The following is a 130,998-nucleotide window of genomic DNA, read 5'->3' as shown; positions in this document are numbered from 1 at the left end:
CAAAGATTCCTGTTCACTGAACAACCCTTGGGTCACTACAGGATTCAATGACCTTGCCAACCTTTCTCGAGCAATTGAGAGGCACGGTAAATCCAAATGTTACATAGATTGTGCTGTGAAATTGAAGCTTTTTGGACGTGTCAGGATTGATGAGGCTCTGGACTTGGCCAGAAGCATTAGCACAAAGAAGCACAATCTACAGGTGAAGAGGAATCGGGATGTTTTAACCATACTGATCGTCGCAGCCTTGTATCTTGCCCGCCAAGAACAAGCATTCAGGGGACATAATGAGGCCGCTGGCAGCTCAAGCAGGGGCAATTTTGTGGAGCTGGTACAAACATTTGCAGAGTTTGACGCAACACGTGTCGGTAAATGTAACTTTCACCGTGTGTATTGGTAACAGATAGTGTACATCCTTAAAGTATGATTTAATTTTGTGTAAAATTATACCCTGCACTGTAATAGCACAATAATACAACAATAGCACGATAATTGAGCATCCCATTTCACTTGGCTTCCCCAAAAATTTACCCCAACCCGTACAGTTAAAACAGTTCTTACTTGATAAAAATATTTTAAACAATTTTCAATCTGGTTTTAGAACTGTGGGCGGCACAGTGGTGCTGTGGTCGCTTCACAGCAAGAAGGTTCAAACCCCGGTTGCCCTGGCCTTTCTGTGTGGAGTTTGCATGTTCTCCCTGTGTCCGCGTGGGTTCTCTCTGGGTGCTCCGGCTTCCTCCCACCATCAAAAAGACATGCAGGCTAGGTTAATTGGTGTCTCCAAAATTGTCCTTAGGTGTGGATGTGAGTGTGAGTGGTTGTCTGTCTATGTGTGACCCTGTGATGGACTGGCGACACAAAAATACACTTCTATGCTGATGACACTGTCATTTATACTCATGCTCCTACCATAGCACAGGCTGTGCAAGAGCTTCAGACTGCATTTCATCATGTCATTACAAACTGCTCTGCTCAATTTAAAATTGATTTTAAATCCTCAGAAAACGAAGTTCATGGTCTTCTCAAAAGCTCGCCTACAGTTGCTTGATGATCTTAGCATTTTTACGTCACGTATAAGTACTTGGGTATATGGATAGATGACAAACTTTTATTTAATGTACATATTTCTAATCTACTTAGGAAGCTCAAAGTGAAGATTGGCTTTTATTTTAGAAATAAATCTAGCTTTACTTTCAATGCCAAAAAAAAACAAACTTGTGGAAGCTACTTTTCTGTCTGTGATTGATTATGGTGACATATTATATATGTACACATCCTCCTCCATCTTAGGAGCCTTGATTCAGTGTATCATGCATCTCTACGCTTTATTACAAATGCAAAGACCCTCACTCACCATTGCATTCTTTATGATCTGGTGGGTTGGACATCACGTCGCAAACACCTGAAGAATTGAGACCTGGGAATTCCAAATTGCTGTACCGCATCCTCAAACGATTTATAATAATTCATAATTCAATATACAATTGAGATATAAATCCCCCAATGTTACAATTCCCTTTTCTGACCAGTCCCTCCAAAAAAGGGGAGATCTACCAGTACATAACTTTCGTTCCGCCAAATACTTGATGATATATTTATATGTGGATCCAGTTCAAACATCCGGGCCACCTTGGTTCACACAACTTTAAAATGAGTGATTACAGGATATGATTTTGTCTCACCATAAAATTTGACAGGTTTTGTAAGGGCAATAATGGGGCAAGAACAGATTGCTCAATACAGTACCAGGGTGGGGCTCTCGCAGGATGAAGTGACCAATGGGCCACATGCCTTAAATTAAAAGCATAATGGTAACACAACATCTTAGGTAGACCTAAACCTCCGCTATCAACCGGTCTTTTTATTTTATTAAAATGTAGATGGATTTTTTACTGTTCCATTTAAATGCCTTTGTTAAACTATCAAAACCTGTTAAGTATAACAGGGGAATCTCATTTTTATAACATTGACCTTCCCAACCATTGAGAGATTAAGAGTCAGAGTCGCGAGTCAAGAGATTTTATTTAATATTGGAAGAAAGTTAACTTTAACTAGGTCTTTTAACTGGTGAGGAAATAAAATACCCTGGTATAACTTGCTTGTGCCATTGAAATACACCTGGTTGGAAAGCTATAATGGGGCAGTGATCTGTTAGAGGTAGCGACTCTGAACTGGACCAATTAACCCTATAACCTGAAAATTTTGAAAAACAGTTAATGAGTATTGATCTACTAGGTTCGGGGGGAGAAAGTAATATGTCAGCCGCATAAAGCATAAGTTTGTGCACCACCCCCTCCAACAATAATGCCTGAAAAATGAATCTCCCCCTTATAGCTGCTGCCAAGGGCTCTATGGCTAAACAAAACAACAAAGGAGTAATGGATGAGCCTTGGCTTGTTTCCCTTCCAAATGCAAAATATTCAGAAAATAACCCGTTAGTTTGCATCACAGCCTCTGGTTGTTTATACAGTACCTGAATCCACTTAATGAACACGCTGCCAAACGTCAAAAGAAATAGGAGCTATTGGAGATTGACCAACAGCTACAGACCATGCAATATTAATGAGCCGCCTCATATAATCTGAGGAGCTACACCCTAAATAAACCTCTCAACATTTCTATAGGCTACATTCTGTCCGCGACTGATGTAGAGTGTGTGAGTGATTCACTGGTCACTTAGCAATCCGCCTCCTATGAGCCATCTCCGAAATTGCCTGAGCCAGGAAGGCAATGCGAAATAAAACTTTACATTAGGGAAGAGAGGGGGACAAAACATAGATTTTGAAATGAAATATGTATAATTCCTCCTTTGCCTATCAGGTGATTAACCTCACCACAAATCCACACAAGTTAATTTCAGCGCCTCTGATAAAGTGAAGCTCACAGCAGCTTCAGGTGGAGCAGAGAGGACAGACACAGAGCTACAGCTGTATCATCTTATTCTCCCGCTAATTTGCAGGAGAATTAATAACAACAATAATCTCTCTCTCTCTCTCTCTCTCTCTCTCTTGCTCGTATTCTCTCTTGCAAGTATTGGTTTGGCCCAGTCTCATAGACACAGACAGCATTCGCTGCAGCGTTGGGCCTAACATGCTCCAATGCTGCACATAAGGAACTACTTCTGTTCCTCTGATGTTCATGATGTTCATGATGTTCATGGAAAATCCTTTGCAAAAGTCGTTCCAATCGAATCATATCAAAGTCTTTGTTTTAGCCTTCATAAGCTATGTAGATGTTGATTTAATAAGTTACTAAAATACAGTTCACATTCTATTTTTTGTGGTCTCACTGTCACACATTGTTGGCCTATGTTTATTATTGTCGTAGCTGTGTATTCAGCTCTTATAACGATTCTGTCTTGAGTTTCTCTGAGTTTATTGTTTGGTCCGTTCAGTATCTGTTATTTAGTCTGTGTTTTGGTTCCATGTCTTTGTTCCTAGTCCTGTACATTAGTTCATGCCTCAATGTTTACTTCTAGTCTGTAAACGTCTGTGTTGTTTTGCCCATGTATGCTCTTAGTTGTGTTTAATCCTAGCTTCTGTGTTCCTTGTTAGTGTTAGTTTATTTGTGATCTGTTTGCTGTTCCCCCAGTAATTCTTCTGCCTGTTTGTCCACTAATACTTTGAGTTCCAGTTAATGTATGGCCTTGTGTTTTGCATCTGTAAGTGTCTCTCTGTTTTCCCTGCTGTCTCTCTGCCTCGTTAGTACTGATCCCGGTCACCTGTGTTGCTCCTGCCCTGCTCGTTAGTCCCTGGTGTTAAATGTTTGCTGTGTGTCTTCAGTCCTTGTCCGGTCATTGTAGCATGTAGAAGCGCTGTCTCATGTTGTGGTTGTAGCTTGTAGCTTGTCATTCCCTGCCTGCCCTCATTAAGGCTCACCGGGAGGTAGCCGTGAGGCCATGGCAGCAGCATCAGCTGCCAAGGTGGGCAAAAAGTTTTTTGAACAACTGCCCTCCGCCGGACCAGCCTGTTCCCCTGCTCTGCTAGAGCTGCTAGCCCCCAGCTTGTACCTTGTTTGGCTAGCGCTGCTAGTCCCCCGCCTGTACCTTGTTTGGCTAGCGCTGCTAGTCCCCCAGCGGGTAGCCACCTGCCTGATTCCTGGCCTGCTAGCGCCCCAGTGGCTAGCCACCCCTAGGCTAGTTTCCCCCCAGATTCCTCGTCTGTTCCACCTCCAGTAAGGCCGGTTGAGGGCAAGGTGGATCCCGCCGTCAAGGGGCAAAGACACCGGCCCACACCCCAGCTGGCCTGTCTTGGCTGACTCCAACCCCCGACGAACAGCTCTTCTTTGCGGGGAGTTGCCTCGCCATCTTCCCGGGTGGCCGTGGTGGTCATCGGAGGCGACCTTGTCACCATGGCTCTGGACGTCAAGACCAGTCAGACCATGCCCTCTGTCGGTGATCCAACCGGCACCAGCTCCTTTGGTGGTCCAGCCGACTCCTGCTCCTTGTGCCCAGTCGGGGGTCTGACCAACACCAGCTCTGTTGGTTGTAGCGTATAGACACTCTCATGTCTCATGTTGTGGTTGTAGCTTGTCATTCCCTGCCTGTACCCTGTTGTTTTTGCAGTTTTGGATTACTTGTCACGATCCTGCCCCGAGTGCTGTGTTTTCGGGTTTTCTTTCTGAGGGTTTGGGTTTGTAACAGTTATTTAGTCTGTGTTTTGGTTCCATGTCTTAGTTCCCAGTCTGGTGTTTATGTCGTAGTATTTACTCCTTGTCCTTGTACTTCAGTGTTGTGTTTTTGATCTGTACAGTATCTGTCTTGTCTCGTACTTTAGTTCTTAGTCCTGTACCTTAGTTTATGTGTTAAGTGTTCACTCCCGGTCTGTGTACTTCTGTGTTTTGCCCATGTCTATCTGAGTTCTGTTTTATCATTGCTTCAGTCTGTCTCACCTGTGTTGCTCCCGCCCTGCTTGTTAGTCCCTGTGTATAAATGTCTGGTGTTTCTGTGCATTCCCTGTCCGGTCATTGTCGCGTGTAGATGCTCTGTCTTGTGATGTTCTGTTTGCCTGCCCTGCCTGTCATGTCACCCTGTTTTCTGTGGATTTGGATTTCTGTTTGGATCACCTGTTTTGGATTGTTACTTTGGAATTTGGACTCAGCCATTGATGAAGCTTCGTCAGGGCAGAAGGAGAGTGGTGGACTAACCCATCCGCCTTGTTCAACTCCTTTCTACATGGACTTAATGGTTCGGTAAAGGATCAATTGGCACCACTGGATCTCCCAGTGGATTTGGATTCCCTCATCGCTCTTGCCATAGAGATTGACAAGTGCTTGGCTGACTGCGAGAAGGAGAGGTTCAGGGAAAGCCATTTCCCCCCTGGCTGCCGGGGGCTCCCTGTGGCTGTGACTCCATCCCAGAGCTGTTCTCCGCCTTCCACGCCCATGTCATCCCCTACTCTTGAAGGTGCTACAGAACAGCTCATGCAATTGGGATGTGCTCGGCTCTCCCCGGAGGAGAGAGAGAAGAGGATTAGGGAGGGTTGTTGCATCTACTGCGCCCAGATCGGTCACTTCATCGTTCACTGCCTGCTAAAAGGCGGGGCTCACCAGTGAAAGGGAGGGCGCTGGTGAGCCAAACTACTATTAATTGTCCTCCTTGTACCTTGCCAACAGTAACGCTTCTCTCTGCTTCTCCCCCTCGTTCACAGGTGGCGTTGGTGGATTGATGCTAATCTTATGGACGTCACCCTTGGCTGCTGGAATCATCCGGCGTTCTTCGTCCCCCGCAGGGGCAGGCTTCTTCTCTGTGGATAAAAAGGACAAGTCGCTGCAGCCCTGCATTGATTATCGTGGGCTTAATGACATTACAGTGAAAAACAGGTACCCGCTCCCTTTGATCGCCTCTGCTTTTGAACTGTTGCAAGGGGCAAAGATCTTCACTAAACTTGACTTGAGGAATGCTTACCATCTAGTGAGAATCGGGGAGGGGGATGAGTGTAAGACTGCCTTTAACACTCCTAGTGGACATGAGTAGATCATCAGCTTTACGTGAAGGCAGAGAAATGTGAGTTTCACGTCCCCAAGGTGTCATTTTTTTTTAGGGTATGTGGTGGCTGAGGGGGAGATGAGCATGGATCCAGAAAAGGTGAGAGCAGTTAAGGACTGGCCAGTGCCAATTAATCGCAAACAGGTGCAGCGCTTCCTGGGATTTGCCAATTTTTATAGGAAGTTTATCAGAAACTTTAGTCAGGTTGCTGCTCCCTTGCATGCTCTCACTACTTCCAAGAGCAGGTTTGTTTGGACGCCTCAAGCTGATTCTGCCTTCCAGAAGCTGAAGAACAGTTTCGTTGCTGCTCCAGTTTTGGTGCTACCAGATCCCGGTCAGCAGTTTGTGGTTGAAGTGGACACTTCTGATGTGGGCATCTGAGCAGTCCTGTCCCAGCGTAGTCCTCAGGATGGTAAGCTCCACCCCTGTGCTTTTATGTCTCTCAAGTTGTCCCCTGCAGAAAGAAATTACGATGTTGGCAACCATGAGCTGTTGGCAATCAAAGCGGCATTGGAGGAGTGGAGACACTGGCTGGAGGGGGCGGCGCAGCCATTCCTGGTATGGACCGACCATAAGAATACCTACGCACTGCAAAGAGACTGAATTCTCGTCAAGCCAGGTGGGCTCTTTTCTACGGTCGGTTTAATGTCACGCTTTCATATCGTCCTGGGTCAAAGAACGTCAAGCCTGATGCTCTGTCTCACCTGTTTGATGTTGACTCTGCTCCCAAGTCCTGGGAGGTGGAGGACCGGGTCAGGCAGGCCATCGTTGGTCAGGCTGTCTCGGTAGGTTGCCCACCTAAACGTCTGTTTGTTCCCCCCGAGTTAAGGTCTCTGGTTATCCATTGGGCGCACGCCTCAGTTCTCACCTGCCACCCTGGAGTCAAAACTCAAGAGTCAAGACTTTGTTTGCAGTTAAACAGCGGTTTTGGTGGCCTTCCATGGAGCTGGAAGTGAGAGTATGTTTCAGCATGTCCTTTGTGTGCACAAAATAAAGTGTCTCGTCAACCACTCGCTGGACTCCTCAGGCCCCTCCCTGTTCCATCTAGGCCCTGGTCTGACATCTCCCTGGACTTTGTTACAGGACCTCCCCCCTCTGAAGGTAACACTATAATCCTGACTGTTTTTGACAGATTTTCCAAGATGCATTTCATTCAGTTCACTCCCATCTGCCAAAGAAACAGCAGATATCATGTTATCCCATGTGTTCAGGTTGCACGGACTTCCCAGTGATGTGGTGTCAGACCATGGCCCGCAGTTCATCCCCAGGTTCTGAAAGGCTTTCTGTAAGTTGTTGAGCGCTACAGTCAGCTTGTCCTCGGGATACCACCCCCAAACTAACGGTCCTGAAGACGGCCCTGCCCTGTGCCTCCACAGGCCTGACCCCCTTCAAGTGTGCCTATGGTTATCAACCACCCCTGTTCCCTGCCCTGGAGAGAGAGGTGGGGGTCCCCTCGGGCCAAGCTTTGGTGCGGCGGTGTTGCAGGACTTGGACCAGGGCTCGTCAGATTCTCCTTCGGAACTCCATGGCTGGTCTGTTCTTGCCAGTGTCTCATATGTGTTTGTGTCCGTGAGTAGTGTATTGACCTTGTCCTGGAAGTCCGCTGTGGTTAGGGCCACCGTACCTTTGTCGGCAGGTAGGATAGTGATGTTTTGATCCTTGCTCAGTGATGTCACAGCCTTCCTTTCTTGGAATTGGAAAGGGCTGCTAATACCTTCAGCCTGAGCTCTTCTGTTCCTTATGGCTGATTCTGTAGCTGTGATGAGGTCCACCATAGGTAGCTGCTGTGGTGTGATGGCGAAGTTTAATCTTTTGGACAGAACGTCTTGCTCTGGTTGGGTGAGTTTCCTATCTGACATGTTTTTCACCCATCTGTTATCTATTTCATATGTTGTAGAGTTATTTTCCTTTCTCCTCCAAGATTGTCCTTCTGTTTTCTTGGTCTTGCCTGTAGGTTTTGGAATTTCCTTGTGTCTTTCCTTGCTCTTGGTGTGTTGATATAGCTGTGCTTTCTTGATGAAATCAGTGACCTTTCCAATATTGTACTAGGCAGATGTATTTCCAGTTTGTGGTGCAAGCTGTCCGATTCTTTGTTCAGGGTGAAGTGGATGTGCCTCACTCTCTAATTCAGTAGCTGGTGTTGTGCTTTTTCCAGGGTCATTCCAGCTCTGTGTCCTTTCACTATGGAGCCTAAGTACAGACTGTTAGGTTTATGTTGTCAGCATCTCAGGTTAAACCATAGGTGGTTTCTGTCTGTCTGCAATTTTCCTGGCTATCCTTTAATACTCCTGTATCGAAATTTACAGAATTAGTGGAATAGAGCCCCTTCCTAATCTGTTGACACTTCTGAATTAGCATACTGCCTGCTTAACACCCATACAGTAGCTGTACTACCTTGCTTAGAGTGGAACTCTGAAGGCTGATTCTAACAAACACACTTCACTGACTGATGCTGCAGACTGTGCAGAATAAATCTTTGGTCATCCAGATAACTGCTTGTGTTGTCTGATCCAACAATCACCACAACACCGTCATGCTTTGCAAACACTTTATTACACAAATAACAGTTACTGAAAATAGTACTCTTGCAGCAAAACCAGTGTGTCACAATAAATATCAGATAGCCCACATGTGACTGCAACATCTGAAATGCAATTTCTATGACATGCCATAAAGTGAGTCATTCAAACTTAAAGGCAAACAGAGGATATGGACAGAAACAGAAATATGTAATTACGGTCTGAGAATGCAGGATGGAATTTTAAACTAGGGAATGAAAGACTGAGCAAGTGAAATAAAACCATAGGATACAGAATTATGGTGAATATAGGACAAAGATACTCTTTATCCCATCCTCTCCTTGGGATATTTGTACGAGGAGTGTGCAGTGAACTAGCCTTTATTGATGGACATCAATTGATACATTGTTATTCATGCTACTCCTACACTGGATTGTTGCCACCAGATTTCTGTAGGCTTAAGTGAACATGTTTCCAAACATTCAGTCAGTTTTCATTCATTCTACTCATAATTTAGTAACTGACTGATCAATGCAAATGTAATCAGTAAGTAACTTTAAGTTAAATCTCAAGCATGTATGAAGCTGTAAGTACAGAAGGTGTGAATTGAGGAATGTTTATTACATTTCTTGAATTTCAAGAATTCTTGGAAATTATTGAAATTTTATGTTGCCTTAATGTTGCTGATCAAGATGAATCTGAATCGTGGTAAGAAGAAAACAATAGCACTGTGTCTAATTCAATAACATTTCTCAATTCCCACTGCTTGTTTATACTTTCTTAAGTTGGGGAGCTTGATGTAATAATAGTTACAGTTGCTTGAGACTTTGCTGTTGAGCAATGTTTGACTGACACTGTGTATATATACACGCACGCACGCGCACACACACACGCACAGAGAACATAAATATACATATATAATATCCATTTTCTGTTCACTTGAATGGAAGAGAAATCATTATGGTACAAGCTCTACTAGCAGCAGCTGTTTTCATCCCTTGGTACATTTTTGTAATGGCAGGTGCTAAAAAAAGGCAAAACACAGATGTAAAAAGGCACAACAGTGACATGTTACTGAACTGAACCATGGATCAAACAATTCAAAATAATAAAGGTAAGTATGTAGCTTTGCTACATGGAAGAAATGTATGCAAGGAAGGATGGACTTTTCCAGGAACACTGAATTTGTATACTTTATAAGTGCTGTTAAACTATTCAGTTTTTTGAATCACAATAAAATAGCAAAACTTCAGTAACTAATACCGCACTTAATTTATTCTTACTCAGATATTAAAATGCCATAAAGTAGCATTTAAGTCCAGTTCTGATTCAACAGAATTAAAACACTGAACAGCAAAATAAACAGCCAACATAATCAGTTTTTAGTTTTTTCTTAGGGCCCTATTTTTTTCGGCGCAAGCACACAGACCAGCAGTGGAAGGTGCAGAGCAGCACAATGTGAACACAACATAAATATCTGCAACTAAGGCCCGTAGGTATGGCTTTTTACAGATAATTACTACAATAACAATAGAAATAAATAAGAAATAAATAGTTTGGTGAAGCCAATTACATGATCACACCAATCTGACGCTATTTCAGTTATTCTTATTACTATATCCCAGCATGCATATGGTCATATCGTGTCAAATGCCACTTTTGCTGAAAACTTGAAAAGGACTTGATGCACTTGACTCATGAGTCCTGGTAATCCTGCGTTTCCCTCATTAACAGTGAGAATACAACAGAAAATTCAGCCAAATATAACCGAGCAGTCTGATGTATGTGGAAGTGTGTGGGGTTCATTTGTAAAAGCCTTTATTCAAGGTAAACACAGTGAATGGCAAAGCATGGTAGCACTATGGTACGGTATGATGAGAGGCTTATCACGTGTCCTGCTGCCTTCAGTGGCCTGTACTATGAAGCAAGCTTAACATACCAAATCACCGTGATCAGGCTGAGCTGTCTCATGACGGTGGTTATCAACTCGCAAGCAGAGGAGTTCTGACTATAATTACATTTGTGTGTTCCATTAAATTACTGTTGCTTAGTCTGTGTAATATAAGAAACAATGCAACCTAAAGTTATATTAAACTAATTCATATTAACTTAAAGCTTCAGTGTATAAGTTTCAGAGGGATCCAGTGGTGAGAGCTGCAAATAGCAACCAGTGGCTCATGCACCATGAGTGCTCCTAAGATGGTCCAACTTGTGAAGTAGCTCTTCCGAATTCAGAGTGTGTTCATGTGCTCTTAAGTCAGAATGTGGAATCAACATGGACGCTGCTACAAAGATGTGTTGAATTAACATTATCAGAGCATATAAACAACACGCAGTTCCCTCTACATGGACAGCAAACTAACTGTTAGAACCATAGTACAAGTTACGTGTTTGCAAAATATGTATATGCAATAGATTTCTGTGTACTTCTTTATGTCCCATTTACACTTTTTCTGTTTTTGCAATAAAGATTTAAGGAGGAAAAAAATATTTTGATTATTTTGATCCCACATGAATGCACCATCAGTCACCGTTAAGCCCTTCTTTTTCCAAACACAAAGGAGGAGAAGCTACAGTGGCCAACACGCGCTGTCGCCTCTTGTGCTAAATTACATGTGGGCCTCCCGCTGTCCAAATTTCACTTATCTTCTTGCTTATATTGAACCAGACGACCTCTGCTACTACTAGTAACGTTACTTCTTCTTCTTTGTATGTATTCAACGTAGTGACAAAACATGCTCTGTAGAGACTTTTGTTTGTTTGGGCTACTGTAGAAACATGGCAACCTCCATGTAAGAGGACCCGCGGTGTCTGTCTCATTCTAAGTTAATAAAAACGGTTCATTGTGTAAGGTCTTTATACACCACTGAAAACATAGTTATGGATCTTATATTGCATTTCTGTCACTAGATCCTCATAAATATTGCACACTGAACCTTTAAATTGAATACCAAAATATCTGCTCATTATATTTAGCCTCACATAAAAAGAAAGATGAAACCATTTCTGTTAACAGCTGCAACAGGATGTGTAAAAATAAATATAATAATATAAATAATTAAAAGTTTTAAGTAGGCATACGGTCATATATTAAAGTACAACCATTATAAGGTTTTGGTGCTTCAGTCTGTCTCTGTAGGATGCGCACACACAGTAAACATAAAGAATCAAACTGTGGGATCTTCTACGGACGGTAGAGAACTGATTATAGCGTTGATCTCTCATCTCATGCTCCGGAGCAGGTTAGCCGTTCAGTACATGTTACCATGGTATGTAAGAAATTAACCACTGTCGTAGAATTGAAAACCCAGAAATAACCCTGAAGTCAAATCCTGCTTAGTAGTACAGAGATGGATGTTTTCATACAGTATAAAGCAGCTGTGCATAACAGACAGTGTAAGAATAACCTATTAATTTAAATGACTTCCATCAAATTACGTTCAGGTGTTTTAACCACATGGGTATTTTTATGCCAATGTAAATACATCTACTTTGTCAGAGAATGTTTAATTACAACATTCACTCCAAGATTTTAGTTTGCTCCTGTTGACAGAATCAATAAATTGGCAGTAGATTGACTTTGCTTCAGAAGTGGTGATGGCGCAGTGGATAAGACACATGCCTTTGGTGTGAGAGACCCAGCTAAATGAATAAATGTAAATGGTGAGATGAGATGTCTGTTCTCAATGTCTGAGACCCAACTTCTCTCAAAATACCAGGGACTCTCTCTGCGTTCCACCTGTTTGCACCTCTCCTCCAAAGCAAATGTTATGGTCAGGAAAATCCCCATCAAAGCACTGCAGGTGCTGGTCATAGTGCCGCCATGAAAATAGAGCCCTTAAGGTTTTAAACAGGTCACTTTGAGTACAAATTAACAGCATCAACTGACTAATATTTGACCACATTCCAGTCATAGAAATTTCCCATGCAAAAAAGCCATTCAGTGAAGTTTGGTTTATTTTCTTATCAGTTATCAGCAATGGGCTTAAATTAGTTTTACCTGTTTCATATACAAAACAACTTATTTCAAGATTTTCATAGAATTTTGTTCTACAATACTCCCTAAAACAAGATAAACTGCACAAAGAAAAGGAAGAATTATCTCAGCCCATTGGCAGATTTGTTCTTGATTAATTTAACACCATATATCGCAAACATTTCTTTAGGGATTGTGCTAATAATTTCATGAAAGTTTGATGTGGGAAAAACAAATAGTGATGTGTGAATTGTGTCACCAAGGCTGTATCAATACCACGGGTAAATTAAATAAACTGTCTAAATTATGCCCATTTTTCATATAGTATATTTCTAAATATATAAAAGAATAAAATTGGCAGCTAACACAATAGTTACATACGATGAATAACAGACATCTTGGAAATGTAAGCAGAAGGTTGGTGGCTGGCCGCAGAGCATCTAAGAAGAGGATTGAGGAGGCGGCAGAGCAGAGTACTCCTCATTCTCTGAATCGCTGCTGTCCTCGTCGTTCCTCTCCTGGTCGCTACCTTCAGTACTCAGCTGGTCAAAGCCCTGCCGACTGTAACCCTTGTGGGATGCAAAGAAGTTCCCCAGGTTCAGACTACCCACTGCTTTACCTAGCCGTAGGGAAAACACCAGAGAGGAGAACATATTGTGTCACAAACATAACTTTTTACATGGACAATATTTTCCTCCTTAAGGATGATTTTTGGCTCTAAAATTCAACCTTTACATTCGAATATTCATGTTCATATTCAAAGCACTCAGGATTTAGTTTTTTTTCCCCATAGGGCTGGTACAGACTGCTGCAAACACATCGCACGCAAAAAAAGACACGTCAACCAGCATGTGGCGCTATAATCAAGGTAAATACCTTTTGGTCCGTAACTACCACATAACACGTCGCACAGATTATTTTTCCAAATGAAATGATTTCCAGTCTCCACCTGTGACTTGCTTGGAGAGTCTGCAGGTCAGACTTGTATCACCTTGGTTGGATCCTTTTAATACGTGCTTGCAGGTCTAGTTTTATTTTTAATGTTATAAATGACTTACCTCTTATTTTTCCCAAGATCCCTCCCACAGAGCTGGGCTCAGTTTTCACCTCACATCGATCTGCAAACAAACAATATTTAGCTGAATAAAGCTGACTAAATATTAAACAATAAAGCATACAGAGCAGAGTAGTGTGTACTGTTTTTAGCATTCCAAGCCCGAGGCGGCTGGAAAACCCTGGTGAAATTGCTCAGACTTATATTAGAGGTCCAAGCAGCGAAGGTGCCTGTCCTACTGTTTTTGTTCTCATTATTCTTTCTCTCTTCTTTTTCTCCCCTAAAACTGTTTCTGCAACAAAAATTTGCAGGTGGGTAGAAAATTCCACCCAAATGACACTCATTGACCTCATGATGGCGCTGTAACAATCAAGTTTACGTTGTGGCAGAATCTGATCTAAAGTGAACAAGATTTTTGTGAATTTGTTTTGAAATTATACATTTTTACTTTCTTAAAGTTAAATGCTCTTGTCAGCACCTTCACTGATATGTGTTTGTCCCACTGCAACATATGGTCAATTCAGAAGTCCTCTACTCTGTCTTTTTCAGAATATGCTAAATCAGTTAACATCTATATCTCCACAAGTCTTTGTTCATACCAAAATCCACCAAATCAACACAGACACTCTCTAGATGGCCGATGTCAAGTGTTTCAGAGATTTTTCAAATCGGTCAAATGGTGAGTCTGCAGGGATCTTCAGTATCTTGCTGTATTTTCTTTTTCGCTCAGTGTTGAATCAAACATAACCATAATAATTGACAATACACCCAAAACCAGCAGAATGAGGTGAGATTTGTTCAGAAAAATATCACCAACATTATGACTCTTTTAAACAACACAACAAGTTTAAAGAGGCAATATGTAGTTTTCAGTGGCAAGTGGCGGTGCGGTTTTAAGATTGCAACCAGGCGTGTGCTCGTACACGTGCTTGAACTCATGAGCGAGCATAATCCAAAACATACAGAGATCCCGCAGTAAATGCGGAAACACCGACATGCCGGCTGTGGCTTTTCTCCAGACATGTTCAGGCTCTGTTACTTCAGCATTCCTGACTCAGAGGCAGATCAACAGCAGCACCGTACCTTTCATACAGCGCAGCGAGCATATCAGCACAATCCTCCCAGAAAAAAGGCAGAGTGACAGCGGCTATAGACAGGCAGGAAGACAGCTTCACACAACATGCTGGAAACTCAGCTAAACTCCCACTGCAATGTTACAGTAAAAGTTTTATCAGCTGCAGGTCATATGATAACGTTACATTTACTGCATTTAGCCAACGTGATACATCGTTAGCTCTCCTGCTGCTTTCAGTAACTATCTTTATTAGCAACTGCTCGGCGTTAGCCGGCGAGCTAATGCGACTTTCTCTGCGTTTCTCCAGCTTTACTAATGCTCACTTTGTTCTTTCTCGACATCATCTTAACCTGTTTGGTCTGATGGGCTTCAGCACATAAATCTTTATTGTTCTTTTGTATCCTTACGTGGAGCCTGTGTTTTACTGTGAGCCGGTTGTTTTATGGTGTTAGTGGACTGCATGTCGTTAGCTGCTGTGTTGTCGCTGTAGTCTGAGAGGCTCGGGAGCGCGCACAGGGCTGAATCCGACCCGGCGACCTCACATTAAAAGCAGAATAGTGGCTGATGCAAGCAACGGAGAAAACAGGCGTGTGCTTCATTTCTAAGTGAGTTTTGAGCCCACTGACAATAAGGCAATGAAAATTTGATTTATCAATAAGTGATTTCATTGAAAAACTACATATAGCCCCTTTAAACTTAAAATATCTGAGGAAGCCTGGCACACCTGATGTCACTACCTCATCTTGTGAAAAGGTGTGTGGAAACAATTGCTCACCAGCAGCTCAATCAGTAAATCACCTACTCTTGGGATACTGAAGGTCCAAGGTTCAAATCCCCGGGTGACCATGAGCTACTTGCCAACAATGAACAAAGTTCAGGTCATAGTGAGTCAAAGTTTGTTTATTCTACTTGGATCCCGTGAATCTTTCTTCTTATTTTTCGCTGCTAAAAAGTGTTTTTGCAGCATAAACCATAACCTTAAATAATAGCAGTACTTAAAGCTGTGGAAAGAATGCCTCTCTTCCTCATTCTCCATTCTTCCTTTAGCTTTTTGGCTAACAGCTGACTTGAACAACATAAGGTCCGTTGCTGCTGACCTGCCCTGCAGTCGTGCATTCAGTAACGCAGTGTTACTTGGATTAGTAACAGTAGTATTATTACTGTTTAGGAAATAGTAATCCCTTACACTACTCCTTAGAAAAGTAATACTATTAACGTTACTGAGTAACGCGTTATTGCCCAACATAGAAACTATGTGAAGTAAAGTACCTTAATTTCAATTTAGTTTTGGTATTCCCTCTTCCGTACACTGCCCCATGGCCTTATTGTCATACATACTATTTTTCTTCCAGCAGATAAAGACTCCTATGGAGATGACCACCAGCAGAGGGATGAGCAGCAGGGTGGTGATGATGGCTGGCAATACACCCTGCTCTCTGTTTGGCTTTGCTCCACTCTTCTTCTTCTCCTCCTCCTCTTCTGCCTCTTCCTGTGGTCTCGGCTGTTTAGCCACATGTTGCTTCTCTTGGATGGCTGCTGTCTTCGACATGTTGTACTCCGGCCTCACCTTAGTAGCGACAAACGTCTCCATTTCTACATAGAGAGAAATGTTATGATTAAAAGAGTGCATTACATTAGACCTTTTTTTCCCCATACAGAATCAACCACACACCAGTGGTCTCATTTATAAAACTGTGCGTACAAACCTAACTAAAAGTGTACATGCGCTCAAAAGCCAAAAATGGCGTACGGCAAAAAATATTCAGACGTATAAAACCGTGCGTACGCACACTTGTAAGCAAGTTCCCTTTATAAATCACAATCAACTTTAAACGTGCCGCATGTGAGGGTGCTCAATGTCCGACCCTTCAAACGACCATAGTTGCCTATAAATGGTCGGTGAAGTGCCCTGTCATTAATATTAACAAGTACTGACTGCATGAAGAAAAGGTGGCAAATTCTGACAGAGAAGCTACAAAACGAGATTTAACTCAGCGTGACACTGACGTTCCTTTTGGTGAAGCTGAAGTTGTTCCTCTTGTGCACCAGAGGAAAGGGGGCACCGGAGCTCCCCTCCCTTTATAACTGATCTGCAGATAGTGACGTCACTGACCGGAGGGACACACACACGCGCGCAAGACGGGATGACCCCGGTACTAATTTGGATTCCCCCGCTTGAAAAGAGAGTAAACCAAATACATTCCACCTGTGTTTAAACATGTATTTAGGTTACACAAACAGTCCACTCACTTAACGAGGCTGAGTTAAAAGAAATAGCCTGTGACTTGTTGTAAACGACAATAAAATAGTGTTTTTACAAGCAGCGCACAGCGTTTGGCTCATATGATAACAATATATGAAACTATGCTCTCCTATTTGCTCGACTGATGCATTGAAAACAGCATCAATTTAAATATAATTTGTCCTCCTGTTCAACTTATTTCTGAGAATAAACTTATTATCCTCAGTCATGGTTCTTTTTGTGCATCGCAAATGATCTTAAATTATGTTTTTTTTATTGCAAACTTTAGGAAAAATCAATCATCCATCGTCAACCGCTTATCCTGCGTACAGGGTCGCGGAGGGCTGGAGCCAATCCCAGCTGACATGAGGCGAAAGGCGGGGTACACCCTGGACAGGTCGCTAGTCCATTGCAGGGCCACACATAGACAAACAACCACTCACGCTCACACTCACACCTAAGGGCAATTTAGGGTCACCAATCAACCTAGTCTACATGTCTTTGGACAGTGGGAGGAAGCCGGAGCACCCGTAGAGAACCCACTTTAAGCCTATACTACTCAGAGGTAATATTTCAATTTATTTTACACAATAGTAGGCCTATTCACTTCAAACAGTTTCATCCTTCTGCCATGTGAGTCGCCGTTTCTTATTTGTCCTCTATATGTGCGTACGCATGGTTCAGAGTTTACTTACACATTTTTGCACATTTTCCCATCAAGTCTGTTTTGTACATACGCACCGTTTATAAATGAGACCCCAGGTGTGTCCAAATCCAGAGAAGGACTCATTGGGAGCGGCATTTTAATCATAGTCACAACATGATTTCTTTAGTTCTTGGTAGATAAAAAGTCAAAATCAAAGCTTTTGACATCTGACTTTGATGACACTGGAGTAACAGAAATAAGCAGAGTATGTAATGTTTAGGGCTGTTTACGTCAATTTGCGTAACGTGTGTCACAATGAAGTGCTATGCCCGTTGTGTGCAGGGATTCAAGTTGTAAATGGTTACTTGTCTGTACTATAGCGCCTTTCCAGTGTTCCTACCGCTGAAACAATTTCACACTATGTCACATTCACCCATATACACTCATGGCAGGGGCTAAGCAGAAACAGAAATTAACATTCACAATTTGGAGTTCAGTATCTTGCCCATCTTGCATTTCAACATGCAGTCTGGAGTAGCTCTTCCTCCTGAGCCACAGCCGCCCCATGTGCAAAACAAACTGCAGCTAAAAAAAAAAACTCACCTACCACCATCTAAAGTCAGGGAGCCTTTTAGACAGCGACCCAACAACATAAGCACACTGTAAGAAACAGGACAGAGGCGTACCCAGATGAGATGATGAGCGTCATCTCAGGTTGACATACATCAACTCATTAGGATACAACTCTGTTCAAAGGGCTGGACAGAAAGCAATCGTTTCAGATGTTTTGAAGTGCATCACATGCTGCTAGTGTGTGTTGTCTTCAACAAATCAACAGCAGCAGCAAAAAGTTGAACCCTGGAACAGCAGCAAGAACATTTTTTATCATGATAAATATACAGTTTGAAACTGTAAACTCAACAATACTTACCTTCAAGTTCTTGAACCTCAATTCCAGCTTTCTTGACAGAGCGATGTAACTCTGGAACATAAAAATGAAAGAAAATCATGGTATTTTTAAATGCAGTGGTGGGTACAGATTAATAACACTGCAAAGTTAAATTTCATGTAAATAATTCAAAGGCAAAGCCAAAACAAAAAGCACTTGCATCAATTAAAAGATTTTTGTATTCATCAATATCTCGGAGAAGACAGTGAACAGTGAATCAGAAGTTAAGATGGATTCTGCACATGAGAACATGTAATAGTTTAGACTCGCCATAGCTTACTTTCAGTGGTGAACTTGAAGACTGATTTAGTGCCTGCATCCCCGACAAAGACGCTGCCGTCCCTGGTTTCAATTATGTCGTGAGGCATTTTAAACTCCTGCAAATGAAGAAAATACAGCTCAATGTAAAAGTCTAGGCAACAAGAGAGCACTGCTCCAGACCTTTTCCTCAGAGACTCTATTACACCCTCACTACAATTATATTCTACAATAAGTATTAATTATTATAAACCACAATTTAACTATAAATATCCAACTATGAGCAGTGCTGGAAAGACTGTTGCTAAGAGGAGAGCTATGAACGCAAAACCAACTTTTAAGAAAGAATGTAAAGCTGTTGTTTGCTCAAAGAAGACAATGGTGCTAGCAATCAGCCCGAAATAGCTAGCAGCACTACAGTTTGCACATAAAGGAAACAGGCTTAGCAGAGAAGGTTGAGACAGGCAGCCCTATGCAGTTCATAGCAGAGTTCCTACCGTAAGTTTTGCATCGGGCAAATTATAATTTTTTTTGGTTCAGTAGAGTGCAAGGCTCTCACATGGAAGGTTGTGTGTTCCACCCCCCACATCGGGAGAGTATACAGTCACCTCCACAAGTATTGGAATGGTAAGGTAAATTTTTTGTTTTTGTTGTTCACTGAAGACATTTGGGTTTAAGATCAAAAGATGACAAGAGTTCAGAATTTCAGCTTTCATTTCATGGTATTCACATCTAGATGAGTTAAACAACTCAGGACATACCACCCTTTGTTTGAACCCACCCATTTTTCAATTGAACAAAACTATTGGAACATGTGACTGACAGATGTTTCTTGTTGCCCAGGTGTTGCCTTTTAGGTTGATTGTCCAACATTAAATAGCTCTGCACGACTAGTCCAAGTTTTATTATAACCTATAAAGACTGCATTTCCTGTTAAAGAGGATAAACCAACATGAAGACCAGAGAGCTGTCTATGGGAGAAAAGCAAGCCACTGTCAAGTTTGACCAGAGCCACTGGACAAACATTGACTCAGAGAGCAGAAATATAGAGGCCACACCACAAGATGCAAACCACTCATCAGCAGGAAGAAACGGAAGGCCAGATTGAAATTTGCAAAGAAGTACAGAGATGAGCTGCAAAAGTTCTGGAACACAATCTGATGGACTGATGAGACCAAGATTAATCTCTAGCAAAGTGATGGAAAGGCCAAAGTGTGGAGAAAGAAAGGAACTGCTAATGATCCGAAGCATACAAGCTCATCTGTGAAGCATGGTGGAGTAATGTCATGGCTTGGGCGTGCATGGCTGCTTCTGGAACAGGCTCATTAATATTTATTGATGATGGAACTGATGATGGTCGCAGCAGAATGAATTCAGAAGTGGACAGAAACATTTTGTCTGCCGATTTACGGAGAAATGCATTGAAACTAATGGGGAGGAAGTTTATCATGCAGCAGGACAATGAGCCAAAGCACACTGCCAACAAAACAAAGGACTTCATCAGGGGAAAAAGTGGAAGGTTTTAGACTGGCCAAGTCAATCACCTGACCTTAACCCAGCAGAGCTGCATTTCAGCTCCTTAAGGAGACTGAAGGGAGAAACACCCCGAAACCAACAAGAACTGAAAGAAGCTGCGGTAAAAGCCTGGAATAGCATCACAAATGAAGAATGCAACAGTTTGGTGATGTCGATGGGTCGCAGGCTTCAGGCAGTTATTGCAAGCAAGGGTTTTGCCACCAAATATTAAATGTTATTTACTTTAAGATGATTTGTTCCATTACTTTTGCTCACCTAAGAATGCTGTGGTCTAATACAAATGGTGGTATGTCCTAAGTTGTTTAACACATTTAAATGTGAATACCAGGAAATAAAAGCTGAAATTCTGAACTCTTGTCTCATACTCAAACCCAAATGTCTTCAGTGAACAACAAAAATAAAAGAATATGCCTTACTGTTCAGTACTTTCTGGAGGGGACTGTATTTTCTTTCCCTCAACAAATTAATTATGAAGAGACTGTTTCACATGATCACAATAAAGATTGTGCTGCAGTGTGTGTGCTCCCACGATTGATCCACATCCATTGGACGTTTATTTTCATTTCCCCATTATCCCTTGGCAGAGGAAATTCAGAGGTGTGTCAAGCAAGCCACAGACTATTTTGAATAAATTTTTCAAAATAAAAGCTATGTTTTGTAAGCAAAACCACTAAAGAAGAAGTGAGTAACTGTTGCTGTTTGGTTTTTTTCTGCTTTGAAGTACCATAATCAGGCGAGCCAGATATTATTGCTGACAGGCCAGTTTTGCTGATGGGCCATAATCACAGAGAGAAATAACATGTTTCCTTTGTCAATGCTGTAAATTATGTAGTTGGATTGTAATTTCATGTAACGTTATTCACCAACACTGTGTTTTGGCTTTGCAACGTTTGTTAATTGAATAAAGTTTACTCTGCCTTTGCAAACTTTAGCTATTATGTGGTTTATAATAGACTGTGCTGAATAAACAGTGACAATGTTACGCACTCTTGGCTTACCATGTTATCTGTCAGAGGCCAAGATCTAGTGGAAGATACTTGATTGGTATGTTAATTCAGATACGCTAACCCTCCCAAGATGTAACAACATTTAAAAATACAGTGCAGTAAAATATTGTATTACAGGAGAATGAAACATTATGTATCACTTTATTTCTTGATGTAGCTGTAGTTTGATGAACAAGTAACACTAAAATTCGCAAAAACATATGGTTGGTTGCAATTCACAACCTCAGGTCTAGATGCCACTAAAACTTACACACTGAACATTTAAACTCGCCTGCCTACGGTCTCTTCTGTCTTTCAATGGAGCCAGGATCAGCATATATCCAGATCTCTGAGATCTGCTCAGCTAAGCACATAAGATCAAGTGTAACGGACACATGAGGGTGGACGGGGCTGTTCAGTCATCCAGGTCATAGTTATCCAACGCAGGTTGAGGTCAAGGGCAACTGGACTATACAAGAACACATTTTGTCCCTCATCCAAGAGACTTCTTCAGTTCTGACTGACTGGTAGGGAAACTCAGCTATTTAACCACTGTGGGGTCGTTAGCTAGGATCGTCGATACCGCTGGTTTGTTAGTACTCCTGGCTGTCGTCGTCGTCATGGTCGTAAGAACCACCCGAGGCCAAGTCTGAACGGCCATCGTTGGCATCGTCACCTGAGGCCAAGAGGAAATGCTTGTTCAGTTTCCTAGGAAGTGATGAAAAGACAGCATTGTAAGTGGGTGATAGGTTGTGGCGTAGACCCCCTCCCCTGTTCAACAACGGCTTCTCAATCCAGGTATAAATGGCTTCCTTGACACCTCTCTCAAACCATCCATCGTCTTTGTCTAAAATGTGCATCTGGTGATCCTCAAACGAGTGTCCTTTATCCTTCAGATGTAAGTAGACTGCAGAGTCTTGACCTGAGGAGTTGGCCCTTCAGTATTGAGCCATGCGTTTGTGTAGTGGTTGTTTAGTTTCCCCTTCGTTGGATAACTATGACCTGGATGACTGAGAACCTTCACAGACATCTTGCTAATCATTTTGGGATGAACACCCTCAGATTGGTACGGGAGTATGAAAGAATAGCCAGGAAAATTGTAGAACAGAAACCACCTAAGATTTAACCTGAGATGCCGACAACACAAAATCATACCCAACAGCCTATACTTATGGTGCTTTCAGACCAAAAGCGAAGCCAGCGTTCGGGGCGGTGAGTTTACATACAAGGTCAACGCAAAGACGCGCAGAGCCGCGATTTTCTGTCGGGCCGCGCAAAGTGACGCGATGGGGGCGGGGCTGCGTGAGCTGAATATTTTCAATACAAGAAGTCGCATAGCGCTGAGTTGCGATAGCCTAACAGTGTTGAGATTGTCCGTACGTCACAGAGGCTTCAGAGCGTTGTGTGGAGAGGGCTAGGCAGAGCGGGGGATTGAAAATATGCTGGCCGGCTGAGAGCTGCTAAACTTGGGGGACAGGAGCAGGGAGCAGAGCTGCAACCTTTGGACAAATAAACCCGTAGTTGGTCGGATTCTGCTCTGACAACTACACCGTTTACTCGCGGGAGGAGTTAACTGCTTTTAATAAATTATATTTTTACATTAGTTGGGATTAGAATGTTGATTTATCTTCACTGGAGCTTCTCAGCAGCTAGCTTCTGTGCACATCCGGTTCCAGTGTTGATGTTAGCGTCTTAAGCTCTGTCGGACTACACTACTACTACTAAAATCGCCTTCTCGCGTTGTCTGAACACTTCCAGCCAATGTACTCGTGCGAGGAAAGTGTTGCGAGGTGAAAATTCGCGGTTGGTCTGAATGCCGCATTACGCTCCACGGTAAAAGGACACCGGTATAATCTTAGAGAAAGCACAACACCAGCTACTGAATGAGAGCGTGAGACAGATCCATTTCACCATTGAAGCCTTGAATAAAGAATCAGACAACACCAAAGACTGGAAACACATCTGCCCAGTACAGTACTGGAAAAGGTCATGGATTTCATCAAGACAGCACAGCTCTCTCAACACAACAAGAGCAAAGAAAGAGAGACCCAGAAATTCTAAAACCTACAGGCAAGAGTCAGCAATGCAAACAAAACAGGAGAACTGTCTTGGAGGAGTAAGGATGACAACCATCACACCTACATCACAGCTACAGAATGGGCCATTTGGGAAAACAAAACAAATTTAACTGAAACAGAAGCAGCACAGCTCAGGCTAAAAGGTATTGGCAGCCCTTTGTATTGCGAAGGCACTCCCTTCCAACCTCACCATCCAAGAAAGGAGAGCTGTGACATCACTAAGCCAGGATCAAAACCATCTTTTACCTGCGGACAAAGGAAGATGCATGGTAGTCCTTAACACAGTGGACTACCAGAACAAAGTCAACACACTACTAATGGACAGTAACATATGAGACACTGAAGCGGAACCAAACCAGCGGATACAAGAAAAAGGCCATAGAATGTCTACAACAGCTACATAAAGACAACACCTTCAACCGTGAACAATATTACCGTTTGTATCCTGGAGAAGCCATTCCATGCATATATGGACTACCCAAGATACACAAAGAAGGAGCCCCACTCAGGCTGAATATCAGCAGCATCAACTCGGTCACCTACAACATTGCCAAACACATTTCTACCATCTTAGCCCCTTTGGTTGGTAACACGCCTCAGCACATCCAAAACTCCATTGACTTTGTAAACAAAGTTCAAGGACTGAAACTGGACCCAGATGAAACCATGGTATCCTCTTTGTTCACCTGCATCCCCACCATAGAAGCAATAGAAACCGTAAGGAAACGGATAACACAAGACAACACCCTGGACAACAGAACTAGCCTCAGCCCTGACCAGATCTGTAAATTAATCGACCTCTGTCTATACACCACCTATTTCCAGTACAATGGAGGATTCTACAGACAGAAGCATAGCTCATTAGTGTCACCCATTGTAGCAAACATCTACATGGAAGAAGTGGAGGGAAAAGCCCTCAACTCCTTCAGAGGAACAGCACAGAGCCACCAGTGTTGTAATTATATTACTTTTCCTAGTAACTAGTAGTGTAACTAATTTTCTAAAACAGTAATGGGATTACAGTTAGTAATGCAAGTAACGCTGCGTTACTCGTTACTAAACGCACCATCTTTACAACGTAAATCCACGACTCAGCTCAGCGGCACCGGACCTTCTTTTGTTCATGTGTGCTGTGCAAAAAACTAATGGAAGAAAGGAGAATGAGGGAGAGAGGCGTTCTGTCCACAGCTGTAAGTATCACCATTATTGTGTCACAGTCTAAGATGCAAAGAACATTGTCATCTATTGTAAACTCTGTGCGACCAGCAAAAAGCTTTCAACCACCAACATTTCTACATCTGATTTATTGAAGCATCTGCTGAAGCAGCACAGCACTGAGAAACTTAGAGAAAGCAACTCCGGCAGCTACTGCCAGTGAGACTTGGACTCGTCGAGAGAGAGCGGCGTTAACATAACGTTTTGTAAAAATACTGTATACTGCTCTAAATAGGCTACGCATAGGCTACAGAAAAACTGTGGTGGTGAGGAGCTGTATTGAGGAGCACATATTCGTGCGGCACCTCCCCGCTCGCTCGCTCCCTCTTTCTCTCTCTCTTGTGAACACCGCCGCACAGACAGACTGCATACCTAAACACAAGAAAAGCAATCTAGTGTATGTGATCCAATGCACAGAACTGTACATTGGGGAAACTAAACAACCACTACACAAACGCATGGCTCAACACAGAAGGGCCAACTCCTCAGGTCAAGACTCTGCAGTTTATTTACATATACCCGAGTTGAGAAGCTGGGTGTAAGCAAATTTGATATGGATAATACAAGTCTCGCCCTGAACACATCCATATCCCAACAATCACTCAAACAGGGTTTCTGCACCTAGTAACCTAGTAAAATTTAAGACCTTTTTAAGACCACTATGAATGAAATTTAACACCTATTTCACAACGTACAGAGGAAATGAAGTCACAAAATTACTTGCAGAGTAAATAAATGTATTCAAATTAGGGTTGAGTGGTGTCTACAAAATTGGCATTGGATGTCAACAATGTAACACCGGGATGGACGATGACATTGATAATCTAGGTAATTAACAAGCTGGCATGCGGTTCACCTGCTGCCATGTACAAGGATCACGGGTGGAAATATCCAGAAAAAAAGATTCAATTTCAATTAGCGCCAAATCACAACAACAGTTATAAAATTCTAATTCAAATTAGCTTTATTGGCATGAATGAATTATTTCAGAGCGCTTTTCATAAAAGAGCAGGTCTAGACCATACTCTGTGATGATATTTACAGAAACCCAACAGTTCCCACCAAGAGGTGATGAGTTCTGTGTCTTTTCTACGACCTTATAAAACATAACCTACTGCTGATGGAGACACTCAGGGAAGCAGACAGGGAGAGAGGGGCGGGGAATGGTGTGTTTGCAGTGAGAGAGTAGAGTTAAAAGGTGTGTGAATGAATGCAGGAAGAAGAGAAGCCGAGGCAGGTGCAAAGCAGGTCCATTTACAAATAATTTCAGATCGACAAAACTCTAAGGACACTATTCTATAGAGCTTTCATTGAATCTGTCATTTAATTTTCCATCATCTGCTGGTATGGTAACCTTGGTATCAAAGATAAAAATACCCTGGCTAGGATTACTAACGCAGCCAGCAAGATAGTGGGAGTTCAGTTTAGCAGTCTGAACCATATATTCATTAAGTGTGTGCTTATAAAAGCAACAGCTATTCGCTCAGATAGTGCCCATCCTCTTTTACTCTGAGTATACTCTACCACCATCTAAATGTGGTGCGTTTACATACAAAGTCTCAGCAGCTAGCTTCCGTGCACATCCAGTTCCAGCGTTTATGTTAGCGTCGTTTGGCACTCAGAGCTCTGTTGTTGCTGTTCATGTTTATATAAAAACCGGACAAAACTGGAAATTGCTGGGAGAAAAGAAAGTGAGGAGATTGAACTACTTGGTGAGTTCAGAAAACGTGTCTGTAACATTTTTCCAGTTAACGTTGTACTTTACTGTGAACAAGTTAGCATAGCATAGCCCTGATCGATCCAAACTCCATTCAGAAAACAAACATTTTAGAAGTTGTCTTTGTGTCACATGTTTAACAAATCTGCATCATATTGTAGTTATTTCGGCATCAGATTTATCCATTTATTGCTATTTAATAACAGCACGTTTACTTTGGGTTCATACAGCTGTAGTAATGGCGAGTTGTATTTATTCGTGTTATCGCGTTGTGTGTGAACACTCGGCAGTGTTCACACACACACACACAACTGTCCAGCGATAAAACCCCCTGCAAGGAAAGCGTTTATTAAATTCGCGTTTGGTCTAAATGCCGCATCAGGCCTACAGATAGGACTGTTTATGTTTGCCTTTTGTGTTTTAATCACTGCTTTCTGTATAATTACAAGCATTTCATTTGTACATTAAAATCCAAAAGAATCCTCTCCTCATTAGCTTAAAAGGACTAATTTGCTTTAACGTTAGTAACCTCAGCTCCTCCATGGTCACCACCGTCCTTTCTTTATAAATGAATTTAAATCTCCCTCACATTCGCTCGTCCTTTGAGGAGAATGAGGAGAGGGAGACAGCCATGTGTTGAGTGTTAACTGTGCTGAAAATCATGAACGATCGTGTGAAATTTTAGAGGCGGCAGTCATTCATTAAGCAGTGACAGTAGGCTTCAAATACATTGCTAGTGACTGGTTTTAACCAAGCCGTAAGCTCTGCTTCTTTCGCCTAGGTTGCACTTTGGCACAGCTGAAGAATAAGAAGTTTTATATCTGTGGTACAATCCGAAAGAGACCCGTGGCAGTAACATGACAGCTGCATGTTGGTCTTTGTAGCCGTAACACAATGAATTATATTTGAACTAGCAAAAGGAAGAAAATTCTAAAGCACTTCGGGAGAATTTCAAAGAGCATTAGAGGTAGTGTTACAAGGACGTTGGAAAATAAAGACCTGTTTAAAATTATTTAAAAATTCAGCGAATTTAAGGCCTTAAATTTTGATTTTGAAATTTAAGACATTTTAAGACTTTTTAAGACCCCGCGGAAACCCTGCTGAAAGTCATAGCGCCACCTGCTGGCAACAGGTGATTACTTTCAACAAAGCAGCCACCCCGCAGCACCTTTGACGTACATGGAAGAAATTTCTGTGGTACGTGTATCATGTCCAGACGTACCAAAAAGACCCTAAACCATTGCCTAAACCAAACAGGAAAGTTGGCTATTTTGGATTTAATGGTCATTTTTGGCGATTTACAGACTCTGTACTTTAACAAACTCCTCCTAGGGAATTAGTCCAATCGACTTCAATTTAGATTAAAATGTCTACAAATATGGCATGGCATCCAAAATCGATTATTCGCCATGAAACAGGAAGTTGTTGTCACTTTATAGTACATGCTCACATCTGCACAAAACTTTAGTCCCGCCCTGAACACATCTACCAGCCAATATTCACTTGCAGTCATAGTGCCACCTGCTGGCAACAGTAAGCAAGTACTTTTATGCTGTGATGAACCACTTCTTGCAGGTTGGCTATATCAAAACTGTTTCAACAAACCCTTAACAAATTGATGATATCATGTTGAGTTTTCCTTCAACAGTGTATCCATTGTTCCATTAGAAATAATGGTTAAATGACCCTACTTTTCAGCTGATTTATTTAACACTTTCCTAATGAATTCATGGCCTCATTCGCTAGTTTTGAGTCTTCTTCAATACAATTCAACACAGCATGATGTTCATTTAGTAAATTATTGTCCCATTTTAGAGGAAAATACCATAAAGCAGAGTATGCTTCAGGGCGGGACTATCTATGATTGACAAGTCGTTACCATGACGACCTGGCTACAGCTGACTCGTACCCACGGCACTGTGTAAATTTAACCGGCGGCGTTGAAAAAGCTTAATAGGAGTTGGCCGTTCACTTTCTCTGGTGAGTACATTTAGTTTTAAGACTGTTGTTCACTAGACAAAATTATCATCCCTGTTACAATGACAGTTAATGTGAATTACAGATGCACCTAGCTAAGCAAGCTATCTAGCACCATGTCCGTTAGCTCCACCGTCTCGTCCAAATATGGTCACGTCCGGTGCCGCTGGTTGCAAAAACTCAACATGGTGGCGCCCTATCGGCCAAACTCCAGGCTTCAAAACGGCAGTCCACAAACCAACGGGTGATGTCACAATGACTGCGTGCACTTCTTATATTCAGTCTATGACCATGTCACAAAGCTCAAATCATCTCAAACTGGTTTCTTGAACATGACAATGAGTTCACTGTACTCCAGTGGCCTCCACAGTCAGCAGATCCAAAAGAGCACCTTTGGGATGTGTTAGAACGCGAGACTGGTATCATGGATGTGTGATGCTATCATGTCAAAATGGACTAAAGTCAATACCTTGTTGAAAGTATGCCAAGAAGAATTAAGGCAGTTCTGAAGGGAAGAGGGGGTTCAATCCGGTACTAGCAAGGTGTACCTAAAAAAGTGGCCAGTGGCTGTATATTGACCGTTTATTGTCTGTTATGTAGAAGAAGGGAGTTGCAAAAAGAATTTCTTTTTACAACCCTGTTGTAAATGACAATTAAATTGGCTTGAATCCTTGATTCAACCAACCACTTAATAGCGGGAGGAGACTATAATGCTATACTAGACTGTTTTACTGACAGACTCTCCACTTGTCCTACTACCCATTTTAATTCTACCATTATTCTAAATAACCTGATTAGATCTATGAACTATGTCGATATTTGGAGGTTGCTTTGTATAAATCATACACAAGATTTGACTATTTCCTGATAGATGGTAAACTGACATCTGATACAATCTCTACCAAATAGCATCTTAATCTCTGACCACAGCCCTGTAGACTCAAAAATAGATTTCGGCAGACCAAAGCCCACTTTTAACTGCCGGTTTAATATTATAATTATTAATTATTACTGAATGTGCAATTCCACCAACAAACACTAAACTTAATGAAAGACTAGCTATCCCACAATGACACTGCTCATATACAGTAACTGACCCCACTATGTGGGAAGCCTTTAAGGCTGCAAACACAAATTCAATTCATTTTTATGTATATAGCGCCAATTCATAACAACAGTTATCTCATTGCGCTTTTCATATAGAGCAGGTCTAGATTGTACTGTTTAGCCCCTTTTCCACTGCACAGTACCACTGCTCGCCTCGCCTTTGTTTGGTTTTCCATTGTGGAAAAGCTGTACCTGTACCTGCTTCTAGGTACTTTTTTTCGTATCACCTCTGTCAAGGTTCTACGCGAGCTGAAGCGATACTAAAATGTGACGCGAAAACACAGCAGACCGGTGTTTGGTCACAGAGAATCGTCACTATTCACTGCGTCATCATTGCACGGAAGACAGAAGCCAGCAACAGAAAGTTTTCGTATGTAATTTCATCACTAAATCCACCTCTGAGAAGTTCTGAGGCGAGGAATCAACTGTATAGATTTCAAATATTGACAGTTTTTTAAGAAAAGTGATGGTGGAACAAAAATGTGCTTGAAGGTTTTCAGAATTGAGGAGCTCCCCTAGTTTGGTTTTCATACCACTTATCTGTCTTTACATTCTGAGGAATGTTGAAACATTTTAACTTAAATAAAGAGAAAGCTGTGTGGATCGCTGGTGTGTGTGTCGCATTGAACATTACGTCGCAGCAGCTGTGTGTGGCGTCGCTATGACGACCATCTACATTTGAGGGGTACTATCTCTGAGTACTATCTGCAATGGAAAACGTATCGGGTTACGTATGTAACCCTGGTTCCCCGAGAAGGGGAACGAGACACTGCATCGGTTACGACACTATGGGAACGCCTCTAGGCGTAGCAGGTCTGAACGTGAATGAAATCACTCCAATCCTATTGGTTTGTTGCTAGAACGGTAAGGTGTGACGGAATAACCGGAGGAGTATAAAGCACACCTGTACACACTCATCATTAGCTTAAACTACGAAGCAGGCGCTTCAGGCATGGAGAGGTGCAGCGGGCCGACGCAGTGCCTCGTTCCCCTTCTCGGGAAACCAGGGTTACATGCGTAACCCGAGACGTTCCCCTTCGAGGGAACTCGAATTGCGTCGGTTACGACACTATGGGAACGAGATATCCACTAAACCGTGCCGAAAACCCCGCCTGCCCCAGTGTGCAATAAAGTGGCACGACTAAGAGGAGAGCGCACGAGTGCTAGGTGCCGAAGGAAGGTCAAGACTGTAAAACCGAATGAATGTGTGCGGAGTGGCCCAGCCAGCCACTACACAAACATCCTGCAGAGAGGCCCCGGAAAGGAGGGCTCGAGAGGCCGCCATGCCTCTGGTAGAATGAGCCCTCACAGCCACAGGTGAAGGCAAACCGCGCCACCTGATAGGCCAGGGAAGTAGTCTGAACAATCCAGTTGCTAATAGTATGTTTGGATGCAGGGAGCCCAGCCCTGGGGGACCCAAAACTAGCAGCTGATCAGCCTTCCTCCAACGGGAGGACCTCAGAGTGTAAATACTCAGTTCTCTGATAGGGCAGAGCAGATGAAGTCTCCCGTCCTCCGCTGTCACATGAGGTGGAGGATGAAATGCCTGCAGCACTGTGGACCCTGCTGCACAAGAAGGCACTTTAGGGGTGTATCCTGGACGAGGGTGCAGGATAGCCCTAATATTCCCCGGGGCAAACTCCAGGCTTTGCGGGGAAACCGAAAGCGCCCTCCTCAGAGAGGTGATAGCAAGGAGAAAGGCCATCTTGAGGGTCAAGTGCTTAGCCTCAGCTGACTCCAGGGGTTCGAAGGGGGCCTCAGCCAACGCCCCAAGAACCACCGCCAGATCCCAAGTGGGAACCTTGGACCGAGTCGCAGGTCTCATCCTCCGGGCACCAAGGAGGATCCGTGTGGACGGGGCCCTGGAGCTGAGGAGGGTCTCGACTGCTCCGGCTGTTAGACCCGCCTCTAGGTACTGTGCCCCCTCAGGGGCCAGACCCACAGTCGCCATACGGCGGGGCAAGGGTGAAGAACCCGGCCCTGCGCCTGGGACAGCAGGTCTCTCCTCAGAGGGACCTGCCACGGCGGGCCGTCCAGGAGCGACATGATGTCCGAGAACCACACCCGGGTTGGCCAGAACGGGGCTACGAGCAGTAGGCCGACATTGTCCTGGCGGACCCGCTCCAGAACCCCCGGGAGCAGAGCGACTGGGGGAAAAGCGTACAGACGTAGCCTCGGCCACGAATGTACCATGGCGTCCAGACCCAATGGGGCTGGAGGAACGAGAGAAAACCATAGTGGGCAGTGCGTAGTCTCTTGAGGCGCAAACAGATCCACGTCTATGGGGCCGAACTCTCTGCACAAGAGCTCCACCACTTCGGGGTGAAGTCTCCATTCCCCGGGCCTCAGCCCCTGCCTGGACAGCAGGTCTGCTCCCTGATTCTGCGTCACCGGGAGATACAGTGAGCGACTGAACGATAGTAACCTCTGCTGGGACCACAGGAGGATCTGACGCGTCAGTCTGTACAGAGGGCGTGAGCGCAGACCGCCCTGGTGATTCAGATAGGCCACCACCGCTGTGTAAATGTAAATGTAAATGCTCCGTACTTGTATAGCGCCTTTCTAGTCTTTGACCACTCAAAGCGCTTTTACACTACATCTGCATTCACCAGTCACACACATTCATACACTGAGCCTAAGTGTTGAAACGGAAGCTCAAACGGAAACTAACATTCACACTCACTCATACACTGGCGGAACAGCCACCAGGGGTTCAGTATCTTGCCCAAGGACACTTCGACACGCAACCAGGGGGAGCCAGGGATTGAACCGCCGACCTTCCGATTAACGGCCAACCCGCTCTACCTCCTTAGCCACAGCCGCCCCGTTGTCGGAACGAACCAGGACGTGGTGGCCTTGGAGATCGGGCAGGAAACTCCTTAGAGCCTGGAACACAGCCAACATCTCGAGGCAGTTGATATGCCACTCGGACTGATGCACCTGCCAGGATCCCCTTGCAAAGCGACCGCCCATGACCGCGCCCCAGCCCTTGAGGGAGGCATCTGTCGAAATGACCAGCCGGCGACAAGACCCTCCCAGCACGTGACGAACCAATCATCGGATTGGATGTGCGTCACGATGGTGGGGATGGTGAGCATCTTGAACCTGAATCTCCTCAGAGACCGGTTTAGAACCCGCAGATCCAAAATAGGGTGCAGCCCTCCGTCCTTCTTGGGGACTATGAAGTACCGGCTGTAGAACCCGGCGTCTCTGAGGGGGAGACACGTTCCACAGCCCCTTTCCTCAGCAGAGTAAGAACTTCCTGTCCCAACCCCGGACCTTGCTCCGGGCGGACCACAGTCCAAACCACCCCGTTGAATTTTGGAGGGCGGGTTTTGAACTGTAGTCGATACCCATCTATGGCAGTGCTCAGGACCCACGGAGAAATGTTCGTCAGGCTCCGCCAAGCCTCTGCAAAGTCTGCCAACGGAACCATCTCCTGTAGCAGGTCGGTTTGGTAGGCTTGAAGCACCGCCATGGTGTGCAAGCTCACACCTGCCTGCCCCGCTGCCATGTATGCCTTCCCCACGAGCGTAGATGTGGTGCGACATGGCTTGGAGGGTAACGCCAGCTTCTCCAGGGAGAGATAGCTCGGCATCCTCCACCCGAGGCATCCTCCCATAACCACGGTCCCTAACCCCCATCACATTACTGTAGTTCAATGGTTGGGGTGTGGAAAGCCGTGTAGAGAAGGGTCTGCCCCATGATTTACTCAGTTCATCAAGTAAATCAGGAAAGAATGGCAAAGATGTGGCGCGTGGTGCTTAAGAAACCTTTCATCAAGCTTACCACTAGCCTGTGGTGTCTGCTCCTCCTGTGGCCAGTTGATGTTGAGCTTAGCCACGGCTCTAGTCACCACCTCCAGCAGCTCGTCATAGTCGGGCCGCCTGATGACGCCGCCCCGACACCCGGAAGTCATCGTCCACTATGCTGAGCACGTCCACCTCCTCGGAGTTAGATTGCTGCAGCGTCTCCGGATCCCAACCGTGAGAAGCCGAGAAACGGGCTCCCGAACGAGGAAAGGAAGCGTCGGAGCTAGCGGATGAAGGTCGGGAAAAAGCCTCAGCTGTCCCGAAATCCTCCGACAGATCACGCTGTGAACCCCATGAGTGAAGCCGCCGGGCTGCCTCAGCAGCCGCAGGGCCCACACCACGGGGAGAACACATCCGGCCATCCTTGGAAAAGGGAGCCATGCGGGACCTCAATACCCGCACGGAAAGGGCTTCGCAATGGCCGCAGGCAGCCCCCTTGAGAGCTGCCCGGGCGTGCTCCATCCCCAAACATGAGACACACATCTCATGAGAATCTCCATCCGTGATGTACCGAGGGCAAGAAAAAAAACACACCTTCTGTACTTCTGGTTGCCGGACACGCTGGTAGACTTCTTCTTCAGGTAAGACACACTGCTTGAAGGACTGGAGCTTTCTTCAAACAACATACAGAGCGCCTGCTGAATAGAAAAAAGCTAATGAGTGTGTACAGGTGTGCTTTATACTCCTCCGGTTATTCCGTCACACCTTACCATTCTAGCAACAAGCCAATAGGATTGGAGTGATTTCATTCACGTTCAGACCTGCTACGCCTAGAGGCGTTCCCATAGTGTCGTAACCGACGCAGTGTCTCGGTCAAACCGAGTGGAGTTGGTCCTGGTAATGGAAAAGCGCAATTAGTGCTATTATTTACAGAGACCCAACAATTCCCACCAAGAGCAGGAAAGGAAAAACTTCCTTTAAAGAGGCAGAAACCTCGAACAGAACCATGGCTCAGGGTGGGCGGCCATCTACCTCGACCGGTTGGGGGTGAGAGAGAGACAGAGAAAGAGAGAGGAGAGACATATTATAGCATAAGAAACCAAACCACACACACACCCTGGCCACCACCTTTTTGAACTGTTACCCTCTGGCAGGCGCTACAGAGTGGCCAGAATTCAGAGACAGTTTCTTCCCCAAGGCCATTTAAACTTTAAACATGTATCGATCCAAACCTTTATTAACATTAAAGAGCATGTATTAATCACATCTTTATCGCATTATATTATTGTTTTTAGTGCTTATTTATAATTTGTTCTGTGTTTAATTTGATGTAGGTTGTAACAGTCGTAGTTTTGCTATATGCAGAGCTTACAGTGGGTACAGTACAAGAGATTCTGATTCTGATTAATGGGTTGGGGGCCAGACGCATCTGCTAGAGAAATTAGACATGAGCTCGCATATCCAAGTTAGCATGTGAAATTTAGTGGATTGAAGAAAGAGGGTGAACTTTTAATCATAAAAATGTTAAAACAAATCATGCAGCATGTAAATAAAGTCACTGTATTTATCAAATGTATTTCTGCATCAGTGTGGGGCAAAGAAAACAACTGAAATGATTCACAGATGGTACTGTTATTGTTGTACTGTTAGTATCAGCTGTTTTCTCGCTCATACATGGCTGTTAAATAAACATAAAATATTAAACGGCCTAATGTTAGATGACACGCGGTGTAACCTTACGTTGCCTGTAACCTTACCATGACACCAGCGCGGCAGAAATTCCTTTTAACGTGAATGCAATAAAGAAATACTTTTACATACATTTTAACGGACTACGTGTCCTTGTACTGATAATGTGCCGTGCTTGTGTGGAGACAGAAAGTAAACAGGATTTGTGGTGCTGCCGTCAGTGCTCCAGGATACTTTCGCTTCACGTATTCGTGGACAGCAGTTGTGCTGCAGTGAAGCCATTTCCAAATGCCTGTGTGGGTTTTCTGTGGGTGCGTTGCTTTTCTCCCACAGCCCTAAGACATGCAGGTTAAAATAAATGGCAACTCTAAATTGGCCTTACAGTAGGTGTGAATGGGAATGGTTTTCTGTCTATAGGTGTGTGCTTTGTGATAGCCTCTGTAACTCTGTCTGTTAGGATGGGCTCCAGCACTCTGTCACTCTACAAAGGATGTGTGAATATATGAATCCCTGTTCAGTTCCAGCTAAGGACCTTTGTTGCATGTCCAATGATGAATAAGTAGTGGCACGATATGTCTTTAATCACACACCGCCTTCACCAGTGTTTCAGTCTATGAGAGATAGGAATGAGTGAGAAACAGTGAGATAATTTGTGTGGATTTGGGGCGGCTGTGGCTCATGAGGTAGAGTGGGTTGGCCGTTAATCCGAAGATTTACGGTTCAATGCCTGGCCCCCCTCTGGTTGCGTGTCGATGTGTCCTTGGGCAAGATACTGAACCCCGAATTGCCCCTGGTGGCTGTTCTGCCAGTGTATGAATGTGTGTGAATGTTAGTTTCCATTTGAGCACTTAGGCTCAGTGTATGAATGTGTGTGACTGGTGAATGCAGATGTAGTGTAAAAGCACTTTGAGTGGTCGAAAAGACTAGAAAGGCGCTATACAAATACAGAGCATTTACGTGTGTGTTTACCTTTTTCTCTGGGGTGAAGGTATCCAATATTTCCTTGGTTGAATAATTTATTACAAAACCTCTGAGTGGAGCTGAGTGATACGGAGATTCCCCATTTACTGCAAAGATCAAGCCAGCTTCATGTGCACACACACACACACACACACAAAAGTAATTGTTAAGCATTTATGATTACACAATGTAAAGGGAATCCTTAAATTAAAAACATTCACTAAAATGTGTATTCTTGCATTACTAGCTAAGAGATCCTGACTTTACTTGGATGTCAACCCTCTCTGCCTGTGTTATGCCTCAAGTTTGTAACACAGGCTTTTTGTTAAAAATTGTGTCTGAGCCAAAAAGCTGATTAGTCCTAACCATGACAACTAAACTGAAATTGAAATTAGGACTGAAGTGGGATTGAAAGGCAGGACACAATTTTTAAATAGTTCGATAGCCATCGTTTGTAATTATTGTCCCCAGCTCAGTCAGTGAACTCACCTCCAGCAGGACTGAAGGTGATGGCAAACACCGCCCCTCCAAACTCCTCCTTCTTTATTTCCTTGACAAACTCTCCAGTTTCAGCTATGAAGCACTGAATACGTCCATTCTCCCGGTCAGCCACACAAACTTCCTCTCTGTCAGGAAGGAACACCAGGCTGTGGGGGATCCGGAAGGGTATGCGGTGCCTCCTGTCTGCTGAGCCTTCAGTCAAAAAAATAAGACTTATATGAAGTTTATGGTCTGTTAACCCTCCTATGAATGTAGTCTGAAAGAAGAGTGAGCTGGGATCTAAGATCTCAAAAGAGTTCTGGGAACACAGCCCTGAGGAAATCCAATGTTGTTAAAACCTCTTACGTTCCTGTAAAATTCCTGCACACCACCTATTCAAGGTATATCCAAAGTAAATTGAATGCTGTTCTTGAACCATTTGGAGTAAATGCATGGTTTGGGACTTCTCTGAAACATAACACTCTGAATCTCTTTAAGTGCTAATGGAATTGATTAATATCAGTTTAAACACACTGAAACTAATATATTTTTTGTTACCGCTTGAAAATGTTTGCTAACACATGCATGCAGACAAACAGCTGGGACTTATTAGCTGGACAACACTGTGGGGCCCCAGCATGAAGCCTTACTCCAAGTTCAAATTTCAGACCGATACCATGAAAAATTACTGTTTTACACGGGTTTTTCTAAGGCTATGTCTTAGCGTATTCTTTTTAAAAACAGCACCGCCCCTTGGCAGTAAGCGGCTGCTGCCGCTTCGCTCCTTATCAGCCGGTAGACGCAGATGTGTTTTTTTTGCTGTCAGATCATGCAATCCGTATATATTGTGGTTTATTGTAATTATGTATGTATTATTGTGGGTTTTCTTTTTTTTTTTACAGTGCATGTGACAATAAATTTCCTGAATCTTGAAACTTCCTACTTAAAGCTGGATATCGTTATTTTCAGAATTTCATTGGCTACACGAAGTGCCAGTCATCGCCACAATTGGTTGGAACTGGCTTGGCCTACCCATGAAATAACAGGGGCTGGCCCTTCCTTACAGCGCGGGCTCTCGTTGGCTGTTGTAGGCTGTGGACGGGACATGTGAGCTCCTATTGGGCCGGATTTGGTGTCAGTCAAAAGGTCAGAGTTCAGCAGCTAATTTGATTACAAGATGCCATGGTTGTTTACATCCAAAGCAGAGTTATTATGGTTATAATGATGTACTAGCTATGTCTGCCGGTAAATCTCAAATGATGCAGCAGCAGTCCCTGGGGATTTACTGATTGAATAATGTGTTTTGGACTAAATGTTTTTACTGGATGGGATCGTCTGGACCTTTGACAACGTAACAAAACCATTTTTGTTGGAATATAATCGAACAGTGGATATAGTTACTGTGAGGCTTCAAAGGTGAGTCGTGTCAATTTTGATTGTAGTGGCTGGTCTGACAGAGGCGCTGGTTGTACCCGCTGTGGTGATTGTATCTTGAAATGGTTTGCATGGGTTGAATCACGAGGATTTTAGCTTTCAAACAGTGTATCACATGATTATGGACTTAACATAGCATAGTTGTGTGCACATACCGAAAGGTGCTGCCAGCACCTGACGGCCCACGGGCGGGCGAGGTTACAAAATAACACATGACATAACATGCTCTCCACATGCAGAAAAATCTGTATTTTAATTTCTTAGCTTTACTGTAAGTGAAACTGAATGTTTGTGTTAACAAAAACAATTAATTTTGTTTCCACAAGACATGAAAGGCCCCTTGTCTAACAAGACCTGGTTTAAAACATTTATGTGTGTGTGTGTAGCTTCCTACCTGCACCCCACTCGGACAGATATTTGCCATCAGCAGAGAATTTCAGTATCCTGGCATTGCAGTAGCCATCCGACACAAAGATGTTCCCAGTATGGGTGTCTACAGCCACATCAGTGGGCTGGCAGAAGTGACTGTTGTCACTTCCTGGTGTGAAAGCCTCACCCAGTGCCAGCAAGGTTCTGTCTCTGTCGTCACTGCTCACTTTTAACACCTGATGAGTGTACAGAAAGGGGGCTCTGCATTGGACCTGGTGCATTATGTTCATGGATTTGAGCTGTGTTAAATCTGATCTTAATATCGCCTAATCAAACCTACTGCTTACAAACACCTTTTCAGTGGTATGTAAGAGTTAGTATTAAATCATTTACAAATATAAACAAATTACTTTTTTTATTGATTACTTCATCATTAGCAGGTCCTCATCAGTATTGGGCAGTAATGCGTTACTGTAATATTACTATTACTACAGAAACTAGTAGTGTAAGGAATTACAAAACAGTATTATTACAGTTACTAATCCAAGTAACGCTGCGTTACTGAACGCACCATCCTTCATCATCATGAATGCACGACTGTGCAGAAGGTCAGCGGCACCGGACATTATGATGTTCAAGTCAGCTGTTAGCCATGAAGCTAAAGGAAGAATGGAGGAGGGAGAGAGGCGTTCTTTCCACAGCTGGAAGTATCACCATTATTGTGTCACAGTCTAAGATGCAAAGAACATTGTCTTCTGTTGTAAACTCTGTGCGACCAGCAAAAAGCTTTCAACCACAAACATTTCTACATCTGATTTATTGAAGCATCTGCTGAAGCATCACAGCACCGTGAAACTTAGAGAAAGCAGCTCCGGCAGCTACTGCCAGTGAGGCTTGGACTCGTCAAGAGAGTGGCATTAAGCAACGTAACTTAAAAATTCTGAATACTGCTCTTATAAATACATGTGCAGAAAAACAGTGGTTGACTTGCTTAATTCTTTATATTACAGCCGGAGGTGTTAAGAAATGTTTTGTAAAAACCAAACTACTTGCTCCTGCTATGAATATGAAATTAGTTAAAAAGTCAGCAGTCGGGATAGACTGCTTTGTTTGGGGGTGAAGGTAATAGTAGTAGTCACGTAATGTAACAATTTCTGAGTAACTTGCCCAACACTGGTCATCATCTAAAATTCACTTTATAGAGCCAGTTATTAAACACACTCAGAATAAATAGCACCTGCAAGTTTACCTGATGAAGAGCCACATCAGTGACCCAGTAATTATTCTCCTTGTCTGTAGTTATTCCATGAGGCAAGTAAAACCTGCAACATCAGAGAAATGCATCATACAAGATAGTTTCCCTCTGGTTGTAATGCAGAATGTATGACAGTACAAGTCATACCCTCTTGTCTCTGTTCATACTGGGCACTCCCCATGCATAATTACACAACTAAAGCACACGGTAACTTACATGTTTCTGCCAGAAGCTTTCAGGATGTTGCCTTTGGATGCGTCCACAACCAGAATAGTGGACTGCTGAATTGGACCTAGGGACCTCTGCTGGTATCTTGCCTGTCTGTTAAAAGAACTGGAAAAAAGAGAGTGTAGTGATTGCTCACATTAGTTTTATCTAAATTGGGAGTGCTTTTCCCTTAATCCACCAACCCGTCATCAATGCCACATAAGCTAAACTGCTAACTGATCTGCTGATTCTCAGCAAAAGCTAAACTAAAGGAGAATAGCTCACTAATAAGGAAGTGTTTCTCTTAAGACTGTATGTATTTGTTTGTAATCAGCAATGTTAAAGAGGTGGTATTATGCTTTTTGGTTTTTCCACTCTCCTTCATTATCTTTTTTGTGCATGTAACAGGTTTGCAAAGTGAAAAAGCCCAAAGTCCAGCCCAGAGGGAGTTCCCATCTCCCACATAAAGCACTGCTCTGAACTGCTTGAAAACAGCTCGTTTGTAGTCCAGCCCTTCACTTTCTTTACTTGTGACTTCACAATGAAAACGCTTCACAAAGCTTGCCAAACTGCTAGGGGGTCAGGCACGCGCCTTGGTTTTCCATTGTAGAAATGTTGTACTTGTACCTGCTTCCAGGGTACTTTTTTTTTTTCGTATCACCTCACCTCGGTCGAGGTTCCAAGCGAGCTGAGGGATACCAAAATGTAACGTGAAAACACAGACTGCTGATTGGTCAGAGAATATTCACTATTCACTGCATCATCATAGCTTCACCAGAAAGTTTTATATTTTACAGTTTTCATATGGAATTTCATCACTAAATCCACTTCTGAGAAGTTTTGAGGTGAGAAATCAGCTGTGTAGATTTCAAATACTGACAGTTTTATGAGAAGTGATGGCGGAACAAAAATGTGCTTGAGTATTTTCGGAGTTGAGGAGCTCCGCAAGTGGCTGCGGGGGATGGCTGCGCCAACCCGCAGGAGGAGTGTGTGAGGCCGGCCAGCCGCCCGCTCACAGAGCCTTCTGCTCCCGCCGTCACACAGACCGCTGCAGCAACAACGGCAAAGCTGGAAGGTTTTATACCGCTTATCTGTCTTTACATTCTGAGGAATGTTGAAACGTTGTAACTTAAAAAATAGAAAGCTGTGTGGATCGCTGGTGTGTGTGTCACATCGAACATTACATTCGCTATGACGACCTGCTACGTACTATCTCTGGGTACTATCTGCAATGGTAAATGGAGCAGGGCCCAGTAGAGTCGAGTCTATTGATTTGCGCTATGGTAGCATTTTTCAGCAAGGCAGCATAGATCGTCAGAACACCGGCAACAGTTCAACATTTAGTCCTGATGGTAAGATGTGGAACAATGATGTTGTGTGGTTGTGGACTTGAGTAACTTATACCATCTGCTAGGTTACGGTTGCAGTCTGAAGCGGCTTTGATTTGGACCACACTACCTTGTTTCTTACGACCCGCCCTTCTCTGCTTCGGATTGGCTAGTAGTCCTTACCAGGGAACTGCGCATGTGCAACTCCCAACAAAGATTTAGTACAAGTAAGATGCATCACTCTTTGGCTAAAGAGCGGAGCGTACAACACATATGGTGAAAAGAGGAGCTGCAGCAATGTGCAGTATGAGAAAAATATGGTGTATTGTGAAAATTAAACCATGTAAACCTCTTGTGGTACAACCCCTAATTAAGATTTTGAACCTGAAAATGGGCATAATACCACCTCTTTAAGTGGAAACTGTTAATTTTGGTTATATGGTCATAGAAGTAGTGAGCCTAATGTCAGCTGCAAATGTTAGCTCAGTAGCAGAGACATTGTGGACATGAATTATGATACTTTCAACTTCTCATCCTTTTCATCTGTGTAGGCCCAAAAATGTGGCAGACATGCGGCAGGCAGATCTGTGCTGTCTGCCACTGACGTATTATATGTCATCTGACAGCTGAAAGAAGAGGTGGGGGTGAGGTCTCCCGATAAAATGTAAATTCATTACATTTACATTATATATAGTAAGTGTGAATAAATTAATGTGACTTACTCTGCCCCCCAGTGGTGGTCACCTCTGTGGAAAATGACCAAGTTAGAATCAGAGTCGAGGGCAAGTCCTGACACTTGACCCAGCTGGAGAGAACTCTGTGGCCATGCTGAGACTTGTTCCAAATGGTTGTCTACACCCCGAGATACAGATACAGACACAGACACATACCCACACCCATGAGTTAAGGTATTCTCAATATGGTGTCAAAGGTGTTTTCTGTAACCGGTAATAAAAGCCGCTTCCGTATACCTCTTTTCTTTTGAGTGATTACTATCACATAATTATTACTGTTACGGATTAGAATAATGTCAGAAAGAACATTTAAGGTATTACATTGATTTTGCAATTATTATTTTTACACATACATCAAGTGGGGTCTATGGGACGTCAAGCTACAAGAAAATAAAGTCAACAAAACATATGGGCTACAGATCTTTTTGGTAAGTAGACACAATTCAAAAGGCTAACATTGAAACACGACATACTGTGTTTCTATAGTGTGTATATTCACTATCTATTAACAATGAGACAAAGAAATGGAGAAAAAATATCTAAATGTTTGTTAATTGACTAACATTTAACTGAGTTTAAATCTGAGTATGGAGACAAGAGGGGATAGGGAGTACCACATACATGGAGTGGGGGAATGTTTCTGTCTGACAGAAAGAAGAATGGGCAGATAATTATACAAGAAAAACAGAGTAAAACAATACACTGAAAAGAGAGGAGCCAGAAGGCCAAACTGCTCTATAAGAAGTTGTCAGCCTAACAAGCCTGCCTGGTTTGAAAGTTATGATTTTCAGCGATTTACTCAAGTTCTTTTTGATTCTTAGGCTTATGAATATATATATTAATAACAGTGTCTTGGAAGACTGAATATGGGTACATTGTTCTAATTGTTTTTGCAATACATTTAATGTACACTGCTCAAAAAAATAAAGGGAACACTTAAACAACACAATGTAACTCCAAGTCAATCACACTCCTGTGAAATCAAACTGTCCACTTAGGAAGCAACACTGATTGACAATCAATTTCATATGCTGTTGTGCAAATGCGACAGACAACAGGTGGAAATTATAGGCAATTAGTAAGACACCCCCAATAAAGGAGTGGTTCTGCAGGTGGTGACCACAGACCACTTCTTAGTTCCTATGCTTCCTGGCTGATGTTTTGGTCACTTTTGAATGCTGGCGGTGCTTTCACTCTAGTGGTAGCATGAGACGGAGTCTACAACCCACACAAGTGGCTCAGGTAGTGCAGCTCATCCAGGATGGCACATCAATGCCAGCTGTGGCTAGAAGGTTTGCTGTGTCTGTCATCGTAGTGTCCAGAGCATGGAGGCGCTACCAGGAGACAGGCCAGTACATCAGGAGACGTGGAGGAGGCCGTAGGAGGGCAACAACCCGGCAGCAGGACCACTGCCTCAGCCTTTGTGCAAGGAGGAGCAGGAGGAGCACTGCCAGAGCCCTGCAAAATTACCTCCAGCAGGCCACAAATGTGCATGTGTCTGCTCAAATGGTCAGAAACAGACTCCATGAGGGTGGTATGAGGGCCCGACGTGCACAGGTGGGGGTTGTGCTTACGGCCCAACACCGTGCAGGACGCTGGGCATTTGCCAGTGAACACCAAGATTGGCAAATTCGCCACTGGCGCCCTGTGCTCTTCACAGATGAAAGCAGGTTCACACTGAGCACATGTGACAGTCGTGACAGAGTCTGGAGACGCCGTGGAGAACGTTCTGCTGCCTGCAACATCCTCCAGCATGACCGGTTTGGCGGTGGGTCAGTAATGGTGTGGGGGTGGCATTTCTTTGGGGGGGCCTCACAGCCCTCCATGTGCTCGCCAGAGGTAGCCTGACTGCCATTAGGTCCCGAGATGAGATCCTCAGACCCCTTGTGAGACCATATGCTGGTGCGGTTGGCCCTGGGTTCCTCCTAATGCAAGACAATGCTAGACCTCATGTGGCTGGAGTGTGTCAGCAGTTCCTGCAAGAGGAAGGCATTGATGCTATGGACTGGCCCGCACGGTTCCCAGACCTGAATCCAACTGAGCACATCTGGGACATCATGTCTCGCTCCATCCACCAATGCCACGTTGCCCACAGCCTGTCCAGGAGTTGGCGGATGCTTTAGTCCAGGTCTGGGAGGAGATCCCTCTGGAGACCATCCGCCACCTCATCAGGAGCATGCCCAGGCGTTGTAGGGAGGTCATACAGGCACGTGGAGGCCACACACACACACTACTGAGCCTCATTTTGACTTGTTTTAAGGACATTACATCAAAGTTGGATCGGCCTGTAGTGTGATTTTCCACTTTGATTTTGAGTGTGACTCCAAATCCAGACCTCCATGGGTTGATAAATTTGTTTTCCATTGATAGTTTTTGTGTGATTTTGTTGTCAGCACATAGTTAACAAGGAGTATTTAATGAGATTATTTCAATTATTCAGATCTAGGATGTGTTATTTTAGTGTTCCCTTTATTTTTTGAGCAGTGTAATTTGCTGCATTTCACGCTTAAGTTTGAATTCACTGGCCCGACACTATTTTATGGAAAGTAGCATCTCAGATTTTAAGATAAGGATTTTCCAGCCTTAAAGCACAATTTTTTTTAGCGACCGTACTGAAAGGCTAAGGCGAATATTTTTACAAGGATGGTGTGGACGTCATATCACGGGCCTACTTAAAGCTGCTTGTCTCTTGCCTAGTTATTGAAAATGTTGCCACATTCCCAGATCTCTCAGAAATTAACTTGGAGAGACTTACTGTGTGCTATGCGACTGAAAGCCAAGCAGCACTATGGTACCTAGCTTCCAGAACCACCTGTTTTGCAAGGACACAGAAAAGAAATGGCTGTATAGCTTGAGGAAGCTTAAGAAATTCCCACGCCAAGTTCTTGTCAGCTTTTACAGAGGAGGAACAGAAAGCATCCTGACTGGAAACATCACTAACTGGCGGGATGTGCACGGCCCATGACCGGAGGGCTCTGCAGCGGGTGATTAAAACTGCTCAGAAGATCACTGGTACCCATCTCCTGAGCATCAGTGGAATTGGTGTGTTTTTCTTTTCCATGGAGGACTGATTATTTTTTGTGTTACTTTTGTGTTGCTACTTTTGAACTAACAAATTAACCCTTAATGCACATTCCTATATTTGTTATATTTATTGGGAAAGCAGTGATTCTGTTCTTGTGTTTAATACAATTTTGAATCATATTAAATTAAAGCAAAGTTGTGTTGATGGCCTTTTTTTGTCTGTAGCAAAAATATGAGCCTATGTCTTTCTTTAACAGTGCAGTATTTGCAGAATATGATTTGTGCACCTGCAATGAAGAATTTGGTAAGGTTTGTAGGTGAAAAAAATCTACAAGTTTGTACCTCGTATTTGTACGTATTTTGTAGTATGTGACTCCTTTTACTTATACAAATGTATTGCTATCTAAATCCACTGTCACTGCTGCTCAGTTGTTTTGCTCCAGTAACACCTTCATAGAACATGCACAGAGGCTCACACACTGTCCAGAATACTGAGCAAAGTAACGTCTTCTGGAAGCACCCAAGCTTTAGGAAGACCGTACAGTTTTCTGCTTACTCTTGCCTGCAAATTTACTTGGATTGTTCTGGACCACTGTGTCCCTATGTGAACACAGAGCAATCACCAACCCGGATGCCCAATTGTGCTACAAGGAAATTAAAGTTCTCTGTAGAGTTTTTGACCTCTAGTAGCGATTTCATGTGGATGATGTCGACGAAAAGTGTTTAAGGTAGAGGAGGGTAAATACTTTCACAGTTGTGCAGCTCATTGTCCAACAACTCACCTTGACCCAGAACCTGTTCTGCCTTGTTTGTATCCAACAACGATCTGTCATCTTGATCATCTTTGGAGGGAAAACAAAGTTTAGTTAGAGACAGGCAGGTTCTTTTGAAAATGGAAGCTGTAAGATAAATCCATCAAGACAAAGAGGCATACATGGAGAAAGGTGTGAAAATTATTCTTATTTATATATATTATTTTATATATAGATAAGCATACATTCAATTTCAGAACAGAAAAAAAAATACATTAAATATTAAAGCTGCAAGCAGCATTGGGTGGGCCCTCGCATTGTACAGTGCACTTGGGGTGTGAGCTGCAGATTCAGAACCTCTGAATTATCGTGCGTTTTGGACAGGTCATGAAGGAGTTTATCGTCACTTTCTATGTCCCCTATGTGGCGCTAGAGGACACTCGCTAATTATATGTTGTTTACAAGTATGTGAAGTGTGGAACCCACTGTTAAAATGCCATCTAAATCAAATGACATTTGTCACAAAAGGCTTACAGCCTGTTGCCAGTAGGTGGCGCAACGGCATTGAGTGAATTTTGGCTTGTAGTTGTGTTGAGGGCAGGACTGTCATGAAACCTGTAAGGTTTGGTACAGATTTGAGCATGTACATTGAAGTTATAACAACTTCCTGTTTCATGGCGAATCATCAATATTTGAGGCCTCGCCACGGACACACCCGTCAACAGCACAAATTTCATCATCAATGCCTTTACAATGCACAGCAAAAATATGAAGTTGATCCGATTAATTCTGTAGGAGTTTGTTAAAGTATAGACCCCGTAAAAGACCACAAATGGGCTGAAATTGCACTTTTAAATCAAAATGGCTTCAAGAGGCTTTTTTGTGTTTTGTTTATTCATGTGACCCAAAGATTTCGTGCATCTAGGTAATTCAGTGCATGGGGGTTGCATAGTTGAAGGGACACTTCTTGATACCAGTAGGTGGTGCTAAGAGGTTGGGTGAATTTTGGCCTTTAGATGTGTTCAGGGACATGATACAACTGCCACAAAAATTTTGTACAAATTGGTGAAAGCTGGCCCGGGCTGCTCTGTAGGGGGTGCCAGTGAGCCATTTTGCCACGCCCATTCGCGGACACCATATGATATGTAAATTTTTGCCACCCTTGAATTTTGTACAAATTTTGGTAAGTTTTTGAGTAGAGCCCGACCGATATGGGATTTTAAGTCCGATACCGATTTCAATATTTTATGATTTTAAAATCCAATAGCCGATATATCGGACGATATTCTTTCCCCCCTTATTTTAAGAAGCGCATAACATAAACAAAGATTATCCCTAACATTGTTGTTGAGACCTCACCAAGATACCATGACATAATGCAGTTTAACTTTGTTACAAATAGTACTTTGAACAAAAGTATAACAAAATATATTAAAGTTCAGATAAATAAGAGTCAAATGAATAAAACTACAGAACACATAAAATATCTGATTTATTATACACTATAGAGTACTACTACTAATGAACATTAAATTAAATAGTGTATGTATTGTGGGGGCCAGCGAAACTATAATAAATACCAATATAGTACTACTAAAAATAATATCTATCATAATAATGATAAACAGTGCTCTCCTACATAGGCAAATATGTATATATATTTTTTGTCATGCAGTAGTTATTACCTTGCATATAATCTGCCACGATGAATACTTTCTACATCTAGTTTATCACCTGCATTCTGTTAATTCTATCCAGTGCTACAGAAACAATTTCTTAACAAACTTCTGGCTCTATGATATATGGTTTAATCGCTCGTTAATGTTGGCCTACTCCACTGATAAACATTAGCATTAGCTTTGTGGCTAATTTAGCAACAGGCAGCGTTAGAGAGAAATGTGAGGACCGGTCACTAGAACTGCCAAACTGAAATGAATCTACAATCCCGGTTGTCAGCAGTGTAGCCTCCAAAACTAGGATACCGTAACATTAAACACACTGCTGTGAGCCGGCAGAGGGCAGTAAAAAATGGGAGTATTATCAAGTGAGGAAGAAAAGTGATGAGGGTTATTTTTATTATTGTTTAAGTCATGTAACTGACGTGACAAAAGACCAACTCACCAGGAACAGGAGTGTGAGAGCTACCAGGGGCTTCTCACTGTAGCTCCGGCAGAGCCGGTTCTGAGCTCAGGTAGACTGAGGTTATAAACGCTGATGCAGATATATCGGCAAGAAGCTTATATCAGCCAATAATATCTGCAAAATGATAAATTGGTCGGGCTCTATTTTGGAGCATGTTAAGGCAGCCAAAATTGCGATTACTTAGCAAAAAAAGAAGAAAAAAAAATTAAATAGGGTCCTCGCTGGTTTACATGCTCGGGCCCTAATAAATCCTTCAGTTTCAATAGGGTCCTTGCATGTTTCATGCTTGGGGCCTAATTAAATTAAATAACTTTGGGTTAGAGGTATGCAACATAATGAAATTTTGATGCCTCAGTACCTGTTGAATGTCCCATTTGCATCATAGAGTTCAAATGACCTGGACTGACAGCGATAGGGACATTAGCCTCGCTCGGAATATGCTGAAACAGTTCTTTGGAGCTCGTCTCCATGCAGTTCATGTAGGGGATGGCATGTTTGCTGTCCATGTAGTACATTATATAGAAGTTGCACATTTCATCATCAGAGGTACCACTGCAGACAAAACAGAAAAGCACAGGGGATTAATAAGTCACTTACTCTATGCAAAAAGGGTAATGGCCTTTATTTTAACAGTGAGCAACAGTGCTATACCCTCATCACCAAGACCTTCTCTACAAACTCAAGCCATATCTGGCCAATATTTTATCAGTCTCTGCAGTTCAATGTTACCTTCAGACCCTTGCAGATAAATTCAGCCATCTGGCAACGTACTGTGATGGCCAAATAAACGAGTGCAAGCACAATTTCCTTATTAGATTAATGGATGTATCACTCAAACTGGTCATTCTGGAAAGCATTTCATCATCTCATGATAACTGATATAACACAACCACTACAAAGTAGACCCTTGCATTTTTAATACAGAACGCCAGGTTATAATGCTTGTTTCACTCTTCAGTCTATACAGTACATATAGTATGTATAAAGCTGTAACACTGCATGAGTGATCAGGAAGCAAGTGTAAAGAAACAAGGTGAGGCAGAGGAAACAAGACCATGACTACAATAACACCACAGTAAGCTCTTGACGGGGGACAAATTAAAGGAAAACCTGAATAAAAGGGAGGTGAAACATATCAAATGCAGATGCTTCTATGCACCAGGGCTCAAATAATGGTTTGGTGAATGTGAAAATGACATGTTTAAAATTCGACAGCCTTTACAGTCACTAGATCTCAACCCAGTTTCACACCTATGGAAGATTTTATGCTCCCTACCACCATCACCATAAGCCCAAATGATATGAACTTTGATCAGATCTATTTAGTGATGTCCTTTTATGTCTGACATTTCTATCTGCTGTTCTCACTTGCAAAAGAGTTCTTTAGCTCAATGACATTACTTGATTAAATAAAGATTGAAAATAAATAAGGGATTATAAAAAAAAAAAATCACAAATTAATTAATAAAAATATCTTGTGGAGGAATGGTGTTCATCCGTCCAACAGAGTTTCACAGACTCGGCAAAGAGCAGTGAAGCTGTTCTGGAGACTCGTGGTGGCCTGATCCATAAGACAATTCATATTGGCTTTTCTTTTAACTTGTCACCCATCTGTATATTTCAACACAAACACAGTCCAAGGGGAGTAAACATGACATATATACACAACTATATTATAATATATAATATAGTTTTCTGAATAGGACCGAGTTAAAAACCTTAGAAAATGAAATGGTACTTTTGAGTTACTGTTGATCTACATTGCAGTGTGAAAACGCATTAGGTGCACCGGGTTTACAACAGAACTCACCCAATATAAGTTTTGGAGGTTTTGCCCTCACCAGTAAACACACATCTGGTTGCAATCGTGTCCCCATACTTGACATTCACCTCCTTGTTGGCAGGATAGAAAGCCTGTAGAGAAAACACATTCACTGCTCGGTAATTAGTAAACATACCTCTAACTAAAAAACTGCTATTCTTGGATAATTTTCAGACAAAGAAATGCAGAACACAGAAAACCCATACAAACCATGGAATATTTGGCATTTTGCTTGATAAATAGCTTATCAAATTGTTGATTAATAGTTCAACATTTTGGGAAATCTTATCACTTGGGATGTCCGAGGCAAGAGGAGAAGAAGAACTTGCCTTTTACTCATGCTATAAGCTAATAACTGCAACCCTATGTGTATTTTTACATTTCAAGTGTGTTTTCTTAACTACAGCAACTGGGCTCCAAAACAGTGACCTATTGTCAATACTGTGCTTCAGTTGTAGACACAACCGAGCACTAGCTGCAAGCTGCTGCTGCTGCTCTTAAGCTACGCCTCCTCTGTAGACAATTATGGGACGCCCCAGGGAACAGCAAACACTGGGTTATTATTAGGGGTGGGTCATGATTTTCAAAAGAAATTGAATAGTTTATGCAACTATGGTTTTGTCTTAAAAATATATTTTCCTTTGTTTTACGTGTAAAACATGTTTGACACAGTTCTCAGTGGCTATCGACTAGTAGTTTTACTTGAAATGTCCATCCATAGGCATTATATTAAGCATTACATATTAATGTTGGAAATTTATTTTTTTGGCATTCACCATGTGGAAGAGAGAGACGGGTATGACACGGAACAAAGGTCCCCAAGACAGACTCGAAGCAGGGACATTCAGAGTATATATAATGCATGCATTAACAATTCAGCTTTTTTCAGAGTTTTTAACGTACCTGTGGTAGCTGAGGGGACTGTCTCCCAATCAGGCTCCACTTCCCATCTCGGATCCTGTAGCCACTGACCACTTTACCTGTGACAGAAACACTCATCTAGACTTCCACTGATCCTGATAAAAGTTCATCTGAAACACACTGCTAAATTCTCTGGTTATGACTCACCAAGTTGGTGTGTGTGGGTCCTGAAGGCAAACGGGTAGATCGGATATGAAGTGTAATCACAGGCGATGTCTGCATTTGTAACTAACAAAGAAATATTAAGGGATGTCAAGGCAGGCCCAATCTGTGATACTGTACTGTACACCCCCCTGTCTGCCCCTCCCATTACAGCAGCAACATTTGAATGTGGACCGTGAAAAGTGTGCTATACACCAATTGTGGATCTGTTAAATTCTTTGCAGCTAGGGCTGGGTAACTCCAGTGTAATACTATTTTTTCTGCTTGGCAATAATGCCAATTCTGAACTGCCTTAATTAAACATCTTCCACAAAGCAAAATAAAGCAAATGCATCAGTGTTTTATCTTTGATTCAAGACAAACAGTCTTAGTAAGAACCATGTCTTACTAAAGCACCACACACATCGGCCACGTCACATTGTGATGCATCATTCAATGTAATGTAAATATAAATGCTCTGAATTTGCATAGCACCTTTCTAGTCTTTGCGACCACTCAAAATGCAATGGTGAAGTGTCAACGGTGGGATGCCGTAAAACTTTGATTAATAGCCCGGCCGTTTATTTGCTAAAATCACTGAATTGACTCTGCCTTTATTTTTGGACAGGCGTCCATATGGGACAGGCCTTAAATCCCTCTTGCACAAATCTGAAATAGGCAACTATGAAACAGTTTAATTCAAAAAGAACATTACTTATATAAAAATTATCTAATAATATCAAATACGCACCAGTCATTTGATCTAGCTCTGACAGACAGCGTATGCGCTTTTAATTTGAAGGCAGCAACGTAACGAAAACAACAACAGGGTGCAGGTTGAGAGAACTGTGGCTGAAGTTAGAAGACCGAGAGCGATGGACTTCACATGCCAGGATTCATAACTTGGATTCATTTTTATGAAAAGCTGTTCTGATTCTTTTGATCGGTGCACCCTTACAGACTAAAAGAATAGAAGTAATCAAGGAACGGACACATTCGGACTTAACGAGCGCTTCAAAAGGTAACGGGAGTCTGCAATTTTTTTTCTTGTACCATGCAGGTTACACCAGTAAATCTATATGAATTAGACTATGGGGGCTCGTTGTTTCCATTAAATGAACTGAATGAATCTAATGTGTAGCATGTCCATACTGACATTGATCATACGTTTAAACATTAATATTTGTATTAACATCTAAGCAGCTTAGAAGCATCTAAAGCGGGCGACCCCGCAGGGTTTAAGAGGTTTTATACATCCAAAGACCTTACAAACCAGACCAGGGACCTCACGTATAAAAGACTGCACGGCTCTCATACTGAAAGATGGCGTACTCACAGAATTTGAAATGTGTACGCAGAAATCTCCACATGGCGTGTGGCCAGGTCCTGCACACCTTTCCTTTATCCATCCCAATCAACATGCGCGCATGCACGAGCCACATACCCCGCCTTGGCTCCTCCCATAAATTACTATAGAAATGAACATAAATACGCCAGCGTCACGTCCTAAGGTCCAAATAACAACGGCTGATCCTGTTGCAAAACAGTGAAGAGAAACTTCACTTAGTGCCAGATCGAGATGCTGATCAGTGAAGTGGAGGCGAGAAGACATATTTTGAACTGAATCAGCAACAAACTCTCTTTTCTGCAATTCTTTAATGCTATTTGATGTTATCTCAGATTTTTATGATGATGATTCCATCAATTAGCCAAGTTAAAGTTTTAAAAGGACTCTCAAACTAAATTCTGAGAGATTATGATAGTATGATTTTTGTATTACTCAGGGTAACCACTATTTTTGTGTTTTCTTAAATTGATCTCTGATGTATTTTATAGGTAGAAGTTTATATGTTGGTTTATCATTTATTAAACTAGACCTGATGTGTGTGTTTTTTGGAGAGGTGCAGAAACAGGGGGTCTCTGCATGGGGAGACATAAGGAGACTTGAACAATGGGTGAGGGGTAGTTTGGAATGTGGTACAAAACATCTCTTCTCCAAGATATATTTCAGGAACTACGCTCCTAATCTGCCCAGCAACAGCATGGTGATTCATGGAGTCAGAGGACAAACATTGGGGTCAGAGGACTTGGGCCAATCATGGACTGACCTACACTTTTGTTTTACTGTTTTATTACATGACGATGTATACTAAAACACTGGGTCAGGGAGAGATAGCCAGTCAGACTTCATGAACTGATACAGCTTGATGTTTGTCAGATAAAGGAAGATCGACCCAGAGCTCTGTAAGCTTTATTCATTTACTTGTAATAAAACTGATTAATTTGGACCTTTGGATCTTCTCCCATTGCTTCATGAAAGAACACGCAGGACCAAGGACTACACATTTAAAAAGGGTAATTTAAAGTCACGGTCCAACAATTCATGTCTAATAACGGGGAAAGGCAGCCTGCATCCTGCCACCTGACATTATAATGGCTTTAGGCTGCAGGTCCACAACTGTGGCTACACTGTTTTGTTTTGCATACAGGGTTCGAGTTACGTGGGAGCTCATGAGCTCAGCTCCCATAAGGAGGGTCTGAGCTCCCATGGAAGCAGTAAAATCATGCATCTTGTGGGGGTCTCTAGTTCATTTATCAACAACCATTATTTTGAATCACAAACAACATATTTTTCATTGAAATTAGTACTATTTACATTAACAAGATAACATTTAACAGGTTAAAATGTGTGGGGTGGTGATGGAGTAGTGGATAAGGCCCATGCCCTCGGTGTGAGAGACCTGGGTTTGAATCCACTGTGAGACACAGTGGCCCTCATTTATGAAAAGTGCGTACACCAAATTTCCAGTGTATACCTGGCGTACACCCAAAACCACAGTGACTTTGAGATTTATCAATATGGACGTTGGCGTACGGCATGCTCAAATCCTACGCCAGCTCAGGAGGTGGTGTACATGTACGAATGTTTTGAGTTAGTGCGGAAATGTGCAGAAAAACAATTCCTAACACCACAAAACGCACTGACAAACTAAAAGATGTATTATGACCCAATGTAAAAAAAAAACCAACATAGTAATTATAAACTTCAGTGTTTATTTTTGTGCAACATGGACTTCAATGTTTAATTTGTGTGACTTTACCAAAGCATTTGATTTGTAGGCATACGTATTCCTTCATTTGTAGTTTATTTGGGGTTGCTTTTATTTCAGTGTATATCCAAACAAAAATAGGCTGTGACACAAATAAAAGTTGCAGGTCAAACTGACTATATTATTGGCTAAAAACAGAAAAATGCACGCTGCAGATTCACGGAACCAGCCACAAGTCAGCACCCAAATGCGCATTTAAAATGCCATCTAAGGTTTTTCTTTTTTTTTTTTTTGTGTTTTGCTTTTCTTGACATTTTGAAGAGAATAATAAAATGTTTTTAAAGCAACACAAGATTGGTTTGTCTATGTTTTTCTTGCTCAGCGTTTGACTAATATCTTGCATTAAACAAAATGTAAGCATCATCCCTTGATGTTGCAATAGTAGGAATTATAGCCGCTTCAACGCAAAAGCTATACCCAGTGGACCCTGTGTGCTTAACCTGACATTTCAGGGTTAGGCCCGGCAGGTGCGCACGGACTGGGTTCAGTATTGAAAGGCTTTCAATGAACAAAAAATAACTCAGACTGCCAAAATAATAAAAATTACATTCTTCTTCTTTTAAATAATAATAATGACATTCTTCTTCTAAATAACAATAAACGTATAATAAAATAATAATATAAATAAATATAATAAAAATCATAATAATAATAATATTACAAATTGTCATGCAATTATTAATGTGAATGAATGGTACTCCACATCACATCATCATCACTATTGTACACCCCAATACATGTGACGTGATACTAAATTAAATGCTAATTGTTTCAAAACACCTGCTGTAAAATAATGCATTGTGATAGGTCATTTGCTCATCCAAACAGCTATTTAAACTGGATTTTCACTGTACACCAATTCTCAATGATGGCTGATGGCTACATCAACCGCAAAAATTATCATTCAGTCAATGTGCACATTATTTGTGATGCCAGACTCTGCCTACTAAATGTTGTGGCACGATGGCCTGGAGGCACTCACGATGCCTTCATTTTTTAGCACAGCAGCGTGCGCAGACGGCTGCAGGTGGGCGCATTGAGGGGTCATGGTTATCTTTTAGGTGAGTACTAACAGCAAATTTATTTTTCAAAATGTATTCGTTTCCTAACATTTCTTTTCCCCTTTTGGATATTGAGCAATAAAACATTCTTACCTCTGCTGGAATGCGTTTCTCAACCCACACACTATTAACAGAAGTCGTAATTTGGGTCCATATTTTGTTTTTGTGGGCGCCTTTAATCCCACTAATTAAACTCCCAAATAAAACAATTTTATTTCTTTCCACTTCCCTGGTGATGGTCTCGATCTCCACGTCGGAGAAGTTCCTCTTCTTTGCCGTCTTCTGTGTGTCCATGGCGTAAAATGAGGGCGTGGGGGAAGCGTAAACTTGAATATATAGGGGTGTGTTACTCTAATGACGATCGTTTTCAGCCGCGGCATTTATCAAGGGCAGGTATTACGCACACCTGGATTTCAAAGATACGCACATCTTCATAAATCACGCGGCGAGAGAAGTGTAAGCATAATCTTACGCCAACATATACGCCCGTGTCTACACAAGAATGATAAATGAGGGCCAGTGTGACCAATGTGTCCCTGAGCAAGACACTTAACCCCTACTTGCTCCAGAGGCGTGCGACCTCTGACATATATAGCAATTGTAAATCGCTTTGGATAAAAGCGTCAGGTAAATGTGTAAAATAAAGTTTTCCAAAATGAACTACGCTGTGCATGGCATGACTTTCATTATGCACCAGGCAGCCAGTCGGCTGTGGCTCAGGGGGTAGAGTGGGTTGGCCGTTAATCGGAAGGTCGGCGGTTCAATCCCTGGCTCCCCCTAGTTGCGTGTCAAAGTGTCCTTGGCCAAGATACTGAACCCCGGATTGCCCCTGGTGGCTGTTCCGCCAGTGTATGAATGAGTGTGAATGTTAGTTTCCGTTTGAGCCCTTAGGCTCAGTGTATGAATGTGAATGCAGATGTAGTGTAAAAGCGCTTTGAGTGGTCGAAAAGACTAGAAAGGCGCTATACAAGTACGGAGCATTTACATTCACTATGGAGCACAGTACAATATTGATGCAACGCTAATTGAGTTACAATTGAGACTGCGCAAACATGAACTACCCGCCAACATGATGCTATACTGAATACTAAAGTTATAGTTTGTTTTAGACACGTGAGTTACCTTGCAGCTACAAGCCTGGCCAGCTTCAGTTTCTTCACTAGGAAACAAAAAACAGCTTCACCTGCTAGCATGCCAGCTAGCACAATCTCGGCTGCTATGGATGATGCTATGCTAGCTCTGAATGTTGCTGCCTGTGGGACCACCACAACACACACAAACATTAACCTGCTAGTGTTAAGGCAAGCACTAGCTTTGTTGCTGCAGAGGATGTTACCAGACCTGCTGAATCTGGAACCACCAAACACTTGGATCTTTTAGAAGAGGAGCAGGATGAGGAGGTTGGTACAACAGAAAGACCACCAAAGAACTGGGGTCACAATCAGTGGCGATGCTGGAAGGAAAGTTGCTGGAAGGCTGTTTGCAAAAGGAGGATGGTGTTGGATGCTTTGTGTGTAAGGAAGCCAAGACACTTTTACTCTCTGAGAAAAGACTTGAGGTGCTTTTGGCTATCTGACCCTCTCCCTTTCGTACAATCTTTGATAAAAAAAGGACATCGGAATTTCATCATCATGGGTCCCAGGACCGCGACCACAGCCTCCAGAAAACAGACCGCTTTGGTCTGTTTTATCTGCGTAATGGTAAGAGAACAGCCTTTACCGTTTTCTATAACCTAATAGGATTGTGTTATGTGGTGTAAGAAAATTGTTGCACAACTGCTGGTTTACATGACACAGTGTATAATCAATGGGCTCTTGCACTGGTTGTAGTCTGTACTAGATTCTGCTGCTGTCTATTTTTTTGTATTATTGGCTTTATGATGCATCCTACAATTAGTAGATCAGTACATAAGATAATACGTTTGCTACTGTGTGTCTGCGGCGAGCAGTATATAAAATGAAACTGAAAATTGAAAATGACACACTTCTATGTAAAGGGCGGAATTGTGGTCTCTCCTTGAGCGGGGCGTCTTTGTTGGCATGTTACAGGCTATTTAAACTTCTTATTGCAGAGATCCGGGCCAAGTAGTGACTTCTGCGTTTGTGTGTCTGCGCACGCACGAGAGAGAGTAAGTGTTGGACCACGTAATGAGCAATGAAGTCTCTGTCTCTCTCTCTAATCTTATTGGCTATCTATCTAAGCCGATTACGTTAGTTATATTAGAGACCCCCATGAAGCTCAGATTATCTCGAACCCTGCATACAACAAAGACATTAAAGGATGTGATCAACTCATTAATAGCTGTTGAAGAGAGAAAGTAACCTCTGTGCTGCAGATTCTTAGTCCTTAGTTTGTAATTTTGCAGCTCTCAGTCAGGCTGTCCCATTTGCACTATAAATTAAATAAAAACAAAATATTTGTAGGATCTGGGTAGAAAGACATATTTGTTTATTGCTTATTGTATTTATTGACTTGTCATTTCTTACAGTGAACACTAAATATAACTATTAATAATGTGCAATTTATTTTAATTTAATTTTAATAACATTTTTATGTTATTTTCAAATTTGCCTCCCATTATCCAGTGTCTGTCCCCCCATTCCATTCTAGACTTGTCCCTTTTTTAACTCCTGTTGATTGCTATCACGATGTGTGTTTAAGTTTCCACAGAGGGGCAATAATCAAGTGTATATTATAAGTTATATAACTCTGCCAGAAATGATAGAATTAACATGTCTTCCAGACAAGCCTAAAAGAGGAATTTTATATTGTTGAGCTTGACAAACGCTCATCTAGGAAAAAATGCAACAAACATACCTTTTTTTCCTGGAAGAATAACTGTGTCCACCGACATGAGCAGGTATATGCCAGCAGTGAATGGCTGCCTTTGAGGAAGGTACAAAGAGCCACACACAGGGTAAGAGGATGTAAAGGTTTGGTAATAGTTATGACTTTTCCCCTGACATTTCCTACCTATTCCATCTTTAGCAAGCTATCTGTATGTACATTATTCAAGGGGCTCCAGAGGAGAAACACATTCAGTAGTCTCAGAAAGAACAAGCTAAACACCATGCCACTCTTTATTCATACTCACCACATACCAGCAACAGGCAATTTCACAGTTCTTATTTCAGCATTCAACAGAAAGTTCAATACGTTTAAGCAAATACTTACGGTTTTAATGTCATTCTTAAGGTAAGTCCTGAGCAATCTCTATGATGGTCTGCAGAACAAAGACAATTATTATCACTAAAGTTGACATTTACATAAATGGAAGTGAAAGATATATTACAAACACCTTTTCAACAGCATACAGTCCTATTCATAACCACACAAATTCTCAAAGAGTTGAATCAATACTTCTCTGATACTGTAGCAAACACTGAACAGCATGAGGTTCATAATGGTAGGTTTTATTGCAGGCATATTGTACTGGATTGCATTACACTGTACAGGTGTTCCTAATAAACTTGTAAGTAGAACAAAAAAAACAACTACGAATCCACAGCCATGCTCACGCTCTAGCAGAAGTGCATTTTAGTTTAGCGTGGTAACATGCAGACATTTGCTAATTAACACTAAACACACAGTACAGCTAAGGCTGATGGGAGTGTTATTAGCTTTGCAGGTATTTAGTTATGTGTTATGAGTGTTGATAAAATAGAAAATTTGACCTGATGGTGGCACTAAATAAAAAGTAATAATTCATTCTGAGCGGGGCATTAATGTGTGTACAAACTTTCATTCAAATCAAAACTGTATTAATCCAGGAAGGCTATTTGATTTTGGACACAAGTAAAAACTGACAAGAAAGAGACGCAATTACAAGCAAGAGAGCTGTGTGATCAATGACCATTTCCTTAACCTTGGTGACATTCAACTCCAGCAGAGCACTGCCACACCACTCCATGACATCATAGAGCAGGGGTATTCAATTAGATTTCAAAGAGGTCTAGTTAGAGAAAATTTCCTGAAGCAAAGGTCCGGAACATCAAAACGACGAACTTGCATTATCATTCAGTACTATAACCTATAGTTGTATCAACACATGTTTTTAGTCAACAACGGACTGTCAAATCAAATAATATTTCAGTTTTCACATCAAACTGGAGGGATAATAAATAATAACTATTCAAATAATAAATTCTAAATTTAAGTAAACTAAAGTGCCTAATTTTTAGAAAAAATGTAATAAAAAGTGTAGCTTGAAGTGATGAAGTGTAGTCTTAACCAATTTTATAATAAACACTCAACACATCATAACAAATGAACAGCTGTAATGCCTCCTCTTCTCTTTCATTTCCTCTTACAGAGCTACCACTTTCCTACTTTCTGTTGTTCAGTGAGAAACGTGAGCTCCAGCTAGCATGTTGGAGATCTATGAGATATTCTGGTTTTGAACTGTCCGTGGGAGGAATGTACATGTAAAAATCTGTACATTCTTGATTAAAAGTCATGTGAAATCTCTTTTATCTTTCGTCTCCTCAATTCGGGTGTGTTTCCAAAACGTCTCTGGTGAATCTCGCGGACTCGACTCTCAAGCATCGGTATGCACAGATTTGATTGGCTGAGCAGCGTCACATGAGACGATTGGAGCACATGCGATTGGTCTGTGAGTTTCCTGGTCCTCTAAACCAGTACAGTAAATGCTAGAAAAGCTGCGCGGGTTAAAATAGAAACGCTCCGTCACGAGGTAGTAAGTCTCAATAATAAATGTGCTGTAGGTCGGCGGTCCGGAGAGGACGGCGGCTGGGTCCGGATCCGGACCGCGGTCCGCCTATTAGTGACCTCTGTCATAGAGGGTGGGCTATGTTCTGTTTGGGATGGATGCTTTTACAGAAGAATATAGAAAATAGGAGCCTAGCGAAGGCTCTGCTCTTCTCTAGTTGACTGTTAATGGTTTCTATTATGGAAAGGTTTAGCATTATCCACCCCTTCTAGTATGGTAACAAAACTGGAGACTTTCTAGGACAGCACCAGTACTACACATGATGTAGAACCAGCTTCTCTAGGGCTGTCATGACAAGAGATGTGAGACCAATGGGCTTGTGGACGTTGAGACAGTGATGGACGTGCAGAGGACAGACTGGATGATAGCTGTGCAGAAGTGGATCAGCAGCTCCTTAGGCAGGTTGAGCTCCTCTGCTGGGCCTTCTTGATGATGGTGTCAGTGTTGGGCTCCCACTTCAGGTCCTGGGAAACAGTGGATCCCAGAAACCTGAAGGATTCCACAGCAGACACAGGGCTGTTGAGTATGGTGATGGGGGGCAGAGTGGGGCTCCTCCTGAAGTCCACAATCATTTCCACAGTTTTGAGCGTGTTAAGCTCCAGGTTGTTCTGGCCACACCAGAGAGCCAGCTGATCAACCTCCCGTCAGTAGGCCAACTTGTCACCGTCCCAGGCAGGATGGAGACACACCATCTGGCCCAGGAGTCTTCCTGATCTTCTGCCTCAGGAAGAGGTGTCGCACATTGTCTGCAATGATCATGAGTCCAGGTGAGGGGTCAGAGAGGGGGATAGCAGCGTGTCAGAGGGGGAAGGTGACTGTTTGAAGATGGTTGTGGAGCGGGGGAGAGGTGTGAGAGGTGTGACTGTGACTGCTGTTATTTGGCTTTTCCGCAAGCATCTATTTGCTGCTTTGACCTCCTTAGTCAGAGTGTTCCTGGCCTGGTTGTATAGGACTTTCCACTTCTGAAGGCCTCCTCTTTGGTCTGACGAAGCTGCCTGAGTTTCGATGTGAACCAGAGTTTTTGGTTGTTGTATATGCGAAAGGTTTTTGTCTGCAAGCACATGTCCTCACAAAAACTGATCTAAGATGTCACAGTGTCAGTTAGTTTGTCCAGGTCAGCGGCTGCAGCCTCAAAAACACTCCAGTCAGTACAGTCAAAGCAGGCCTGTAACTCCAGCTTTGACTCGTTGGTCCATCTTTTCAGTCTTCACAACAGGTTTAGCAGATTTCAGTTTTTGCCTGTGTGTCGGGATAAGATGAACCAGACAGTGATCAGAGAGTCCCAAGGCTGCACAGGGAACAGAGCGATAGGCGTCCTTTAATGTTGTGTAGCAGTGGTCCAGTGTGTTAGTGTCCCTGGTGGGACACTTAATATGCTGTCTGTACTTTGGAAGTTTGTGGCTGAGGTTTGCTCTGTCTCCAAGAACAATGAGCAGGGAGTCTGGATGTTTTTTCTCCATGTTAGTTATCTGGTCGGCCAGGTGTAGTAACGCCTCACTAACACAGGCCTGAGGTGGAATGTAAACAGCAACCAGGACAAACAAGGAAAACTCCCACGGTGAATATGAAAGTTTCATCTTCACAATATACAGTCTGACATTTGGGAAACAGAGTCCATCTTGACTGTGTTTGTGCACCAAGAATCATCGGGTCCACCTCCTCATCTTGCCGGAGTCTGACAGCTCGGAACATGGACCACCTGCCGAGTGTTTGATCCAAGCGCTGCTGGTTCACATAGTCTAAACCCATTGCAAACGATAAGTTTTCATCCACGAGCGTTGCTTCGAAAATCGACAAGTCGCCACAAAACAGGAAGTTGTTATAACTTCAGTGTACATGCTCACATCTGTACCAAATTTGACATCTATGACAGCCCCGTCTTGAACACATCCACATGCCAACATTCACTCATAGCGCCACCTGCTGGCAACACAAAATGTCACGTTTCACGCTATGATGGACTACTCCTAGCAGGTTGGCCATATCAGCTTCAAAACTGTCCTAGAAAACCCTTAACACATTGACGATGCCATGTTGTAAAATGAGTTTTTGGGTAAGGGTGTGTCCGTGGTGTGGCGGCAAATTTCGATGCTTCGCCATTAAAGAATCCAATCCAATACAATCCACTTTATTTATATAGCACAATTTAAAAAACAACAAGGTTACCAAAGTGCTTTACAGAGATGATATAGAATATGCTCATGATAAATAAAAACAAAACAATACAAATAACACCAACACTGACAGCGACAACGAAGACCACAGCAGCTCTCATGGTGAATTAAAAGCCAGGGAATAAAAGTATGTTTTTAAACGAGATTTAAAGGTGTGGAGGTTGGGCGCCACTTTAATGTGAGGAGGTAAGTCATTTGGGGGGAAACTGCTGAAAAAGAGCGATCGCCCCTGGTCTTCAGCCTGGTCCTGGGCACGTTTAGCCGCAGCTGAACAGCATACCTCAGTGACCTTGGCGGGGTGTAAGTGTGCAGGAGCTCAGAGATGTACTGAGGTGCCAACCCATTAAGTGACTTAAAAACAAACATTAAAATCTTAAAATGTATTCTAAAATGTACAGGGAGCCAGTGGATCGAGGCCAGAATGGGGGTAATGTGTTTGTGTTTCCGGGTTCCTGTTAAAAGACGAGCAGCTGCATTTTGGACTAACTGCAGGCGTGAGAGGGAGGTTTGGTTCACACCGATGTTAAGTGCATTACAGTAGTCCAAACGGGTCGAGATAAAAGCATGAATCACATGCTCAAGAAGATGAAAAGATAAAACAGGTTTAATTTTAGATAGCCTCAAATGATAAAAACTGGATTTAACCACAGTGTTTATCTGCTTGTCAAGTTTAAAATCACTGTCAATTTTGATGCCTAAATTGGTGACTACTGGCTTTGTTTAAATTAAAAAAATTAAAAGACATCCAGGCCTTAATATCCATGAGACATTCAAGTAGAGGAGTCAGGGAACTGTTTGCATTTCTTCTAAGGGGCAAGTAGATTTGCGAGTCGTCCACATAAGTGGTAGGAAATACCATATTTTTAAAAAATGTTTCCAAGAGGGAGAAGGTATAAGGAGAACAATAGTGGTCCAAGAACTGAGCCCTGAGGAACTCCACAGAGAAGGGGAGCGGTAGATGACGTGAAGTCACCAAGTTTTACATAAAAACATCGCTCAGATAAATACGATCTGAACCACTGCAGGGCAGTATCTCGGATGCCCACACAGTGCTCAAGGCGAGAGATGAGAATGGCGTGATCAATTGTATCAAAAGCAGCAGTAAGGTCTAAAAGCACAAGAATAGCAGAGTCACCACGGTCTGTAGTTAGTAAAAGATCATTAAAAACTCTTAAAAGTGCAGTCTCGGTACTATGAAGCTTTAAAACCAGACTGAAAATTTTCTAAAATACAATTTGTATCTAAAAAGGATTGTAGTTGTGCAAATACAGTTTATTCTAAGATTTTAGAAATAAAAGGAAGCTTTGATATCGGTCTGTAGTTAGCTAAAATTGTAATGTTCAAATTTTGCTACAGTTGCTTCTTTACAATAAGCTGGGACAATTCCTGAAGACACTTGGCCCTATAGTGGTCCAGACCTCCTTGGTGAAGGGGGACAATGTCTGTGGGACAGGCTGAGGGTTTGAGCTGTGAAATTATTTTATTGAGGCAAGGATGCGACACAGGCTCAAACTGATCAAACACTGTTAAACAGGTCATCATTTCAGAGGGGTCGGATACAGGTAGGGAAATATGGGTTCTAATGGAGTAATCATGTCTAAAAAATTGTGTAAAAAATTCTCACAGACTTAAAGAAGAAGCTTCCTAACAGGAGGATTGGGGTGAATTTAAAATTCAATCAATGCTTTTAAAAAGGACACATGGTTTGTTTAGATTTTAGACAATTTTTTCTTTTAGGTATCTTTTCAGTTGTAACTATTTTTTGATACATTCTCCAGCTTTCCTTTAAAATTTCATAAGAGACATGAAGCTTGTCTTTCTTCCACCGGCGCTCTGCTCTCCTGCACTCTCTCCTTGCTGCACGGGTGGTGTCATTGAACCATGGCTCAGATTTAGGTCTGGGGCGCAAAACTTTTAAAGGAGAAATAATGTCAAGAATGCTGGCACATGTGGAGAGAAAGGAAGAAGTTAATTTCTCTGTGTCAGCCAAGAGACCAGTGTCAGACTGACTTTGAAAAGCACAAGAAAACTGAGCAGCAGTGGTCGGCTTAAACACACGGCCTAGGCGTGCAGGAGCAGTTGGTTTAAATTTAAGACAGGACAAGTTAAAATCAAATAAAACTGGCATGTGATCGGAAAATACAGCATCCTGTGTCTGGATATTTAAAATGGGCAAACCATAAGATAACACAAGATCTAACGTATGCCCCTGTTCTTGTGTGGGTCCACTGCCATATTGTAAAAAGTTAAAAGCATCAATCATATCTAAAAAAGCTTTTGTGAGTGGTTTAGGACAACAAACATGCACGTTAAAATCACCAACAATTAAAACTCTGTCATAGTCTGTCATGATACTGGCCAAGAAATCAGTGAACTCTTTGATAACATATTTGTTGTATTTCGGCAGGCGATATACCACAGTAAAGGATCCGACCGGCCTAAGACAAACGAGCTTAGTTCAAATGAGGAAAAAACAGATGGTGCCAAAAGTTTACAATGTGAGCTGCTCTTTAAGACAGTCGCTATTCCTCCTCCACGTCCAGTGGTCCTTGGGGAATTTAAAAAAGTACAGTCAGGAGGTAAAAGCTCTGTGAAGGCATCGAACTCACCCACGGCAATCCATGTTTCTGTTAAGAATAGTACATCCACAGCCTGTGTGATGAAGAAATCCTGAAGGATGAAAGTTTTGTTCATTACCGACCTTGCATTTATCAGTGCACATTTGGTCGGTAAAATCGAGATGTCAGCCGCATGAGCTGACCGGCACAGCGGCCGAAGGTTGCTGTAATTCCTTCTGCCAGGACTTCGGAATTGAGAGGCACAGATGCGCAGACCATGTCGCTCCTCGTACGGGCCTACAACAGGTACAAACCTGTTTGCTATAATATCCACTGTAGTTTTGATTTTAAGTAGCTCTTGACGATCATACACCAACAGAGAATGAATGGTCTTTGGTACAGACAGTACACACCAAACAAACAAAACAAAAGTTGCCAGACGGCGAACCAGACACAACGGCGCCATCTATCACCCAGTATTACTACAGGTCAAAATTCACTCAACCTCATAGTGCCACCTACTGGAATCAGGAAGTGTCCCTTCAATGATGCAAGACTGAATCACCAGGACTTTTGTGGTACATTTATCATCCAAAGATGCACTAAAAAACCTCTTAGAGCCACAGGAAGTCAGCCATTTTGATATGCAATTTCAGCCCATTTATGGCCTTTTACAAGGTCGGTACTTTAACAAACTCCTCCTAGGGCAGGGGTGTCAAACTCATTTTCATCAAGGGCCACATAAGCATTTCGGTTACCCTCAAAGGGCCAGTTGCATCTGTAAGACTGTATAAACGTAACTACTCCTTAACATATTGTTAAATAACTGTCTCTTTATTTGATTATGTATTCAAGTTAAGGAGATTTATCAGATGTAAAAATATAGCCGTAGTAAGAAAATTTCTCTGTGTTGTTATAACATAAATAAATACATTTATCAGATTTAAAAACACTCATTACTCCATCATCAAAGATCAAACATTTCAAGTAAATAACAAGACAAATATCATCAAACATAACCTTTTACAGTAACTTTTCACTTTTTCACAGTCCAGAGGTGCAGAACCATTGTAAAACAAAAAATTGTGAGCTGCTAATAAGATGAGGGACAGATGTGGCATTTGATAAAGCAAATAGTCCAGCTGCACACAGCCTTGCAGAGGGGATACGTCCAACTAATGACAGATGGTTTGATTACCTGGAAAAATGCAGACGTATAGGCTACTGTAGCCTAAGCCTGGTTCACACTACATGATTTTTAGCACGATTTGCCGCTCGGCGAGCTCAGCCACCGTCAGGCTGTGAATCAGCGGTTGATCTGCGGTTGCCACTCAACAACGCATCAAAATGGCTCCCCGACACATTTCTGACACAACGCTGACGTCTGCCAGATATCTAGCACGCCAAATATTTACATTTATTCATTTAGCTGGCGCTTTTCCCTCATTGAAGATCAGATATATCTGATGTAGTATTTTGAAATTACAGCCCTGGAAAATGTCTACTTTTGTCACTGAATTTGTCCATTTTAGACTGATGTAAAAAGAAAACCTCCTGTTTCCACTAACTCATTTAACTTCAGTGATAACAGAACACCTCAGAGTGTGTGTAACACATTTCTCATCTCCACTTGTCAGAAAACTACCGTAGTGGGTGTGGAAACATCGCAATCTAGTGGCGGGATGTCATCATGTCTCGTGTCACAAAATCGACATGCATTGTGGGAGTTTATGGCAGCGTAGACTTTTATTTTAGGACAATCATTAATCTTTAAATGTTTCGCAGGCCACATAAAATGACGTGTCGGGCCGGATTCGGCGGGCCTAGAGTTTGACACGTGTCCTAGGGAATTAATCGGATCGACTTCAAATTTCTGCTGTGCATTCTAAAGGCAGTGACGATGAAAAGTTGTGCTATCTGTGAGTTTTCGTCAATGGGCATGTCCGTGGTGGGGCTTTAAAGAATGAAGATTTGCCACAAAACAGGAAGTTATTATAACTTCAGTGTACATGCTCAGATCTGTAGGTTTGTTATTCAAAAAATAAATGCAGGGCTCTAGGCTCCAACATGTTTTCATTCACAAACATTGACATGCAGTACCTGACGTACTGTGTTTGGTGGATGGAAACTGATGGATATTAAACTACAGAAAACATTTACTTGTTAGATGTGTATGAAAGAATATTTTTGGTCCTGTTCCTCTTTTGTTTCTTTTTCTTCTTACGCATGGCTGCTGACTAAACTAAATATATCAGAAATAAAACACTCCAGCTAAAGCTAAGGTTGTGAAATTTTTTACTGCAGTATTTGAAATTACTTCTATTGGCAAAGTCCACTGAGTCTGCCTGCGTCGCATTACGGTAGGACAAAACAGAGAGATGTTGCCGGTAGGCCTAGTAAAAGCGCAGAAAGGACTAAACAACAAGTCAGCAACACGCTCCTGAAATGAGTCTGAGATTCTTTCAGTGGAAGTAGATGCCGGGCAGAGGATGGAACAAAACCATGGCGCAGCAGTAACGTGACAGAGCTGGAGTCTGTGGACTTTCCGGGTTACACTCCTGAATATTCACAAACCATACCTGAATTTGATGTAACTGATTACACAAATAATCTCTATCAAACATAAATGTCAGTAATTTAATTTCAATTAGGACTTACCTCTAAAAGCAATGACATCTCCATAATGGATCTGCAGCACAAAGTAGGACATTCCTGAACTTCTACCAACTTTAAAACCAACATCTGATGAGAAAACAAAGAGAACAACATAGATCAGACAAAGACTATCTAAAAACTGTAAGCAGTGAGGATTATACAGTCAGTGTTGGGCAGCAGCGTCGCTACAAGTAGCGCCGTTACTAGTTTAACTACATTTCTCAGTAGCTTGGTGGTAGCGTCGCTATTTTCTGAATCAAATAGCTTTTCAGTAACAAAGCTCTTTTAGTGACCGAGTAGCGGTAGCTTTCACACACGCTACATTTTCCCAAGCATTTCTGAAGGATCAGTAAGTGACGGTGACATCACGTACCGATCCTTGGGCTGATGCAGAGCTTTGCTGCAAGGGAGTAAAGACATGCACGATTGAGTTTACTTTCTATTGTGATAGTTACTCTAACACCTCTTGTGAGAAGGATCAGGGTCCAGCCTGGACAGCTTTTTCTCTAGTGAGGAGGAAACTTGTGGCAGAAACTTGTTTCCATGAGATGAGATCTCTCTCTCTCTCTTTCTCGCCAATTGCCAAGAATGTTTAGGTTGTTTAGGTTGCAATGTTGCCAGAGCACAAATTCACATATAAACAATAAGAAATATATAATTAATTAATAATGTGATAATTAAGTTACTTTATAGAAACAACAATGGTTCTCCGTTTATTGCATGAGGAAATACATTTAGCTGCAATAATATGGAACTATGTAGGAGAGTTTCTGTGTGTCTGATTTAGCTCTCTCTCTCACACACACACTGTTTGGAGCAGGTTTTATTCTTTCTTCTATTGTTACTGCGGAATGAAGTTAGTTCAATATAAACTAGGCCTATACTCTGTGTGTGTGTATATGTGTGTGTGAGTGTAGCTTAGCTTGCTACATTTCACTGGGCGTTAGCTTCTGTGTTGTGAAGCTTCATTTAATGTAGAGTAGCTAGTAGCTTAGCTCACTACATTTTTCAAGTAGCTTGCCCAACACTGTATACAGTGTGCTGCTTTTTGAGAATGGAACCACTACAAAATAAATCATTTTACCTCCATTGTATTGGGGAGGAGGCAAAAATCTTAGAGCCAGATACCTCACTTGCTTTGGCAATATTAACAACTGCTTTTCATGCCAATACAGCCCCTTTGAATTGAATAGATTATCTCAAAACTGGACAAATTACAAAGAAACTACGCACATGGCTAGATACAACTTGAGGACAATGAATAAACATGACTTTTATTATTTGAAGAAGTAATTATTTAGTGAACCAACTCTTATCTAGTGAACATACCTTTGGGTAATTTAGTAGGTGGCGCATTCCGAGCCCAGGCATACATAATGGAAGCTTCATCCTCACAAGTGCCTTGTACACTGCCACAGTCCCTGGAAAGACAATCCATACGAATAATACAGTGTAACAACAACGACAACGACAACGATAATGATAATAATAATAATACTGTGAATCACATGTCTGTAAGTTTGACAAAAACAGAGAAATGTGATACAATAGATAATATAATTATACTGATACTTTCATCAGTATTAAAGTCGGAGTTCATGTGGAGAAACATGTTTGCACATCATTCAGCAGACACAAAGCAAACTAGCAACATTATCATTAATTTGGAGTCATGTGTGCGCTCACCTAAGGAATGTAACAAAGCTTTTAAATAAAATGTCACATGCCACGCCCAGTGTAAGTCATTCTAACTGGCTTTGAAATTTGATGTAACACTTACTACTGGTGTTTGCCGCACTACTAATGCAATGAAAACCAAAGCGAAATCTGATCACTGCTGTGCAACCAAACTAGTAGCTGCTACAGAATGTACTGGGGATAGCGCTATGATTATTAATGATGATGGAAAAGTTGCTGTAACACTGCCCCTGTGCTGTTGTTCTAACCCCAGTGGTTCAATCTACAGTAAATTCTCAAATAAAAGTAAATGACTTTACTGATCTCTTGCATGAAAAAAAGGCTCTTTCTATTTCAGCTTTTCACCTTTTTACCAATAAAAACGTTCATTAGAGACACTGTAAACACTGAGATGTGACATGAAGTCGGACATTACCAGTAGCTGCTCCTGGAGACAGGAGTCTGGCAGCCAAACAGCAGCATGTGGTGCACTGTGTCCATACTTGCATGAGGTATGAAGTCCACTGAGGAGGAAAAGCACTGTGGTCAAAATATGTTTTGAAATGCTTGAATTACTTGGGCTGAATTCCATTCCCCTGGGATCAAGGACAGAAAAGTTCAGGGGGAAATCAGGACATTTTGCAGCCCTGATGTGTAGACACCACAGTTTAAGAGTTAGACTGAGAAAAGCGAGAAAGAAAATCACCAACCTCAAGCCAGTAGTCATATCTATACATATATTTGTAAATAAAATCCATATTGTAAATTTACAAAGTGCAGATTTATTAAATTTGTCCCAACTAAGTTTGTCAATATGTTTGATCATATATTATTTAAAAATCTGTACACAACAGAGGTACCACAAAGTAGTATGTACAGACAAACAAGCTACATTTATTACTACAGCTACTACCTCCTGCTACTACTACCACTACTCCATTTCTACTACCTTAACAATGTCTGCTGCAACTGTAGGTGCTACAGATCCAGAAGCATACAACTGACCACATCTTCACCCAGAAACGTGCCATCTAGTCTTTGTAGTTATCACTAGTTTTTGCTTTGCTTAGAATATGGCTGAATACTACTATGTTTGTCTAACAATATTTCAAAGATACATACTCACCAATATATGAATCTCTACTAGTTGGCACAGGAAATGCCATGCAGAGGTAAGTGTCTGACTGAAACATCAAAGAAGACAGTGAAGATATCCATTACTGAATAATAGAGAACAGTCATCAGTTGCTAAAATGTTCAGCAGCATCATTTTATGGTGCAATCATTTTCAGACTGATGTGAGTGAGTGAATTGTTTGAAGTTTGAACAAAAATACAGTTATGTGTACAGTTTATACATGTCATGTTGACTTGTGAGTGACCATCAGCACAGTAAAGCCTGGGCCATCAGTAAGTCAGAACCTCCAAGAACATGAACTACAGCTGAGGAGTTAAAAGTTTCCCCTTTTTTCCTTCGGTTGTGTAGGTAAGGTTCCTGATGATGAAACGGTTCCTGAGCCCCCTGAAAAGTTCCTGCTCTATAAGATAACAAGAACCCACAGGTTGGTGTTAGTAGCTTAGCAGGTTAGCAAAAACTTTTTCTACATCTTCAGTTACCAAAGAACTGAAACTGTGAGCAAAGTAACTGCATGAGCACTTTATGTTCATCTAATTTCAAAAGCGAAATTGATGACCATAAGTAGAAACGATTAATTATTATTTTCAGACATTGTAAACTTATTTGCTGGGTATTAATCAATTAAGGGTCTGGTATACAAAATAATGGGAAAAATAAAATAGTGAGCATGTCCATTACAAGCCAGGTTTCCATATAACTGAAGCACACATTTCAAGTGAATTTTCATAAAATTGGCAAAAGAAAATACAAATGTATGTGCACTACTGTGTAATTAGGAAGGTTACAGCCTCCTCATCGTTACTTTCATCTCTGCAGTGGAGCAGAAGCTTTAGTGGACTTTCCATTCAGGGCTGTGGATGCACCAAGTGGATGGGAACCCACCTACATTCTAAGGTTACGTTTTTAAATGCCTTGTTTTAGAAGACCAACAGTCTAAAACCCAAAGATATTCAATTTACTATCACAGAAGAAAACCAGTAAAGATTCACTTTTGAGAGGCTGAATGTTTGGCATGTTTGCTGAGTTAAAAGATTGATCAATTATCAAAACAGTTGTAGATTTACTTCTTGTAGATTGATAACCAAATACTCTTGATGTCTTAAATGCAGACCCTTTACTTGAGAGAAACAGACTCACTCTAGTTGGGACAACACCAGGCATCCGTATATCCACAGAGAAGTTGGGAGAGTTTGTTAAGATAGGCTGCTGCTGGGTCCTGGACATACAGTCTGTGGGATCTGACAACACATTTTCCTGAGACCTTAGGGAAGAACAAAGGAACAGTGTGGTTTACTTCATTTAATAGTCAACACAACAACCTATATACACAAAAATACACAAACACAAATTTCTGTTTTTTAATTCACACCTACTAAGCTGTTCTTTACTCAGAGAATGTGTATGGATGAAAGTCTCAGGAAGTGACAGCACACTGAGCTGCTGTTTTACACTGTGTTCAGACAGTCATAAGCATTGCATGAAAAAACACAGCACCCTCATGTATTTCAATGAGCCCACAGGGTTGGTAGAGAGGGGCTGTTGCTCAGGGAAGAAATTTGAACATGCAGACAATCAATTCAACTTTGAGCTTAGAAAAAGGGACATTTCTTTTTTGCTAAGTTTACTGTGCAAAGCTTCTAGGCAGGTGTGGAAAAATGCTATAAAGTGAGACTGCTTTGCAGAGGCTGCAAGTCTAGTATTTCTTTGTGCTTCTTCAAATGCCTTGAAATGTCTGCCTGAGAGAGTCCTTGCTGATGCAGTATAACGATCTTGTGTCGTAGCTTGGGCTTGCCTTGCAGTGAATTTCTGAACGGGGCAAGTAGAGGCTAATGGCTTTCAATTGAGCGTGTCTGCTGTTTTTCTAAGACTGCTCTTCTCTTTTCCACCATTTTTTGCAAACCAATAAATCACAATCAACAGTCACATAGCCACACAAGTCTCGCTGATGTCCGCCTGAGATCGTATGTTGGCATTAAATGTATTGGTCGGAAATAGCAGCCAGCTGCAGTAGTGTGTTTACAGCTTACAGCTGATGGAGTTAAGCTAAATACTGGTTCCGAAGTTGTTGTTTTAAGTTTTCATCACTCAGGAAGTTTTTACAAGGAGCCGAAGTCAGTCTCCGCACAAAACAGTGGAGGAACCTTTTAATTCCTTGAAAAGAGATCTGGGGACTTAAAAGTACTTTAGGTCGAAACGCGGCTTTAGGGATGCAAACTAGTCCTTTTAACATCCTTGGTAATTCTACACAAGGGACTGAATAAATATGCCTGTTCTTACATGTTTCCTTTTTTTATATAAATTTCCACAGATAAGTGCAAAAAGCTGTAAATTAAGTCAATGAAGACATAAGGCTAACATGAACAATCACTCTTTAATAATTTTGAGGTCCTATTACCAGGTTTCCCTGCAGTTATAGGGTTTTGGTGGTGAGGCCCAAACAGCTTGGTACTGTGCCATGACTGTAAAATCACTGTGGAGACCATCAAAACTAACTACATGACTTTTCCCAGATCTAATGGCTGTAGTTACTCTCCAGTAGACTTCTTCTTCTTTGGCAAGTTTAGTCGTTGGGCTTTTGGGGGGTTGTTTGTTTATTATCTACTGCTTGTCCAACTTTTTGTACACATATATGGAAATAATAATGGTCTAAAATGATGTGAAATTGCCTATTTTTTATTGGAAAAGGTAACATTTTCTTGGTGGAGATCCACATACCCCCACCACCCACCAAGTTTATTTGCAATGTGTGATACATGTTGGATTGGTTGTATTTATATCCAGCAGGGCACAAAAAGATTCTCTTCACCTCCACTACTACAGCTCCATCCTAGGGGAAACACTGGTTGATTAGCACCTGTTTGGCATGTGTTTAATCATTGACATGATGAAGTGTACCTAGATGAATTGGTGCTGTTTTAAAGGCAAAGGGTAGTCACACCAACTACTGATTTGAGTTTTCTTCTGTTTACTCACTTAAAATTGTATTAACTGATTAATTAATCTTTTAACATGTCTATTTTTGAAAGTATTCTTATAACCATTGCATGTCTATAATATAAACTACGCACAAACAGTAAGAAAATTTGTGTTTGGTAGATAATTTATTTGTTGGAACCATGCTTCTTGGAAAGCCTGATTTTTTCCCTTTTAAATGGTGCCACATTTGTAAGCAACATTCATTTGTGTGATGGGCAGCTGAGCTGAGTACATGAGTTGCTCCCATAAAAAAAAAAGACAAATCTTCTTTGACAATGCTAAACTGTTCTTTGCTTTTGCTACTGACTCTTATTTTGAGCTTCTGGTACTCCCAGGTGCTGACAGGTGACCTGCGACGGTGGTCAGTTAGTGTCTGCTCCAAGAATCAGCTTGCCACATTTGACTGATCTGGATAGGGCCCATGTGATACAGCAATCAAGCTGCTGTTCCGCAAAACCATGTTGGGGCATTCTTTGGAGTGAGCTCTAGTAGCATCTGCAAACTGAAGGCCAAGTTCTATATAATGGGGGAAGTCAGAGACAAGCAGGGACAAGTGGGAATCCCAAGATAAAGTCCCCCCAAGAAGACTGCATTTCAGCATCCTGTCAGGTGGTCTTCTACAGATTTGAAGTCAAGGTTTGCAGGACGATATGGCCGACGGCTCTCTGCCCAGATCATGGACGTCATTAGGGGGGCTGAAGCTACCCTAAAATGGTCCTAAGCCCCCCCTCCCCTCCAAAATAATAATAATAAAAATAATAATTGGATTTAGATTTTTTTTTAACAGTGCAGACATGTACTCAACAAAGAGAAGCAAGAATATTGATAAACACAATAGAATAATACAAATATAATTTGTATTTATTGGCTTAAAATAATCTTTGTGGTCGTTTCCTCTGCTTCACAATTTCCCTACTGTGATCGGGCACTAGGACCCTGAGGGAGGCTGCATTTCATTGCTTCTCTGCCAAGCAACTTTACTACACATCCCGACAACAGAGCCCTTTAAAGAAAGAGTCGCGTCAACAGGGGTCCAAAATGCTTGATCATCACGTGATTCATGGAGACCGCAGATAATTCCCGGAAGTCCTAGGCGGGCAATTGAAAATTAGTTTAGGTAATTTATACAATAAATGCGTAAAAGATTTACAATATTTGTACAGCACACTGACACATGTATGTAGTTACATTACTATTTTTAAAAAAGGAGGACATATATTTTTGACAATAACAGCTACAATCGCCTACCTTGTTGACATTTTTTGGCTAACCTTACATTGGAAAGTGTATTTCTCTTGAAAACACGTTTTAAAATTCAGATCAGTTTTACCAGTCAACATTCTTTTTAGTAATCCCATGGTACCAGGGTTAATTGATCTTTATGACTAATGTAATCTTTATGACTTCAGATAGAACAGACAGGTGACTATCAATGATTGTCATGTATTCATTTAATAAATCTCCAATATCAGCGTGTTAAGTGGTTTGTGTCTGTGTACTGTCTTACAACAGTCTATAGCACGGTTTATTGTGCTGTGTGGAGATGCTGCAGTCGGTCAATAAAAGTACTACGAATGTATGGTTTCCCAGCTGACTGGGAGAGAAGGAAGAAATGGTTGACTCAGGTCAACAGGAGCAACCTTACAATCACTAAAGAGCCTAATTCAGGTTCCACTGAATTCTTTTGCTGAGAGAGGGAGAACAAGAGAGAGAGGGTAAGATAAACCTACACATCTGTAAAGATTCATCCAGGTCAGGGTTATCCAAGAAAAGTTTAATCGAGAGCGGCTGGACTTGGTTGTAGATGACGTTTCAGAAGAGGTCCAGCTGCCCTCGATTCAACCTTTTTTGTAAGCAGCTACAGGTTTGATTGAGAAACTTATGCCCTGTCCAGTTTAGGAACTTCATCAACAGCTTGTGCTGCTGATGTTGGCATCAGTTACTAGATAGTTTGTTAGTTAGTGAATACAAACAGTTCTCACACACAGGAACTTTGATGATGATATTATATTAATTTGTACAAAGTAATTATGTAATTAGTGTGTGAATTGTTGTGTGGAAAATAAGCTCCAAAGCTAAGAAAGGAAGAAAGAAGGGATACAGACACTGAGAGAAGGGAAACAATATAATATAACATAACATTTTAAGTATGATTTCTTATAAATGGTATATTATAAAAGGAATTTACAATCATGTGTTGTTCTCTGCCTCACCATGGTCCACTCATTACTCTTTAGCATCACTGCTCCTCCACCACATAGAGTCTACTGCTCTAATATAATTCATGTTTACTATGAAGATTGTTTTTACAATATGTTAGTATACTACTTTTAGTGTTAGGCGTAAATCCCACAACCCCCCCAAAAATAATGTTTTCAAATCTTTTATTCATACACGCACCACTAATATATTTAAATAAAATTAAATACCACCCCCCAAAAATACGTATTTTAAAATAAATGAATAGGCTGCCCCTGTTTATATTGAGTGCTGCTAACTTTATCCATTGCCAGTGCCAGAATTCGTTTGTTAATTTGTTAACCATTAATTTCCCTAAATCTTCTAATTTAGTGGGGGAAATCCACTAACCTGTTACATGTTAACTTCAGTTTGGTTAATATTATATAATCAAATTTTTTACACGTCTTACCTTACTTTTAAACGTGCATCCCAAATAGCATTTTCTGTTGCAGCACTGCTAGCATTTGATGCTAACGTCCAGGAACTATTCAGACGCTCTATGATCTACCATTGCTGTGAAAAACTGGCAAGACGTACAAAAAAGCCTCTTGGAGCGATGCCGACACCCAACAGGAAGTTGGCCATTTTGGATTTAATGGTCATTTTTGGATGATTTTTAAAGTTTAACAAACTCCTCCTACAGAATTAGTCTGACCGACCTCAGGTTGTCGCTGTGCACTCTAAACCCATTGACGATTAAAAGTGAGTTTTTGTGGAACGGCGTGCCCGTGGCGTGGCATCCAAAAATCGATGATTCACCATGAAAGAGGAAGTTGTTGTAATTTCAATCTACATGCTCACCTCTGCACCAAACTTTACATGTTTGATAACAGTCCCGCCCCAAACACATCTACATGCCAATATTCAGTTATAGTCGTAGCACCAAGTGCTATGTAGCACCACAAAGGGGACAAGTGATGATGAACACATTTGTGCAGTGTCCGAAGCGTGTGGCAAATTCACAGCCGCACTGGCAGAGGTCCAGAATCTGAAACGCGGCCGCCTCACACCTCGACGTGCTACACGTGCGAGGGCTCGCCCAACATTGCTTGCAGCTTTAATATTCCTTCTGTCATCAAGTTATTAAATTCAGAGAATAGCCACTTTAAATAAAATTTAGGATCCCCTCAAGGGGTTTATCCTTTTTAATAAACTTGTACTAAATAGGATCCTTATCAGCAGCTATTGCAAGCTAAACTACAGAGCAAAATTACACTCTGATTGGCGGGCAACCAGGAAGCAAGTGATAAACTGTTACTTTGAGTTTGTTACTTTTGCGTTGCCAAAAAGCTGGATGTTTGTTGTACTTTCGGATGCGGAGACAAGTCTGGGCTGTGTTAGGTGAGGGATTCCCTACAAGGTAAACGTAAACATTACCACAGTCGAGCATTGGCAGGGACCTGGCTATTATTAACGGCAGAAATATGGCAGCAAGTACTGTATATGGATCGCAAGTGCCCAACACTTGCAGTTTGTGTCCATATCTATCTATTTCTTGAGTTGAGAGGTGACACAAATAAAAATTTAATGGTCTCTGCGGCGTCTCTACGAGGGAGTCTGGTTTGAGTCGCTATCTTGGTCTGTTGTTTTGTCCTCCAGTTCACTGCGCATGTCACATGACTGAAAACTATGAACAGGGTTGCCAAGAGGCCTGCCATGACTCTCCTTCACAGTCAGGCCCGTTTGCACTGGTGTCGGCAACACGTGTACAGGAACGTGAACATGTGGAGGAACGTAATGTTCAGCGATGAGTCCAGATTCTGCCTATGGCACTTTGATGCAGATTGCTGCACCGATAGTTACATCTTTTGATGGAGGCAGTGTGATGGTACGGGGCAGCATCTCCCTCACCGGAAAAAACGTCAATTTCAATACAGACATAGAGAAATTCTACAACCAGTGGCAATCCCATATCTCCATAGTCTGGAACCAAACTCTATCCTTCAAGGTGACAACGCTCGTACTCACAGAGCGGGGTTTTTCAGAGACCACCATAATTTGGGAGTGGAGAGGACAGAATGGCATGCCAGCAGTTCTGACCTCAACCCCATTGAACACTTGTGGCTTGAGCGTGCTGTTCCAACACAACCACGTTGGCTAATTTGCAACAAATGCTGGTTGAAGAATTGGATGACATCCCACAGCAGTGTGTGACCAGGCTGGTGACCAACATGAGGAGCCAGGCTGGAATGGGATGTTCACGGCCCAGGACCGGAGGGCTCTGCTCAGAAGATCATTGGTACCCATCTCCCGAGCATCAGTTATATCGGTGAGGTGAGGTACCTACGCAGAGCTCAAAGGATACTAAAGGACAGTACCCACCCAGCCACAGCCTGTTCACCCTGCTGCCTTCTGGGAAGGGATTTCTGCTGCCGCACCACCAGACTGCATATGATATTGTTGTTCCCTCGAAATTTTTTGTTATAAATGACAACTGAAAAAGAGTCATAAAAAAGTTGAATAGTGTAATTTTTATGGTATCTGTGCAGCCTTGTTTATAAACTTTGTTCATGGAAACGATGATAAAAGGTATAGGGGTATGGTTTCCTTATGCAAAAAAAAGTCTGTTTACTTTTCTGATAACTACATCATGCCATAACTCAGAAATGTTTAGACAAGTTTAATATTTGGTCATTTGTGATGCTATGCATATATGCAATTCAAAGATATTTTCTGTCAAAGTAATTTGGTTGCAGATGTCAGAATTTCGTAGTTAGAAGGCACTTGGGCCAGAGCTGTTTTGTGGGCTGCTAAGTGCAGGCGTAGTGGCAGCTTTGCATAAGAATGTGCATGCGTCTTACTTTGTTTTTGATGACATCAAGCCCCTTGGGGGTGGCCAGTGGGTTCACAGCCATCCTGATAAAATTACTGTCTGCTCCAAATGCCATTAAAAACACTGTATTTTATCATTTAGAAAACAGAACAGGAGAAATAGTCTGGAAACACAAATTGTTTTCCATTCTCCCTTTTCTTTTTTTCATAATTATCCAGAACTGGAAATGACTAATACATTAGGGCTGCAACTAACGACTATTTTAATAGTAGAATTATCTGCTGATTATTGAAATGAATAATCGACTGTTTGGATTATGAATCATAAAATTACTCAATGCCTCATATTGTATCAGCATTTAAATTTAGCTGGTGGTTGTTTTATATTTTTGTTTTGCCAGTTTGGCTTATTAGCATTTATTTTGCATACTTATCTCTTCATTAACTGTTATTAATCTGTGTAATAAGGCAGAAGCATTATTGCACATATATGCTCTGATATGAAATTTGTCTTCATCAAAGTGAACATAGTTGATATTGACATCTATCCTAAGGAGTGCTCTTTGCTATAGTACCAGTGTTATTGAATAAGTAATTTCATTAACTGCAAACCTCTTTATACCACATTTTATTTGTATTTTGTGTAAAACTACATGTATACTGCACGACTTTGAGAATTTGTTCTCAATCGGCTTACCTGGTTAAATAAAGGTTAAATTAATTATTATTATTATCAATAAAGACAATAAAATGAATACTGCATCCAAAACTTGGCTCTGAACGTTTCTATTGTAGCAACAAAAAATCCTGCCATGGACCAAACAGGTTCAAACACAGACAAAACTGTGTAATCAAATAACAAATTACTCAGAGACAGTGTTTTGCAAAGTTTATAAAGTTTCTCTGATAAAAATTTTTTGTGATTTTTTTTTCAGGGAGTCTGGGGCGAATTAGCCACCACCTCAAATTACTTAGCGCAACCTACTGGCAACAGGAAGTAAGCTACATCTGACGTTCATTGTGCGATGTAAATCAATTTTCACAATGTGTTCCACAGTTGATGTGGTGAGACCTAACATCTAGATACCGGGTGCTCTGTAGCGCAACATAGGAGAAACAGGAAGTGACATTTAAGTCCTCCGTGCAGCGTTCGAAATGTGTGGCAATTCAGACCCGCACTGGCAGAACAGTGGAATATACAGTGTGACCGCGTCACCAGTGATGGCAATTTCGACTCTTTTGACAGACTCAAATCTTCAAATCTCGTTCATTAAAATGAAGTAGTCATTTCATTCATTTGAAATAGGCTGGTTATTGTGGCGCTATACTGCCGCCCTCTAGTGGGCGATTAAAAAAAGCGACATTCTCAAACATGGAAGGCTGCCTGGCTTGCTTTAATTGACAAAGTATAATGCACAAATTCACCTCTTGATCACTCTCTATCATCATTATATACACCCCCCTGAGCCCACAACCAATTTCAAACCATGTAAAAAACACAGAAATATGTTGTCTATATGCAATCCACTACTCCGGCTAAATCCTTCCATTGTCACAATCTTTCCTGAGTATAAAACCAGACCAGCCATATGAAGGCTCATGCATATAATTACAATCAATACAAAACATTCATACAGCAGCCTAACGTCCCTATCCATGAGTAAAATATTAATATCAGATTTGTGTATATAGAAGTAATAAGCTTGATACACTATATCAATAAACACAGTCTTATTAAAATTCAACCAATTTAATAATAATCTGGATCAAGCCACCAAGTTCTTAAAGAACTTCAGCACAGAGAGAGGAACAAAGAAATACACATTATATAAATGCAGCAGTTTGGCAGTTCTGGACGCAGAATGGGCCACATCAGGTCCGGATTCTGCAGACAGAGAAACACACATGAGCATATCGCTCTGTGCTACTTAGGGGTTCTGCGCATGCTTATGACCCACAAGCTTGGTTTGTTTCCACGCCCATTAATCTGTGCAACCTTGCTGTTGGGAATGCCATCGAGAAAGTGGCTGTTCGTCAGTAACATAAAAAAAACCCATCATTATTAGTCTTTCAGAATACGCTACCCCTGATATCTTAAATAAAGATGGCATAATATAGTATTTCAACATGCTCCCCATCTCCGTACAGTATACATGGAGTGAGTAGTGGTGCAATATAAAATGATTCTGTGGTGGGAACATTATGTGATAGGGGATATTAGTCAGAATACGCTACCCCTGAAATGATGTTATAATATAATCAAAAAACAGAATATGTCATAGTACTGTGAGAGTTATAACTTTATGGGATTGGAAAAGGGAAAACATAAGGTAGCATTTTTCCAAAGGGCAGAGCGAATTGATGGACTCTGCTGTCGATTTGCGCTACGGTAGCATTTTTTGACAAGGCAGCATAGATCGCCAGAACACCGGCAGTCACTCAGCCTGCCGAATGACTGAGGAGGACCCATGTGAGCGGTGAACAAGTAGTTCATTCCTGCTCCACAGTAGGAGCTGTCACGTGACAAATGAACAACTCAAACCTAGAGACCCCTAGTTGCTATGAGTTGTGAACTAATCAGTTCTGTTTCCTGTGCTGCCTGCTTACCACAGCTCTGTAGCCGAGATGTCACGTGACAAATGAACGACTCAAACAGACCCTCAGTTGAGAGTGAATGAGAGAGTGAACTAATCAATTCTGTTTCCTGTGCTGACGGTGCCCATGCAAGTGCCGTGTGACGAGTGAACGTAAGAGTCCAAGATCCTTCACGCATGCGTGAATTACTCACTGAGACTACCCGTTCCTCCCGAGTCATACACACGATTAGGTCTTATGAACAAAACGCTCATTGAACGACACAACACTACAAGGGCTGCAAGGGCCCGCTCAATGCTGCTTGCAGCTTTAATTATTATTTATAATTGATTGATTTTTTAAAATTTGTTAATTACTAAATTTACTTTTTTTTGTGGATTGTATTACCTACTTACCCTTGAATATTTGGCCTTGTTACACAAAATACAAGGGGACACACACAGGTAGAAATGGCAATTAAAGGCTCTATGTAGTTTTTCAATTAAATCACTTACTAATTAAATCAAATGTTACTGCATTTTTGTCAATGGGCTGTAGCCTCACTTAGAAATATAGCAAATGCCTGTTTTCTCTGTTGCTTGGACCGGCCACTATTCTTTTAATGTGAAGGTATCAGGTCGGGATGTAGCCTTGTGCACGCTCCCGAGCCGTTCTCCAACTACAGCGACAACACCACAAAACAACTGCCGCCCAGCACAACACAACACAGACTCCAACATAAACTCCACATAAAGATAAAAACAACAATGAAGTGCTGAAGCCCATCAAACCAAACGAGATTCAGAGTCACGGAGAGAGTCACGTTAGCTTGCCAGCTAATGTCAAGCACTTGCTAACATTATCTAGTCCATAGTTGTGTGGCTTTCATTTCAACATTACTTCACTAGCTAATGCAACCCATGTTACTATCCTGTGTAACACCGGTATCATGTCAAAGTGTTGATTTAGCCTGCAAGAAATGATGGAACGGTACAAAGCAAATGTGAAGCTATTTGTTCATACTAGCCTATAGTCATCCAGGCAGGGGCAGCCAGCTAATGTTAGCATGGATCTACCGCTGTTTGCTATGTACCGTTCAATTTAGATTTATTGTTGAAAGAAATAGTAAAATTAGTTGCTGAACAGCAGCAGGCGAGCTAACAATGTATCACGTCGGCTAAATGCAGTAAATGCAACGTTTGGGGCGGCTGTGGCTCAGGAGGTAGAGCGGGTTGGCCGTTAATCGGAAGGTCGGTGGTTCATTCCCTGGCTCCCCCTGGTTGCGTGTCGAAGTGTCCTTGGGCAAGATACTGAACCCCGAACTGCCCCTGGCAGTGTGAATGTTAGTTTCCGTTTGAGCACTTAGGCTCAGTGTATGAATGTGTATGACTGGTGAATGCAGATGTAGTGTAAAAGCGCTTTGAGTGGTCGAAAAGACTAGAAAGGCGCTATACAAGTACGGAGCATTTACAGTGGGTACGGAAAGTATTCAGACCCCTTTAAATTTTTCACTCTTTGTTTCATTGCAGCCATTTTCCAGAAAAAAACAGAAATGTAGAAATTTTTGCAAATTTATTAAAAAAGAAAAACTGAAATATCACATGGTCATAAGTATTCAGACCCTTTGCCATGACACTCATATTTAACTCAGGTGCTGTCGATTTCTTCTGATCATCCTTGAGATGGTTCTACACCTTCATTTGAGTCCAGCTGTGTTTGATTATACTGATTGGACTTGATTAGGAAAGCCACACACCTGTCTATATAAGACCTTACAGCTCACAGTGCATGTCAGAGCAAATGAGAATCATGAGGTCAAAGGAACTGCCTGAAGAGCTCAGAGACAGAATTGTGGCAAGGCACAGATCTGGCCAAGGTTACAAAAAAATTTCTGCTGCACTTAAGGTTCCTAAGAGCACAGTGGCCTCCATAATCCTCAAATGGAAGACGTTTGGGACGACCAGAACCCTTCCTAGAGCTGGCCGTCCGGCCAAACTGAGCTATCGGGAGAGAAGAGCCTTGGTGAGAGAGGTAAAGAAGAACCCCAAGGTCACTGTGGCTGAGCTCCAGAGATGCAGTCGGGAGATGGGAGAAAGTTGTAGTAAGTCAACCATCACTGCAGCAATCCACCAGTCGGGGCTTTATGGCAGAGCGGCCCGACGGAAGCCTCTCCTCAGTGCAAGACACATGAAAGCCCGCATGGAGTTTGCTAAAAAAACACCTGAAGGACTCCAAGATGGTGATAAATAAGATCCTCTGGTCTGATGAGACCAAGATAGAACTTTTTGGCCTTAATTCTAAGCGGTATGTGTGGAGAAAACCAGGCACTGCTCATCACCTGTCCAATACAGTCTCAACAGTGAAGCATGGTGGTGGCAGCATCATGCTGTGGGGGTGTTTTTCAGCTGCAGGGACAGGACGACTGGTTGCAATCGAGGGAAAGATGAATGCTGTCCACCAACGTTTACCATCCAACCTGACAGAACTGGAGAGGATCTGCAAGGAGGAATGGCAGAGGATACCCAAATCCAGATGTGAGAAACTTGTTGCATCTTTCCCAAAACGACTCATGGCTATATTAGATCAAAAGGGTGCTTCTACTAAATACTGAGCAAAGGGTCTGAATACTTATGACCATGTGATATTTCAGTTTTTCTTTTTTAATAAATTTGCAAAAATTTCTACATTTCTGTTTTTTTCTGTCAAGATGGGGTGCTGAGTGTACATTACTGAGAAATAAAATGAACTTTTTTGATTTTTGGAAAATGGCTGCAATGAAACAAAGAGTGAAAAATTTAAAGGGGTCTCAATACTTTCCGTACCCACTGTACATTATCATATGACCTGCAGCTGATAAAACTTTTACTGTAACATTGCAGTGGGAGTTTAGCTGAGTTTCCAGCATGTTGTGTGAAGCTGTCTTCCTGCCTGTCTATAGCTGCTGTCACTCTGCCTTTTTTCTGTGCTGATATGCTCGCTGCGCTGTATGAAAGGTGTGGTGCTGGTGTCGATCTGCCTCTGAGCCGGGAATGCTGAAGTAACAGAGCCTGAACATGTCTGGAGAAAAGCCACAGCCGGCATGTCGGTGTTTCCGCATTTACTGCGGGATCTCTGTATGTTTTGGATTATGCTCGTTCATGAGTTCAAGCACGCGTACGAGCACATGCCTGGTTGCAATCTTAAAACCGCACCGCTAGTTGCCACTGAAAACTACATATTGCCCCTTGAATATCCCACACCTGTGGATTTTTAAATTGCAGTCAGTGTCTGTGTATAGTCAATGAGTTGGTTATTTCTCACATTGATGCACTGAGCAGGCCAGATATTGAGCCATGGTGAGCAGAAAAGATCTGTCAAAAGACCGGCGTAACAAAGTAGTGGAACTTTATAAAGATGGAAAAGGATTTTTAAAAAAATCCAAAGTCTGCAAATGCTAGTCAGTACTGTTCAATCACAAAATTTGGGGATCTCTTGATACCAAGTCAAGATCAGGTAGAACGATTTCAGCCAAAACTGCCAGAAGAAATGTTCGGGTCCACAGGTAACCTCAGGAGAAATACAGGCTGCTCTGGTAAAAGACAGTGTGGTTGTTGCAAGAAGCACAATATGGCTATACTTGCCAAAAAATACTAGCAGACAATTTGCATTCTTCTGCACAAAAGCAGTGCATGGAACGCTCTCGGACTTTCCAGCAGGGCCCTCAGCAAAAGGCCAGTTGTTAAAGCAGAAACAGGTGAAGGTTCTGGAGTGGCCATCACAGTCTCCTGACCTTAATGTCATCAGACCACTCAGATAGGGTGACCAGACTTCCCGAAAAATGCGGGACAGTCCCAAATTACGAGCAGTTGTCCCGAATCCCAAATCCTGTACTGTTTGTCCCAAAAATTTGACTAAACACAAATTTTGACAAGTTATTTCCTAATAAAAATTTTTATTGTGAAAAAATTTATTTGGTGTTGTCCACAGATGGGTACTGTGTGACTGCAGGGTAGCCTTTTAAATGTAAATACGTAGGTTACATGAATTATGGCTGTTGTATTTTTTTTTTTTGCCAGATCCAAGCAAAGCGTTTTGCAAAGTCTGCAGGAAAGATTTTAGCATTTCGCACGGGGGGGAGGCAGATGTCAAACTGCATGCTAGCAGCAAGCGACACACTGCCAGCGGTGCAACTGTCCAAAACAACACACTGGTCTCATCCTTCTTTAAGCCAGAGAATGACTCCATGTATAACAAAACAGCCGCTGCTGAGTTGACCTCCGTGTTTCACTGTGTGACCCCACCAGCAGTCATACAGATCGCTTGATTGTGCTATGAAGTTGACACCACACCTGTACTCTGATTCGGTCATAGCTAAACACATCAGTTGTGGTTTTGCAAAAGCAGAAGCGCTCGTCACAAGTAAACTGGCACCCCTTGCTTCTGAATTCGCCCAAACCCTTCAGTCAGATGGTACATACTTTTCCATTGCAACCGATGCAAAGTGAAAACATTCCCCATCTCTGTAAGATTCTGGACCCCCGAGCAGGGCATCCAAAGCAGAGTCCTAGATTTCTTTGAACAGGCAGCCGAGAGTGCAGACGCAGTCAAAGACACCCTGCTGCAGAAGCTAACAGAACACAAACTAAGCATTCACAATGTCTCGGCCTTCTCGGCTGACAACGTGCCTCTGAATTATGGCAAAAGGCACTCTGTTTACCACAACAGCAAGATCCTGCCCGCTAAGTGCCCTGCCCACTTAGTCCACAATGCAGTAAAACGTGGCAGCAATGTACTGGAAATATATGTGGAGACTGTAGTGATCAAGTCATTCAATCATTTCAGCTGCTCTGCCAAGAGAGTTGCAACCCTCAAGGAAATGTTTGAATTTGTTGATGGAGTACCTTTTACCTTGTTGCGCCACATCCCCCCACGTTGGCTGAGTCTGCTTCCAGCCATAAAAAAGCCTCGTCAATACCTGGGTGGCGATGGCGCAATGGATAAGACAGACCCTGGTTCAATCCACCACTGTGTCCCTGAGCAAGACACCTGGCCCCTAGTTGCTCCAGAGGCGTGCGACCTCTGACATGTATAGCAAATGTGAGTCGCTTCGGATAAAAGCGTCAGCTAAATGAAAGAATGTAATGAACGTAATGGCCAGCTGTTCGGAGCTACTTCTTGTCGCTGGGATGCGAGGAGTGTCCCCGAGTCATCTGGGAGGTGCTCGCAAGTGGTGAGCATGGTGAAGAGGGGGAAGAATGCAGCAAGCTCGAGGTCACTCTCTTTTTCTAGCAAAACAGTCTGAAGATGTTCTCTGACGCTGTGTTGAGTCTGGAGAGTGAAAGGCTCACCTCAGTTGAAGTGTATTCGCTGATGAACAGCCTTTGAACCAAACTCCAGCAGCGCAAAACAGATGCTTTCCTTGGGGCAACAGTTGACCGTGCCTTAACCTCTGTTGCTTTTAATGCAGACAGGCTCCGTAGAGATGAGATCTACGATGAAACTGGACATATGTACAAAGTCCAGTGTTTCAACCTCAAGGAAATTCAGCAAATGAACTACCGGCACCTGACCACAGTTGTATCCACACTTCAAATGGAAGATGCTCTTGACATGGATGAGCTCTACAATGAGACCTGCCTTCTGAAAGAGGTCTTGCCTCATCTGGAGCCACAGAGTCAGCCTGTAGGCGAGCTTTGGGCAAAAGCTTTGAAAATCTGCTTTCCCTCAGTATGTGAAGTTGATGTCCTTTGTCTTGAGCATCCCCGTGAGCAACGCTTACTGTGAGCAGGTGTTCTCCATCATGAAAGGGGCCTGGACTGATTTGAGAAATAGGTGCTCATTTAACCTGGTCCACTGCGAAATCAAAGTCAAAATGAACTTACAAATGAGTTGCGCAGACTTCCATAAATTCATCCAAGGAAAGATGAAAGTCCTAACAGCAGTGAAATCCTCCGCCAAATATGCCAGCTGTCCTAAGAGGTAGGCTATGTAAATTTAATTAGCCTAATTAGTCGGCTACTGTAACTACCGATAAAGCAACTTTGTGTCACAAGTTTCAGCGTGGACATTGTGTGAACAGTGTTGTTATAGCCACAAAATAACACCTGTGTGTGTCCTTTTCCCCCATTTTTGTTTTAGTGTAGATGAAGATATTGGAAGTTGCAGTCGCGAGGACAGGGAAGGGTATCTGCAGTCAGTCACAGAGAGGGAGTAATCTGCATGCATGCACGTGAAATGTCACACAGACAGATGTGATGAAATTAATAAAATGAAATGAATCGTATGCAATGGAAAATTGATCGCACACTGTTATTGTTTCATTTTTTCTAATGAAAAATTTCCAACTTTCCTGTCCTGAATTTCACCTATTCTCATCTGGTCACCCTACATTCAGAGGAAATCTCAAATGTGCGGTTCATGCAAGACGACCAAAGACTGTGCATGACCTGGATGCATTTTGCCAAGATGAATGGGCAGCTATACCACCTGCAAGAATTTGGGGCCTCAAAGACAACTATTACAAAAGACTGCCCACTGTCATTGATGCTAAAGGAAATACACAGTATTATGAACAAAGAGTATGCAGACTTTCAGTTTGTTTTTCTCTTTGTTGCCATGTTTTGATTTATGATATTGCCATTCTATTATTACCTACAGTTGAAATTGAATTCCATCAGAAATAAAATGTGTTTTGCCTGCTTACTCATGTTTTCGTTACAAAGTAAGTATGCAAAACTAAGTACTGCTCAAAAGTATATATAGTATAGTATATATAGTATACACACTATATAGTGTATATATAGTGTACAGTACAACTGTACACTATATATACACACACATACACACACATATCCAAATGTTATCTTAAAAAGACGAAAGATCTTAAATACATTCTATCCAAAGCAAGAAAAGAGATTTATTTTCTTACCTTTTGATTCCGTACACAGGGGTTTCCAGGCTGTGGCTGAATGCTAGCACCACCACACAGAACACATCCACTCTAATCATGCCTGTGGTGTTTTGCTTCTACTGACTAGGCTGCAAATGTGAAACAGAGGCATTCAGCACTATACTGTGGGAAAAGACAAGTTGGGTAAACTGCATAAGAGAGTGCTTGTCACACCTGTTTTCCTTGCTCAGCTTGGTTGAGGAGTAAGGATATGAGATGAGGTGAAGGTAGTATCCCTTCTGTACCTTACTCCTTTAGCATGTCGAACTGCAATTTAGGCTTGGGTCCTCCCACTAGGTAAGATGGCTCAAACGTCTGTCAGGAGCACCACCTGAAAAAGCATTAATGTTAATTGACTGCGTGAGATGTACCTTGAATATCTCTGGTAATATTAGGTCATTGCAGCCAAAATCAATAAATCTGAAATTAATCTAAAATAAAACAGCTAGGCAACATGTTGTTTTGTTCAGGATTATTGAGATGTCATTTTATACATTGACTAGGGATGTGATGAGATCTTGTCCCATGTGAGATTAAAACGTGACAAGATTTATGCTGAATGCGTGTGTGAATTTGTGGTGAGATTTCTGCTGATCACAAGTGTTTTCACCTAGCTTCAGTTTCCAAATGGTGGGAAGGGGATTTCCTTACTACCAGCGAAGCAATAAGTAATGCACAGCACAGTATAGAGTATAGTATGTGTTGACTCAGCAGGGATAATATTACATGAGAAAAGCTGATCTACAGGAGAAACAGATCTGAAAGCAACACAGAATGCCAGAGAGCTGCACTGACTGAGATTCTGAATTGTCACCTGTCACCTAAATTGTGTTTCCTGTTACATAAATCAAAACATTACCACCGTAAATTGCTGGAAAAAATCTCACCAAAATGCAGGAAATTAATTGTTTTTTGCTGAAAATTTTCATATAATTCAGCATTAAAGATTTCTTTGAAAAAAGTGTTTAAAACTCTTCTCGTCTTGATCTTGTGACTTATGCATCTCGTCACACCCCTAGTGGCAGACAATCTAAAAAAATCAGTGTGATGTCATCATGTGTGAGGCCACAATACCAGATGAGCTTACCACCTTTTATGCTTGCTCTGATCTCCTCAACAAAGAGTCAGTCTACTCAAACAACCATTTACGAAACGAGACTTTATCTTGGGTTTTTTATTTAAATATAAATAAAATATTAAATATTTAATATAATATTAAATTTAAATATAAATTTAAAAATCTTACAGAGTGGTGCTCAGAGAACAAGCTACTGCTCAACGTCAGCAAAACTAAGGAACTAATCATTGATTTTAGGAAGAAGGAGATAAAGACACACACTCCTGTCTACATCAGTGGAGCTGAGGTGGAGCAGGTGAACAGTTTCAGGTTCCTGGGAATCAGAATCACAGAGAACCTGACATGGTCATCTCACATCTCCACGCTAGGGATGGGCAAAGATACATCAAAATGTATTTTTAAATAAGATATCAAACACCCTCATTTTAAGCGAATCAAAATAAACAACAAAATACAGCAGCCACACTATGTATCAATATAAACTACTGTATTTTTGTATTTGAAAAATACTAAAAATACTTTTCCAGGTACCATGAAATCCTTTCACAAACCTTATATCTATCGGCCTGTTGGATCCTACCCTTCACCAGAACACTGACTCAGCTACAGTAGCTACAACACTAAAACTAAGGCTGAAATCTTAATTTTGTGCATCTCCTGCTGTAAAAGAGCAACCAATGAGTGCAATAAATTTTCTTCTGGGTTTGGCATTAACATATTAGCTGACTTGCATTTTATGGTTGTCAGCTTTTTGTTGCTTTACATTATCGTCACCAGCAGATGGTGGTGTCTTGCATTTTGTTAATGAACCTTCGAGTACTGAACCATTTTCAATACAATTGCGTCGGAAAGCAATAACGCTTCCGAACGCTTCATTTGGCCATCACTACCCCCACCCCTCAGCTGGTTTGCTCCTGCAGCTTTTAAGCAGGTGCTTGGGCCTACCACACTCTTTTGCCTCAGCCCCCTGCTGAGGAGACAACCAGGAAGAGGTGAGTACTACCATTGTTTGCATTATCTGTGAGCTAATTTGATATCTAACTGGACTACAGTAGAATCACTTAATTCTATGTTGTGAACCTTGAATATTACTGATGTGAGGTTTCTTTTTAGACAGGCAGGATGGCCAGACCCCCCTGTGCTTCCTCAACCTCCTCTGGAACTACTCACAGCAAAGAAAGTTATCAAATGTTTAACAACTTAAATAAACAATCAAAATAAGAATGTGTATGGCTCCTGCTTTATCAACAATCCCCACAAAGACACTCAGTTAACTATTTCAGGTAATGGAACCCCTGGTCTCCATTACAGGGTCACTCGCTGTCCCTCAGGTTGTGACACAGGGACACAGACTTGACGGCAATGTTTGCCGTATGTCCTTCGGGTGCAGAAGGCAGGTCCAGACTGTAAAACTGGATAAAAGTGTGAGGGGTGGCGCAGCCAGCCGCATCACACAAATCCTGGAGTGATGAAACGCCTGCAGCACCGTGGACCCTGCCAGTCTGGCCGGAACCTTAGGGACATAACCTGGACAAGGGTGCAGGATGGCCCTGACCCTCCCTGGGGCAAACTCCAGGCATCGGGGAGACACAGACAGTGCCTGGAGATCCCCCACCCTCCTCAGAGAGGTGATAGCGAGGAGAAAGGTCATCTTAAGGGTCAGGTGCTTGGCCTCAGCCGACTCGAGGGGTTCGAAGGGGGCCTCAGCCAGTGCTTCGAGAACCACTGCCAGGTCCCAGGTGGGAACCCTGGAACGAGTCACGGGTCTCATCCTCCAGGCTCCACGGAGGAAGCGCACACCCAGCGGAAGCCTCCCCAAGGGCCCATCACTCAGAGGGGCGTGGAATGCTGCAATGGCAGCCACAAATACTTTGAGCGTGGACGGGGAGAGGCCAGCGGAGAAACGGTGCTGGAGGAACTCCAGTATCACAATTACCGAGCAGGTAATTGGGTCCACCGCCCGTTCTCTGCACCAGGTGGTGAACACATTCCACTTTAGGCCGTACATCCTTCTCGTGGACGGGGCTCTGGAGCTGAGCAGCGTTTCGACTGCTCTTGTCGTCAGACCCGCCTCTAAGAACTGCGCCCCCTCAGGGGCCAGACCCATAGCTGCCACAGGGCGGGGTGCGGGTGAAAGATCTGGCCCTCCGCCTGAGACAGCAGGTCTCTCCTCAGAAGGACCTGCCAGGGCGGGCCCTCGAGGAGCGATATTAAATCCGAGAACCACACTCGTGCCGGCCAAAACGGGGCTACTAGTAGTAGGCTGACGCCGTCCTGGCGGACCCGCTCCAGTACCCCCGGGAGCAGAGCGACTAGGGGAAACGCATACAGACACAGCCTCGGCCAGGTCTGTACCATGGCATCCAGCCCTAGCGGGGCTGGGGGTGATAGGGAGAACCACAGGGGACAGTGTGCCGTCTCTCGGGACGCAAACAAGTCCACGTCTATGGGGCCGAACTCTTCGCATAATAACTCCACCACCTCAGGGTGGAGTCTCCATTCCCCGGGCCTCAACCCCTGTCTCGACAGCAGGTCTGCTCCTTGATTCTGGGTCCCAGGGATGTACATCGCTCTGAGGGACAGCAGTCTCTCCTGGGACCACAGGAGGATCCGATGTGCCAGTTTGCATAATGGGCGCGAGCGCAGACCCCCCTGGTGATTCAAATAGGCCACCACGGCCGTATTGTTTGTCCTGACTAGGACGTGGCGACTGCGGAGATGGGGCAGAAAACTCCTCAGAGCTCTGAAAACCGCCAACATTTCCAGGCAATTTATGTGCCAAGAGAAATGATGCTCCTCACAGGAGCCTCTCACGAAGCGGTCGTCAATGTCCACGCCCCATCCTGTGAGTGAGGCGTCTGTTGAAATAATTGTTCGGCGACAGATTGCTCCCAACACAGGACCTTGGGACAGGAACCAAGGCTTCCTCCATACAGACAGGGAACGAAGGCATCCGCTCGTAACCCGTATCAGACGGAGCGGATTTCCCCTCGGGGAGAATCCCTTGGATTTTAGCCACCACTGCAGGGCTCTCATGTGCAGTAGTCCGGAAGGTATTATACTGGACGCTGCTGCCAGAAGACCCAACACCCTCTGAAAGTGTTTTACAGTGATGGCGCGGCCTAACTGCACTCTGGTCACTGAGAATAAAATGGACTCGATGCGTGCGGGAGACAGGTTGGCCCGCATCGTCGTTGAGTCCCACACCACCCCTAGGAACGCAGTCCGTTGGGTGGGTGTCAGCACGCTCTTCTTCGCGTTGAGCCGCAGCCCCAAACGCTGAAGGTGGGCAAGGATGACATCTCGATGCCGAACCGCTAACTCTCGAGACTGGGCCAGGACGAGCCAGTCGTCGATGTAGTTCAGTATGCGGATGCCCTGGAGCCTCAACGGAGCCAGAGCTGCATCCATGCATTTGGTGAACGTGCGGGGAGATAGTGCTAGGCCGAACAGAAGAACCCGATACTGGTAAGCCGTGCCCCCGAAGGCGAACCTCAAGAACTTCCTGTGAGAGGGACGGATGGAGATGTGGAAATAAGCGTCTTGCAGATCTATCGTGACAAACCAATCCTCGGATTGGATGTGACTGATGATGGCTGGGATGGTAAGCATCCTGAACCTGAATCTCCTCAGAGATTGGTTCAGGGACCGCAAATCCAAAATCGGACGCAATCCTCCGTCCTTCTTGGGGATCAGGAAGTATCGGCTGTAAAAGCCGGCTTCTCTGACTGGCAGGGAAATTAATTCTATGGCCCCTTTCTTCAGCAGAGAGCGGACTTCCTGTCCCAACACCTGGCTCTGTTCTGTGTGTACTGTAGTCCCGACCATCCCGCAGAATCTGGGGGGGCGAACCCGGAACTGCAGCCCCCCTATTCGAGGTCTCAGGACCTCTTCCCCCGGGCCCGCCGAGACTGAATGACGGTCCTCAGATCCGTCTTCCCGGGGGGCTGTGGGCGAGAGCGCCGTCTTGCGTCCCAGGTTGGTTGAGGTGGATCCCGCGAAGCGACGCTCTGCTTCTGGCTGTGGCGGTAGGTGCTGGATGAAGGCTGCGTCCGCCTTTCCTGAGCCGTCGTGGTCTTGGAGTCTGACCGGCGGGGGAGATATCGCTCAAATGCCTCTCCCTGAGTTTTGGCGTGCTGGAACCTGTTGACGACAGCATCCACTGCTTCGCCAAACAGGCCAGAAGGCGAGAGGTGGCGCATCCAGGAGAAAAGCCCTCTCCTTCCCCTGGATGCCTGATAGGTTGAGCCACAGATGGCGCTCCGTAGCCACCAAAGCCGCCAAGGATCGGCCGATGGAACGGGCCGTTTCCTTGGTCACACGGAGAGCCAAGTCCGTCGCTCTACGGAGCTCCGTCAGGTCCTCCTCAGAGGGACCTCCCCCTACATCACAGTCCCGAAGAAGATCGGCCTGGTATGCCTGCAAGACAGCCATCGTATGTAGGCTGGCACCAGCTCGACCCGCTGCCATGTAGGCCTTGCCCACCAAATCAGACGTCATCCGACACGGCTTGGTGGGGAGCGACGGCGTCCGGAGGGATGAGGCGAGGTTGGGAGAGAGGTAGCTAGCCAGTGCCTCCTCCACTCGTGGCATTACTGTCTAATTGCCGTCAAGTTGCCGTAGTCCAGCCGGGGGGACGTAGACAGCCGCGCAGGGAAGGGTTTATTCCATCATCTACACAACTCGTTGTGCAGATCCGGAAAAAATGGTAGGGGCCGACGCGGGGGTGGCGCTCGGTGTTGCAGAAACCGCTCATCTAGTTTGCTGCCTGCCGATGGCTGCTGCACCGCCTATGGCCAATCAATGTGCAGCTTGGCCACGGCCCGCGTCACCACTTCCAACAACTCCTCGTATCCTGGCAAGGGCTGATGACGTTCCGTTTCCTCTATGCTAAGCACATCTAGCTCCTCAGAGCCAGATCGTGTCAGCCTTTCCGGACTCGCCCCTCGAGTGGGAGAAACCGAGAAACAGGCTCCCGATCGGGGACGAGGGGAGGAGGATTCCGCAGACGAGGACCGGAAAAAGGCCTCAGCCGTTCCGGCACCCTCGGCGACACCTCAGCGACCGCGGGGCCTGTGCCACGAGGGGAGCGCATCCGACCCTCCTCTAGGAAGAGAGCCACTCGAGACCTCAGCACCCTCAGGGGCAGGGCCTCGCAATGGTCGCAGGCAGCCCCCTCGAGAGCCGCCTGAGCATGCGACATCCCCAGGCATGAGACGCACATCCCATGGGTATCACCTTCTGTGATGAAACTCTCACAAGGGAAGATACACTGTCGAAATCGCTTTGACATGATCTGCTGCTTCGTCTCGATGTCAGGTAGGAAAATGGAGCTTCCAAACATAGCAAGAGTGCCTGCTGAATAGAAAGAAGCTAATGTGTCCTATGTGCCGGCGTGCTTATATACCCCCTCCGGTTACGCCGTCACACACTACCGTTCTAATAACACCAAGAGGATTGGAGTAGTTTCATTCATAGTTCAGCCCTGCCACGCCCAGGGGCGTTCCCATAGTGTCGTCACCGACGCAGTTCGAGTTCCCTCGAAGGGGAACTACAAACTGCATTTCATTTCACAACCCTGTAGTAATATGATGATTGATCTTGTACCTTGTATATACATACATGCCATCTTCTCAGTGCCTTTCCACTTCAGACTCTTATTACCATGGTCCTCTGCGGTTTATTACCAACCCTGTTGCCTGTACCCATCATTGTGTTTTGTATGATCGGATCAGCTGGCCATGATTGGCTTCACAGAGACTTAGCCACTGCTATACATTGATCTGTAAAGCTATGTCACCTCTGCATACATGCAACCCAACAATGCTGGGAACTACTATTTGCACTTCAGGGGCCGTATTACAGAAACTTCCTGTCTTAAGTCTTAAGATAAGACAGTAAGTGTCTAAGATAGGATTTTTCCTAATTTGGTATTAGAGAAGCAAATCCTAAATAAGAATCCTATCTTATCTCAGGTTAGGAAATCCCAAATACTCAATCCAATATTGCTTATCAGCTTTTATGTCTATTTTATTGCCAAGAAACCGATGACACTTTTCTCTTCTTGCCGAGCTAAACGTCTTTTAATCTATCTTACAGTGTTTTACTGAAACACAGATTGAAAAATGAAGCAAAAACAATGAAGATCATTGACTTTCAAGTCAGATGAGTTAGAGGTGTTGGTAAGCTGTCGATAAATCGAAAGATGTACTTTTTGGGAAATTTACATCAACGCTAACTTGAGAGATAAAAGGAAGAGAGTTAGCGGAAACAGTCTCCGTCGTATCAGGTATCCAGTGGAGTGTCAAAAAGAAAATGAGTACATTGACTAGTGATACGAAGAGGGACGCAGCTCTTGTGTCCAGAGAGCAGAAGAAGTATTATATTATAAATATTATATAGTATGTATTCCTACACTGACCCCGGCAGAAACCAGTATTGTGGGTCTCCTTGGGAAAGTTAATTATGAAGGTAAAAACGGCTGCAGGCTAACATTAGCATGTTTTTTATTGTCTTTGCCAATGTCCTATCGTAGACTTGCATTATGAGATTTTTGTTAGGCCTAAATTGCTTACATTATCAGGCTATAAAATACATTATCATATTACATATAACATTATATTAGTGTTACATAGCCTCAGCCTTTACAACATTGCATATTCATACAGGCATTCCCGGTGGATATGAAGTTGGCCTAGGAGTGGACAGTGTTGTGTTTGCCAACATAGAAATCCAGCTAACTGACGAAGATGTGGTTTTGGAGGAGCAGAGTAGTCCTCAATCACCAGCTATGGTCACAATGACAACACCCCCAGTTAAACTAATAATTACTAGGCTAGTAGGCCTATAATTAGGCTAGAAACTAGGCTAACTACTAACCAATATAAATTTAATTCAACCAAAAGGTTTAGTATTACCCAAACTATTGCCATGTTTCCATCCAATTGTCATACGAATTTTAAGTGTACTTGTCGCAAAAAAGAAAAAAAAGAAGAAGTTGCGAAATATGTGCGTTTCCATGGTTTGGAGCGAATAAACAAGGCTACGGCAAGCGTCGTTACGTCAGTAGTTGACGTTACACATGGCTGTAATAAACAAGACGTATGGGTTCCAAACCAGAAACAAAACCAGTCGCATGAACCTGATGCCCATTGATCTTAGAAAAATGGAAAGAAGTTCTCAGAAATGTGTTTCAAGCGGGCAAACTCTTACCAGCCATGTCTCCGCACGTAATGGGAATATCAGGTGTTATGCGAGTTTTGAATGCCTCCAGAGAATTGCATGAACCTCCAAATAATGCTTTTAAACGCTATAATATCCTGTGTGTTGTTCATCAATGGGGATAAATGATTCAAAGTATATAGCCTATTCTACGAACGAGTTGTTAATATTTTATTACACTCAGTAGAAGTAGCCTGGCATTCATTGAGATTCAGCAAAAATATGCGGTTTGATCAGTGTGCAGAGCAAAGGATCTGAAAAGGACCTTTAAGAGGTGAATGCATAATTCAGCAGAACAGATGATGAAGGCTACCTGCCAAGACTTGCATCCACCTCTTTTCTCAGCACAAATGATACCAGCCGCGAGGTGCAGGAAATTCTCGGCAGGCATGCAGAACACCACACAGCAGTCAGCCAAAAGCAGAAACAGCTGATCAGACGTGAGTTACACGTTCGCTATGTCAGAACTTATTCGGGAAGTGTTTACATCTCCCATTTAGCGCATTAACTCTTTTTCGATAAAGGCAAAAACTACCTCAAGCGAGCGTAAAAACTTTTTTGAGAAATAAAGGATTTTTCCACCCTTATTTTGCAGTTTCCATCAACCTTTTGTAATGTGATTCAAAATCAACTTCAAAATGTGCATTAAAAAACGTTGATGGAAACATGGCTTATAATGGACTATCTAATTTCATTTTGCAGCAAAAAAATGGAAGCCATCCAGCATGTCATCAGACACCCTGGAGATAGAAAAGGAGAAGCTGCAGCTGAACAAGGAGAGACTACCATTTAGGCAAAGGGCAAAAAAAGCAGGAAAATACACAGATACAAAAGAGATTGCCAGTCAAGAAATTAGGTTTATTTTAGATATATTAAAGGCAGGGTAGGCAAGTAGCTTCTAAAACACTTTTTGTCATATTTGTTTAAACTGTCTATATAGTCTGTAGTCCTCTCAGGGCTGCAGTAAACACTCGTGCCACTCGTTTCATTCGGACCTAATGCAATGATTGGCTGGCTGACTGTCACTCTCCCTCGCTGCCATGGCTACCAGCCCTGCTGCTACAGGAGCTGCCTCCATACGCTCACCCGGTCAGCTTGCTCTCAGACCCGACGAGCGAAGCAGTCAGACAGGTGGGTGATATCTGCATGGCTTTTCAACGATCGTGACAACTGAGGAACACCAAGGGGCTGAAAAGTTACACCGTGGTGGCTTTATTTCTGCTGGACAGGGAATCTGGCTTTTATCATTTTGATGGTGATTTGTTACTTTCATCGCTAGTAAACGTAGCTACCTACTTAGCATACAGCTAACTGTTGCTACGAGTGCAGGCTGGTGTAGGAGCCAGAGTAGAGACAATGAATTCTATCTAGCTGTAGGTGAGCTGGAAAACAGCAGAGCGAGCTGTGTTTTCCAACGCTAATATTAGGTAAGACAATGTAAGTGTAGACTGCGCCTGTTTAGTTATTCACCATCTGGGTTTATTATACTATGTTTACACCTATCTTTACACCTTTTATCTAATCTGTTTGTGTGATTATCTTGTGTCTGCAGGCGTTGTTTGACTGTATGTTACTCTTTTACAAATGATGTAGCTGTGTGTTTGTAGTTAAGACATTTCAACGTTAGTATACATAAACAATGCTGGCTAAAGGTCCCCAAGTATCTGTGTTTCTGGTATATAAGCTACCTATAATATAGTTTGACGTTGTTCGTAGCTAAACCTACTGTGTGAAAACCTTTTACTGTAATTGGTGCTGTTATGCCATGACTTATTTTACCAGAAGTAAAAAAGTCCTGTATGTTTTATTTCTACTGTGCTCTCAGGTCACCTGCAGATTTGGAGTCTTTCATAGCCCTGTGCTTCTCACCAGTATACGCTGATCAGACCATGCTGGTTTGCCTGGATTACAACCACCAGTCAGCCAGGAGAAAAGCTGATGACACAGTTCAGTATGTTGCATTATGAGTACTCCTATGCATTTTACGTCAACATGGGGTTCAATCAGGTGTCCCTGCCCTAACTGTGTTGCTAGATACAGCAAAATATAAAACAAAAAGTAATATGGTTGGTTTTGAAATGTGGTTATCATGTCAGAGAGGTGGTTGTGTTATATTTAATCATCTCCACAGCAGCGATATGATGCTACATGCAAAATCTGAACTGTCTTCATAATCAGTCAACATACCTCTGGACACACCTTGTCGATACCTGTATATACTTATTTTTAATGATGTTTAAAAATGATCTATTTGTGATAAAGGTTTTAGTAGTTTTTAATAACAATAAACAAGTGTTATACCACATTTGGATGTCATTATTGGAGATATAAGACATAAACGTAAGTTGCTTGATTGTTTATGCTGCAAGTGTAAAGAAAAGGCATTTATCATTTTCAATGTTTTATTTAAAAAAGAATGCAAATATTATCCAGAACAGGGACAAATATCTTTGTATTTTCTCTACCCTCCTGGGCATAAAACAAAAACAATGTACAGGTATTCATTCACACAGTGGAGGGAATTATTTGTGTAGCACTGTGTCTGTTAGTGACACCCTGCTAGGATTAAACCTCTGTATTGTCCTAATGGATCAGGAGAACAGTTGCATATCTTCCAGAAACAGCAACTCAGTATCACGACTCTGTCTAAGTGCTCCACACTGCCACACTACAAACTGTATGCTGCCTGACTGAACTGTCTGTTACTCTGTGCTGGGTCTGGAAGATCAGCCTTGTGTGGTGCATGGAAACACTGTAGTCTGGATGTTGTCAGTCCTCAAATTCTGGTCTGTAATCTGTAAAGGAATATATAGTTGTTAGAACCCCAAATGGGACAGATCTGTGTAAGTGGAAAAAACATTCATCAACATCATCAAGTAAAATGTTTTCTTACCCCTGATGTGAGCCGCTGCATTGCGCTGCTCGCCGCTCGTCACACTGTGCTCGTCCTCCAGCAGAGTTGGTAACGCACGTTCACGTGTTTTGGGGGCGTGGCTTTGGAAGGAGCCCAGAAGGGAGGGGGTGGAAGTTTCTCTGTTGGATACTTTCAAAAATGCAGCAGTTTCTTGCTAGTTTCTCAAACTTACCCACCCTGCCTTTAAGAAATTATATAAATTATGTATAACCAAATGTTTTTTTGAATATTAATGTTACTTTTTCATTAATAAACAACAGCCACATGAAGAAATGAAGTGCTACATGATGTCTCATACTCCTGTAATACATTATTTTACATCTTGGGAGTGTTGGCTCATCTGGACTAACATAGAAGAAAATGAAAATGAAGAAATTCTCAAAAACTATCACATCTAGTGCATCCAGTATGACCACTGACAGATACCAGGACAATGTAAGCTTCACTGTTTCTGCACCACAGCCCATTATAAACCACATAATACATGAAGTTTACAAAGCATGTAAATATTACCAATATGTCTTTTTAATTTTTTGAAATACAACAGAAACACAAAGTAGTACTGACAGCCATAATTTCAGCTTGTGGTAAAACGGTGCAACATTTTTAATGGCCATTTAGCATGTGAAAGTACAAATTACATATTTGTGTGCACAGTGGGACGCAATATCTAATAAAATTTTTAAATTCAAATTCGGAAAGTATTCATTATTGGTCACTTGATAGGCACAGGTCTTGTTATAGATCACCATTAGCAGTAAAAAGAAATATATGTTTTCCACCAGGGCAGTAGGATGTGAAGTTTAGCTGCTGATCTGAGCTTCCCTGTTGTTACTGTTTCATTACCAATAATATTCATCATCTGTTTGTCTCAGGAAGGTAACGGTACATTTCTGTCCACGTAACAAAGCCATAACAGAGCGCTGGAGAAGAACTACATGAAATTACAATCCAACTACATATTTTTTCTACAGCGCAGTAAAAGTTTCGCTGGCTGATCTGAGCTCCGATGCTGGAAGTTGCTGTTTTATTGCCAATTAGCGATCAGCTGATTCTCAAGAACGTAGCATACAAAGCCAAAACAGAGCGCTGGAGAGAGAGATAACTACATGATATTAATCCAACTAACATACCACAAGCCAAAGTAGAGCGCTGGAGAATAAACCAATCCAACTAACAATAAATTTTTTTCTACCAGTGAGTAAAAGTTTAGCTGGCTGATGCTTCCATGCTCTAAGCTAACGTTACGGATTTATTGCCAATTAATGTTACTGAACAGCTGATTGTCTCGCCAACGTAACCGTAACCAGCAAAACCAAACCACAGCCTGGAGAATAAGTAGGCAACAGATTAATCCATATTTCACACCACTGACCGGGGAAAAATGTCAAGTCTCTCTGTGATTATGGCCAACTAATAGCTAACGTTAAAGCTATCAAACAACAATTTGTATTTGCATTGCTTAAGTCTGGCAAACGAAGCTTATTATCTGTCCAGCAGAAAACACACAACTTCAGCTCCGCTTTGAAAACATCTGTCCCACATTAACGTTATGGCCTGATTGATTTGTCGATTTATGCTACCTATCGAGATGTGCTACTTAGCGGTTCTGCGTCAGAACACCGTCAGCTGTCTGTCCCCACTCCGTCTGGCTGTCGGCTCTCGTGCTAAATAACACCTGTGTGCTCCTTCAGCTGTCCAAATGTCACTTCTCTTCTTACTTCTAATAAACCAGAAGACTACTCAAAGACTGATATAAGATATTACTATTATTATTATTATTATTCCCTCTTCTTTTTCTTTGTACATATTCAATGTAGTGACGGGCATCTACACTACCGGAATTACACAAGCAGAAGAAGAACGCTGTGATGACGAAACAAGCTCGGTAGCGCTGTTTGTTCGTTGACGGCTACGGTAGAAACATGATGACAAAATACAGCAACCTCCACAGCAGGGGGTGCCCGTGGTTATGTAGATATAAATGTCTCATTCTAAGGTAATAAAAACATAACGGTTCATTATGTAAGGTCTTTACACACCACTGAAAACATAGTTATGGACCTTATATTGCATTTCTGTCAATTGTCCATCAGAAATATTACACATTGAACCTTTAACGAGGATTTATGAATTAATATTTCGAATATTAATATTCATAATTTGTATTAAAAGTAAAGTAGATATGCTACACACATGATACCAGGGAGGGAAAATGACTAATTGGGCCAAATTTGGACATTTTCACTTAGGGGTGTACTCACTGGTGTTGCCAGTGGTTTAGACATTAATGGCTGTGTGATGTGTTATTTTGAGGGGACAGCAAATTTAGTTATACAAGCTGTACACTCACTACTTTACATTGTAGCAAAGTGTCACATCTTAAGTGTTGTCACATGAAAAGATATAATCAAATATTTACAAAAATGTGAGGGGTGTTCTCACTTTTGTGGGATACTGTAGATTCAGTTCTGGGAAACATGAGGGCCAGTCAATGGCATCAGTGCCTTTGTCATCCAGGAACTGCCTACACTCTCTGACCACATGAGAGCCACTCCATGAACTGCAGTTTTAGTTACTTCCTATTAGGGCTGGGTAGTAAAACAATAATGATAATTATCGCAACATAACTTTTCTCAATAACGATATAATAAATGTTCAATATATCGTCAATGAATATTTGTATTAATTCATTTAAATCACAAACAAATTAGCACCTAATTTTTCTATTAAAATGTTTATTTTGTTGAAAAAAGATTAGCTAATTATATTTGTTGAAAAAGATAATAGTTTTAAATGTTCTGACTCAGATTTGTGAAGTGATCCTCTGTTTGACATCAAGTGTTTGTCAAGTTCTGACCATTAAGAAACGTTTAACCACATAATTAACCATCTGGTTTCTTCAGTGTTCACTCAGGAGCAAAAATCAGCCTTTAAACTAGAAAGAAATAACGATTTGACATATATTGTGATAATTATTGATATCGAATAACATGAAATGTTTTTATCGTGATAACATTTTTGGCCACATCGCCCAGCCCTACTTCCTATATTCTATTCTTGAATTTCCCTCGGGATAAATAAAGTATCTATCTATCTATCTATCTATCTATCTATCTATATGGCCTCAGAAATGAGACCAGAAGTTTGCAGCTTGATTAATTCCAATGTCTGGTCTAAATGTCATGTGAAAGGCTACATTGGAAATATGTTTAATGTTTAATGTTTAAGTTCAAGTGTACTTATTTCCCCCACAGTGGTGGTGAAAAGTATTTTCTAGTTACATGCAAATGTTACATATTACACATAAATATGAGACTTGTAACAAATATTGCCATACTACAGGATAATATACTAATTTATGATCCACACTTCACTAACTTCACTTAACAGTGGGCTGATTGGCATTTCCTCCTATTACCAAATAATTATACTGTTACCTTGACAAATCAGCATCAATAATCAACATCAAGAATGCTCTACTGCACTGACAATGACACCTAATAACAGAGTAGTTAAAACTGCTCGCAAGTCCTCAATAACCATGCATTATTATAAAAACTCACTGTCTCTGTACTTGTTTCTTTCATTTAACCTCAGACAGAAAAATAAATAACTGGTGGTAATGGCACTGTAATTTGTAGACAGAGTAAGTCCTCACACGATATGTTATCTTGTATTGGGACTGTGAAAGGAAAAATCATTGAGACGTTCAGCTTGCTTGGTGACTCATCGATGGTAACAGAGTAATAACAGGGAGAGGAGGAGTGTGACATCACAGCCCTCTGAGAGAGGAAACTATGGAAACAGGGCCATCCTACTCATAGAACACAGCACGTACTCCACCAGAAACATTGAACATTTTCCCCTTTATGTACCTCTACAGCCACTTAAAAACTAATTTACAACCTTATAATTCAACCATTATGGTAGACACGACTGTTTCATATTCATGAAACAGCTGGCCAATGCCAGCAAAAGCAAATATGTCATTATTACTAGGAGGTTAGAAAGGAAACATCTGTATGGTGGAAAAAAGAAGACCTAAAAACGGAACTTATTTTGCTATACCAGTTTCTATATGTTCAAAATGAATCCTGATTCTTGTTTTTCACCACGGAAAGCCACCATTAACGTTATGAATAAACAGATGTCACGCCTGAACTAAACCGGAAGAAACAAAAGATCTTTACCGTCAGCGCTAAGCTATTAGGGGTAACGTTACATATAAACATACCCGAACCTTTATCTAAGTAAGCACATTGTTAGGATAAAAACACATCTTTTTTTCTGTAAATGAGCTCCTTAAAAAGGGTAATTGTCATGTCGGTATTGTAACTTAAATGAGCTAACGTTAATGTTAGCTATCTTGTGCGTTGGTGTGTGTTTTGGCAGGTTAACGTTAGACTTCGAATCTGAGCTGTGATAAATTTAACTGAATATGTCTAAAGTATAGCTAACGTAAGTTTGAGACTTAGCTTTATGTGACATTTTAAAGCGATAACGTTATGATTAGTAGATAAAAATGGTACCTGTTCGCTGCCGCTGCTAGACGTGTTTCAATCGCCTGTATTGATGCGTTAACTTGTGTGTCGTTGGTGGGGATCAGTAACAGCCACACTTCCACTTTTCAGAATAAAAGATGAGTATCTCTCTGTCTGTCTGTCTGTATATATATATATATATATATATATATATATATATATATATATATATATATACATATATATATATATATATATATATATATATATATATAGTAATTGGTTTCCAGCTAAATTTGCGAGTCAGTCAGATTCCGGAAACATGACACTTTTATTCTGTAAATCTGACAGGAAGTTCTTTTTTATCTCGATTCGTCGCCTGGTGACTACAGAAGCCAAAATACATATTATTGTGTTGCAGTGGACAGGCTTTTACCGTATCTGCTCAGTCTTGCTCCGTGTGACCTCGTGTGGTAGCACGTAAGTTATTTTAACGTTAGTAAATGACGCTAAATAGTGTTGACGTAGCTGAAGTTATTGTTTGTCTGTCTAACACTGGCAGGACATTAGCTTGCTGTGTCTGGGCCAGTCTTTAATCTAACCGGCCTGTCTTTAACATAACGTTGCTGGTAACTGGTCGTTAAATGTCATAAACGTCACGTTATCTTATCCACAACCGTCATACAACGTATGCTTGTGCATCATGTATACCTGTATTGTCTTTTAATGTACCTTCCAGCTCTATTGTGCACATGGATGTATTATTAGTAGCATAATTTTGGGTCTATTGAAGTCTATTCTCCTTTATTGTTTCCCTCCTTAAAATGGTGTTAGGAAGTTTGATTTGTTAATCTCTAACTTCCCAGAGCTAGATCACAGTGAACAGCAATGGATTCTATTAGAACATGCAGCATACTGTGCTGCACAATGCGTGACTGTGACAAACTGAGGGACACATCACATCACTGAATGTCACTGGACTTGGTACTTAGATACTTGAAAACATTTCGCTTCTCATACAAAAGGTTCCAGGCAGGTAACCTCAGTGGCGTCGTTCTCAAGGTGATGGATACCACACTGAAGTCAAGCCAGCCTCCACTTCGAAAACTACAGTCAAGCCAGCCCTCGCGCTGTTTTGCAATGCGTTTCTAGGCATTACGGTAACATCGTGTCGCAGCACATTTCAAAATAAAAGTGAGCTTCTGCTGAATATAATGCAATTGATGTGGCAGAAGCGATTGAATAAATAAATAAATTCTTAAGACACCAGTATCTAAAGAAAATATTACATTCTCACAGAAAGTTTACTACATTCAGCCAAGATTCGAACTCGTAAAAAGAAAACGTCCTGTTTCCACTGACTCACAGTGACAGCAGACCACCTCAGGGAGACACTCTGTCAATATCAGAGCGATCTGATGTAGTTATTTGAAATTACAGCCCTTGAAAATGTGTAATATTTTCACTGAATTTGCTGATTTCAGATGGATGTTAAAAGAAAACCTCCTGTTTCCACTAACTCAGGTTTTTAAAGTTACAGCCCTTGAAAGTGTGTAATATTTTGACTATTCGCCAATATTTAAATTGACCTCAGGGTCTCCCTGAGGTTGTCTGCTGTCACTTTGAAGTGAAATGAGTCAGTGGAAACAGAAGGTTTTCTTTTTACATGAGTTCGAATCTTGGCTGAATGTAGTAAGCTTTCTGTGAGAATGTAATATTTTCTTTAGACACTTGTGGTGTCTTCAGTATTTATTTATTTATTCAATCGTTTCTGCCACATCAATTGCATTACGTTCAGCAGAAGCTCACTTTTATTTTGAAATGTGCGGCGACACGAATTATTTCAGAGTAATATGAGTTTCCAACAAAAACGCCACCTAGTGGGCCAATTGATCCTTCGGTAAGCCACGCCCCCCTTAGTTAGTGTTCTGACAAGCTGTCGGAGCTGTTACGACTTTTATCACGGCGCTGCCACTGTCTATTACTGCACTCCCTGGAGAAATATTGTCAAATTTGTTGGAAAAAGCGATCTCAGAAAGAAGCAGAAAGTTTTGCAGTTGCATTTTACATTTGAAGGTTGTATTCAGGCTGTCAAACTGACTGAAACGGACCTCTATTCATTATTACAATCATTAAAAAGCAGAACAGTAGTGGTGCTTTCAGACCAAACGCGAATTTAATCCTCGCGGCGCTTTCCTCGCATGAGTAGATTCGCTGAAAGTGTTCACACACAATGCACAATGACTTCCTGCCCGGCTCATCTGCCCTGTGCTGCTTGACGCGTCTTCCCTCAAAAATAGACCAGCTGCCTATTCTTCGCGCAGAGCCGCTTCTGGGACACGCTGTGGCGCTTTCAGGTGTGAGCACAAGCATTGACTACAATGGCAGCGATTTGCTCCGGCAGCCGCGGCACGCCGTAACGCCGCGCACACGCTGCCTGTGTGAGTCCGGGGTTATCAAACATGTAAAGTTTGGTGCAGATGTGAACTTGTAGACTGAAGTTCTAACAACTTCCTGTTTCACAGTGAATCATCGATATTTGACGACATGCCAGGGGCATGCTTGTCGACTGATAATAACCTTTTGTACAACTTTTAATCGTCAATGGGTTTAGACTGCACAGCAGAAATTTGAAGTCGATCGGACTAAATCCCTAGGAGGAGTTTGTTAAAGTACGGAGTGTGTAAATCATCCAAAAATTACCATTTAATCCAAAATGGCCGACTTCCTGTTTCACAGTGAATCATCGATATTTGACGACATGCCAGGGGCATGCTTGTCGACTGATAATAACCTTTTGTACAACTTTTAATCGTCAATGGGTTTAGACTGCACAGCAGAAATTTGAAGTCGATCGGACTAAATCCCTAGGAGGAGTTTGTTAAAGTACAGAGTGTGTAAATCATCCAAAAATTACCATTTAATCCAAAATGGCCGACTTCCTGTTGGGTGTGGGGCTTCACTCCAAGAGGCTTTTTTGTGCTTCTGGAGATGATACACGTACCACATAAGTTTTGTGCACCTGGGTGAAACTTTGTCCAGGGGCTGCTGAGTTTGGTGAGTTTTCGAGCATGTTTAGGCCCCCAAAATTGAGGTTACTTTGCAGGGGGAAAAAAAATCCCTTCAGTTTCAAAAGGGACCTCGGTGGGTTCGTGCTCCGGCCCCTGTGGTGGAAGAAGTACTCAATTTTCATACTTAAGTAAAAGTACAGATACCACATGAAAAAAATTTACTCAAGTAAAAGTAAAAGTCATCCATTATAAACCTACTTCAGTAAAGTAAAAAAAGTACATGGTTTTAAAAATAATTTAAAAAAAAAAGTAATCAAAACTAAAAGTGCTACACAACAAAATCTCTTGATCTTACAAAACGCAATCCATCTTTTTAAAGGCAGGTCTGAATACAGTATTGTGACTTATAGAGAATCACAATAAGGAAAACTGATTCGCAAGAGGACAAATAGGATAAGTCTGCATTATTGCTCTGCTGTTGTGGTAGAATCCCCTTCAGACTGTCTGACAGACGGACTTTGGGCATGTTAAGATGAGACAAGGATGCTCTCACTACAGTCCTCCCTCTTTAATAAGCCTGAATGGAAACCTCTTCTAGAAAAGCCCAGTGCCGGTTTGAACCTCTGCGCACTAACTCAGACCTCATGAAGTCTGATAAGACTGGGGGCCAGTCTGCGTGGTCATTGTGTCATGTGCTCGTACTGGCTGAGGCTGCCTGTGTTTGACCTGGGTCTGTGGGACCTGCTAAAGACATCTGGACTGGGTCTGTACTGGTACTGACTGAGGCTGGATGTGGATCAGCTGTGCTTGTACTGGCTGATGATCCAGCATCTACACTACTAACAAACTTCAGCACAGCCCCTGTAAATTATAGATATTTTCCACATACATTTTCAAATATAAAATATTATTTAAAAAAGGACTCGGCTGAATATGTGATGCTTATTGCCCAGTCTGTCCAGCTAATCAACATTTTAATAGTCAATGTGAATCCACCGCTTTCCATCTTGCTTTAGTCGAGAGTTGTAAGTAAATTTCACTGTCTTGTTTTAAAATGATGTATGAGGAGTGCCCTCACATCCTGTCTGGACTGGTCCCACAGATGTTTCTTGCTGGAATGCGTGAGTTTAATGACGTGCGCGCGCATATGAACGCATTTTCACGTGCAACACGGTCATTTTTCCCGAGCTAGTTTATAAACACCGTGGCCCGTCTACGTTTATCAAATGTAATAAAGAGTTGTATTTCACTCATTGTTCAGTCAATGTGACAAGCAACCAAGACACAGACAGACAAGAGCTGTGCTGCTTAGCTGGTTAGCAGGACAGACAGACAGACAGAGATTCACTGCAGCTGCACATTAATATTACAGTTACCTGCTGACCTCAGACTTTGAGAGAAGAGAACACATGTTTACCTGACGTTCACACAGTTCACCCTCATTGAGTTTTTTCTTTTCTCGTTCCCAGAAGGATAGTCCCTCTACATCCTCACATCATAGTTGTAAATAGGGATGAAACCATTACCAGTTTAACGGTTAACCATGGTAAAAATTTTTACCTAACTACACACAAACTGACATGTGTGTGTGTAGTTACATTACTATTTTTTTAAAAGCAGGACATATAGTTTTGACAATAGCTTTTTAGTTACCCTTACATTGGAAAGTGTGTTCCTCTTGAAAACACGTTTTTAAAATTCAGATCAGATTTACCTTTCTAACATTCCTTTTAGTAATCCCATGGTACCAGGGTTAATTGAGCTTACTGACTAATGTAATCTTTATGACTTCAGATAGAACAGACAGGTGACTATCAATGATTGTCATGTATTCATTTAATAAATCAGAAAACAGCATGTTAAGTGGTTTGTGTCTGTGAACTGTCTGTCAGAAAAATGAGTACGAATGTTTGGTTTCCCAGCTGACATGGAGAGGAGGAAAAAATGGTTGACTCAGGTCAACAGGAGCAACCTTACAATCACTAAAGAGGCTAACAATAAAATATGTAAGGTACTTTTTCCACAAAGAAAGAACACATCACTGGCTTTATGTTTGGTTTATTAAAAACATCACGGCAGATCATCTTCAGGCTCCACTGAACCCCCTGGGAGAACAAGAGAAAGGGTTAGACAAACCTACACATCTGTAAAGATTCATCCAAGTCATGTTTATCCAGAACCAGAACAGACTGCTCTGTATTCATGTCAGTTGTTGGGCTCATTGCAGTTACTATCACTGTCTTCTAAAGACTTATTTGTTCTCATGTAATTGTCCATGGGATCATTGTATTACCTATATAATATAAAATATAAAATCTTGATAATGCACACTTAGATGATTTTCACATTTTTACAGGTTAAAGGTATTTACTGTTATTATATATTTTATGCAAACAAAATGGCAATTGTAGTTTTCAATATAAAACTTTGTTTCAGTGTGTGTATCAGTATATTTTAATATTTTTTGGCACATTTTTACAATACCATGGTAATATTGATAACCGTGATAATTTTGGTCACTAATCGTGATATGAAATTTTCATACCCTTTCATCCCATCCACATGAGAGTGAGGCGGGGCAATCCAGCTCTGAGCGAGAGTGACCTGATTTCTATCACTGCGTATGCCGGTGTCGCATCAGCTGGGCGAAGTTGATTCGTGCCAAGCCGGCTGGAGTAAAAAGTTGGATATTTGGCTTTGAAATGTAGCGAAGTGAAAGTAAAAAGTACAACTAAACATACTGATAAAATACAGTACAGTAACAACATACTTATACTTCATTAATTTCCATCACTGTCAGGCCCTAAATAAAAAATAATCCCTTCAGTTTCAATAGGGACCTCACACGGTTCGTGCTCGGGCCCTAATTAATAACTGACCCCTCTGAAACTCTTGTTCCAGTCTATGTTGCTAAGCTGGTAAGGGGAACAGCTGAACCAATGTCCTGTCTGTATTACTGAGTTTGTCAATGTTCGTTTAAATCACTGCTTCTCCCGACAGAACACCACGGTTGAATTTCAGCGTTATGTACCGTTACGAGTTGTCGTGAACTTGAGTAATTCACCTGGGCCCTGTTTCAGAAAGCGGCATTTGTGAAAACGCTGAGTCTGTTAAGCCTGACATGAGGGAAACTCTGGGTTTTCATTTTCAGAGACCGAGATCAGATAAACCCTAGATCAATAACTCTGGTAACTTACGCTGTGAACCTAACCTCCTCGGGAGGAGGTTTACTTCAACAAACACTGCGTTTCTCTCTGACTCCTGCGTAGCCTGAAGCGTCTGTCTGACATTTCCTAATTCATATTTATAAACATCGATATCCCGGTTAGATTTTTTTTTTTTTTACCCGAACATGATCTTGAACACGACCGGTTTTATGATCAATCTGACACTGATGTATGGACAGAGAGATCTCGCACATTGTGGATTTATCCTCAGCACAGAATGAAATCTACAGGCTACACTGTCCTTCTTTAACACAGTGACTCTGTGGACATTAAGGCAGCTGTCATGTTTGCTGTATAAACGTAATATTGTTAACGTATTGATCCTTCTTCCACTTCTGCGTTTTAAAGCCAATCATGGTCCGCGTTGGCACGCATTCATATTTCTAGCTATTTTATTTATGTTAAGGGAAACACAAAATTCAGGTTGCAGGTAATAATTCAAAATCTGTAAGTATTACAGAATCTAATGCAGTGCAGCTCTCAGGTATTCTATGTTGCTTTCACATATGTTTCTCCTGTAGATAACTTTTCTCATGTTATACAGAGACATTTTAGAGGAGACATGCCACTCAATCACATGTAATGTATTGGAAAAGATGGCGGTTATCCCGCCCTTCCCGCTAGAAAGCCAATCATCTGCTTTTAACAGCCAAAGCGGGAATCATTTTTCAGCCAATGGTGTGGTTCCACTGATGTAAGGGTCTGTTTTACTTCTACTGCGCACGCATTCGTGACGCATGCATAGTAGAAGTATAACCGAAAAAGCAGAAAAAACGCTTTTTAAACCTTATTTTGGGGCAAAGTTGGCAAACCTTTTCAGCAAGTATTATCAGATTTTAATGCTGCCTCTGATTGGCTGTTGAGTTGAGGCATTAAGAGTGATGATTGGGTAGGCAGAGCCAGTTGCAGAGCCCTGGCAAACATAGAACATTCAAAAACAATTATGATAAAATCTTTGTCAACAAATATGCATGAGTAAAATTAAGTACAAACTTTTTTCAGTCCTTTTTCCGCAAAACAAAATAAACATCTTAATAAAAAAAGTCCAAATTTGTGTATAATTGAAGTCAAATCAAGGGTGGCGTGGTGGTGCAGTGGTTAGCACTGCCGCCTCACAGCAAGAAGGACAATGGGTAAATCACCATGCTATAGTGTATGAGAATGCAACTAAACTAAACAGGGGAGTTCAGAGACCTGATGGCTATGGGGGAAAAGTGTGAAGTGTTCTTGGTGGAGAGTGACCTGTAGCGCCTCCCTGAGGGAAGCAGGTGGAAGAGGTGGTGAGCAGTTTGTGAGGGGTCGGAGATGATTTTCTTTGCTCGCTTTACAGTCCAATGTGTATAAAGGGAATCAACTGAGGGCAGTGGTTTTCCTGTGATCTTTGTTGACAGTCCGCTGTAGTTTTTTCTTTGTTTGGCTGTCCATGCTACCATACCATACTGTGATTGATGATGTAATAATGACCTCAATGATAGCGGAGTAGAACAAAACAAGTAGTTGATGCATGATCTGGTATTTTTTAAGCAACCTGAGGAAGTAAAGTCTATGTTGAGCTTTTGCAATAATGTGTTTGGTGTTAGTTGTCTTCTTATTAACTTCTTGTTAACTTCTTATTGCTAATGTGTGTTACTAAGAATTTAAAGGAGTCAGTGATGGTGATTGGGTTGCCGTTTATTTGTATGGGTGTTTTGGGAAATGGCCTACGTCTAAAGTCAATAATGAGTTCCTGGGTTGTGGCTGTGTTAAGCTGGAGGTCATTGTTCGAACACCAAGTGACAGCTTGGTCCACCTCCATGTGGTATTGTGTTTCATCATTGTTTGTGATGAGGCCCACAATGGTTGCATCCGCATACTTTGTTTTCAGTGAAGTGTCTGTGGATGCAAAGTGTGCGGTGTAAAGGGAGAAGAGCCAAGGGGAGAGAACACAGCCCTGAGGAGCTCCTGTACTGAGGGTGAGAGGTTATGTTATTAGCCTTTACCCTCTGAGACCTATTCCACAGGAAGCTCCTTATCCAGTGGCATATGGCTGGGTCAATGTTCATTTCCAAGAGTGTGGTTTAAATGGGTTAATAGTGTTAAAGGCGGAGCTAAACTCTATGAACAGAATGCGTGTGCAGGTGTTTGGTGATTCTAGGTGTTGCAAGGTATGGTGGAGTGCTATGCTGATTGCATCCTCAACGGAACTTTGTAGGTGAATCTTCAGAAAGAGCCCAGCCCCACCCTCCCCCATCATCCTGAGTGACTCCCCATGATATAGTTGTGCAGCGTGGTTGTGGGAAAATGGCTCAATAGCACCCCCTACAAAATTTCACAAAAGCAGCCCCCACGTGTGTTTTCATGTAGCTGTACGAAATGTTGTGGGCCAATGTATCGTGCCCACACTTAAAAATAACCCTCATGGAGCCATACCCTACACCCAACAGGAAGTCAGCCATTTTGAATTGAAAATTTAATTTGTCACTATTTACATTCTCAGTACTTTAACGAACTCCTAGAGCTTTAACTCGATCGACTTCAAATGTGGCCAGTGCAATCTGAAGAGCCTTGCGATGTTAAATTGCAAAGATTTTTTTTGATTACTCATGGTCTGTCCATGGCGTGATGTTGAATTTTGATGTTTCACTATGAAAAGTAATATGTAAATGGACTGGACATGGTCAAATCTGTCCAATTCTTCAAATGCGTGATAAGAGTTTCGCCCTGAAGACATCTACATGCCAATATCCTGTCATAGAACTATGAAATAGGAAGCTGTTTTTTTGAGGGGCTAAAGCTGCGTTTACACCGAAAGCGAATTTCATATTCGCCTCGCTTTACTCGCGCGAGTTTGACCCCTGGACATTTTGAGTGTTCACACACAACGCGTTTTAAACGAATAAACACAGCCTGCGGATACTACTGCAGTATGAATCCAAAGTAAAGAAAACCTTTTTCTGTGATTTAAAAGCAATAAACGGATCAAACTGATGCAGAAATAACTACAATATGATGCCGTTTGGTTAGACATATGAAATCATGCTTTGTCAGGTCTGTCAGCAGGACGACAACTTTTAAAATTTTCTGAATGGACTTCGGATCGATCAGGGCTATGCTAACCTGTTCACAGTAAAGTACAACAATAGCTGGATAAAGTTACAGACACACATTTTCTGAACTCACCAGGTAGTTCAACTTCACTTTCTTTTTTCCAAGCAATGTCCAGCTTTGTCCGGTTTTTATATAAATATGAAGTAGTAGTCCAGCAGAACTCTGGTGCCATCCGACGCTAACAACAACAGTGGAACCGGATGTGCACGGAAGCTAGCTGCCGAGAAGATAAATCAAGTTGTAATCCCAAAAACTAAAGTAAAAATTCCCCCCTATTTAGCAGCTCCCCTTCGGCCTGTGGATTGTCATTAAAACAACTCGGCAGGTCGTCTCCAAACAACCCTCAGAAGCTTTCGCAACATCACATCAAGCAAATTTTTTGCCCAAGTTGAAAAATTTCTCACACGAACCAGCGAATGTCGCGACAAACATCAAAAGGTCGGTAATAACCAATCAGAAGCAGAGAAAGGCAGGTCAGTGAAAGACGGTAAACAGCTTCGATTCAGCTGTAGGCTACATGTTGCCGACTAGGTTGGCAATTTGGACTGGAGCAAGAGTTTCAGAGTGGTGAGTTATTAATCTGTAACAAAAGTATCTTTCATCCATAAAGTTTTATGGATTTGTCTCGTTTTCACTAGGGGAAAAAAAGGTTGTTGACGAATATATTTCATTTAGTTTTGTCTGATGAAAGTTAAACTAGTGCGAGTAACTTTTTAAGGCAACAACCTAGCTTAACTCCCTCCCCTCTGCTAATCGTTTAATACATAGTTGGACTTGTCACTGCAGAACTGAGAAAAACATTAAAAAATGTAATTTTTTGTAGTAGACTCAGCACCATTTGTTCCGTTATAATCGAAAAGCAAATCGCAATATTGTCTACAATTATAGCAATGGGACTTTCTCCAAATCTGGCACGATTTGCATCTGCTTTGAAGAACCCACACTCGTCAATGTAATGAATAGTGAGGCTCACATATGGCTCAGATGTACGGCTGGACCATAGGTCGGTGGTTGTCCCTTAGCTGAATTTTCAGCTTTCCACAGTACTCTTCGTAAAGATGAGGCAATGCGGTTTTGGAAAAGTATTTTCTGCCTGGGAGTTCGTACCTGGAGTCCAGCACTTTAATCAATTTCAGGGGCATCATGTCTTTCACGTGCTGGTTAAATCCTTGCTCCTTTTTGAATGCTTTTTATATGGGGAAATGGTTCCAAAAGATGGCACGATTGATTGTTGCTTTGGTACAGACCTGCTTGCGCTGCTAACAGCATAAGAACAACTGCCATGTTGGACAAAACATGTGGACCAACTAACGTTAACCTGGGCCCGCATTTTTGTACTCTGTGTGGTCGCTGGGATGGTATCTTTACAGGTGTCTTGTTGTGTAACCCGTCTTGGTTGTCAGTGACTGACGGCATATGTTGCAGACCGGCTTTATTTGCGCTTTCCAGATATTCAAAGAATTTCTACGTAATTGATGTTGTGTGGCCTTTTTTATCAACAATTTCCTCAGCTTTGGAAGATAACGCAAGTTCGCCTTCAGTTGCATTCGTGCCCGTCACACATTTTTTTCTTTCCATTCACTTTCTTCACCGCCAGTGGCTCAAACAATGCTCTGCGTAGCAAATGGGTGTGTACTTAGACGTGCAAGTGTCTACATATTTTGATTGTTTTATCACCCAGCCCTACTGAAAGCACAGGCTAGTTAAAAACAAAGGCAACTTAAGTTTAGCCAAGTTTTGGGTTAGCAAACTGCTGTCACAACAACATGGTTTTAGCACTGTGCCAGCGCTGGAGAAAGGTCTGGCTGTATCCATTATCATTGTGGTATAAGGGAAAAAACGTTGTGCCTTGTTTGCTTGTTAGCATGTAGGTTGGTAGCTCGGGGGTTGTTTTTGTTGAATGCTAACTGAAATAGTCGGGCAATGGCAGGCTTATACCAATACCCTACTTCCTATAAGCCAGGCTCGTAATTATCTGATGTGCATCATAGACTAATACCAGTACAGCTAACATTTTGAGTTCCATAACAATCCTGTTTTAATGTGTTATGTATCGAGTATGTATGTAGGTGATTAATTGTTCTTGAAATATGTTTTCTTTACAAAGACAAATATACAGCTTTAATTTGAAGGATTAAATTGATTGACCTAATATAAATTTGTCTGAACATTCATGAATTATCCATGATGTCAGAAAAGTAACCTGACTTTTTTGCATACCTTTGGCTGTATTCATCATCGTTTCCATGGACACGGTAAATAAACAAGGCTGCACAGATTCTGTGAAAATTTAATTATTTAAATTTTTTCAACTCATTTTCACTTTGCACAGTTTACAATGCAGACTGTTGTGATGATTGTGACCACTGGGCATTGTGATTGTACCCGCCCATCCCGCCGCAAAAAACTCAAAATTGTAAAAATTTTCACATATTACTGCCCTGTGAAAACAAACATTTGTATTATTTTTAAGCAAACCTGCTTTGCACACCTGCCTCTGACTTCTCTTCTACCCACCGTCACACACACCTACACTTTGGGTCTCTCACTGCAAACCCACCGGCTTGCGTGTTCACCGTTGCTTTACCGGGTCTGTGCTTGTACAGTATCCTCCACCGTGTCCGCGACTATTCTTGTAATAGGCTACCAAATTTTTTACCGAGCGAAGTCTATGCCAGTGAACACATGCCTTTATAACAAGACTGCTACCCCACCCCCCGGACGCCACACCCGATGCTGTTGTCCATCCCAGTGTTTCGTTGTAGACATCGCCCAACCTTAGTTTGCACCCTACTGTTTTTTTTTAAACACCCAGCCATTAATTCACCTTGCTGTGTGAGGTAGGGAGGGGGGTGCGTCCTTAAAGGCGCCACTCGCCACAAATGTCATCCAGGTTTGTGCTTAGGAGTGTGGCCTGAACGACCATTATGTCTCCATATTTGGTAACAATAGCATACTATATATATAATATAATTTCCTGTAATATTAGTTATTCTTTATTTTCCATTTCAGATGCCGAGTACCATGGGTCGGAACACCAGCAGAACTATCTCCCACAGTGTTCCCGTGGTGGTGGTGTGCCTTGCTGCTTTGCTTCTTAGCAATGTCATGATCTACCTCTATCTGGACTCTGTGAATTACACAGATGAGCAGCTCCTGTTCTCTCATGTAGGCTGTGTGCCTCGACACTTCAAAATGGCAACCATGAAAAACTGCACCCCCTGGCTTCAGTGTTTACAGATAAAAACAGAAGTGCGCAAGCTGAAGCTGATTGGCCAGGGAGTTGTTAAGAAGGTAGATGATCTTTTATACTGTACAGTGGCATAGTTTATTGTTTGAACTGAATTACAGGGAATGGATGAAATAAGAGAAACATAAAACTAACAATACCTCAAGACAATTAAATTTCCCCATCCTATTCAATTCAATTCAATTCAATTTTATTTATATAGCGCCAAATCACAACAACAGTTATCTCACAGCGCTTTTCATAAAAGAGCAGGTCTAGACTGTACTCTGTGATGTTATTTACAGAAGCCCAACAGTTCCCACCAAGAGCAGCACTAGGAGACAGAGGCAAGGAAGAACTTCCTTTAAGAGGCAGAAACCTCGAGCAGAACCATGGCTCAGGTTCTGCTCGAGCAAATATTAACAGCAAATATGTACAATGTGCCAGATTTGTGAATGATATGAAATGAAGTGATATTTACATGTGCAGAGATATTTGTATTATTTGCAAGGGGGGAGTGTCAGTGGGGGACCGGGGTCTTGTTGTTTACTCGCTGCAGACGGGAAGAAACTATTTTTGTGGCGAGAGGGGAGAGTCTGAAACAGTTTGTGTCCGGGGTGGGAGGAGTCAGCTGCAATCTTTCCTACTCGCCTCAGAGTCCTGGAGGAGTACAGGTCTTGGAGTGATGGAAGATTGCAGCCAATCACCTTCTCTGTAGAGCGAATGATACGCTGCAGCCTGCCCTTGTCCCTGGCAGTGGCAGCAGTGTACCAGATGGTGATGGAGGAGGTGAGGATGGACTCAATGATGGCGGTGTAGAAGTGCACCATCATTGTCTTTGGCAGGCTGAACTTCTTCAGCTGCCGCAGGAAGTACATCCTCTGCTGGGCCTTCTTGGTGAGGGAGGTGATGTTCAGCTCCCACTTGAGGTCCTGGGAGATGATGGTGCCCAGGAAGCAGGAGTCCACAGTGGTGACTGGGGAGTCACACAGGATGATGGGGGAGGGTGGGGCTGGGCTCTTCCTGAAGTCCACGACCATCTCCACGGTCTCTGTGGGCGGCTGTGGCTCAGGAGATAGAGCGGGTTGACCGTTAATGAGAAGGTCGGCGGTTCAATCCCCGGTTCCTCTAGACTGCATGTCGAAGTATCCTTGGGCAAGATACTGAACCCCGAATTGCTCCTGGTGTTCCAGTGAGTTTGAGCTGTTTAGGCTGTGTGAATGGTGAATGCAGATGTAGTGTAAAAGCACTTTGTACACACAAATACGTCTGTGGTCCTTGGTTTTTTGGGGACAAGGATGATGGTGGAGGCTTTGAAGCAGGCTTGCGAACCTAAACATGAAACAGCTGTTTTTTGTTATGATAAAGATAGCAATTATAAATAATCTGGGTGAAAGAATGGATTAGCACATGCACCTGCAGAGATTGTCTGAGCTACAGAGAGAGCTGGGGGGGAGTAAAAAGTGTTTTGCTGTGAAAAAGCAGTTGCTTGCTCTCATCTGCTGGATGTGGATATCGAGTCGGCCGACTCCTCCAGATATTGGGCGATGTGTCAGTGATGCATCAGGGTAAGTAGTTCACTGCCAACTGGCGGTCGCCAATCAATCGCTGATTTACCCCTGATCACAGCCTGATGGTCGCCGAGCTCTCCGACCGGCAAATCGGGCAAAATGTGAACTAGGCTATAGCTGTCTGAGTTTGGCTGTAAACCAGGTTTTGTCATGTTATAATTCACCCTGGTGCGTGTTGGAATGCAGCTGTCCTCACAGAAGCTGATGTAGGACGTCACAGCCTCTGTAAACTCATCCAGATTGTTGGTAGCCTTCTTGAAAACATCCCAGTCAGTGCAGTCCAAACACGCCTGAAGATCCTCTACAGCTTCACTGGTCCATTTCTTTGATGTCCTCACTACAGGTTTACAGAGTTTTAATTTCTGCCTGCAGGAATCCGGTGGACCATGACGTGATCAGAGTGTCCCAGTGGAGCACGTGTGACGGCGTGATAGGCACTGCTAACTGTGGTGTAGCAGTGATCCAAAGTGTTCCCCTCTGTAGTTGGACACTTTATAAACTGTCTCTATTTGGGGAGTTCGTAGGGAGATTAAAATGGTTTACAGTGTATCAATAAATATTCCAGGTCATGAGAACAGTGCTGCTGAATCACTGTCATGTCGGTACACCACTTATATCAAGAGCCACTGTTGATATAAGTGGTAACCCATGTTTTGCCTGAGAGTTCTGTGTCGCGGTCCGCTCTGTAGAGTTGGAATCCAGCCAGCTGCAGCGCTGAGTCCGGTATCGGTTCACACAGCCACGTCTCTGTGAAGCACAGAACAGAAGATGAATAAAAGTTTTTCTCCAGCAGAAGCCGAAGTTCGTCCAGTTTGTTGCTTGTGCATATTTGTTGAAAAATTGATTTGAATGATTTATTTGAATTTGATTTACTGTTTGGCAAGTGTTACGCATGTTCTGACCGTAAAGAAAAGTTTAATACCCTACATTAACTGTCTGGTTTCTTCAACTTTCACTCAGGAACTAAAATCAGCCTTTAAACTTGAAAGAAATAATGATTTGACATTTATCATGATATCAAATGAAAGAATGGATTAGCACAGGCGGGCAGCGAGGGTTGTCTGTGCAAGAGAGAGAGCTGGAGGTGAGTAAAAAGTGTTTTGTAGTGAAAAAGTAGCTGCTTGCTCTCATCGGCTGGATGTGGATGTCTATTTGACCGACAGCTCCAGATATTTGGCATGCTAGAAATCTGTCAGCGATGTGTCGTTGAGATGTTCACACAGAACGGTCAAGTGCCAATTGGCGAGCGCCAATCGCTCGCTGATTTGCCCCAGATCACCCACCGAGCTCGGCTACTTGCACATTGGATTTAAAATTGTGTAGTGTGAACTTATTGCTGTGTCTCAATTTGGGTACTTCTTTGAGTATACAAACATGCAATACACTGCATACTCTATGTACTTAGTTGCTTAGTGCATTAATTCCTTATTAGGGCCCGAGCACGACCGTGTGAGGTCCCTATTGAATTTGCTCGGATTATTTTTTTTTTTTTTTTTTTTTTCTTTTTTCTGCAAAGTAGGCTCAACTGACATGGCCTAAACATTCTCGAAAACTCACCAAAATTTGCAAACGTGTCCGAACCGGTGAAAAATTTCGTATTCTACAAGTTTCGCACATGGGCGTTGCAAAATGACTCGCTAGCGCCACCTAGAAAATTGGAAAAAATTAGCCCCTCGTTCACGTTCAACCTACATGTACGAAATTTTCTGGGGACATGTATCATATCACGCACAAAAAAGCCTCAAGAACCCATAGCCTAAAGTCAACAGGAAGTCGGCCATTTTGAATTTTACGGCCATTTTTGGATGATTTACACACTTCGTACTTTAACGAACTCCTCCTAGGGATTTAGTCGGATCGACGTCAAATTTCTGCTGTGCCTTCTAAAGGCATTGACGATGAAAAGTTGTGCTATTTGCGCGTTTTCGTCAATGGGCGTGTCCGTGGCGTCGATGATTCGCTATGAAACAGGAAGTTGTTGTAACTTCAGTGTACATGCTCACATCTGGACCAAACTGTACATCTAGGATGATAGTCCCGCCCTGAACACATGTACATGCCGACATTCACCCACAGTCATAGCGCCACCTGCTGGCAATAGAAAGTGACCTTTAACGAAGCAGCCCCCGCCGCATGTTTCACCTACGTGCACGAATTTTCTGTGGTACGTGTATCTTGTCCAGACGCACAAAAAAGTCTCTTGGAGCCATAGCCTAAACCCAACAGGAAGTCGGCTATTTTGAATTTTACGTCAAATTTTGGATGATTTACACACTTCGTACTTTAACGAACTCCTCCTAGGGATTTAGTCCGACCGACCTCAAATTTCTGCTGTGCCTTCTAAAGGCATTGAAGATGAAAAGTTGTGCTATTTGCAAGTTTTCGTCAATGGGCGTGTCCGTGGCGTGGCGTCAAAGATCAACTCTTCGCCATGACACGGAAGTTGTCGTAGCTTCAGTGTACATGCTCACATCTGGACCAAACTGTACATGTAGGATGAGAGTCCCGCCCTGAACACATGTACATGCTGATATTCACCCACAGTCATAGCGCCACCTGCTGGCAACAGGAAGTGACATTTAACGAAGCAGCCCCCGCCGCACGTTTCACCTACGTGCACGAATTTTCTGTGGTACGTGTATCTTGTCCAGACGCACAAAAAAGTCTCTTGGAGCCATAGCCTAAACCCAACAGGAAGTCGGCCATTTTGAATTTTACGTCAAATTTTGGATGATTTACACACTTCGTACTTTAACGAACTCCTCCTAGGGATTAAGTCCGACCGACCTCAAATTTCTGCTGTGCCTTCTAAAGGCATTGAAGATGAAAAGTTGTGCTATTTGCAAGTTTTCGTCAATGGGCGTGTCCGTGGCGTGGCGTCAAAGATCAGCTCTTCACCATGACACGGAAGTTGTCGTAACTTCAGTGTACATGCTCACATCTGCACCAAACTGTACATGTAGGATGAGAGTCCCGCCCTGAACACATGTACATGCTGACATTCACCCACAGTCATAGCGCCACCTGCTGGCAAAAGGAAGTGACTTTTAACGAAGCAGCCCCCGCCGCACGTTTCACCTACGTGCACGAATTTTCTGTGGTACGTGTATCTTGTCCAGACGCACAAAAAAGCCTCTCGGAGCGATGCCCTAAAATCAACAGGAAGTCGGCCATTTTGAATTTTACGTCAAATTTTGGATGATTTACACACTTCGTACTTTAACGAACTCCTCCTAGGGATTTAGTCCGACCGACTTCAAATTTGTGCTGTGCCTTCTAAAGGCATTGAAGATGAAAAGTTGTGCTATTTGCGAGTTTTCATCAATGGGTGTGTCCGTGGCGTGGCGTCAAAGATCAAGTCTTCGCCATGACACAGGAAGTTGTTGTAACTTCAGTGTACATGCTAACATCTGAACCAAACTTTACGTGCTTGATAACTCTCCCACCCCGCTATGGAGGACCGATCCTGACACAGTCAGAAATAAATACAGAAATAAATAAATGCTCAATAAATAAATAAGCTTCCAATTAAATACACAAAAAAATAAAGTAAATAAATAAATGTTGGTATTAATTAAATTATGCAAGGAGACATAAATGTATATATTTAATTAGTGCCTTTACTTATTCACCTTTGTTATAATCACCTTATTTATTTATTCTCCCTTATAATCTTCAACTTTATTTATTACTAATTTTTTTAATATATTTATTTATGTGTGTGTTTTAATATTTTTGTCTGTTTTATTCTTCCTTTGTATTTTTCTACCTTATTTATTTTCACCCATGGTATTTATTTCTGCCTGTCCTTTTTAAATTTCTGTATGCATTTCTGCCTCATTATGCAAATGAGGAGGGGCTGTGTCTCAAGGGGTCATCTTCTCTGCTATTGGTGGACCAGTCAGACAGGAGAGCTCTAGGCCTACTCTGCCTGCAGACATCAACGATCTTGCCCCTCACACAGTCAGATGGCTTCCTTCAGTGCGCTGAGGTGTTTAACAACTCTGAAGACACTACCAGCCATGTCTTCCTTCTCTTTTCACGTAGACGCTCCGACAGACAGTGCTTTCAGTTTGCTGCATGCATGGACACAGAACTGCGGTACAGCACACAGTAACGATGAAATGTGTGCTGTTATCACATTCTTCCTCTGTATGTACACATAAACAACAAGGCAGGGAAATATAAAAGGAATTTATTTTATTGTTTGGGTACATTATTGTTCAGTGTACATGCTCACATCTGAAACAAACTTTGCGTGCTTGATAACTCTCTGACCCCCAGACATCTACACGTCAATACCGATTTATATTCATAGCGGCAAGTGCTATGTAGCTCCACATAGGGGACACAGGAAGTGACATATAGCACCTTCATGCGGCGACATAACCGCGTAGGAAATTCACAGCCGCACCGGCAGAGCTCCAGAATATGCAACTCGGCCGGCTCACACGCGGACGCGCTTACAAGTGCGAGGGCCCGCCCAACGCTGCTTGCAGCTTTATTTTTATTTTTTAAACCTGTCCTGCCCAGCAGCCTGGTATAGAGTATGATGACCTGGATACCATATTGTGCCATATTGTCTATCAGCTGTAGCATGCTAGTAGCCTTGCCATTTGAATGCAAATGAGAGACCAGAGATGGAGCATCCTCCCATGACATTTAGATCCTCTGTATGGGAGCATTAGTTTAGATTTCCCGCTTAGTTACAGCAAAAATGGGCAACATTTAGTGTCAAATTTGTTCAGCTGATGTCAGATAAGTCTGTGGATACACTTCAAACTGTCAGATAGACGATGCTGAATTGCATGTAGCATGTCTACTTCTCTTTTAATAAACTTAATTAATACAAAATTATGAATTTTAATATTCAGAGAATATTCATTCATAAATCTCTTGCGGGGCACCACCCGAGATTTCTTTTGCCCAGGGTCTCGGGATTCCCTGGGTATGGTTAATAATTATACAATTATTCACTAGTGATCAGTTAGTTAACAATCGCTCAGTTATCAGTCAGTCTCATCGAAGGGGTAAATTCTCATGACAGGGACTTGGAGTTAGGCAACACACACACAATTCACAATTACAGTGCGATTTATTATCTAACCAAGGTGACATAAAAATGCGGTCAAATATACATCAAAGAAATAAACAATGGCTAAACAATGAGAATGTGGGGTTCTATTGTGGGGAGGATTTGACTCATCCGGGCAGCTAATGAACACAAGCTATGAGTTTTAAGGACTAAAGATAATGGATTAACAGACTATTGGACATCACTGACCACAGAATGCAGGGTTTTGGTCTTACTGCTTATGTTTCTCCCAGCCGGATTGCTGGTCGGTGGCCTCACGCTGGCGGAGTTCCCTGTGTTCTCGGTTAGGACAGCTTAAAGCCGTCGGCCAGTCGCTTTCTCTGCCAGGGAATTGCTCCGGAGGACTGTCTTTTGACGGCTTATTGAAGAAACTCGCAGTGGGGGCCTTTTCAAATCCTGGCTCGGGTCAGAGGTTTGGTCGTCCTTTGTTACTGCTGGCGGGGATCAGTGTAAGTTAGCTCGACGAATAAAGCTTAAAAAAGAACTTGGTTGTTCTTGTATTAAAATGGTGTAACTTAACGGTCTGATAACTTTTAACAAACAAAATAAAAAGCAAGTAAAGTTGCTGGGAACAAGGGAAAAATCGAGGTTGCGGCGCTTCGCGTGTGGCTAGAAAACGAACAAAGGGCCTTCGCTGCGCCGGGTCGAACTTCTTAGGGCGTTGCCGGGAGGGGAAGCAAACTGTGCACATGCCAAAGCGCGGTTGAAGAGGCCAACAGAAGGGCAGAACAAGAGAGAACAAGAGAGAACAAGACAGCGTGGGTCGCTGCTTTGGGGTGTGGTTCCCAGAGGGCAGTCCTTTGTTCCCCTGAGGGAGGGCTTGTTTCCGGTTTCCTGGGAGACTGGCTTTTCTTTAACTTTTAATATGTCTAATCAAAATCTATTTGCACGTATTGTAATCAAATATCTTCCCACAATCAAACCTTAATTGTCAAACGGGTATACCGTTCTTAGTTTTACGCATTTGATAAAAAGGAAAACAATTGTCAGTAGATCAACCTTAAGGTTAGCCTTTCAGAATCACATCAGATGAGAGGAACTTAACTAGCTTTCTGGATATATTGGCTGTTACACGTTCTTAGAGAATATAGGCAAGATACACAAATGGCATTAGATAGGTAAATACAGAGTGACATTTATACATTAAACAGCATTTCAGACGATGGCCTGTAATACTTATTTTGTCCACTTGGGGGAGCTCGGGTTACGTGACGATAGCTTTGATTAACCCTAAAACAACCTTCTGCTCAGGAGCTGGGGAATTTAGTTATTTAACCTTAAATTCAAGCTGGAAAATTAATCGAGTATAGGATGACATTTCTTTATCATATCATTTCTAAAGGAAGTGTCAGAAAGTGTTGGGAAAAAAGCATTGGTTACAACATGAAAAGAATAAAGGACAGGGATCCTTGCTGAAAATTAAAACACTGCAAAATTAACTTATTTAGATTCTTTTCAACAACAAATAACATCAACATGGTAACATAACTACTCAAATGGAGTGGAGAGACCTAGTCAAGTAACTAAAAGATTATTTAATTAAACAAAGTAATGCTTTGAGTTTTGAGGAGACAGTACTCTAAGGAGTTCAGGGCTGTCCTCGGGTGTCCTGGAGTTCCTCACCAATTTACAACTGGGTGTGAAGAGGAGAATATCCTTTGATGTGAGGTAATTAAACAAAGAGGGAGGTCAGTTGCCATGGTTATGTGTGTGGGGGAAGTTTAGGGTTTCCTGCCCTCTTTCCAAAAGAGTTTTGATAGGCTAGGTTTGTAATCTCTGGTTAGTGTTTCTTTGTCATTTTAACAGTCAGGCACCGAGCTTTATCTGGCTGCGGCATCAGAGGTGGCAAGTTTTACGATCGAACTGCCCAGAAACAGCACTTACGGAAAGTAAGCCTTTCAACTCCTCCTTGGAGTCGCTTCAGCTGTCTGTTGAGGGTTGATATCTCAAACCCCCTCCTCCTTCTCTCAGAGAGAGAGAGAAGGAATTTTGAGTCTCCAAATTATTTGATATAAAATGCACAAATCCGCACTGTATGTTCACAACATGCGGAACAGGCTGGAAGGTGAGTCCTTCTCCCCACTGTGTTTGAGCAGCCTCTCATTGCAGATCCAGACCGTGACAAATGCCATACTCAGTTGTAGAGAATACAGAGAGACATTAAGCATATGGTCAAATGTAATTTCTGTTTGAACTCTAAAAGTTACTGACCTCAGCATCCCATTTTCTTTCCCTAGGTCTATCTGGCAGAGTGGAGGGGTCAGAAAGTGGCTCTGTCCAAACTATCATCTCTGGATTACCAGGAGGATTTTCTACATGGATTGTCCATGTTACAGGCCCTGCAGGGCCCCCAGGTGGTGCAGTTGGTGGGATTTTGCCTTGAAGCCCATACCCTGGTCACAGAGCACCACCCACTTGGCTCACTACTTAACTTGGATGGTATTCTAGCACAAGAGCTGCACCAGCAGCACAACACATGGCAGATCCGTCTGAGGCTGGCTACGGATTATGTCTCCATCCTCTATTACCTTCATAACAGCCCAGCTGGGCGACGGGTTATGTGTGATTCCAACAGCCTGGAGAAAACCCTCTCCCAGTTTCTGCTGACGAGTGACCTTCGCCTGGTAGTGAATGATCTGGATGCGCTGCCTGAGGTGGACCCATCCCGAGGCTTGTGGGTGAAATGTGGCCACCGGGAGCTCACTGGAGACTTTGTAGCTCCAGAGCAGTTGTGGCCATTCAGAAACAAAGGGGAGCCATTTTTAGATGATCTCATGCCAGCGTATGATGAGAGGACAGACATCTGGAAGATCCCAGATGTGACATGGTTCCTGATGGGAAGGGTACCTGGAGGGGATTTAGTCCACTTTCATCTTTTTCAGATCCATGAGGAGTGTAAGAAAGAAGACCCCAAGCTGCGCCCTTCGGCTCTGGATGTTTTAAAGGTGTACAAATCCGTCTACAGCAGCATGGTGCGGGACAATGCTGGCCTTAGAGACATGCTGTAGACTACAATAAAAATTCTAAAATACTGTTTTTATGGCTGACAGAGGAGAAACCTGCCTCTACAAAGGAGTGTTATTCTGAAGAGCAGTAAATTATTGACTGTGCTGATGGACAAAGGATCAGCTTTATTGCACAGCAGAATAATGAGAGATGCTGCTAAACTGAATTTGCTGTCAGGAGGGCGCTCCAGTGGCAACACTCCACAGACCACTTATTGAGAATTGCTGATTCGACCCCAAATTCACACACAATAATTAAGCATAGGCCATCAGTTAGGTGTCCTGACAGGCCACATCCCCAACAAACTGCAGCCTAAACTAACCAGATGATCAATTTCAGTAACAGTTAGGACACTTACGTACAGTAGCTTACCACAAGGCAAGTTTACATCATGATCTCAAAATCAAATCAGCACCGGCCTGACCTGTAATCAGGGATGGAAAGAGTAAAAGAATAAGTAAGAATAAGTAAAAGTACTGTTACATTAGAGAAATGCTTGTGTACCAAGTTGGATTTTATTATAGACAACAGAATAGTAGAAATATTGAGTTTAATGTTACTGTAGAGCTACCAGCTTTTAAGAATTGGGACATTCATAAAATTATTACAGTGAAATGTTATTTTAATGATTGTAACTGATATGAAATAATAGCCTGTATGAGACATGCTTTATATGTGAAGAAGAAAAATAACCCGTATGTGCATTCCCTAAAGAAAATGTATCTGAGAGCTAAAGGCTCCCAGCGGCTGCTCCTGCAGCCATCTGCAGTGTAAAATGTTACAAACTCATTCAGCAAGGGATTACTATTTCCAAAACAGTATTAATATTAGGCTACAGTTACTAATACAAGTGACACTGTGTTACTGCGCACCATTCTTGATGTGACAGGTCAGCGGCCAAGTTAGCCAAGAAGCTAAAGAAATAATGAGTTTGTTCGAGTGGGTAGTGAAAGTAATATAGTAACGTAACAAGTAACGTAACTAGTTACTTTTATCACCCAGTAATAAGTAAAGTAATATTATTACTTTTTTATACACAGTATAATACTTATTAATACTTATTACAATTTCTGAGTAACTTGCCCAACACTGGTAAGGTTGAGGGGTTGTGATGGTGCAGTGGATAATGATGTGATGGTGCAGGTGAAGGTGTGAGAGACCCAGGTTCGAATTCACTGTGAGACACCAATGTGTCCCTGAGCAAGACATTTAACCCCTACTTGCTCCAGAGGCGTGCAACCTCTGACGTATAGCAATTGTAAGTCGCTTTGGATAAAGGCGTCAGCTAAATGAATAAATGTCAATGGTAATTGTTAAGGAGATTTCCCTGGGCCGCTCCACTGTAGCTGGTGCAATACACAACCAAGATAAACTCGGAAACAGGCTGAAAAACACATAAAACATAAATAGCGATATTGAAAAAAATGTAAAATATCAAAAAGCTGAATACAAGTTACTAGTTGAAGGTCATGTGACCATTTCTAATGATAGTACGTCGAACTAGTAACACTTCAAAGTGGAGAAGGTATGATGAGGAATTGAACATTCTGTCCATTCATTTGAATGCGCAAAATTTCCTTCATTATTTTGGCAAGTATGAATTAGAAAAGTAATAGCAATATGTGACAGATAAATAATATCTAGAGAAAGAACTTTCTGAAGAAATTGTGGTGTGAATCATAGCTGAAATACAGATCAATATTGAAATGTAAAGGATTTGTTATTCAGTATTGAACATATAAAGAAATTAGGCATCATATGAGCTGTGCACCGTGTTGCTCATGCATTCCTGTGTAGGGGGCTTTCACCTAGGCATTTGAGATCCAACTTCTCTATGAGTTCAGCACATGAACAAAACACACTCACTTGATTGCGAGTAATATATCTAATTGATTGTTACCATTGTTTCTGGACCGAGCCTGTCGCAGGTAGAAAACATTCAGTTCATGAATCCATGAGTTTTAACCATGAGTTTTAACTAAGAGAGAGGCAAAGAGGAGGATGGGCACCTGATTGTTCATTGCATCCAGTTTCAGCTGTGCTGATTCAGCTGATTGTGTTGCCTAAAAAGAAGGGCTTGTGGGATTATAACAGCTGGTTTGCTTCAGAATTCTCCTTTAGAAGTAAAACAAAAGTCCCTCTTGCTCTTTAGGAGCTCATCTTGGAAAACAAGAAAAACACTTTTTCTTATCAAACTTTTACACAGACCCTGCACCTCATCGACCCTTCCTACATCCCTTTACTACCCTACCATTGAAACACACACACACCCATCTGGATCATTGTATGAATGTAGAATATGCAGCCTACAGCAATGATATTCGGTGTCTATGCTCTGACTTAATCGCCCCATAACTATAAGATGAAGATCATTCTTTCCCAAATAATATTTTGTGCTGAACAGTCTCAAAATGTCTGCTGTGAAAAAGGGCTCTTGCATAGTCATCATATTAGGAAATTTATTCCAAAGCATTTGCTCAAACAGCCCTATAATGAAAAACAAAACTGCAAAAGGCATAATGGATAGAATCCCGTGGTGGTAGCTAAACAGAGTCACCTTATTAAGGAACAAGTGTGCAGTGGCAGCTTGTGTTGCCACTTCTAACCGGAGAATTAAAATGAAAATGAATTTCATGTACTTGTTAATCTTTAAAAAATCTTAAGCATTCCTTTCAGAATAAACATCTTTAGTGATCATTTAAATACACAGAAATGGAAAATATTACACAAATGTATCTGTAGGGGATACGAGTCTTGTGTTTTCATAATCATTCAGTGCCACGTTTGTTCCTGTTAACAAATGTTGGTCATATGATGCTGGGTGATGTTAATATTTTTACATCAGAACTTATCAAACTATTTACATTATTCTACATAGACTTCAAATAGGCTCAGAATAGCTTAAGACTGATTGCAATTTTAGGCCATTCAGAATCAAACAAAAAGGAAAAATACAATTGTCAAAAAAAGCCTTCAACAGTTTTCTGCAATATCTGATTGTGTTTATTACAGGTGAATAATGTGAACTGTTCCTCTTACAGTTGTCCTTTCAAAAAGCCAAAGTCCAGCTTAAGCTTGCATTTTATTAGCTATGTTGGCCCTTAAAACAGTTAGGTCCTACTGTACACAGCACTCGTTTATTTGGTGATGAGGATGTTTACTGAAGCAGTACTATGAGACAGGATGAAGATGTAATGATGTCATTATGGAATTGACTGTCATACTCAGGGCATGAATCCTAATGGTGGCGTGAAATCACAAATAGCTCCTGGACCTTAGCAAAACGCAAGTGTACCCATTGTTGCTGGGTCTGCTTGTTTTCACTGTTCCTCACCTGCATTGGAGCACGACAGTACTGCTGGTTGCAACAACAAACAATGTGTATGGAGCAGGACAACTAATACTTTATGTAGAAAAGAAAAGCGGTGGAGAATGCTTGTTGGACAATCATGCACCCCCAGCACCTTGTTAGTATATGAAGAGAGGGGGGGCATACAGAAGGAACTGGAATCAGCAGTTATAAACCAAAAGGTGGACCAGACGGTAGAGGGAAACATTGAAAAGATTAAACAAAATTACATGCGCGCTGGACACTATTTGGGGCAATCTACTGGAAGTGCCATGGATTCTTCATCGGCAATCAACATCAATGACAATATTAGTGCCTCTTTTTCCATTGTGCCTTATTGCTTTGCTTTTATCATTTAAGTGTATACGCAAAATTTCCCACTTTGTTAAATACAGTGGATATACAAGAAAGAGCATAGTACCAAAACCCCAGGTTACAGGTTAAGTGCTGCCTGTCCCACAGTAAGAATTAAGTGGGTCCTGCATTTTTCTGTCATATGTGAAACTTCCCAGTTTGTAAAATGCAGTGGAAACAAAAGGAAGAACTGTGTACCAAAGATTTCCAGGGATCTAAAAAGTGTAGGTTTTGTAAAGCTCCAGGTTATCGGTTCCTGCTGTGCAAAAGGGCTTCAAGTGTCTCTTGAACAATTCTGTCTGATCTAATCATTTATTGGATTCCTATGTCTGCTGCTGCTACTGGTGGAGGCGTTCACCATGCTGAATGCTGATGAAAGTTCTTTCACACAGAATTTTACATGTTCTTATAACACTTCATTCATGCATAACAAAAGGTTATTCAGTACATCAACATAACAAGTAAACAAAGAAAGGTTTTTGTGTGTATGATTTCATCACAAATAAAAAAATCAGGATATAGGGGATGAGCATTTCTCACAAATGTCTGACATTCATATATGATAGCATTAACCAAACCATTTCAGCGTATTGGTGATAATGACCACTAAGCAGTATCAGTATGACTGATATAGTATTCATAAATTATGATATGCATTCATTACAAAATCACTGTTGTCTACATATTATTCTGTATGATGAAGTGAAATAATAAATAGAATATTGTAGTAATAGTCTTTCAAAATGAACTTGTACATTTGGTTAACTTATCCAACACTCACTGAGTGCTTTTGATGTCATCATAGTATGCAAACATCAAAAACACTGAACAGCTTGACACTAGTACTTCCTCAGTCAAATTAGCCAATGTTCCAATACTCTTGTTATAAAAATAGAGATTTGACTGGTGTTGAATGATGTAAAGCAACTTTTTGCATTGGTTGCACTGGTCTGCCTACATTTTTCATTTAGGTGCACTGCCACAAATTTAGTTGCACCCAAATTTTTCACAGCACTTAAGCGTCATAACAGCATATTCTAACCTTCTGTAATGACATACACACAGGGACACCTGCAGGTAAAAAGTTGTCTTTAGGCTTTTTAAAACACTGCACAAACAAAAATGTCCAAAACCTTATTATTATAAAACAAAACTTAAAAGGTGCTTGACAAATTGAAAATTCCAAAAACTCAAATGACTCAAAAGTGTGTGCTGCTCTCAGACACTTAAAAAATCCTCTCCAGATGGCCCAAGTCCCAAAAATACTACACATTAAGGCTACCAAGCTGACCAAGAACTGTGATTGGTCGGCTCGGTAGCTATAGGTACCGGATCTGTGCCACCTGCCCGATCTGTACGATATGTACATTTTACGTTATAGAAAACATGTAGATGTGTTTTTTTTTACAAAGCTATACAGAACTCAGTATAACAAATGATGATCTATGAGTCTAGAGGTAGGGTCTACTGCTGCAATTGTTATGCTACTGTATGTTTACTCACCTTCTAAAATAAATGGAAATCCTGCCCTGCAGTTAACACATGGTACCTGCCACCTATTTCCAGGAAAAATGCCTAAAATAACATACCCAAAATAAATCAGTAATAACTGCTCAACCATTAGGCCTAGATGCAGATATATCTGGTCTCCTTTGAAAGGTCAGAAGCTAAGGAATAGAAATCAACTGTAAATTAAACTATTTATTTTTCTATTTCTAGAGTAAATGGAGAGGAAAATATGATATTTTCATCCTCACCTGGTATAAAATCTATATTTTAATAGCAATATCAACATCAAAACCATCATCCAACTCATTATAATGCAACTGAATATCTTCTAATACACCTAGAATACACATGTAACTGTAAATTTGATGAAAAGAAACTAATATACAACAGTTATTACACAATTTTTCAAAAATATACCAGGCGAATATCCATGTTTTGGCCATATTCACTATTTAAATGTTCACTTTTATTGTGAGTTTTCTTCAAAACACTTTCTCTCCATACAACCACGTTCCAAATAACAAAGCTTCCAAAACATTGAAATATTGATAAAGACAGTGAATAGTGATCAATATTCCTGTGACCAAAAGTACTCCCGTGCTTTACAGGAGCACAAGTTGAGAACGATCGGTAAAGTGGATATCTGTGTAGCTCCTACGGGTTGGCCAGTAGAGGCCGATAAAGACCGCCTCCCCCCAAACAACTCTTCTCTCCTTCAATTTGATGAGAAAAATGAAACGTCACCAAGATGGCGACCAGCGACGAAGGGCTCTATTGACACAAACAGCCGCTGTTTTTGTACTGAATACAGCCAAAACAGCGAAAGTAAGCGAAAATCGATCCCCGTCAGGTACCACTTGGTTAATGGTGCACATGAAGTCAACATTCTGTCACCACAGCCCCAAACAATCACATCACTTTACTCATCAGTACTGCTATC

At 42.1% G+C, this 130,998-nt stretch overlaps 2 protein-coding genes across 2 annotated transcripts; one reads left to right on the top strand and one right to left on the bottom strand.

The window, feature by feature from the left end:
• Window positions 1-12,444: 12,444 nt before the first annotated feature.
• Window positions 12,445-102,795, bottom strand: pam (peptidylglycine alpha-amidating monooxygenase). The gene is made up of 26 exons (XM_038733532.1): window positions 102,669-102,795; window positions 87,098-87,254; window positions 86,903-87,012; window positions 70,570-70,693; window positions 69,422-69,479; window positions 68,732-68,819; window positions 67,948-68,039; window positions 66,622-66,705; window positions 57,677-57,725; window positions 57,320-57,387; window positions 50,338-50,418; window positions 50,173-50,249; window positions 49,258-49,361; window positions 47,806-47,999; window positions 45,336-45,395; window positions 41,518-41,647; window positions 39,477-39,593; window positions 39,255-39,327; window positions 38,031-38,241; window positions 36,212-36,415; window positions 35,732-35,847; window positions 18,728-18,824; window positions 18,430-18,480; window positions 15,949-16,203; window positions 13,540-13,599; window positions 12,445-13,100 (listed from the first exon to the last, which is right to left on the bottom strand). The coding sequence occupies exons 3-26, from the start codon at window positions 86,980-86,982 to the stop codon at window positions 12,922-12,924; spliced, it is 2,652 nt and encodes an 883-aa protein (XP_038589460.1). The 5' UTR covers window positions 86,983-87,012; window positions 87,098-87,254; window positions 102,669-102,795; the 3' UTR covers window positions 12,445-12,921.
• Window positions 102,796-102,968: 173 nt separating this feature from the next.
• Window positions 102,969-129,280, top strand: pomk (protein O-mannose kinase). The gene is made up of 3 exons (XM_038733534.1): window positions 102,969-103,100; window positions 114,958-115,239; window positions 124,078-129,280. The coding sequence occupies exons 2-3, from the start codon at window positions 114,958-114,960 to the stop codon at window positions 124,846-124,848; spliced, it is 1,053 nt and encodes a 350-aa protein (XP_038589462.1). The 5' UTR covers window positions 102,969-103,100; the 3' UTR covers window positions 124,849-129,280.
• Window positions 129,281-130,998: the final 1,718 nt, after the last annotated feature.

The sequence above is a fragment of the Micropterus salmoides genome, unplaced genomic scaffold (assembly GCF_014851395.1).
Source record: "Micropterus salmoides isolate LMB-PRFRI ecotype aquatic unplaced genomic scaffold, ASM1485139v1 Ms_hic_scaffold_20, whole genome shotgun sequence".
NCBI lineage: Eukaryota > Metazoa > Chordata > Actinopteri > Centrarchiformes > Centrarchidae > Micropterus > Micropterus salmoides.
Note: the sequence above shows the minus strand (reverse complement) of the source record. Positions and strands in the feature narration are given on the sequence as shown.

Bases quoted from the DNA above. Each gene is read 5' to 3' on its own strand.
- pam (XM_038733532.1), bottom strand. From the start codon at position 86,982: ATGATTAGAGTGGATGTGTTCTGTGTGGTGGTGCTAGCATTCAGCCAC. The intron at 68,820-69,421 runs GTGAGTATGTAT...TTTCCTCCTCAG, and splicing joins TAGTAGAGATTCATATATTG to TGGACTTCATACCTCATGCA. The intron at 49,362-50,172 runs GTACGTTAAAAA...TTTTCTCTACAG, and splicing joins AGTCCCCTCAGCTACCACAG to GCTTTCTATCCTGCCAACAA.
- pomk (XM_038733534.1), top strand. From the start codon at position 114,958: ATGCCGAGTACCATGGGTCGGAACACCAGCAGAACTATCTCCCACAGT. The intron at 115,240-124,077 runs GTAGATGATCTT...TTCTTTCCCTAG, and splicing joins GCCAGGGAGTTGTTAAGAAG to GTCTATCTGGCAGAGTGGAG.